At 34.0% G+C, this 139,296-nt stretch overlaps 12 protein-coding genes across 19 annotated transcripts; 5 read left to right on the forward strand and 7 right to left on the reverse strand.

Moving 5' to 3' along the window:
* Positions 1-1,690: 1,690 nt before the first annotated feature.
* Positions 1,691-5,245, forward strand: LOC102613879 (cold-responsive protein kinase 1-like). The gene is made up of 6 exons (XM_006485597.4): positions 1,691-1,861; positions 2,728-2,851; positions 3,182-3,297; positions 3,422-3,870; positions 4,383-4,533; positions 4,652-5,245. The coding sequence occupies exons 2-6, from the start codon at positions 2,779-2,781 to the stop codon at positions 5,027-5,029; spliced, it is 1,167 nt and encodes a 388-aa protein (XP_006485660.1). The 5' UTR covers positions 1,691-1,861; positions 2,728-2,778; the 3' UTR covers positions 5,030-5,245.
* A 593-nt stretch (positions 5,246-5,838) lies between these two features.
* Positions 5,839-8,036, reverse strand: LOC102615058 (ABC transporter G family member 10). Its single transcript, XM_006485764.4, has one exon. It carries the CDS (start codon positions 7,678-7,680, stop codon positions 5,839-5,841), a length of 1,842 nt encoding a protein of 613 aa, XP_006485827.3. The 5' UTR covers positions 7,681-8,036.
* A 16,479-nt stretch (positions 8,037-24,515) lies between these two features.
* Positions 24,516-24,964, reverse strand: LOC102615343 (uncharacterized). Its single transcript, XM_006485765.4, has one exon. It carries the CDS (start codon positions 24,947-24,949, stop codon positions 24,638-24,640), a length of 312 nt encoding a protein of 103 aa, XP_006485828.2. The 5' UTR covers positions 24,950-24,964; the 3' UTR covers positions 24,516-24,637.
* A 599-nt stretch (positions 24,965-25,563) lies between these two features.
* Positions 25,564-28,208, forward strand: LOC102614182 (multiple organellar RNA editing factor 8, chloroplastic/mitochondrial). Its single transcript, XM_006485598.4, has 4 exons — positions 25,564-26,037; positions 26,204-26,301; positions 26,382-26,447; positions 27,119-28,208. The coding sequence occupies exons 1-4, from the start codon at positions 25,622-25,624 to the stop codon at positions 27,952-27,954; spliced, it is 1,416 nt and encodes a 471-aa protein (XP_006485661.2). The 5' UTR covers positions 25,564-25,621; the 3' UTR covers positions 27,955-28,208.
* A 10,862-nt stretch (positions 28,209-39,070) lies between these two features.
* On the reverse strand, positions 39,071-40,558 carry LOC102614464 (60S ribosomal protein L13-1). Its single transcript, XM_006485599.4, has 5 exons — positions 40,392-40,558; positions 40,124-40,231; positions 39,880-40,013; positions 39,574-39,732; positions 39,071-39,479 (listed from the first exon to the last, which is right to left on the reverse strand). The coding sequence occupies exons 2-5, from the start codon at positions 40,227-40,229 to the stop codon at positions 39,258-39,260; spliced, it is 621 nt and encodes a 206-aa protein (XP_006485662.2). The 5' UTR covers positions 40,230-40,231; positions 40,392-40,558; the 3' UTR covers positions 39,071-39,257.
* A 12,646-nt stretch (positions 40,559-53,204) lies between these two features.
* Positions 53,205-54,716, forward strand: LOC127902608 (uncharacterized). 2 transcript variants are annotated; one of them, XR_008055025.1, is made up of 4 exons: positions 53,205-53,624; positions 53,714-54,304; positions 54,390-54,485; positions 54,563-54,716. XR_008055025.1 is itself a non-coding variant. In XM_052442185.1 (2 exons), exons 1-2 carry the CDS (start codon positions 53,229-53,231, stop codon positions 53,954-53,956), a joined length of 639 nt encoding a protein of 212 aa, XP_052298145.1. In that variant the 5' UTR covers positions 53,205-53,228; the 3' UTR covers positions 53,957-54,370. The 2 variants fall into 2 exon arrangements, 1 of the variants encoding a protein (XP_052298145.1); XM_052442185.1 differs by lacking the exons at positions 54,390-54,485; positions 54,563-54,716 and having other exon boundaries at positions 53,714-54,370.
* A 936-nt stretch (positions 54,717-55,652) lies between these two features.
* On the reverse strand, positions 55,653-56,361 carry LOC127903634 (protein FAR1-RELATED SEQUENCE 9-like). Its single transcript, XM_052443911.1, has 2 exons — positions 55,874-56,361; positions 55,653-55,788 (listed from the first exon to the last, which is right to left on the reverse strand). The coding sequence occupies exons 1-2, from the start codon at positions 56,359-56,361 to the stop codon at positions 55,653-55,655; spliced, it is 624 nt and encodes a 207-aa protein (XP_052299871.1).
* A 15-nt stretch (positions 56,362-56,376) lies between these two features.
* On the reverse strand, positions 56,377-57,996 carry LOC107175965 (protein FAR1-RELATED SEQUENCE 5-like). Its single transcript, XM_015527903.2, has one exon. It carries the CDS (start codon positions 57,994-57,996, stop codon positions 56,377-56,379), a length of 1,620 nt encoding a protein of 539 aa, XP_015383389.2.
* A 14,385-nt stretch (positions 57,997-72,381) lies between these two features.
* Positions 72,382-77,584, reverse strand: LOC102615933 (uncharacterized). Of its 3 annotated transcripts, none has more exons than XM_015532588.3 (7): positions 77,450-77,584; positions 76,077-76,483; positions 75,921-75,973; positions 75,147-75,184; positions 73,897-74,329; positions 73,010-73,262; positions 72,382-72,647 (listed from the first exon to the last, which is right to left on the reverse strand). In XM_015532588.3, exons 1-6 carry the CDS (start codon positions 77,566-77,568, stop codon positions 73,038-73,040), a joined length of 1,275 nt encoding a protein of 424 aa, XP_015388074.2. In that variant the 5' UTR covers positions 77,569-77,584; the 3' UTR covers positions 72,382-72,647; positions 73,010-73,037. The 3 variants fall into 3 exon arrangements, with proteins under 3 accessions (XP_015388074.2, XP_015388072.2, XP_006485830.3); XM_015532586.3 differs by having other exon boundaries at positions 72,382-72,642; positions 76,059-76,483; XM_006485767.4 differs by having other exon boundaries at positions 76,059-76,483.
* Positions 77,585-84,184: 6,600 nt separating this feature from the next.
* On the reverse strand, positions 84,185-87,276 carry LOC107177948 (zinc finger BED domain-containing protein RICESLEEPER 2-like). Its single transcript, XM_015532532.2, has 4 exons — positions 87,109-87,276; positions 86,477-87,020; positions 85,282-85,503; positions 84,185-84,264 (listed from the first exon to the last, which is right to left on the reverse strand). Exons 1-4 carry the CDS (start codon positions 87,274-87,276, stop codon positions 84,185-84,187), a joined length of 1,014 nt encoding a protein of 337 aa, XP_015388018.2.
* Positions 87,277-101,081: 13,805 nt separating this feature from the next.
* Positions 101,082-106,090, forward strand: LOC102614751 (UBP1-associated protein 2C). Of its 2 annotated transcripts, none has more exons than XM_025101628.2 (2): positions 101,082-102,451; positions 105,514-106,090. In XM_025101628.2, exon 1 carries the CDS (start codon positions 101,173-101,175, stop codon positions 102,448-102,450), a length of 1,278 nt encoding a protein of 425 aa, XP_024957396.1. In that variant the 5' UTR covers positions 101,082-101,172; the 3' UTR covers position 102,451; positions 105,514-106,090. The 2 variants fall into 2 exon arrangements, with proteins under 2 accessions (XP_024957396.1, XP_006485663.1); XM_006485600.4 differs by lacking the exon at positions 105,514-106,090 and adding an exon at positions 103,415-103,902 and having other exon boundaries at positions 101,083-102,451.
* An 18,043-nt stretch (positions 106,091-124,133) lies between these two features.
* On the forward strand, positions 124,134-129,519 carry LOC102615252 (uncharacterized). 4 transcript variants are annotated; one of them, XM_006485602.4, is made up of 6 exons: positions 124,134-124,301; positions 125,686-125,889; positions 125,990-126,938; positions 127,010-127,126; positions 128,492-128,646; positions 129,144-129,519. In XM_006485602.4, the coding sequence occupies exons 2-6, from the start codon at positions 125,794-125,796 to the stop codon at positions 129,342-129,344; spliced, it is 1,518 nt and encodes a 505-aa protein (XP_006485665.2). In that variant the 5' UTR covers positions 124,134-124,301; positions 125,686-125,793; the 3' UTR covers positions 129,345-129,519. The 4 variants fall into 4 exon arrangements, with proteins under 4 accessions (XP_006485665.2, XP_006485668.2, XP_006485667.2 ...); XM_006485605.4 differs by having other exon boundaries at positions 129,149-129,324; XM_006485604.4 differs by having other exon boundaries at positions 124,150-124,301; positions 125,691-125,889.
* Positions 129,520-139,296: the final 9,777 nt, after the last annotated feature.

The following is a 139,296-nucleotide window of genomic DNA, read 5'->3' on the forward strand; positions in this document are numbered from 1 at the left end:
ATATAATTGAAACCCACTTAAATATACAATTAAACCAACATATCAAAGTCTAATAATACAATTAAATCCTACTGAAGCCCAACATAATCATAATAAACCAGCATATTACTTTAATTAATATAGTAATATTATTAGTGTCATCCAATATTATACAAACCTAATAATGTGTCCTGGTAACGACAACATTAAACAGCAAAATATATATAATATAAAAAAATATTTTGATTATTATTAATTATTTTAAGAGGAATGGATGAATTTTATATACAACAACTGGGATTGCGAAGTTTTGATATAAGGAGAAAAATTTATAAAATAATTAACATTATAAATCCCATTTTGACATAAAATTTTTTGAATAAAAATGCAAGGAGGATAACGATATCCATGTAGTTTTGTGAATAACACCACATAATTTTTTTCCGTACACTATTTTTTTGGCACAACTGTGTAATATTTCTAAGCACAAAAAGGTTTTGCGTGGTCCAAGAAAAAATAATAAGGAAAAAAGCATGCGAGAGTCAATTTCATCTTTATTTCTTAAATAATAATTCATTTCATCCATAGATGATAATTTCAAATGCTTCTTGTGAATTTATAGTTAATTTACTTTATAACTCATTGAGAATAATATAGAATTTTCAATTAAATGGATTCAGATCATTTTAAAATAAAAATTTCCAGAGCAATTAAATAACATCTAACTTAAATTTAAGGATAACATAATGAAAAAAATAACACTAAAGAATATACAATATATGTGTGTGTGCGCACGCGCACTTGTATGTTTATTAAATTTAAAATTTTAAGGATAACACAATAAAATTATTATTATTATTATTATCAAGGATCAATAACCAAATTAAAGTAAGTGATAAACTAAAAGATAAAAAAACACATATTGTAATACAATGTATTTTAACATGTACTATATTAAACTTGTGTTTATGTCTTTAGTGTGCATTGTTTTAGGAAAATAAAGAAGTCTATGTTTACTTTTGATAAAATAATAGCATTAATTGATTATTTATTTATTTATCTTAATTATATTAAATTCAAAAATAAGCTAAAAAATCACTTTAGTGCATTTGAAATTTATGTTTTTTCCTATTTTATCTTAAATATATATTTTACATATTATTTAGTACTATTATTGTTTATTCATTAATTTATCCTTAAATTTTAAATTTATACAGAAGATTTACTTATGTTTGAGAATTTTATTTTAAAATAGTTTGCATCTCCGTAATTGAAAATTCTATTTTATCCTTAATAAATTATACTATAAACTAACGATAAATTAACGAAAGGGTATTTTGAGCTATTGTTTTAAAAAATATGGATGAAATGAGATATAATTTATATAATAAGAACAGAATAAACTAATGCATCAAAACCTATAGGTGAAAATCCTTTTTTTCCAATGATAATAAACCAATAGCGATTCCAACATTTGGGTTGTACTTAAATTTTAATATTTATGTCATCGGTTAAATAATAAATTTTATAACTTATAAAATAATTTTATAGAGTAGATAAGAAAACTACTGGCAGCGCCCAAACGTGACTATTTTGATATTTTCGACAGCCAAGACTTGGGTTTCGTTGTCATATTTATTTAAAAACATAAGAAAAATACGACAAAATGCGAAGACAAGTTGGCCAAACCGCGGAGGGCATCACAGTTGCCAGCAGACGAAACTGATGTGATTTAAAAGAAAGACTTTTGACATTTCAACTCGGCACTTAAAAGAACAGCAATTGTAAATTTCCAACTCTATTATTGCAGCCAATATCACAAACTTCAACCATCTCCCTTTCTCTTCTATCTTACATCTGCCCTTTTGTTGCACCACCTAAGGTGAGGAGAGTCTCTGCTTTTTCCTACTTACTGCGTTTTGTTTGGTTGGCAAGAAAGTTCTAACTGAATTCTGGGTCATATACTTTCTTATGTGTTATGTGTTTCGTTTAATTGAGTTTTGTGTGTGTGTGCTTTTTTTTTTATTTTTTTTATTTTTTGGGTTATTTGTTGTGAGTGTGAAGAATTAGTTGTTTTGGTAGTTTGATCATATTAAGTGCAAGTTTAATGGTAATCCCATATAAGAATTAATTCTTTTAAATAATAATAATAATCATCATCATCAATGTTTCTTTATAATCTGTATGGAATCCTTCTGTAACTTGTTCTTTTTCAGAATTAATTTGGGAACTGTGTGATTAGAGGCTGGTTGCTTCTTGTTTTCTGAGTTGAGTAATTATAAAACTTTCCTCTGATTTTTTCATTATAAATTACTAAACATTTTTCTTCCCCTTTCGATATATATGTTTTTGTATTTATTTCTTTACTCGATCTGATTTAGAAGCTGGTCAAACAATGAAGTTCATATATAAATTCCAGTATAAATTTAATAGTAATAAAGGCGAACTGCTTATCTGAGCCTGCCTAGACAGACTCTGGAAATTGTAAAACCAAAATAGAATTGAACAGTTTTCCTCTTGTTAAGACTTAAGCATGGATGTATATGGGATACACATGTCAAGTAGTTTGTGGTTATGCGCATAAATTTTATGTTTGCTTTCTTTCTTCTTCTTTTCTTTTCTCCTTTTAACGGAGAAACTAGCAGATGTGGATGGTATTAAACTATTGATGACACTGGCATTGTTTTTTGGTGAATATACTCTTATTGGTCAAATGATGAAGTAGTCTTTGATTTATGGTTTGTACAGGGCAGAGCATTTATTTGGGTTGAAGCATTGGCTCACAGAAAGCAACTCCTCATGACTTGTTTCCATTTATTTTTCAGAAGGAAGAGAGCTTCCTCGGCTACTCACAGAGTAGAAGTTAATGAAGGTATTAAGTCAAGGAGATTCTCATGAGTAATGGAGTAGAAGCATTAGGCTAGGGCCTGATATAAACTTGGTTCGCTTTGTGGATTTTCCTAGGTTGACTAATAGTCGACTTTGATGATACTTAAGCACTTAAACTAGCACTTAACTGAAAGAAAGCATTATTATCTGTAAGGACTAATTATTGTGAAATACAAACAAATGTTGCATTTTTACACTTTTTTGGAGCATGACCGAATAACAAAGATATGCATTGTTTTCAAATTCTCAGAACTGCTTTTTCTATTTGCTTTATGTGTATCTAAAAGCTTCTAACATATTTATGTCAATACAGATGTTTCAGAAATTCAAGATACTAACCTCTATGGTTACAAAGACTTGCGAGTTGCAACTGAAAATTTCAGTCCGGCCAATAAAATAGGACAAGGAGGTTTTGGTTCAGTCTACAAGGTGATTGCATACTTTGTGATATTCTCCAAATGTTTTGAAGATTAACTTCATAAATAAATGAATTGTCCATTTATTTTCAACTTCCAACAATCGGCTCCCTTTAGAAACTCTAGTTAATTAACAGGGAACGTTGAAAGATGGCACTCTGGCTGCTATAAAGGTTCTGTCAGCTGACTCAAGGCAAGGGGTGCGGGAGTTCTTGACAGAAATAAATGTTATCAAAGATATAAAGCATGAAAACCTGGTTGAGTTATATGGTTGTTGTGTGGAAGGGGACCACAGGATTTTGGTCTACGGCTATCTTGAGAACAACAGTCTTGCACAAACACTTCTAGGTAGAGGTCACAGCAGTATTCAATTCAATTGGCAAACACGTCGTAATATCTGCATTGGTGTTGCTAAGGGGCTTGCTTTCCTTCATGAGGAGGTTCAACCACACATAGTTCATAGAGATATCAAAGCAAGCAATATACTCCTTGATAAAGATCTCACACCCAAAATTTCAGATTTTGGTCTTGCAAAGCTTTTTCCAGCTAACCTTACTCACATCAGTACACGTGTTGCTGGAACAGAGTAAGTTTGTCAACTTATAAATAAGTCTCTTCAGTTATTTGTCCAACTCTCTAAAGGAACTCTAGATTGTTGCTAAAATTGATTGTAGAAAATGCAGTTTGATTCAATCTCATATCAAGTTTTTCGACTGGTGTTTAATTTGGTTTGACAGTCATGAGTTGATTGGTGGACATTTCCACATTATTGATTTATGGTTCTAAAAACTATACGGTCAATCAGATTGAATTAGCAGAACCTTCACAAAATTGATAATTACTCTATTGTCCCTAGCAGTATTGTAATATATCTTAGACCTGGTGTAAAACCTATTATAGATACTTGTTATGCTGTTGGAGTTGTTCTAATCTAATTGCAATGAATTCTAATATGCTGCAAACAAGTGCTGTATGGACTGCCAAGCCCCAAGTTGGTGGTCTCAGATTTGGATTTCTTCTGAATATGATAATTTCATAATATTAAAAATTTCCTTTGAACTCACCTATTTATTGGACGCCTTTACTTTGTTTCTGTAGAGGTTATCTGGCACCTGAGTATGCTATACGAGGTCAATTAACAAGGAAAGCGGATATATACAGCTTTGGTGTTCTGCTGCTGGAAATTGTTAGTGGGAGGTGTAACACAAACAGGCGGTTACCTTACGAAGAACAATATCTTCTAGAAATGGTATGCATTTAAGCATTTTTATCAAATGATATTTGATTTGTGATACTAAACTTTAATGGCCTTTAAGAGTCATTTACTCATCTTGGGAAACATTCTTAAGAAGATTTGTGGTACATAGGCATGGAAACTGTATGAAAGGGGGAAGCTGGTGGAGTTGGTAGATGCCTCATTGAATGGAGATTATAGTGTTGAAGAGGCTCACAGATATCTGAAGATTGCTCTGCTCTGCACCCAAGATATGCCGAAACGCCGACCATCCATGTCGACTCTTGTCAATATGCTAATAGGTGAGATAGATGTAAACAAAGAGGAAATATCCAAACCTGGTCTTCTTTCTGACTTGTTGGGCCTGAGAGTTGACAAGGGTGAGAAAGACAAGGCTTCTGCTGTATCTGGAGACTCAAGCAAGCTTGATCATTCATCTTTCTCTTCAGGAAATATGACTACCTCTTATGCTACCATGACCTTCAATTCCATATTCGACCGAAGCAATTAGGTCTAGTAAATTTTCTTTTAGATTTTAGGGTCAGCATGTTGAGTATTATTCTTTTCTTTTTTTCTGTGAAAAAAATCAAAATAACAATTGCTTTCAAAAGCATTTAAGTGCATATTAGTGCTAACCAAGGGAGACTTCATTTCTCGAATGTGTGCTACTTACTTTGATGTATAATTTCTGTAATCTAGTAGGCAATCGATCTCTTTGATTCTTTTATTTTTCTTCTTCTGGCTAGACTGAAGTTTCCGCTCTTTCCTTTACTCAACTCACACCTCCCAGTAATTAAGTGAATACCAACATCAGTGGAAATTCATGTTTGTTTATGACAGTTTGTTCTCATTCTATAGTATTCTCTCAGTAGTTCGGTTCTCCTTTCAAGTTAATCCTTTTTCCTTTCTTATGATTCAAAAATATATGGAACAAGGAAGCAAGTTCTGGGAAAGCTGTTGAACTAAGCTGTGATCACTTAGTAGCACTGTTATGATTTCAATAATGTTATCAACACTTCAGATCAATAAATTTGCGGAAATTTTGATCAGGTTAGAGTACAAAATGCAATAGGTGACGTCTATGAAACAGTTCAAAGAATGTTGGGAAAATCTGAAGAAAATGGGTTCAGGTATGCAAATGTCTGGGCAAGCAAGCTTCCATTTATTTCAAGAAAGAGTTAAGCTACAATTTCTCATATCAATGAATCTATTCAAAGATCATACATTGGTTTGATTATCATTGAAATTTTTGAGTAAAAGAATAAGCGAAAAAGAAAAAAAGAGGAAACATAATCATGTCTCTTTGCTGTAAAATGTCATCTACTTTCTAGCTCTGTAACATCTGCACCACAAGATGAAAAAGCAAAGCACTCTATAGCCGATGATGAAACTCAACATAACGGCTAAGTTGCTCCATTTCTGTGACTCTCTGAGATCTTGCTGCTTTAAGAACCCGTTTCCATATAAACTGCATTCTCCTTCCTCAAATTCTAAGCATCTTGTTTTCCCTTGTTCTCCTCCATACTCATTTATCAGAAAACACTCAAATGGGTACTTAAACATACTCAAATAATGCATGAAAATCCAGTAATCAGGAATTTTGTCCTTCGATATGAAGTAGCCAGAAAAGAGAAAGAATGAACCCATCAGCCCCGAGATCACTGATGTTCCCATGATGAAGTTCGGCACCAGAGCACTGAAACATGCAACAAAAGAATTGGACATCAGAAGCACCATCCAAACCACCAGAGAAAAGAAGAGGAACCCATCAACTTGTCTTCTCAAGCCAATCAGCCAGTAAACTGGAGTGGTGAAGAGAAGACCAACCATCAAAAGAAAAGGAATGAAGATGAGGGTGTTTGATAAAACATAAGAAGAAGCTCTATAAGCCCCTCTTGAAGTCTCCCTCATTAGAATTCTTCTCTCTTGCAAGAAAATTGGCAGGCCTTCTGTTGTGGAAGATAACAAGAATGTGAGGCTGAAAGCAAAGAATCCAATTCGGGTCTGCAGAGCAACCTGTCCTGTATCATTGCCAACCTTCAAGTATATGGTTCCAAGCACAAATCCAGCCACCAAGGCTTGTATAACTCTTGTGGCAAAAAGCTGATTTGTCCTGAATATATTGTAACAAAATCTTTGTCCCAGTATTAAGACCTCCTGGACATGAGAGTTGGGATAGGAAAGAAGCTTTCGCTTTTCTTCAAAATTATTGGAGTATGCGACCCTCAGTTTAAGATCGTCTTTATCATTTGCTGTCTTGAGAGTTTCAGAAGTTTGTATAACAAAGCTTTCTATGACATCAATGGCAAATTCTAGCACATTGACATGGCGAGGAATGCAGTGGCCAGCAGACTTGAGCCTCTCTTCAAGATGATTTAGTGTTCCGTTATGAACAACAAACCCATTTGAAAGCAAAACAAGCCGATCAAACAGCTCGAGGATTCGAAAACCAGGTTGGTGGATGGTTAAAATAATTGTTTTACCTTGATTGACCACCATTGATTTTAGCAATGTAACAACATGCAGAGCTGAAGCTGAATCCAAACCTGAAGTTGGTTCATCAATCAGAACAACAGCAGGATCATGAACTAAATCAACTCCAATAGAAGCTCTTCGCCTTTCGCCACCTGAAATGCCACAATTTGATGATCCTCCACCAATTCTTGAGCTTGCAACATGATCCAGGCCAAGCTCTTTCAATAGCCCTCTAACTCTACTGGCAGCCTGTTTTCGCCTGCCTGCAGTTAGCCTTAGAAGGGCACTGCACATTAATGTTTCTTCAACCGTAAGCAATGGAAACAGTGCATCATCTTGAGTGACATATCCCGATATTCTTCGAAAATGTTCAGCATCCATAGGCCTGTCATTTACTAGCAGTTTACCTGAAACTTTTCGCGATGATATCTTCCCTGCAAGAATCTCTAGCAATGTTGTTTTTCCTGCTCCACTAGGACCAGCAATTGCAGTAATCTCGCCAGGCCTAGCTTCACAACTGACGTCCTTCAAAATGAACTTAGGATCTTTCTTTGAAGTCACACCACAATAAACCCAATTGAACTCATCAAATTTACTGCATAACTTGTAGGACAAATTTTTAGTTTCTAATCTGCATAAGGCTTTCCGGCTACCGGAAACCGGTGCCCTGACTGGCAACTCCATCATGGGAAAGTTGTAGAGACCAGAAAGTGAATGAAAAGTGAGAAAAATAGAATATGTGAGATAAGTTGAATGAGAACTAGGAGATCAGCTAACTCACCAAACTGTGTGTTAGTGCACAAGTTAAAGTAAGCAAGGGCAAATAATTGAAATGTGGCATGCATGGGCTTATACACTTTGGAGAATTTTTTAGGCATTGGCTTGACTTGATGTATTTTTGCTTTGCATTTTTCTTTAGGCAAATGGGAATTTGGAAGTGCTACAAGAAAAGAAGCAGAGAAAGAAATTTGTGTTACTTATTATGTGAAGTTTTTTCAGGTGAGCTGCACATTGACTATGTAGTGTTTGGTGTTGGTGGCCTCACCATCTTTTCCCACCTTAACCGACAGCTCAACAGTTTGGTTGGAGTATTCTTACAACAATTAGTTGTTGGGGCATGAAATTTCTGTATCACAATGGTCAAAATGTAATATGTGTTGTGTTATGGAATTGAAATTATATGCTTAGGACATAATGTGCTAAAAATATCTTGAGCGGTCAAAATTGGATAATGGTTGGACATCGATTTAATTAGAACTTACAAGTAATTAAGAATCTAATCAGTATGAAGCTGAAGTTATTCATATATATATATACACGCATGTCTTTTTACTGAAGCGTTACTGAATTTATGGTCTAGATATGACTTAATCAAGCGATCTTGAATGTTCAAGAAGGGTTTACTTTTATGTACTTCTAGCAATCCAAATTATAGGTTCTTCAAATTAACCTAATCAACTTTACCAGAACTAATATATCCCCAAAAAGGAAAAGAAAAAAACTTTACCAGAACTAAAAGCTTTTTGCTGGATACATTTGGATTAAATATGTCAAAAGAACTTGAACAACGATAATAAAAAAATGATGATAAAATAGTCACGAAAACGACGCTGTTTTCTCAATATTATTTTTCAAGGAATCTAGATCTTATTTATTTAAATGTTATGGTGGGGATATTTGCACTCTAAATATTAATTTGAGCACCATATTACTTTACACACTCATAGCTTAATAATAAAAAAAGGTGGGACTATTTAAACCCAACAAACTAATCATTACACTTTTTTATTAAATAAACTCATTATTAAATTTTTAAATGTCAAAATTTTACTCCATAAACCCACTTGAATACTCAATTTACCAGTTTTTAACTCAATTTTTATAATAATAGTATTTTTATTCCCTAAACTCATTAAATTCATTTATAAACAATCATTGAATTATTTATTTATTTATTTATTTTAACAGCGATGGAGACGGTAATGTAATTAAAATGAAATCGTCAACCTAGGTGTCACTTCAGCTTGTGATGATAATCAGATAATTGAGAATCAACCATGCACAGGGGCTAGTGGCTAGGTTAAGCTATCATTGGAGAATGGCGATGCAGCTTAGCTTGATTCAACTCCGTTAATTAGCCAAATTAAAAAGAAAAGAAATTTAACCCGTTAATTAAAATCAAATCTGCTTTTGATTAATGATATTTGAATCTTTCAATAAATAAAAGGAGTACTATTATAATCAGAGCAAAGGACTCAACGATCAATGATGAGCTCCATTTGAAAGCGCAGCAAACCGTAGGAAAATAATTGAAAGTAAAAGATTGCCACTTGTAATTCAGGCCTCTATTTGATTAGGGTTTAACGAAAATATGATTTGGATTTAATAAAATTATGTTGAATGTAAAGATGAGTTTAAAAAGTAAAAATTTTATTTCTTTTCTATTATATTTTAATATCCATAATTGTAATTTAATTTAAGGGTATTTTAATTAAAAAAATTATTTTCAAAGTGGGTTTAGTGCATAGGTTAGTAGGTTCAAATAACCCCACCCAAAAAAAATTAAGTTTTACTTTATACACTCTTTAAATTTCCAAAAATATCTTTACTATTATGTAAGTTACTTAACTTTATTTACATAAAACACTAATAAAACTATTCAGCATATTATTTTTAAGAGATTTAACAGATAGCCACAATAATATAATTAAATCAAGTTACAAATAAATTATTTAACATAATTTTAGTTACTAATTTTTTTATTTATTTATGGTCAATATTGAATTTTAAACCCAAAATAATTTGCAATAAGAATATAATAATAAAAAATATTTCATAAATATTGCAAACAAAAAAATAATAATAATAAAGAGAGGGAAGAGAAGAAGACGACGAAGAGATTAAGAAGATGAAGAAGAATGGCCAAGTCCCAAAAAAACAAAATTTTTATACAATGTTTTTGTTTTATTTTATTTTTAAAATAAAAAGTACTAAAGTCAAATTTTTTCTCAACATTAATTTCCGCGTTATTCATTTAAATATTAATTAAGATGTTGGAAATAAAAATTTTAGAGTTTAAGGTATGAAATTATAAATTGAATAATGAGTGTTCTATATGGGTGCTCAAAGTAATTATATAGTATTGACTTATAATAAATTGTACTTGATAGTAATTCACATGATGGGTATCTTTATAATACATATTTTTATTAAAATTAGAGTGGTTATAGTAATTTTTAGAACACAAATAGTCCTACCTTAAATTTATTACACTTAAAATATATATCTTATCATCCAAGTCTCTTGAAATTTTACGTGCATACGCTTATAGCACAACCTAAAAGTCTACCGACCACAACTTAAAAATCTTTGCTCACTAGATTTTGATGAGAAATCTACCTAGCTCAAATATGAAATACACTACAACAAAATTGGGTATTTCCCATCATTTATTTCCGAGGGAACTAAAATTCTCTAGGAAAAAAATGTATTTCCGAGAGATGTTAATCGTTTGTAGGTAAAAATAAAAAAATCCACCTAATAATACCGAGGGAAAATAATTAATTGCTAAAGAGCATAAAATCACTTGGTAGGAGTGAATAATTTAGCACAGGAGTTGAAAGCGCCAAATTTAGAAGCGACGAATCCGTATTCCTTCGGAAATAAGTTTTTGCAAGTATAAATTATATATATATATATTTTTTTTTATTACCCGGGGAAACATTTGTTGGAAAAGATAAAAAGCATCCCTTGGTAGTTAAAAGCAAAAACGAAAGACATTTACACCAACAAAAAGGAAAGACACGGCTTCTTTCTTTTGCTTGCTTTATGATAAAAAAACAAATTAAATTCCAGAAACCCCGAGAGAAATGTAGCATCTTTCTTCGTCAAATGCAGATCTTCTTAGCACGATTTCCAGTGTGAGTTTTATTCTTCTTTTTCTTTTTGCTTGCTTATTTCTTATATTATATGGTTTAAGCAGAGTTTTTTTTTTAATTAAAGAAGATAAAATAAATTTTAATTATACCAAGGCGAGAATTGGAATTAAAAGTTGAAAAAATGGAAGAGGAATTAAGTGAGCTTAGAAAAGTAAAAGAGCAAATGAAAATGATGGAAGAGAAAATGAATTTTATTATCTCTCAATCAAGCTTCCAGCAAGTGCCTAACATGGTATGATTATTTTTCTTTTTGTCTCTTAAATGGAACTTATGATTGATGCATAATGCTAAATGAAATTATTTTCTTTTGCCGTTAATCTATTTAGTTATTTTGCTTCTCTTTTAAGGATAAGTTTTATGAGAATTGCTGGACTGTGGTTGTCTTAATTTGATAATAATTTGAAGGATAGTTTCATATGGTTTATTAAAAATGATGACTGAAAAAATAGAGAATTAAAAACGAGGTAGGATTTTTTGTTGCCAAGACTGTTGTTTTATAAAGATATCATTTCTTTTGGGTAACTGAAGGGATTGCCTTGCTTGTGTAACTTATTTATATAATACCACTATATCATGCTTGTGAAAATTTATTGAGTTTCAGGATGTTTTTGCCTTTGGTGATTGGATATATTGTACATCTCTTCTTTAGTTGCACTAAATAAGTTAGCGCTTGTTTCCTTTAAATCTACTTTAAATTCTTTTTTGTTTTGAATATGTCAAGTGTTTGGACTAATTTTATTTAGTTTTATTGTCCCTTTCTTTCTTTAGTTAATATTATAGCATGGCGTACTTATATAAAAGAGGTTTTGAAATAATAATGCAGGACGCTAGAGTAGAGAAAAAAGATGAGGAACAAATTGACAGTGATGAGCCAAATAGCTGGAATATTTAAGAAGTATGAATGTACAACCTTAGTTGTTGATGTGTGAGAATATGAAGATGAGGAATCATTGGGAAATTTACAAAAATAATCATAAAACTTTTACTATTTTCACAATTAACTCTCTAAATTTTTTTCTATCAACATTAGCCAAACACACGCTTTTCTCCCCAAATTACCCTTGTTTACAAACCAAAAGCAACTTTCTTTCTCCCCTTTCGTCAAACCAAAAGCAGATTTCCACTCTTGAATCATCACCGGGGACAGCAAAAGGCAACGATAAACGCCGACGGTGAACAATAAAAGTGAAATCCGATCATAATCTATTCGGATCCAACACTAATCGGCATCACTTAGTGGTATGAGTTATTTTTTAAACTTGCTCGAGAGTTTCAGTGAACTCGGAGTCATGGGTGAATCTGGCGACAGGCTGCCTGTCGCACCAAAAGGCATATGCACCAAGAGAGACAGATTCATTGCAACTGACTATTAATTTGATAGTGCTCAAATAATTTATTTATTTTTATAATTTCAGGCTTAATGGATTCAGTTGTACTTGAATTGTGTTATGATGGTTGGTAGGAGACGTTAGAGGATGGCCGTATGGAGTATGTGAATAGTAAAAATAGAGCTTTTTTGGTTGGGAAAAATTGTCTGTTCGATCAGTTTTTTGCAAGAGTATACGAGGTGTTACAAATAAATCATAATAAATATAGTATCACAATGAAGACAACTTTGAGGTCTAGTAACACATTATATCGTATATGTGCACTGCCCATGGATATATTTGATGATGAAATGGTGAGGGTTGTGTTGCATATGGCATCCAATGTAGCCCATTTTGGATGCATTCCTATATTTGTTACTACATCACCTCGAGTTCCGAGCGAAGATATTGAGCCACATGTCGATACAGAAACTTCATTTAGAGCAAATATGTCTGGCCCCGATAATGAAGAAGAGGTGTTGCCAAGGACAATGTCGTTGCAGCAATATTACTCCCCAATCCACGACAATTATGACAACATTGATGACAACGGTATTACGTTACAGGATGTTGGAGCAACGGTATTTCCAATAACGACGTCGTTGGAGCAACGGTATTCTTCGTATCACAACAATGATTTCCGAGACAATGATGATCTTCATGATGAGACAGAAGGGGATAATGTTTGTGCAGAACTTTCTAATAGTATGAGGGGCACTCATTTCAATAATGATGGTGATGATGGAGGAGTCGGTCCTTCGAATATTCCGTCGTTTCAGTATGAGGATGAGTGTGAAGACAATACTCCTGTGAATAACAGAGGCAATGGACATATTCCTCCTATGGTTCGATCGAGAAGAAGGATTGACCCCCTCACAAGTCTTGCTCCAATTTTACCTTCGAACATGGTTGCTCCAAGTTTTCTCAACAGTTGTGACTCAGATGATATTAGTGTGGGTAAACTATTTGTTGAGAAGAATGAGTTTATATTACAACTACGCAAGGTTGTCTTTAGGGATAAGTTTGATTTCAAGATTGCATGGTCTACAACGACACGGTTCGAGGCTTACTATTGTTCAGAATCATGTAAATGGCGTATTCGAGCAACTAGAAGTTCGAACGAGCAAAATGTTCCTTGGGTGGTGCGGAGAATTGACAATGTACACACTTGTCACAATGAGGTATTAGTTGATAGACGTCATCAAGTAAGGAGCTGGGTTGTCGGTCATATTATCGCAGATAAATATATTCAAGACAAGAGAATTTATATTCCGAATGACATAAGAGCATATATGCAACAGGAATACGGTGTTCAGTTAACATACCAGCAAGCATATCGGGCGAGAGAAGTTAGTCTTGAAATAGTTCGAGGCAACCCTGCAAAGTCATACAACTTGCTCCCTAAATACTTTCACGTACTAACTCAAGCGAATGAGGGTACAGTCACTCACCTCGAGCGGGATGGAGATGGTAATTTCTTGTATTATTTTATAGCACTTGGATCTCCATCAAGGGTTTTATACAGTACATTTGGCCTGTCATTGCTGTAGAAAGTACTCATTCCAAGGGGCTATATCATGGAAGCATGTTCGTAGCAACATGTCTTGATGGTAACAATCAATTGTATCTGTTATTGGCCATTGGGGTCATGGATTCAGAAAATAATGATGCTTGGGAATGGTTTATGATGAAGTTACACAGAGTGATTGGCAGTAGACCTGAGTTGATAATTATCTCTGATCGATGCACTGTCATAAGGAGAGTCGTTCTTAAAGTAATTCACAATGCAACTCATGGCGTTTGTTTTTACCATGTGAAAGGTAACATTAAGTCACGGTTTAGGATGTCCAAAGCTCTTTGGGATGAATTTGAGCCTGCCTTTATTAATGCAGCAAAAGCATATGGCCACGAGGAATTTAAAAAATAACTTGAAGGGTTGTGGATGATCCACTCGGGTGCGGCTGATTACTTAGAAAATAATATCAGTACGTGTAATTAGGCAAGGTCTTAGTTTGAAGGTAGGAGGTACAGCATACTTACCACCAACATCGCGGAGAGTGTTAATTCTTTCATGAGGGAACCGCGAAAATTTCTTGTTACTCATCTTGTTGATTACTTTAGGAAAACATTGCAGCAATGGTTTTATGATAGAAAAATTGTGGTTGAATCAATGAGTACTCGGCTAACAATATGGGCTGGTGAAATAGTCACTGAGAGGAGAACTATAGCTGAAAGAATGATAATTCGGCTAGTGTCTCTGCATCAATTTCAAGTTGTAGGTGGTGGGATTAAGGAAGGTTTGGTTGACTTGCAAAAGAAAACTTGCTCCTACAGAGTGTTTCAGGTTGATTAGCTTGTATGTGCTTATGCAATTGCGGCGTGTCTAATTGTCTGAGTGGATTTTATTAACCTTTGTTCGGACTTTTACAGTACAGAATCGTTGGCGATGGCTTATGCACAACCAGTGGAGCCAGTTGGCGACGTGGCTGATTGGGAAATTCCAAATGAAATTCAGGAGATGCAAGTATACCCACCAGTTGAGGCACCACCACCTGGCCATCGTAAAGAGCTCAGAATACCTTCGGCTGGCGAGGACGTTAACCGGCGGACAATTAGATGCGGGCGGTGTCATGAACTGGGGCATAATTGTAAGCGATGTAAAAATCTCATTGCGTTGACTCGAAGTTAGTTGTATTGTTTCAACGATTCGTTGGTTAAAACTGTTATTGTTTATTTGTGTATTGTACACTTATATCATGAAATTTTATTTTATTTTTAATATTAAAATGTGAGCATTAAAATTATATAAACTTAAGTGCACAAATTAGAATAAAAATTCAAGTTTCAACATTCGAATTACTACAAAGGTTTACAATACAATATCGTCATTAAATATGTCAATTGCAATCTTCTTTCTAAAGTACTCGACATAACTAGCGTTAAACTCTAATCTAAGCCCGAACATTAAATACATCATAAACATCAATAAAAAAAAAATACCACAATCGCCAGTTCCGGGCTCTTGTTGTGGCACGCTCTTAACTGCGATAACTTTCCAGGAGTTGGCACTCCGCAACTCAAGTCGGATGTTGTAGAAGCCAACATATTCCAACCATCGAGGGAAGATAACTTCAAGCGGCTTGAATTTCAACTTGTATTTTTTGTCGTCGCGAAATGTGAGTAATGAGTCATAAATCCAGACTTTATTTTTACGAAAGTCTACTCGTGCTAGTACCCAATGCACGCCGTCCAAGTTAACAGGGATGAGTAGCTATATATAAAAATTTATCATTAAATAATCATGTTCGTTATATATGAAATTGAAAAATAACCAAGAAAAAGCGAGAACTTGTATATTTTCATTATGGATGTGAAATGCAATAAAATACATACCATATTGACATCCGTCATTGATTTGGACATAGCGTGCTGTCGCCCACAAAGATAGCAATTCAAGCGGTCGTCAAATACTAATGAATCGACCGTACAATCCCCGTTATTCCATAACTGATTCAAGAACACCTAGTACATAGATAACCAAGAAATGCATAAATTAACAAAAATTAAAGGCGATAATAAAGAAAAAAGAAATGGTATTTATAAGTTATATTGGCACGTTACCCAAAAAAATGTGTCATTATGTGTAACACATTGAATTAAGGCATTGGGATACTGCCGTTATTTCTCGCTAATCAAGCAAAAATACTCGTGAATATGTTGTAGAGGAACAAAAACATTTCGATTTAGAAGAAAAAATTCAGATACAAATCCACAACACTCAAAAAACTTCGAAAATATAATTACCTCATCGCTTAGCCATCCCATCGAAGCTATACCCAAAATTATTTCAAAGAATGACCGCGGGTGCTGGACTCTCTGATCCACTGTCATATCACCAACGAACCATCGATCAAACTCAGCATACAGACTAGAATCCTCCAATCCTCTTAGTGGATTTATATCCAGACTCGTACTCGTGTCAATTGCATGGGCCATGATTTGTGGTGGAGGTAAACGTCAGACGTTCTTCCCTCGCCTAAATGGAGGAATCATATAAGGACTGTCAAAAACATACGACGGTCTGTACGGTCGGCTGAACTTACTAATCCCCGGAGGCGCCTCTGTGAAAACTTGCACGCTCTCCCCACTAACATCCCCGTAGAAGCTATATAATTGTTGTGCAAATTTTATTGAATTCGCAAGTGCACGAATCTATTGTAGAATAGATTAATGGAGACTAGTGTCGATCCCACGAGGAGGTGGATTTTAATTATTTGTAGAATTAATTTTGTATGAGGGTGGTTGGATTTGTGGTGAAAGTGACTTAGATTATCTTAAAATTGAAATTGAAATGGCGAGAATAAATTCTAAAATTGGAATTGAAATGGCGAGAATAAATTGAAGAGAAATCTATTGAGATGACGTATTTGGGTATCTGGATCCGTATCAACATGCATCATGGGCTAAATAATCCTTATTAATGCCAATTAAATCATGAGGGGGGAATTCACACCTCATGAACCACACTCTAATCAATATGGTGCTAAGGGCTTATCGTGCCAAATAATAATAACCTTGTACTAGGGGGCCGGTGAAACCAAGGCGGTACTAGACAAGATTAGTATTATTTGTCGACAAGAAGTCAAAACATCCACAAAAATTAGAGGGGAAGAGAAAGTAAATTTACCAAATAAAGCTCATGACACATGTTGAGACTTCACCTTCAACCCAAGCTTGAAAGAAAATTAGCCACTCATAATTGAACTATGGACAAAATGGAAATTTATTAAAATACGTAGAAAATACAAAATGGAGAAGGAATTACAGAAAATGGATCCCAAAAATGGATTCAGTGATATCAAATTAGGGGGGAGGCCCCCTTTTTATAGATACATGAAGTAAATCATGGCCATCGGATTAAAAATAGTTTGGACGCTCAGGATTGCACCACGTCATCAGTCAACAGTACGCGGTTTGACCACGCGGATGAACAGTAACACGGTTTGACCCGGGTTGAATAGTTATGCAGTTTTGTTGAAAATAATCCTATGTTATGCATGTACCGTACACGAGATTTTTGGTCCACTGATATGCTGCAATGTCACCATCAACAGTACATAAGAATTTTAGTCCAACAGAATCGTAAAACCTCATCAGTCAATGCCACATTATCGGTCAATGTCACATCATCAATTCGTCTATGTGAATAGTGTCGTGAACAGTAACGTAGACAGTACCATTTTTCCTTTTATGCTCCTCCTAAGGTTTTCGACCGTCCTGAGTTCAAAAGTGATGTCTGTTTTGCCGTCTGATCTCTCGTTTATTGTGAAATGACTATGATGCCCCTAAAATACATAAAATACTTAATTAAAATAAAACACACGTAATTAAATGAAAAGAAGGTTAAATACATAAAAGTAAGGGTGTTAGTAAAACTTGAAGTGTACAATGATGATTTTCTCCTTTATAAATATACATTTTCTAACACTCAACAATAATGACGTGGGAGTAGAAAAATTTTAATTGCCCACATCAGTATACATTCCATAGTCATCTGGGGCCTATTCGGGAAGATGAACATATTAAACAGCTATCAAATTAAAAGCTAAACAAACACAATTATTAAATTTAAATTTGCTCACCGCATACGAGCGTCCAGTGGGAGAATCCTTATTTGGACGTTTAGAAAATGTGTTGATAAATCCAAACACGGTTTCTTTAAAATCTTTTAATTCTGACTTCAGTTCATAAACGTTACAATCAATCTTGTCCAGCCGTCGTCGCATGTAATCATTAAACTGCTTTGTCCTCAACTATTACAAAAGAAAATAAGTAAAAGTTTAGAATAATAGTAAAAAAAAATGATTTATAAAGGAAGAAAATAAATTATTTATAACCTCAGAATCATGTGCGTCATCAGAGTTGTCTGTCTGCTCCTGGTGGTCATCAACAGCCACCTCATCCTCAGAAGTGTCATGACGCTGCTCTGGTGTTGGGTTTGGTATGTCGCCATGCTCGTCTGATTGCCTTGTAACGGACGGCATTGCGTTGATTGAGGGTTGGTGCTATATAAAGTAGCATTTAAAATTAGTAAATGAAAAATAAAAAATTTTGGTTAAACAAATAATAGTACTTATAGGATACCGACCTTATGAACCCAGTCTGGAATGCGTGGCATGTAATCCTTCACAGTGAGCCAATATTTTCTGCTACTCTCCTTTGCATTCGGCTCAAGGGTTTGTAAAACGTGCCCCTGTCATAAATTCAATCCAAAATTTTAAGTAAGTATACATAACTTAAATTTAGTAACGTTAAAAAAATAACTAATACATATTACTTACAAGACGAGATTCGTTGTTGAAGAACGAATAAACCTCAGCAAAGTTGATTCTCGAAGACGCCATGGGCTTCCATTGCACGATGCGGGGAATCTTCTTCTTCGTTTTCACAACCCATTCTGGCGGCAAACCTCCAATCGCTTCGTAAATCCAAGCCTATAACAACCAAATTGAAAAACCTATTAAAACAACTATAAAATATTTAATACTATAAAACTTATTAATAAACAAAAAAACAACGCACCTGAACCACGGATGTAAAGCCGTAAAGATTGTACTTTTCAATGTTATGATATGGGTTTTTCAACCGAGTCGTCTTAAATTTCTCGTTTTTCTCGAACAGTGCATTGTCAAGACTCTCGTATATCATTTTCCACGACAAAAGACCCCATGGACGCTTTCGAAAGTACTCTATATCATCTACTTCGTTAAGCCATGAGAAATTAATTTGACAGTGATTTTTTCTTGCATTTAGAACTCTGTCCGCAAAATAAAAGAGCGCAATCTTTAATGCGTCAATATCGTCCATTGCCTCGAATTTCAACTTCTTAAATAATGCATCGAATTCCTTAAGATTGATCTTGCGATGCACACCACCAAAATACGTATTCCGTAACCTATGCACCGTTTTGTTATTTCTTAGTTTGGTATCTACACCATATGAAAGTCCAGTAACCAGTCGCCATTCTACAATTGACAAGCGAAACAAATGCTCACCAATTTGAAAACATAACTGATCCTCACGGCTATCTTCTTCATGGGCCACTTGCCTCAGTAAAAGATTGTGCAAAATTACCCCACTAAATGAAAAGTTTCGACACTCCAAGAAATGCCCAAATATGTCCTTCTTGAACAAATTCAACTGCCGCTTTGTTAATTTTTCCTCGATGGCTTTTACGACCGAAGATAAATTACACATGCTCGAAATTCGACCCGAAAAGTGATCGGCATAACGAAAATACATCATGCCTACTTTGATTTCCGATGATTCTGATTTCGCCATGTATCTGTAATATTTATAACATTATTACATTGCATTTACAACAAAAATTAAATAAATTGACTTGACGGAAAAAAAAAAAACTAAACCCACTGTAATTTGGTGCGACAGGGCCTGTCGCACATTGTCGCACCAAATTGGTGCGAGAGGCTTGTTGTTGCACCAATTTGGTGCGAGCACAGCAAGCGTGCGCGCGCGCTGCTGCCCAGCGACAGGCGCGAGCTAGCGCCCGTTGCTTGCGCGAGCGACGCGCGCACTCTAGCGCCCTTCTCTGGACAGCGGTTCTACACCATATGTGCAGCACCATTCAACCCAAAACAAGTGAAAGAACAAATCACTCCCAAAACAACAACAACCACCACAAACACCACCACCACCAACACCATTATTCTCAAACTACAACCACTATTATTCTAAAATTTCATTTTAAATTAATGAAATATAAATAAAATGGTTAACCTAAGTTTTGTTGAAGGCCGTAGATGGTAGATCGGACGCCAATGATGGATGGAGCCGCCGACGACGAGGGCTGATGTTGCCGCCGACTATGGATGTTTCTTCGGTTTGGGAGAGATGAGTGAAAGAGAGATTGTTGGGGGAGAGATGTGAGGGGTATTTTGGTCTCAAAGGTTTTTTTATGGCTAATGTTAATAGAAATTAGTTTGGGGGGTTAGGATGGAAAAAGCAAAAACTTTTATGGTTATTTGTGTAAATTTCCCGGAATCATTTTGTATGAAGCTGAACCATCAAAACTACATTTAGCTTTGGTTATATGTATTGGATTATTATTATTTTAATTTAGTGAACTTTATTAGACATAGATTCTATAAATTTAGTACCGAATTAATTGATAGAACAAATAAAGAAAAAAAAACGTAATATTGAGGTTTTTAATTAAATATTGATTTCCGCAGAAATGTTAGTGGTCAATATTCAACATTTCCGAGGGAAAATTCATTATTTTCGAGGGATTCATATATTTGGAAGCTAGTAATTTCCAAGGGACTAATTTTTGTTCCGAGCAAACATATGTCGTCGGAAATTCTATTCCCGATGGATCATAATTTTACCGACAAAAAGAAATCATCGGAAGTTAACTATTACCGATAACAAATAGCCCTATGAAGTGTTTTTCTTCCTTGTTCAAATACTTTTACCGAGGAACGTTATTTTTTATATCGAGGGAAAAATTGGTAGGAAAAAGTACTTAATTCTGAGGGTTTATCGGTTATATAGAATTAACGACGAGTGCTTTCACGACGGACCCCGATGAAAAAAATCCCTCAGTAATCAGTATTACCGAGGGATAATTTCCCTCGGTAATAATCGATTTTCTTGTAGTGATAGAAGATCACCAGGAATCCCCATAAAGGCTATGAATTGATACTCTCGACATTGTTAAAGACATTAGGCCAACAGTGAGCTTTGTGATCTGATTTTTGAGATCAAATAACATGATAACCTTATTCGGTTTGTTTTGTTTTGGATGGTGATTTTGGATTTCCTCCTTTTATCTCATTATCCCTCATTACTCATTTTTATTGTAACATATTATGTTCTTAAATGAAATTACTTAAGAATATATTGCTTTGGGTTATTATTATTTCATTATTTCAAGAATTGTAAAATACCAAATGACTATAAAAAAATATTATTCTCTATTATTTTACTACTATAACTTTGCAAAATTTTTATTTTACTACTTTTCCGTTAAAACCGTTAATTGACTAGTAAAACACTAATACCTCTCTACGGAATTCTTCATGAAAATATAGGGATATTATCTCTTCAATACCTCTCTATAATCTTGATAAATCCAAGAAGGGAATATGATGAACGTACCGAGTAACCAAAGGGATTTTTATTTGTACAAATCAACTCTATCTTGAACTTTAAGAATCACAACAACATTAATATGATATCTCTAGGATATTGTTTGCTTGCTCTTGAATGATAATTTCCATGTACACATTGATTTGTCTTCAATTACTTTGATCTTATGGTCCTCACAAAGATTAATGCCTAAATCTTCTATTTCTTCTATAGTTCTCGCCAACTTCATCATGTAGACTTGTCATGTGCGTTCCTTTCATGCTAAAATATTTCTCTACACAATCATGTGGATCCCACTTACATATAATACAATCCTAATCTGCTTGTATTTGCTCTCGTTCCACGGTAATTAACAATAATAAAATAAAGAATATTTGTTCGATAATACTATTTTAAAAACAATTTTATGCAAGTAATATTTATGGTTTAAAAAAAAAGTTACATAAGACACCTGTCTTTCAATACAATATATAGAAGAGTTTTACTTCTATAATAAAACATTTTCTTTTTGAATTTTGCTTTTAAAATTATCAATTTATCTTCAATGGACCATTATCAAATTTGAATTCTTATATTGTACCACCAACTCCTTAAGACCTTAATTATACTCAAGATATTCCTTAAAACCTTGGCCTATTTTACGAGCATTTAAGGCAGCTGCGCTGTAGGCCATATCGTTCTTTCTTAGAGTCGTTTTTAATAGGTTGGTTAAATCAATGTTCCTAATAAATTAGTGCATTTAACTGAAGGGCCTTCTCCACTTTACTTTTTTTTTTTGTTTGGTTAATTTAATTACCAAGGAATAATCTCATTGCCCCACTAATAAAAAGAAAAGGAAGAATTTAAATCTGAACCTAGAAATTTGTTTCCCCATCAGGCCCACGAGCCATGGCTGCACTTGTGAAGAGAAAAAAAAACAAAAAGCTGCAATAGTAAAGAAAGAGAAAGATTTAAAGAATTTTTTTTCTTTCAAGTAGATTTTTTAAGTTTTAAATGGTATTGCGTATGAAAAAGGATAGGGATGTTCAGAATTGAATCTGATCCGCTCAATTTGTCTGATTCGTAGAAATCTGATCCATGGATTAGATTGGATTGGATTAAAAGTTTAAAAATTCGCAGTTAGTGGAGTAGATATGGATTATAAATCCGTAAAAATCCGCGAATTTGTAAAAAAATAAAAAAGTTAAAATATAGTTGCATTAATACCATATTATATCTTATCTGATAATAATATAAAATAAAATAATTAAATAAAAAATATAGCTTCTTAAAAGTTAATTTTCGTGTACTGATGCAAATAAATGAGTTTTTTTTCTTTTTGATGTGTTATATTTTGAAACTTTGAATATATTTTCTAACTTTATTTAAATAATTAATTTATTTAAATCTTATTTAATTTTGAATTTGATCGGTAGTGAAATCATTTTTATATTAAATTTTTTTATTTAGTTAGTTCATAGATAGGACATGATTAAAAAATTTTAGCCCCCAAACCAATCTGTAAAATGGTGGATTGGATATGAATTGGGTCAAATCCGCATCTGATCTGCAGACGTATGGATTGAATTTGAACTGAATTTAACTAATCCGTGGATTGGATTAAATTAAAAATTATAATCCGTAAAATCATGAATCGGATATGGATTTACGTCTAATCTATAAAATTTGATCCGCAAACACCCCTAAAAAGAGATAAAGTCCAAAAATTACAGTAAGAGTAAGGTGGCGATTTTTTTAATTAAAAGTAAAGTGAAGATTAGATGGAATAAATTGAGAGAAAAATTATTTTAAAATTCTTATTGAGATTAATTGAGAAGCGGGAGCTGACGAGATAGACGTGATAAAATTGACAGTGAATCACCATCACTCATTCGTTTTACCATACAAACGCAACGGAACATGTTAAATGGGCCTGGTTAGGCTGGCCTTTGCACTCTCAGAAGTGAATCCAGCTAAAGCCCAAATATTGTTGGGCAATTAGAAAAAGCTTCAGCCGTTGGAATACAAAATCCAGATCGACATATAAATTGAATTAAAAAAATCAGTTGACTCGAAGATATCGAGAACCTTCAGATAATTTTTATTATGAAAAGATTTAAGATAAAAGGGTTCGTCTACGTTGCCACTGTTGTACTTTACCACAGCCTTTTATCTTTTGTGAATTAGTTAATATAAAATTTTATTGAACCCTTGCACTCTATTTTATTTATAATTTATTAATAAGTATTGCAAAGATAAAATTATTCTCAAATTTTGTCTTCAATATTTTTTTTCCCGTTTCTTCTCTTGCTCTCTCACTTTCTCTCTGTGATAGGTTTAATGATGGCTTCAATATTGATCAACGTTGTTGACCAATTTGAGGATAATTAGTTGTAGGTCATTGATTGTTTGTGTGATGGTTCTCGTGGTGGAAATTATAGGCATAAAAACAAAATCCTCAATTTGATCTGAAAACCGAAGTGAGAGCGAGAGAAAGCGAAATGGTGATGGCAAGGCAAGCTCAGGCCTTGCTTATCCAAAGCGATTATGCGCTACAGCTTCATATTGTGGCTTCGATAGATCTCCGATTTCCTCTGTCTGTCATGGTGCGGTTGTAGTGCAGCTGACGTGATGTTGTTTCGAGAGAGGAAAGATAAGGCTGACATGGGTCAAGGCTGTCGGTCGTGGTGTGACTGTGCTATCTTGCCGACGTGGAGCAGTGTGGTGGCAACCGATAGCAGGTAGCTTCACAATGTGGGTATTTGGGTTGAGAGCAGACTGGAGAGATGAAGCCATGATGGTTTCTTTTGAATTTGATTTTGGATTGATTTCGTTTGGATGTCGCGTGTGTGGGTATTTGGGTTATTTTCTTTTGGTGTTAGTTTTTTTTTTTTAATTATAAGTTATGAATAGATCGATTTGTAATTAACCTAGACTAGAATCCCCACTCGTATGGTTGAAAATTTTGTTGATGATGATTTTTTTTTTTTTAAACCAACAAATACTTCAATTTCCATTCAAGAGGGAAACTCTACTCAGTATCAGAAACTGGGCACAAAATGGAAAATCTCACAAAAAACGGATAAGATTTTATATTCCACAAGCTAAAACAAAGGTACCAAAACTAGTTGCATATCTTCTTTCAAATCAGTAATGATCCAATTCCCAGGTAATTCAGAGGTAGAATATCTACTTGCTGCGCTTGGCTGCACGCTTCCCTTGGCCTTTCTTGGGAGGTCCCTTTCCACGACGTTTCAACATTTCAAGCTTGGATAAGCGCTCTTGTTCTTGGCGGGCCATGACGAGAGGATCATCTTTCTTGATGTCATATGGGTACCATCCAGCAACCTTGTCACTGATGAGCTTCTTCCACAAAATCTTGTTGGGTGATTTCTGGCTAGTGGGGTTAAGTACATGCCCAAATATCTTGACCCTTGCCTCAGTCAACCTTGTGGTCGCTACTGTGGCCAAAATGTTCTTAAGCCTCCCTTTTGTAGCCATCGTCACTCGCCAACTCTACCTAATTAGCTCTGTTGATGATGAGTTAACTTTATTAATGATCAGCGATGGAAGATGAGTTAATTTTAATTTTACAGAATTTTTTAATGTTAATCTAAGGATATTTTTGTCTTTCCATTAATATTAATGATTTAATGTGTTATGATTATTAATGTAGCGTGGTTGAAAATAAAAACTCTTTTAATACTTATAAAAAATAATAAATAAATAAAGTGTAAGGTAATAAATTAAATTTTGATAATGTAGGTAAGTATAAAATATTATAATACTTTATGATAAATTATAAATAAAATAGAGTGCAAGAGGTTTCATGAAATATTACATTAACTAATTTGCAAAAGATAAGGTACAATAGCAACATAGGCGAACCCTAAAAAGATAAATTAGATAAATTCCCAAAAATTTTTACTTTTGATCATAAGATTCTCATCGTATAAATAAAATCAAGAATTTCTGAAATCCATTAAAAAGAAAAAACCAAACCAAAAAAACTCTTTTGATTTTTCAAAACCCTTATGCAATTTCACTAAAAATGCAGGGGCTCTTTTATTATTTTTTTTCTCCTGCGCCTACAACTATAAATCCCTAACCATAAACCCTATCGTCTAATTTCCTTTTCATTTATCTCCCTCTGTCTCTTAGGGTTTAGCAGAAATGGCGACCCAGATATTCTCTCGTATGTTTCTCTCAAATCCCACCGCCACCAAAGCGCTAGCGTCTCTCTTGTCTCGCTCGTTCTCCACCACCGCCACCACCATCAAGCCCTCTTCCCGTTCTCTACCCCTCCTCTTCCTCAACCGCTTCCGCCCTTTGTCCACCGCGGTTCGTTTTGGCTCTGGCGGAATCGTCACCGGGCCCTCCGCTCGCGGGATGTCGACACGTCCCGCCACCGCTTCGCTCAACGACAGCAGCCCCAATTGGTCGAACCGGCCGCCTAAAGAAACGATTTTGCTTGATGGGTGTGATTTTGAGCACTGGCTCGTTGTGATGGAAAAGCCTGAAGGGGACCCCACTAGGGACGAGATTATTGATCGTTATATCAAAACCCTTGCCACGGTTTTTGACGGCCGGTTAGACCAAATATTTATTGATTATTTTTGTTTATGTATTTATTTGTATTTCTTTTCTGATGGGTTAATATTTTTATTTATTTAGTTTTTCAATTTTTTGTATCTGAATTGAGTATTTTTTTTTGTGCCCTTTTGACTTTTGACCTTCAATGTTTTTCACATATAGTGAGGATGAAGCAAGGATGAAGATCTACTCAGTTTCAACTAAGCACTACTACGCATTTGGAGCTCTTGTGGATGAAGAAACTTCATACAAGCTCAAAGGTACATATTTTATTTGACTTATGCTTTTGTTTTGGCTTTGACCTTTACAGAAGGAAACTTATGATTTTTTTCGTCTGCAGAGTTGCCTGGAGTGCGCTGGGTTCTTCCTGATTCATATTTGGATGTTAAAAACAAAGATTATGGAGGTAAGATATGCCTTCCGTTTTTAAAATTTGAGATAGGACTATGATGTTTGAGCTCAAATTTGTCTGTATAGTGCAGGGTAACATATGATAGTTTTTCCCTCTTGTAGCATTCAATTGGTTTGTCATTTACCCTTGAAGATTTATTTCAATCAAATTCAGTGATGATCTATTATGTTTCTTTTCGATATAAATTTTATTTGGAAAGATTGTACTTTATCGCTTTACTATATTGAAGTGCAAAAAAGTCTTGCCTTTTCTTTGTCTTCTTACTTACCCAAAATCTTTGTTAATTGTGTTGTTAGGGTAATCCAAGGAAAGTGTCTTGAATTTGAATACCTTCAATTTTTTCCTCGACCATTTTTTATGGTTATACCAATGATTTGTATGTCTTTATCTTTTTTTTTAAAGTTTGTTAGAAGTGCAGCACTCAACATGTTTGTTCCTTTTTAGTTGAAGCAGAAGCTTGTTAAAAGTTTTTCGTGGAAGCTTGTTGGTTATTAACATAACAAAAAGTCTGGCACAATGTTGAGTGCTGCATGCAATCTCAATGGCCATCATTTTATGTAATGCTAGACCTCTTTCACGGAAGTTGGATCTTCTTTATTAGCTACACTTCATTGCTATGTTGTACAATATTGTATGCTTTACTACCCTTTCTTCTGCATTTTCAGGGGAACCTTTCATTAATGGGCAGGCTGTTCCTTATGACCCAAAGTATCATGAGGAATGGGTTAGGAACAATGCTCGTGCTAATGAGCGTAATAGGCGCAATGATAGGCCTCGCAGCTACGATAGATCTAGAAACTTTGAAAGAAGAAGGGAGAACATGCAGAACCGCAATTTTCAGAACCAGGGTATGCCAAACCCTGCACCTAATATGAGTGGTATGCCCCCTAACAACGTCCCTTCCAGCAGCAACATGTCACCAAATATGGGAAGCATGTCACAGAACAACCTCGGAGGGATGCCGCAGAACAACTATGGTGGAACACCACCGCCCAACAACTATGGTGGAATGCCACCACCCAACAACTATGCAGGAGTGCCGCCACCACAGAACAACTATGGAGGAGCGCCGCCACCACAGAACAGCTATGGAGGAGCGCTGCCACCACAGAACAAGTATGGAGGGACGCCGCCACCACAGAACAACTATGGAGGGACGCCGCCACCACAGAGCAACTATGGAGGAACGCCGCCACCCCAGAGCAACTATGGAGGAACGCCGCCACCGCAGAACAACTATGGAGGAGCGCCGCCACCGCAGAACAACTATGGAGGAACGCCGCCACCACAGAACTATGGAGGAACACCACCACAGAACAACTATGGAGGAACTCCACCGCCACAAAATAATTATGGAGGAATGCAGCCACCTCCTAATTACAACTCAGGGAACATGGGAGGAATGCCGCCGAATGCCAGATGGTCAGGCAACACGCCTGGGAATATGAACCAGAATGCAGATGGTCCTTCCTTTCAGAATAGCTACACACCAAGACAGTGAAATTGAGGCATGCCTGGTGGAAACCTTTACCAGGCTTGAAACATGCCCAGACATATTGTGTTGTACTCCTTCCCCTGAGTAGACTACTTTTGGCATGTTGTAGATAAGTATGGATGATAGCCTGGATCTTCGGTTAATGTTGTCAATGTTCAGTGTTTTCTAGACTTCAGGAATTTTATTGATGCTATCTTCTGGCACAGAGATGTTGAGATCTGTTTTAAGGTTTGACTAAAATACAATTACAATTTCAAATAGTTATTGCTATTTGGTGCTTTTTCCTCCTTTGCTTGAAGCTCTAGGTAGTTCCTGGTAGCAGCTTTAAGGCAAGGTTCTGAGAATTGCCTCCGGTTAGTGGTTATAGAACTGTGATATCATAAACTGGATCCATTATCGTTGAAAATTTTTGTAATTCGTATGTGTATATAAGCAGTAATTGCCTTGAATGACTATTGCCATTACTATTCAATCCAATGGCGGATGAAGTTATGTTGCCTCAAATTGTTCGTTATTCTTTAGTTTTAGCTTTTAATTGTGGGAGATATGAAAGATGAGAATGAGCAAGTTGATCGAAGAGTTAGGTGGATGAGACAAGCAGGATGGCTGAAAATCATGATTGTTTCTAGTGTTACTGCAGTCTAAACGATCCCTTGCTAAGTTTTGAGAGCCAACCGACATGTTTCTTCCCGGTTAAGGCGCTAACTGAAAATCAGAAACACTAGAAGAGAAGGAAATATGGCATAAAAGCTTATCCTCTTTACTATTTTTAGTGTAGCAAGGAACAATTGAAAAAGGCAGAGAAGCCAAAATTCTGTTAATGCCGTGGCCCACGTATTTCAACTCTTTCAATCACCAATCCGCTATAAATACCCTCCGATATGGTTCATCCAGGCAGAAGCCCACCGAAGTATAACTCAAAAGTCTTTTTGAGTTTACTAGCATACACTAGTAAAGATGAAAAGTGTTGTCATATTTGTGTTGGTTGTTGCCATGTTTCAGTTCGTGGTAAAGCCAGGAGAGGCAGTGATTGTGATTGTGTATGCAGTCTTATTGTAATAAATACATATGATTATCCATGTTATAAGCATTTAGATGTATGTCAATGAATGTATGTACTTTCCAACTATATTGGATGAATACACATATTAGTGAAACATTTTTTATCCAAAAGTTTAAACTCATGGATAAGATCGCATAATAGTATTACATGTAAACAACGTAGATGGCATGATACACTTGACTCTCAATTCTTGAAATGGCAACCGTGGCTGTTCTTATTAGAGATTTTATCAATCTTCTTCATGGATAACTTTATTAAAGCAATAGGGATGTTGACCTCTTGCATTCAAATTTGGGATCAATAAGAAAAGCACTTTGAAAGTCGAAAAATCTGTTTGTGAAATTTTTAGCTCACTCAACGAAGACATAACAATGGACCAGAATTGATGGTAAGCTGGCTTCATTTACCACAATGGCAGATGAAATGGAAAGAATTGATTCATGTACACCACAATCCAACTTCTTGATCAGACAAACATAACGTGATCATATAATACAATCGATAATTTGTGCGTGATATACAGTACTACCAGTAAATTTTATAAATGAAAGAAGATGATTTTGTCACAGAAAATCTCTGTTTCTCCACCAGTACTAACGGCATCCAAATAAATTTGCTCTCCTTTTCATTTTCATGATAGAAGCTTGGTTTATTAGTTTGCTAATTTATTAGTTTGCACTACTGTCTGGTGTTATCATTCAAATAGTTCTCGCCAGTTGGTGCTTTTTCATCGTCTGCTTGAAGCTTTAAGTAGTTCCTGGTAGTAGCAAAGGTTCTGAGGGAAAGCCTCTAGTTAGTGGCTATACGAATCTGTTATCACAAACTGGAGCCATTGTCACTGAAAAGATTTCCTGTTTCATGTTACTTGGAATACTTAGTCATATCATAAGTAATTTCCTTCTTTTACATATGAAAATATATGAAAGATCAGAACAATTCGCCCTAAATCGTTCGTCATGATTTTTTGTTTTAGCTTACGTGGGGAAATAATGAGCAGTTGATCAAGCATAGATGGATGGCATGATAAAAGCAGAGATACCTGAAAATCATGATTGATTGAAGTTTTATTGCAGTTTAAATGATCCCTTGTGTAGTTTTGGGAGCCAACAAACATTGTTTCTTCCAATGAAGGCACTAACAGAAGGTCAGAAACATCAAAATAGAAGGAAATATGATCCAAAAGCTTATCCTCTTTACTATTTTTAGTGTAGCCAATATCACTTGAAAAACTGAAAAAGCAGATAGAAGCCAAAGTTCTGTAACTGTTATTGTTAATGCCATTGTTGATGCGAGATTCCGGTTCTCCTCGTTCTACGATCAGGATCTCTGCTCGATCAACTTAGTCACTACCAGGGGGTCTCCTCGCCGGTCTTCTTCTCCGGAGGTCCCTGCGTACACAGATAAGTCAGAGTACGCCGGTTGTTTTCCCGGCGCAAACCCTCCGACGCTCAAGTCAGATATGAAGGTTCGGGAAAAGCTTGCCACAGGTCTTATGGCGTTTCTTGTGGTTTTCTCCCCCTTTTTTCAAGAATGCCAACCCTTTTACCTTCGTTGGCTACCTTTTTATAGGCTTCCTCTGAATCTCAGTCTTCCGCTCTTTTCGAGACGGTATGGGACTCCAACTGCTGCGTTATGGGCAAAACATGGGATCTAGCGTGTTACGCCACGGTTCAGGGGAAAGCGTGGCTGCCACGGCTCTGTGAGACCTTGCGTGTTACGCCACGGTTCTGGGGAAAGCGTGGCTGCCACGGCTCTGTGAGACCTCACGTGTTACGCCACGGTTCTGGGGAAAGTGCGGCTGTTGTGCCTAGATTCTCGTACTGGAGAGCACGTCTTGCCAACTGCCGTCGACCGGGTCTCCTCGCCTCTCGATCTCTAGCCGGAATGGCCTCATGCCTTTTATAGGAATTGGCCTCGCGGACGACAACATCGTGGACGAGCAGGATGTTTCTGCTCCTGTTCTTCCACGCGCCAGGCTTTAACGGAACACACCGGTTCGCAGAACTCCGCCATCAGATGTCTGCTCGTCATTCCTGGTCCCTTCGACGCATTTGTCCCAAACAGTATCCCTCCCAAACACCGGTCCCCCAGTTTCTGGTGTTGGATAATGTAGTGGACCAGCAGTAGAAACTCGATAGTACTCGCTCGCGTGGGTTTGGAAAAGGCTGCCAGTCTTGTTTTCCACTCGGGTATCGAGGGATGTTATCTGCATCGCCTCCCTTGCTGCCGAGGAGTAGCAGCTTCTTGCGATCCTCTGGTCTCCTCGTACCACTCCGACTACCCCATTCACCCGGTACTTCAGAGCCAGATAATGGTTGGACAGTACCGCTTTGCTCATCCTTAAAAATGGCCGACCTAGGATCATCTGGTAAGGACCTTCCTCGTCCACTACGACGAAGTCCAGTATCATTGTTCTTTCTGTCGGGGGGCCTCCGATTGTGATAGGCAGTTCGACCACGCCCAGAGGGACCAGCTTCCCTCCTCCGAACCCCTTCAAGGAGGTGTTGGTGTATTCCAACTTCCGGTCGGCTATTCCCATTTCTTCCAAAGTTGATTTAAATAGCACATCAACTGAGCTCCCCGTATCAACCAGTATCCGGTCAAACTTCTTGCTAGCGATCGTAGCCTTGATGACTAAAGCGTCCTCGTGGGGGTATAGAATCCCTTCCTCATCCTCATCCGTCCACATGATTGGCACTTGCCTGACCCTTGCTCGTTTGGCTGCTGGGGTGTTGAAGAGTATCTCTTTACTGGTCATGGCGTATCTGGCATAATTTTTTCTCGATCTGTTCGAATCTCCGGCCAACGTTGGGCCCCCAGCTATCACCCTCGCTGCGGGCGGCTCGCGTCTCAAGATTCCTTCACTCTGCTCCCCTTCATCCGTTGTGGCCACCATCGGGAAAGTCCCATCCATAAACTCATCCAGGTACCGATTTCTCACCAAATCTTCGACCTGGGTCTTGAGATCTCTACACTCTGCTGTGGTATGGCCATGGGTGCCATGGAACTTACAATAACGTCCTCTATCCCTCCTGTTGGGTAGCTTTGTTATTGGTGTAGGGAGGTGCAGCAGCCCTCGACCCTTTATGGCCTCGTACACCTCATCCAGGGGCATCTTCAAGGGAGTGTACCGCCCATAGTCCTGGTTCTGGTCGACCAGATGCACTGCTCTTTCTCTGTTTACCCCACTGTGAGTTGGGGGCGGTGGGAGTGCTTCTGGTCTGCTCGTCCTGCTACCGTGGGAATGTTGATGAAGATCGCCGGATGCCGGATCATGTCTTCTCCAAGGCTCCCTAGCTGGGGAACGAGGAGGCGGCGCCCTGCTGCGCTGATACTGTGGCGGCCTCTGATGAGGCTGGTAAGCAATTACCCTACCTCCTGCTCCACTACCGGAGATCTGGTGGTCCCTCCTCCTGATCGGCCCATTAGTTGGTAATGCTTTCTTCTCTTTCCTCCCTAACCCTTCCAATTGGTCTGTCTTGATCCGTGCAGCCTTCTCCTCCTCAATCTCGATGTCTCTTTTAGCCTGTTCGTATGCGGCTGCATACGTTTGAATAGCTGGGCTTCTCAAATTGTACCACAGCCTTCCTATCTTCACCCCTTCTTTCAGTCCCCTTAACGCCTGAGGGTGGTTGAAGGCTCCCAAGTCGAGGACAGCCCGATGAAACCTCTTGATGAATTCCCGAAGGGTTTCTTGCTCCCCCTGTTTCATGCTCTTCAGCTCCATCATGTCATCTTCCGGTGACATTGCCCCACTAAACTGCTCTGCGAATTCCTGGCACATCTGCTCGAAGGTTTTTATGCTGCCCCGAGGAAGTTTCCTGTACCATTCTCGTGCACGTCCCTCAAGGGATAGTGGGAACACCCTGCACCTTTGGGATGGAGATAATCCCTGTACCCCCGTTATGTCGTTGAAGCGCTCCATGTGCATCAGCGGGTCAGTTCTTCCCGAGTATCTGAGGTCGGGGAGGCGGAAATCTCTCGGAATAACTGCCCTCATGATCTCTGCTGCGAGCGGTGATTCCCCGTCCAGCATTATCCTCCAACCAGGGGCTTTGTTCCTCCCTTGCATGTCATCAATTATTTGCGCTAGCCTTCGCACTTCCTCCTCCAGCTGTCCTGCGCGACCAGGGTCGCGCGCTGCAGCTTGATCCCGCTCTCGCTCTACATCATGTAAGTGTTGCCTCAGTTCTGTTTCCTCTGCATTCACCACCCCGTCGCCCCCGTCACAAGTCTGTCTTACCGGGGACTGCTCTCTTTCTCTATGAAAATCTCCCAGCGGTTTGACTTCTCTCCGCACTATCGGTACCTGGTGCCGCTCCACCGCCTCTCACCCTTCCCTCTTGGGTTACCCTTCGCTCGTTCCGCAGCTCATGCAGGATGGCTGTCAAGGTTTCCATCTGCTTTTCCATTCGCTCCATCCGGTCGAACATGACTTTTTCCCGTGCTTCGCTGATTACCTCCCTCAGCGTCACGGAATCGTTAAGCCTTATGTCACCCCCTTGTGCGCTACTTCCTCCTATCTCCATTGCCTTTCGCTTACTCCCCCCCTCTTCTTGCTATCAACAGAAGCTTTTTGCTCTGGATCCCCACAGACGGCGCCAAAATGTTGATGCGAGATTCCGGTTCTCCTCGTTCTACGATCAGGATCTCTGCTCGATCAACTTAGTCACTACCAGGGGGTCTCCTCGCCGGTCTTCTTCTCCGGAGGTCCCTGCGTACACAGATAAGTCAGAGTACGCCGGTTGTTTTCCCGGCGCAAACCCTCCGACGCTCAAGTCAGATATGAAGGTTCGGGAAAAGCTTGCCACAGGTCTTATGGCGTTTCTTGTGGTTTTCTCCCCCTTTTTTCAAGAATGCCAACCCTTTTACCTTCGTTGGCTACCTTTTTATAGGCTTCCTCTGAATCTCAGTCTTCCGCTCTTTTCGAGACGGTATGGGACTCCAACTGCTGCGTTATGGGCAAAACATGGGATCTAGCGTGTTACGCCACAGTTCAGGGGAAAGCGTGGCTGCCACGGCTCTGTGAGACCTTGCGTGTTACGCCACGGTTCTGGGGAAAGCGTGGCTGCCACGGCTCTGTGAGACCTCGCGTGTTACGCCACGGTTCTGGGGAAAGTGCGGCTGTTGTGCCTAGATTCTCGTACTGGAGAGCACGTCTTGCCAACTGCCGTCGACCGGGTCTCCTCGCCTCTCGATCTCTAGCCGGAATGGCCTCATGCCTTTTATAGGAATTGGCCTCGCGGACGACAACATCGTGGACGAGCAGGATGTTTCTGCTCCTGTTCTTCCACGCGCCAGGCTTTAATGGAACACACCGGTTCGCAGAACTCCGCCATCAGATGTCTGCTCGTCATTCCTGGTCCCTTCGACGCATTTGTCCCAAACAGTATCCCTCCCAAACAGCCATGACCCCACCTATTTCAACTCTTTCAATCACCAATCTGCTATAAATACCCCAAGTGAGCCTCCGTTATAGTTCACTCAGGCAGAAGCTCATTCAAGTATAACCTCAAAAGTAATTTGAGTTTACTAGCATACATTAGTAAAGATGAAAAGTGTTGATGTTGGTCGTTGCCTTGGTTCAGATCATGGTGAAGCCAGGAGAGGCTGTCACTTGCGGCCAAGTCGATGCATCTTTGGCTTCTTGCATTAGTTACTTGACGGCTGGAGGCAGCCCTTCTGCCGTGTGCTGTGATGGTCTCAAGAATCTCAAGACGATCACACCACCAACAGCGGACAGACGGGCAGCTTGTGATTGTGTCAAGGCAGCTGCTGCTCGATATCCGAATATCAAGGAAGATGCAGCCTCCTCTCTTCCTACAAAATGTGGAGTTCAAATGAACATTCCCATCTCCAGGTCAACCAACTGTGCAAAGTGAGTCCTTCCATTGCATATCTTCTTTTACATGCAAAACCTTCCAGATTCATAAGTCACATATTTGTTTCCCTTAGAAACTTGGTAACTCAAGGTTAACTTTGATTTGTTCTTTTTGGCTATTTACAGCATTAACTAAGATGGAGGAAACCAGGATGAGAAATAAAGTGATGGCCAATGTAGCCTTGGGTGTTGCCATCTCCATAATCATATCTATGATAGCGTTAAATAATGGTTTTGTTCCACAGGTCCTGGTGATCATATTTCAAATTCAGCTTAAAAGAGTCCTGTAACAGCGTATGCAGTCTTATTGCAATAAAAACACATCAGTGTTATAAGTATTGAGATAATCTCAGTATACTGGGTGTGTGTACTACATCTATTACCTGTCTATTGAGTAATAGTTTTAAAAATGACTATGCACGACCTAATTTTATCGGATGAATACACAAATGACGTGATACGATTGACTCTCCTATTCTTGAAAATGCATCTGTTTATGAAGTTTTCAACTTATTCAACAAAGACATAATGGAAAATTTTTAGACTACAATGGGTGGTAAGCTAGGTTCATTTTTACATGCTACCAACAGTCAGGGGATTAGTGTTCACCCTTGAAGTTAGAAATTTGAAAGGAAATGAGACTTATCTCACATGGGAAAAAGAAGCCAAGGGATTAGTGTTTATATATAAACACTTAATCATACATGAGCAAGAATTTTAAGAATAGAGGTCTCTCCACACGCACGTGCGTAGGGGGTGCAAATCCAAGACCGATTTGGTTGAACTCGTGTGCACCCGCGCGACCTACGTACGCGAATGTCAGCCCAAAATCACCCAAGCTTGCATGGCACGTTTTTTGTTTTTTTTTTTCCTTTTAAAATCAATTGGCTGTTATAACTATTTAATGGCATATATTAAGAACACTGAAACCAGCACACAGATTGAGTTTGCCGCTGTTGTGGTTTGCCAGAATTATATGTCTGTGCTTGACGGAAAATTCGTGCCCGTTGTATCCTGTGAAACAGTTACCAACAAACCTAAAGCATTAATAGTGGGTGGTAAATCTGTTTTAAAGAAACTGTTCTGCAGGCCTCAGGTTTATTTTCTGTTTCGATTTTTCTCTACCCTGTTGTTCTTCTTCTTCACTTCCAGTTGTTGTTAGCTATTGCAGTTTTCATTCGTGTTTTCCAGTTGCTGTTTTTACGTTGTTGTTTAATTGGCTACTGCATTAAACTGTTATCTCACGGTGATTATTTTCTTCCACTAGTATCATTGACAGCTCGCAAACCAAAGTTGAACCTTGTTGTTAGGAAGTGAACTTGCATTACAGATCTCTGTCTGCTGCTCTTTCATGTTGCAGTTCCAATCAATCACAGACTCCACTCTTTTCCTTTAGCGGCTCATATCTGATATCCAAGTGAAGTTTTGCTCTGCATTTTTTTTTTCGTAAGGTTTATATCCAACTTCTCCAAAGCTCGGATGGGTAAATCCCTCGTTTTCTCATGAATACTGACTGGACCATCCACTGATTTCTTTTGGTGAATCTTACAAGACAGGATATAGCATTCCATTGTTACAACTTGACAAAATAAATTAAAAAATTGCATGATTATGTCGTGATACATCATCTTAGGATTTTTGAGTTGCTTAGTGCATGATCATATTCCTCAACTTTCATCTTTAAATAGGTAGGATTGTCAAGGTAGTTATACTTCCATGAGACAAATGTGCAGCTAAATATACTAGTGTGATGGTAGTATGTGGCAATGTGAAGCGGTAGATTCCGATACATTTATCAGCTGACAGTTTACTTGGAGACTTGTAACCAAGAAATTAACTAAAAGTTCTAGTTTATTGATTATGTAGTACAGTCGATTCTAGTATGTAAGGTTCCTATTTATAAAACCAGTGATAAGAGTCTGCCGGTGCATTTTTTTTTTTCTTTACTCTAGGTGAGGAAATATGATCCAAAAGATTATCCTCTTTACTACTTTTAGTGTAGCGAAGACACTTAAAAACTGAAAAGGTAGAGAAGAAGCCAAAATTCTGTTAACTGTTGTTGTTTTGGCATGACCCACATATTGCAACTCTTTCCATCACCAATCTGCTACAAATACGCAGATGAGCCTTCAATTGGGTATGGCAGAAATTACCAATGGGACGAGGATCTCAAAGATTTTTCCCATTTGAGGAGAGTATGAGATAATTTTATACTCAATTTCTTATTCAAGAAAAAAATAGGGATGAGGTGAAATCCATGTTCTCTCCTCATTTTCTCAATTTAATTTTAATTTTATTTTTAAATTATTAGTGAATAAATAATAAAATTTAAATTGTAAAATATTAAATGTTGGCGTAAATAACAAATATCAAAATATTTATACAAATAATATAAATATTAATTCATATAAAGACTTTAATATAATTAAGATTTAATCACACCTCAAAGCTCGCAAGCCTACAATCCATAAATCAAATCCCTAAGCCACTCTCTCATAGTCTCACTTAGGGATGGCAATTTTTCTAGATGGGATGGGATCCTGCAGGATCCCATCCCATTTGGGACGGGATTGGGATATATTTTTGCCTCATAAAAAAATTTAGGGACGGGATTGAGACATTTTTTTATCCCAATTACATATGTGGGACGGGAGTGGGATTGACAAATTCCGTCCCATCCCGTCTCATTACCGATTAAGAATGGAAATTTTTCCAATTGGGATGGGATCCCGCAGGATCCCATCTCTTTTGGGACGGGATTGAGATATATTTTTGTCCCAAAAAAAATATAGGGACGGGATTGAGACGTTTTTTCATCCCATTTGCATATACGGGATGGGACTGAGATTGGTAAATCCCATCCCATCCCGTCCCATCCCATTGCCAACCCTAGTCTCACTCATCTTTTCTAAATTATTCATTTTGCCATCTCATCATAGCCCAATAGCATGTCGCGTCACCCAGCTCGTCGCGTCGTTAGCTAGTAGTTAGCCTCAAAGCGCTCTTCATGCCATCGTTAATGGCTAAAATATATCATTACTTATGGACAACGCTCACGTCAATGTTGTATAAAAATCACATTATTTAGATTTTATTTTGAAAAGTACTATTTGAATATTATATATACTAAAACTTTGGTAAAATATAATGAAATAAAACACTTTCATAATTTTTCTCATTTTTTTTAAAGGTAAGGGGGGTGGACAAGTCCAAATATAATTTTTACCCTCCTTACCACTCCTTACCACTCTCAAGAATCGAACCCGAGTTTTGGTAGAGGTTACAACTGTATTGCAATCAACACGACCACGCCCTTAGGAGCTTCATGATTTTTCTCATTTTATTATATATATTTTTTAAGTTAATATAATTTTATTAAGTTAGAAAACTAAATGTATCAATTATTCAAAAATCGATAACTCTTGAAAATCCCTCGTTAATATTTAGGGATCCCCATGCCCTTTCCTCAAGCAATTCTAACAGGACGGGTAGGGAACAAAGACATATACAAAATATCAAAAATGGATACGAGGAGAACGAGTACGAGAATGTTGATCACCTTCCCTCTCCGCCCCGTTGCCACTCCAAAAAATTAAGTCCTAATTTTCCAAGAACTAACAAAATAAAAATGGCATGATAGTCTTAAAAGAGAGAAAACTCCCTTCAATCCACAACTCTATATCAAATGAATATCTTTATACTACATTCTCATCAATTGAAAAAGATAAAAATTAAAAAACATTGATGAAGTTAGGTAAGCATTCTAAAAATTTCTTCAAAGTCTATTCATTTATAGGGTAATAGAAAAACAAACAACTAAAAGATCCAACTATATTGAAACCGCTCTAAGGTAGAACACCCTTTTATAACCACGCAATTAAAATTATAATGAGCTTTTTTATTATTTTTCACTTTTCGTGTGTGGACGTGATTTTTGCTCTACCTTAGAACAAACTCCATGATAGCCATAGCCACAACTAAAATACCAAGCACAAGATTAGCTAATCTTTTAAGAAACCAACATGAACAAAACATGAAATTGTTAGTCTTTAAACACTTAAAAAAATGTTGCTTTAGCTACTATCCAAATTAAACACTGGTCAAACACAATTTGCATTGCAATAATGCACCCCAGACAAAATATGCCAACATTTTAAAATTGCCAATGCTGTAAAGGATTAAAAAACAAGACAACCATAGGGTAGGTCCATTGCAAATAATATAACCAAGAAATCTTCCCACATTCAAAATGAAATAACTTCTTCAAACCTAAAGCTAAGAGATTGAAATCACTATAACAAAAAGATTCAAAATTGAAATGTAAAATGTAGTGCCACACTCAATGTGCTGCTTAAACAAGTTTGTTTACTTCTTCTCTTCCTTTTCAGCCTCTGCAGCCTTCTTCAACCTGGCACCAAAATGGCGCTCGTTCGCACGCTCAATCCGGAGCTTGTCATAAGCCTTGAAGGACTTCATATCTTGAGTAACCTTAACAAGGTCGACAGTAGGCTTCTCAAGAGTAATGGGCATGTAAGGTCCTTGTACTTGAGTTGCTGTTGCCAATTCCTCAGGAGCAGAATCACCAGCCTGCAAAGCATCCAGATATAAATCAAGATAACCAATGACAAAAACTAAATAAAATAGAATCTCTTACTTAGCAGATTTAAATTAAAAAAATTACCTTAAACTTGCGAGCACGTCTTGGGAAAACAACCAACTTGGCCTTGTAAGTCTTCAGCCTCTGAACATTAGATTGAAGACCCTCAAGAGAACGGTTCTTGCGTCGATGATCGACTGAAATGCCAATTGTTGGAGCCAGTTTCTTGGGAATTCCAGCAGCCTTAGGGTAAAGAGAATAAGATTAACTAAAGCAATAATAACAAAGAAACATCAACTGAATCATAATTAACATAATGTGAATGCATAAGCAATATATTAATCAAATCAATTATCGAAAATGAAACTAAAAGAAAAAGAAGAAAGAAACCTTGAGTTCCTCAAGAGTAAAGCCTCTGCCAGCCCTTAATTTCATGTTATATTTCAAAGTCTGGCCATGAACGACGGGGCGAAGAGGACCAGCAGTAGGGCGAGGGAAGATTTTAACGGCCTTCTTTTGACGAGCTGTTAGTGATTTTTAAACAAACAAACAACTAATAAGCACCAACAAAATGAAAACGATATCAACAGGAACAAGAAGTGAAATAAAGCTAATTAAAGAAAAGAATACCGACCAACTCGTCGTCGATTTTTGCGAGCCGGTTGGTTAAACCAAGTCTTGACATAGTTCTGCCAATGCTTCTTAAAGTGCCCATTTGGAATTACATTGTTGTGCTTCATTTCTGTGAGCACAATCACATTCACAACCAGATTCAGAACTAACTATCAAATATAAAAGATTTAAGATTGATGGGCATATAATTACATGTAATTTTAATTAAAGTTAACTGAATCCATGACCTAGAGCTAGATGCTAGAAGAGAGAGCTTGCTTGTTACATACTTGTTTACAGAGCGAAATGCAGAAGACTATCTCCGTTTCTCTCAGTCTCGACGGCAGCAAAGCCGAAACGAACGAATTTGATGCGTGAGGCTTTGCTTCATATACTAATGGCCACAAAACTAAACCCTAGCTAGCCACTCGCCTTATCTAATGGGCCGGGCCGGGCCGGGCCACTTCGATCGGTTTTAAGAGTTCATGACTGGTGAATTCAAGTTCAATTACTACTCAATTTTATGGGCATTATCTACCCACATTTTGCTTTTCGTATTTTTTTAAACGCGCGCGAACACACACACACACATATATATATATATATATAGAATTTCACTTAAAAATTACAATGTGTTGCATCCATCCACTTCGGTCTTCACGCTGTTACGAGAACTAACATAATATTGAGCAAATGATTTTTTTTTTAATCTTAAACATAAAATTACTATTTTGTCCTAAATAAATCCAAAAAAATCAGATTTAATATGAAGCCCATGCAATCAATAATTTGCTTGTTGCAATATAAAGTAAAATTAAACATTGTAAATATTTGATAAGGCATCGACCTGTGGATAGCCATAAAATTGTCCTTGCAAAGAAGACAAATTTTGTTTTGTTCACGCTTAAAACTACTTGAAACCACTCAAACAGAATCCTCTATTAAATTAGATAGCAACAAAAATTTTCACAAGAATGATACATAAACAAACAAAATGAGACAAAAAAATTAAGAATACTTGCTTTTTTTTTTTTAATCTTGATCTCTCAACTCCCTCTCATTTTCTCTTTCTCTAAGCTCCCTATCCCGACTCCTCTCTCTTTCTATAACCTCCTTATCACGACTCCTTTCTCTTTCATTGCGATTGCTCCAATACATTTATGACTGATTCCCACTTCGATGCGACTTCTCTATCTCCCTCTCTTTGTCTTTCTCCCTCTCTCATTTAGTGTCATGAACTCGTTCTCTCCTTTCTGATCTTGACCGCAATCTCTATTTTTGTCCCTCTCATTCTTCTCCTTCCTGCTACTCCCCGATTTATCATTACCAAAAAATTTATCACAAAATTTCTAGGGTTTCTAAAAAAAATGATTAACAACAATCACCATACAGATTCTTAAATAACATTCTTCATATGAAAATTAAATGAATCAGTAAATAAATTCAACTAAACTTATTTGATAGTAGCCTAAAACTGCCAAAAACTAAAACGTAGAGACTTCTAAATAGCTCACAACTTTTCTTAAGACTCTGAATCTTTGAATGAACAAAAGTTTCAGTACTCAAGTGTAGTTTGTTGATGAAAATGGGTGGAAATTGCAGAAAAAAGGCAGGATTTTGTTGCTTCTTCATGCATGGTTGTGGGTCACAAAGTTGAATCAATGCTTTTTTTTTTTTTTTTGCTTGTTGTGCTCTGGACCATTTTTGCCTTTTTTTTTTTCCTCTTATCATGTTTAAACGATGTCGTTTTGTGTTGCATAGGTGAAATGACAATTTTTACCCCTATAATGTCATCAAGGTTATAATAGTGTGCAGCCAGAAATGGACAAGTGTAAGGAAATGTAATTTCACATGAAACTCAGCAACAAAAAAAAAAAAAATTTCTGAAGCACAAGTAATATAATTATTTAAAACTTTATAACATTAAAAACACACACACACACACATATTGTACTTGTGCTTTAGAAATAATCAATTGTAAAGAGAATCAATTAATAGCATGTTTACTTGTAGGTTTGAGGGATTGAAATCTCGAATATAAATGATCGATGATGTTTACATATTAAAATATAAGGGGAATGGGAATGAAATTTGTGGGCTCATATAGTTTTGAAATTAAGGAATTTGAGCTTAATTCTCATGGAATATTGGAAGTCAAGCTCCCATTCTTTGAACTTATTATTTTATCCCACAAAATTTTATAATTTCACTTTTGTCCACAGTTAATTTTTTATTATATTGTTATTGTTATTATTCTTATTCTTGTCATTGTTAATATTACTACTATTAATAATATATCATTATTATTATTATTATATCAATTTTGTTATCTCATATATATTGGTAATAATAATAATAATAATAATAATAATAATAATAATAATAATAATCTCTTTAAATTTAATGATTTTATTTCCTAATTGAATAAGGTTAATTTTGAACTTTTGTAATATATGTGAGGTATTTCCTAATTGAATAAGGTTAATTTTGAACTTTTGTAATATATGTGAGGATATGTATGAAATTATATAAATTATAAAATTGATTCTAAAAATCAGACTTTGGAAAATTACTTTTTTGTAGGATGTGGTGATTTGTCAAAAGTGATTTTTAAAAGAATTTACCCAACACAAAAATCAATTTTTTTTAATTTTTCAAAATTATTTTTAAATCCCTTAAAGACAATCCATATGGGCTCTAAGCCTATTTTATCCCTTACCTCCCCATAATTTGAACTTAGGTGACGAGTGGAAAAAAAAAATTGAAAACTAATTGGTCAAGCCGGCCTCTAAAAGTTTCTAATTTGTGTACCTAAGCAAGAACAATACTTTACAAAACTAACGGTTATGAATAGATTTTCTATTTATGTATTAGAAAGAAATTATTAGTGAAAGCTGATGGCACATGATAACTTCATATTAATTCAAGTGTCAGTGTTTGCTTTTTTAATCCTTAATTAAATTAGAAAAGTTTCTTACAATATAAACAACCTTTTTATTCTTAAATGAACTTATGTAGTGTTTACTTTCTGGAGTGAGAGTGTGGAGTGTGGATTCCTCCCACTCCAGTGTTTACTTATCTTGAAAAAGGGGGGAGTGGGAGTGGGAATCCGTGGGTCCCACTCAATTTTGGAGTGGGGAGTGGGATTCCCACTCCCATGGGGGGAGGTGGGAGTGGGAATCCACTCCCCCCTCTTCCCATTTTATCCTTATAAAAATAAATAAATAAATAATATCATATTTATTAAAAATAATAATTATATCATATTTATAATTATATCATATTTATGCACATTTAAATTGGTTTTATCAAACCAATTGAAATTACAAAACCTTCTTCCCAAAATGTTGTTGTCTCTGCTGAAAGCTCATCTTCTCAAATTGTGCTTTCTCAGCCAACACCTTCAAAGAAAACCTCCGATTGGTTTGATAAAACCCATTTTCAAAACATTCTTTCTATGGAAGATGAATTTTACCATTCTGATCCTTTTCAAAGCATTTCAAAGTTTTTCCCCAAAGGCTGGTTTTTCAAACCATGGGATTTGACAAAACCCCAGTCTTATTATCAAAGCATTTTGGAAATAACTGAATCAGTTAAATTCAAACATTTCTTTCTTGACAAAGCCAATTTAAATGTGCATAAAATTAAATTGCAGAAAAGTAAATGCTTTAAAGTAAATTGCGAAAATTTAAATTACATTGAACTTTAAAAATTTAAAGAACTGAAATTTAAACATACATCTTTGCTTTGGTTGGCTTTTACAAATTTTCAAATCTTTCCAGAAGGGAAGATTGAAAGACGGGAAGATTGAAGATAAAGAACTAGTCTGATCACCCAAAGCTCTGTGATAGAACTATTGTGTAAACAGAAAATTTCTTTGAACTCTTCGGACTTTAGAGAGAGAGAGTTTTTAGAGAGAAGGAAGAGAAGAAGAGAAATGAAAAACCTTTCTCAAAGCCAAATTTCTCCTCATCTAGCAAAGTTCAGATAGCCCCTGATACTCCTCAATCTAGCAAGATTGGAGTATTAGAGAAAGATGACCAAACTTCTATTGCCTCTTCTGACTTAGAAGCCTTTACCAAAGAACCGGTTTCTAAAGCCAATAAAATCCATTGGGAACTTGCTATCCCTACTTCCAAATCTCCACCTGATTTGACTATAGACAACAGGCCTAGTGTATTAAATCAAGCTCGATATAATGCATCCTCTGTCTATGAGTGGAATATAGATGGAATGTCTGAATACAACATCCTAGGTGTATTGCAGCAAATGACCATGGCAGCCAATGCCTATAAAACCCAATCAGGAACTTCTGACAAGGCCATTGCAGAAATCCTAATTGCGGGTTTTACTGGTCAACTTAAAGGATGGTGGGATCATCTTCTCACTAAATTGCAGCAATTAGACATCTTTAATGCCATCCAAACCGATGAGAATGGCGCTCCCATTCTTGACGAATTTAATAACCCAATTCAGGATGCTGTTGCCACCCTGATATTGACCATTTCCCTTCACTTCATAGGTGACCCTTCTCACCTTAGGGACAAAAACGCCGAGTTACTACACAACTTAAGGTGTAGAAAACTTAGTGATTTTCAAGAGTACAAAACCACTTTCTTTACTAGACTCTTCCTTAGGGATGATGCAAATCATGTAACTTGGAAGGAAAAATTCCTTGCAGGTTTACCTACCCTATTGGGAGAAAAGGTTAGGAATTCCATCAAAGCTCTTTATGACAATCGTATTCCTTATGACGAGCTCACTTATGGTGAACTAGTCAGTTTTGTCAATAAAGAAGGTTTAAAGATCTGTCAAGATTTGAAATTACAGAAACGTCTGAAGCAAGAGCTTAGGAAATCTAAGCAAGAGTTAGGCAGTTTCTGTAAGCAATTCAACTATGACCCCTTTAAAGCTTCTACTTCCAAAAATTGTAATGGTAAGTGTTCTTCGAAACCTTACAAGAAACATTACAAGTATAAGAGCCATAGGAAACCCTTTCATGATCTTAGGAAACTTCCTTATAAGAAACCTTCAAGGCCTTATAAGAAACATAGTTTCTCTAAAAAGAAAGAGTTTAAAGCCAAACCTAAAACCCCATTCAATTTCAAAGATGCTACATGTTTTAAATGTGGCATGAAAGGTCATACTGTAAAGTTTTGCAGAATGAACAAAAGACTCCAAGAGCTTGACCTCAATGAGGACATCCTTTCCAAAATTGCCCCCCTCCTTATAGAGTCTTCAGACTCTGAGTCTTCTATGTCGGGAGATAGTAACCCTCTCCAAGTAGATGAGTTATTTGATTCAGACACCTCTGCATCTAGCAGCAACGATTCTGATTCAGATTCCTATTTAAAGAAAATCAATGTTTTGACTAAAGACCAAGAGATTTTTCTTGAACTTGTAAAGCATATTTCTGATCCAAATCTTCAAAAGGATTATCTTGATAAACTTTTAAAAACTATGGATTCCGACAAAGCCGGAACCTATGCTGAGATTTCTAAAGTTCCAATTATCAAAAAGAATTCTTATGATCTTACTCAGATTCTAAGTCAGATCTGGATCCAAAGGCTTGACTTCGGTCGCATCGTTCCGGTAGAACAACGCCACGTACCTCTCTAAAATTTGACCAACCGCGTTCAAATTTGTTTGATCACTGTATGATCCAAAGAACTCCATAATCAAAGCTGGTAATTTATTATTTTAAAATTTGGAAAAGCCGATCCGTTAATTGTTTAATTTGAGTTTTTAATATTGAAATCCTACGAAAACACATCCATCCTTCGATCCTATTTCCTTCTGGTATTTAAATGTGCATAAAATTTAAATTATATCATGATATAATTATATTAAAGAACTGAAATTTAAATCTTTATATCATGATAAAATTTAAAGAATTCTTAATTATATCATGATAAAATTTAAATGTGGATCATAAGAATTCTTCTGGAATTTAAATGTGCATAAAATTAAATTGCAGAAAAGTAAATGCTTTAAAGTAAATTGCGAAAATTTAAATTACATTGAACTTTAAAAATTTAAAGAACTGAAATTTAAACATACATCTTTGCTTTGGTTGGCTTTTACAAATTTTCAAATCTTTCCAGAAGGGAAGATTGAAAGACGGGAAGATTGAAGATAAAGAACTAGTCTGATCACCCAAAGCTCTGTGATAGAACTATTGTGTAAACAGAAAATTTCTTTGAACTATTCACTGTAGCGGGACTTTAAGTGCACAGTAACATCTGGAAATCTGCACTGTTCACTGTAGCGGGATTTAAGTGCACAGTAACAATTGGATCGTAGCTTTGAATAGTAGATGCTTTGTACATATACGAAAATACAGACTGACGTGCAATACGGGTGAAGAGACATGTGCGCTCTCACTTGTGTCCAGGGGACCACCCGGAAAAATAAAATTACCTTTTTTTTTTTTTTTTTTTAAAGTAAATAATCAAATAATTATTTACAATGCTTTACTGGAGAGAAAATGCCGAAACAATCATCTTCGTTTTCGTCTCCAAGGGAAATGAATGGCTCTTCGTCATCATCATTTTCTTCATCTTCATCTTCAGAGGAATCTGCAGCTGAGGACTTTGATCGTGAGGCGAGGAGCTGTTCCATGGCTTTGAAATACTCATCTTCAGTTTTGACGCTTGCCAAAAGAGACTGGGCTTTGGATTTTTGGGTTAGGAAGGTCTGTTGGGCTTTAGAGGCTTCTAAGGTTGGTTGTAGGAGGTTTTTAGAGGAGAGCCAATCTTTGATCATGTTAACAGTCAATTTGGACTGTTCATCAAATTTTGACCACCATTTGACTTTAAAGGTTCTTTGAAGGATGACTTGGGAATCCTGGGTGTGAAAACGGAGGTTCCACGAACAGACCCACGGTAGGAAGAAATTTGCACAAAAGCAAAGAAAGGGGGAAAATCTTTTTTCTGAGTCAGAAGGTAAATAATGGGCTTTGAAAATGTTTAGGCAATTTGTGGCGTTTGGTGTTAGGATTTGTGGAATTGGGCCAAAAAGATTCCACCAGTGATGAAACCAATTTGGGAGACTTTGAACGGTTATCTTTGTGTTGAAGAAAAATAACCATGAGTGAGATTTTTTAGGGTTTTGGATAAAAAAGGTGTTGTACCATGCTTGTTGGTAATCCCAGTAGGAAAAAGTCCGACAATGTGGTAAACGGGTTTCAAAATTTAGAGGGAAGGTTTTAATTTATATGGCAGATCTGATACAGATCAGTCTGCAAGCATGCTTTGACTCACTAGTCTTCCCGGAAGAAGAGCTAGAAAAGGATGATGTTCTACAGTGTATAGGATCTATGAACAGAAACCTATGGTCTATCTATGGTTTTGTCAGAATGGCTACAGGTATGGTTTTACAGCCCTAAACGGATGACCTTATCCTATGGCGGGACTTACTACCAGTAAGGATTCACCACACAACAAAACTTCAAAATAAAACACAAGTCTATAAACACAGAACTATAAACTGCTTTACACTATCCTCCCCTTGGCTCTGATACCAGAAGGAAATAAGATCGAAGGATGGATGTGTTTTCGTAGGATTTCAATATTAAAAACTCAAATTAAACAATTAACGGATCGGCTTTTCCAAATTTTAAAATAATAAATTACCAGCTTTGATTATGGAGTTCTTTGGATCATACAGTGATCAAACAAATTTGAACGCGGTTGGTCAAATTTTAGAGAGGTACGTGGCGTTGTTCTACCGGAACGATGCGACCGAAGTCAAGCCTTTGGATCCAGATCTGACTTAGAACAGATCAATAATCCGCACGTTCTGGTTTCCAGCCTATATACCTAAACTTTTTACCAAATAATTATTAGATTCTTTTTGCAAGCCTAGCAACACATACATCTAAAGGCTAGGGTGCAAACACAGTACCAGATCCGGTTCCCGGAAATGGTGCTCTGAAGGAATGGAGGAAGAAGAGAAGATTTACAACTGAGGATCGAGATCCGGTCTCTTTGCCTCAGAGGAATGTAGAATTTATATGGCAGATCTGATACAGATCAGTCTGCAAGCATGCTTTGAAAAGAAAAGTGCTTTAAAAATAAATTGCTAGAATTTAAATGTGCATAAAATTAAATTGCAGAAAAGTAAATGCTTTAAAGTAAATTGCGAAAATTTAAATTACATTGAACTTTAAAAATTTAAAGAACTGAAATTTAAACATACATCTTTGCTTTGGTTGGCTTTTACAAATTTTCAAATCTTTCCAGAAGGGAAGATTGAAAGACGGGAAGATTGAAGATAAAGAACTAGTCTGATCACCCAAAGCTCTGTGATAGAACTATTGTGTAAACAGAAAATTTCTTTGAACTCTTCGGACTTTAGAGAGAGAGAGTTTTTAGAGAGAAGGAAGAGAAGAAGAGAAATGAAAAACCTGAGGAGTCTGAGTCTTCCTAATAATAATTTTTATTCACATAATTTAAATTAAAATTAATAAAAAATTATGATTTACATAATTAAGAATATTAGAATAAAATAATAATTATATCATATTTATTTTATTAAATTTAATAAAATAAAAATAAATAAATATTATATTTAAATTAATAATATTAAACATTAATTTTAATAAATATTAATTATTTATTTAATTAATAATAATAAATATTTTATTCTAAAAAATATTAATTTTGTACTATATTATCAATAATAATATTTTATTTGTGTTGCTATTATTAATAATTTTTATTCACATAATTTAAATTAAAATTAATAAAAAATTATGATTTACATAATTAAGAATATTAGTAATTATTATTAATTTATAAATATAATAAAATATTTATTTGATTTTTCAAATATATTTTTTATTAATTTTTTAATTACAAATTATAATTCTGTACATAAGGATAAAATTGTAATTTAAAATAATTTACTCTCAATCCAAGATAAAGTAAACAAATAATTAGAATTCTGATTGACAATCCATACTTTCATTTAGTCTAAGTAAACACCCTACTCCCACTCCCACTCCACACTCCTAATCCAAGGATTCCCACTCCTCAAGATTCTCACTCCAATCCAAAAAGTAAACGCAGCATTAATAACTAGTAAATACAATGGAGGATGTTAATTAATCAAGCTTAACTTTGGCTTGCTCTCAGCAACACTTGTCAATACTTATTTTCTTGGGAGCCGGAGCATCGGTGGCTGGTAAGCATGTATTTATCACCAACAATATCAACCTTCATTTAGCAGTTCATACAATTTCAAGTATGACTAAAATGAGGGAAAATAATCCAATCTTAAGAAGTAGCTACCACTGGCCATAAATTGCATATTAAAGAAATTAAATTAACCTTTGGCCTTCGACTACGGCCTAGAATATTAGATATGCTCTATGGAGAAAAAGTGACTTCTTGTACAAAGAGCATATCATATGAAAACTCTATCCTAGCTACTTTATCTAGTGACGTAATCCCTAGCGGAAGCAGAATAACTATAAAGTAATACCCACTCACTCGACACAAATAGCCGAATACACGAGTTTAAGTTTGATGTGGTGCGTGTGAATTGCTTTGTCGTCCTCCAACTTTGTGACGGGTTAGATATCATTTTCATTCAAACAACTCAGTACTACTGTGATTTTTACAATAATACTCAACATCGTGAGGTTAAGATTTAAACAGGAACAATAGACAATTGTGGGAAAATTTGATAAGAGCTTAATTGTACAGTAATTTTTATCACTTCTTTTTTTTACAATTATTTGATATTTTATTGGACTTATTGAGTTTTTATTAGTCTTGTATATTTTATTGGAGTTCTTGAGGCAGAGAAATAAAAAAGGAGTAGAAAACTTGGAAATTGGTTTGAAGAACTTAGATTATGATTCTACAGATTTTGATCATTTCTTCGACTATTTTTTTGGACTTTATTCATATTGTTGGGCTATAATGAACTTAAGCTAAGGTTAAGGATTTATTTTGGGCCATAAAGTCAATTCTTAGATGATTATTTGGATTTTCTAATTGGGCATTCAATAAAAATAGATTCCGGAGTTATTTTGACATACAGGCCTATTTTCTCAATTTCAAGTCCTATTTTTACTAGGAAAGGAGAGCTTACACAAATTTTACAGGTCCTACAACTATTAGGACTAAAGATCTATATAAACACTAGTAGAAACAGGCTGATGCTACAATGCCGGGCACTGAAGGCCCGGCACCATGCTGGAAACGAAAAAAAACCGTTGGATTCAATTAGATTGAATCCAACGGTTGAGATTCAATTTATATTAAAAATAGAAAAAAATGGGTGACCTGGTAAACCAATTCCCTGAAAAGAAAAGCCCAGAAATTCCTCTCTCCTCAATCCAATTTCTTTACTTTCTCAAAAGAAAAATCCCTAAAATTTCATCTCTTTTTCAAGTTCATAGTTTCTCTCATCCCAATTTGTTCACTCAACAAGATCAAATCAACGGTCTCTCTTGCAGTAATCAACCAATCGGATCCATGTACTGAGGTATTTTGTTTGTACACGAGAGGTAGAGAGAGGTAGAGGCAGAGCCAGTATCGCGCGCTGCTTCTTTTCCAACCGTCCACCGTCACCTTCGTTGCAATGTTGTCTACAGCATGAGCTACCATCAAATGAGCTGCAGGAAGCTTTTAGGGTGGCGTATCCTGGAATGGAACCAAAAAAAGAGTTGAGGTTTATGTTTGGAGTCATTCTTGGACATGACGAGCAGCGCAGATGAGTTGCAGGAAGAGCATTGTTGCTGGAGGTAACTCTTCTGTTCTTGTCATGTAAAGAACCTAGTGTTGTGATGCTAACTAGTAAGTCCTAGTTTTTTTATTATCTTTGATCATTTTGCATTTCCTCACTTGCATTCTCAAGATTTTTATATTTATCATCAAGGAGAGGTGAAATTATTATTTAATGACTAGTATTTTGTATATCACTAGCATTATTCTTTATTTTTTGTGATTTTGCTTTTTAATTTGTTTAATTGGGTGTAGCCATTATATTGTGCCTGAATTGGTAGTTGATGTGAACTAATCTTATGCATCTTGCAAGGCTATTCAAGAGTATATAAAGGGAAAATCTCTAAGTTCTCTTCAAAATATTAGATTTCCTGATTGTGTAATCTCCTTTTTCTTTTTCTTTTATGCAATTTAGCTTGGTGTGGAAAAACACAATAAGAGCTTATAAACAGAAAGAGAGCTAACAAATATTTTTATTTGTTTCTTTTTCTTTTCCAGCCGTTCAATCTCGATAATCATTACCGAAATCATTACTGTGAAAGCTGAAGTTGTGACGAAGCTCCTCAAAACAGGCGAAAGGTTTTATTTTGAATTTTTTGGTCTACAAATTTTCCTGAGATGATTAATGGTTTGAAGAGATGATTAATGGTTTGGAAGCATGAAATTGGCAAGAAAAACATGAGAAAATGGTGGGTTGTAGGGAGAGAGAGCGTAGGTTATGAGTTTTAGAGAGAGAAGAAACTAAAAAAAGTTATCAAACACACTTTTGTCTGGGAATACACTTCGTACTGGAATATATCAACTAACCGTTATGAAATAAACGGTGAACCGTTATCTTCCAGAGTTAGAATAATATGTTTATGGAAATTGTCGGTTCACCATTAGCTCTTGTTATTGTCTAGAATTGTAAACACCGTTATTGTTTTTCTTTTAGCTCTCGTTATAAATTTAATTGATACTACATTTATGTATGGTTTATTTCAGGATTTGAATTATAACATACAGTTATAAAATGGAGTCAACAGAAGCTAGAAGGGGAGGACCTGGTCAGAGAGCGTGGATACACTTTTTGTAAGTATAAAATTATTGCTTTGAATAAAGTTCTTATTATAACTATCAATTATGTTGACGTAATTAGCTGAACTAAAATGTTGTGTACAGTAAGCATGAAGCAGAAAAGGTCAGGCAAGAAGGGATAAAAAAAGTTTGTAGGGCGACAATTGTTGAAAAATGGAAGAAATTAACGAATGAGGAGAAGTGCCGATTTGGTACGATGCATGAGGACCCAAGTTCAAATGTTGGTGAAATGAGCATTGAAAAAACAGATGAAGAACAAAAAATTGAGGATAAGCATAGCCAATGTAATTTATCTCGTTGTCGTGTCAGTGCATTTAGTAAGGTCATTTCCACACTGTCGCCCGACCAACAAGCTGCAATTAGAGAAATTGGCTTCGGAAGCATGCTAGAATTACGATGTGGTCGCCTGAGACAAGATTTCTGTGAAACACTTGTCCAACAATGTGATACAAAGAGGCATTGTATAGTTTTGCACGGGAGAGAGTTTTGTTTAAACCCTACAACCTTCAACATCGTAATGGGGATCAAAGATGGAGGGGAACCAGTACACATCCGAGAAGAAGCGGGTGATATAATTGAACTGCGTGCCAAGTATAGAACAGGTGGAAGAGGAATTGAAATAGCCGCAGTTAGTGAAAGATTGATAGCTAGTGAGAGTAGTGATGATGACTTTAAGATCATGTTTTGTTTGTTTCTTCTAGGAACTGTATTGTGTCCCACAAGTGCCAGCTACATCAATCCAATGTATTTGCATGCCCTAAAAGATGTGCAGTTAATTAGGAAAAAGAATTGGGCTACATGGTGCTTCAACTTTCTATGGGACGGCATAGCAAAGTATAAAGATCATCAAGTGAAGTCAGTTAGTGGTTGTGTTGTGTTTTTAGAGGTATATTTAAGAAATCTTAGATGCCATAATTAATTTGCCAAATACGAAAAATAAAATGACGTAGTAATTATTTTTTGAATGAACAGTTGTTCTACTTTAGTGCTGTTTTGTATGATCGGTATTCTATAGACAGAACAGTTTGCCCTGTTAGTGTATGGACCAAGGAAGAGATTCGGCGCTTATTGAATTGGCGGAAAAAGTTTGGGGACATGACAAGTACTGAGGTTTGTTTTATTTTTTGTCTTGTTCACACATGTATTTAATTTTGTTTACAGTTATTTAAATATATTTTTTGTCTTGTTCACACATGTATTTAATTTTGTGTATATTTATTGTAGGTTCCAATGCGCGAATCAAATTTTTTACAGCTCGAAAGAAATTTCCCTCATTTTGAACAAACCAAAGATGATGGGCCGAGCACTGTTAATATGGAGGAAGCTTTTAGGGTACTAACACAGTGTGTCCACAGAATTGAACACAAAATGGATTCGTTCAATGTGAGAATGGAAATGGTTGAGAAGTCTTTAGAGGAATTGAGATCCAAGTCTCCGGTTGGTGCACCATCAAAACAACCATCTGATCCATGCCCGCAATCTCCGAGCTTGAAAATAGTAGAACCAACATGTCCAGTCAGAAAAACCGAGCCAACCCCTGATGGAAAAAACAAAATGGTAATGGATAGCGACGAGGACTCTGTGGATCGCAAATTGAACATGAGCCTCGATAAAATAATGGGCTGGATGGGGACAAGAGAAGGAATCAGTGAATTTCGCAAAGATCCTACCCACTTTGTCCCTATTCCACCACCTAATCTCCGAGATGAGGTACAGTTTTATAACGTCATTTTCTTAAAATTATTTCGATGATAACTCACTTATAAAGTAACTTACATATAAATTTATTTTTTATAAAGGATATAGATGAACTAGTTCAACTTAAGCAAGAACCTCAAACATCTACTAGTGTCAGTGTCCTGCCAACGCGACCAAATAGGAATCGTAGGCCAGGCCGATATCAACTTTCACCGTACGATCAAGTGTCCAAAGGAGTAAATCCCAAGTATAAAACTGGTCCGTTTCAAGTCAATGATCCAATTACATTGGAAGAATTGAAGCTTATTCAATATGCTTTTAACAAAGAGGGTGACGGAAGGTAAAATTCAGAAGTCTGAAATTAGTTTTCTGTATATAGTTGTTATGCTATACGACTAAAAAATTATCGTGTTTTGTCTTTAGTGAAATCATTGTTTCTAGTTATGGCGAAATTCTTAATCGACATTCTTTATTGACTCTTTTACCGGGGGCTTATCTATGTGGCGAGGTATTAGGTTTCAACATTTGGTGATGTCACAATATATGTTTGTCGTTTATTATATGTTATTATCTATCTCAATAAATATGATCACTTTTAGGTGATTTCTATGAAAGCACATCACCTCACCCTCATTCAGCAGGTGGTGGAGAAAGATGTGCCAATGAACTGGTATTTACCAACAAGATATTCTGTGAGTCTCGCCGGTACTTGTTGCATTGTGCTTTGGTTTCTTTATTGACAACTTCCTTGTGCAACGTTGTTTTTATTATGTGTAGCAAGCAGTTCTAATGGTCGGAGATGAGGTGGATTGTTTTGCAAGGGCAGCTAGATGTGGAAAGAATTTTATGCAACATGTGCATATGTGTCAAAAGGTTAGTTTGTTAACCTTTAACTTATTTCAGTTTCTACTAGTGTGCTTGGTGTATGACATTGACAATTGAAATGTCAGATTTATGTGCCAATAAACGATGAATCATCTCATTGGTACTTGCTGATCGTGAATGTCAGAAATACAAGTGCAGAAATATGGGATCCTCTTCCAGATCCCCGCAGTAATAGAAGACGGCACGATCAAGCCATGCGCATTGTATCTTAATCATGTTCTTTTTTTTTTTGGTTATCTATTTAACATTATCAGTTATGTATATTGTGCTATATTCATATCCATAATATTGTCTGGTTTTTGACATTGTTGACAGTTACATTCCTTAGATTGGATTCTGCAGCCCCAATTGCCAAGCAATATGCAACACGTGAAGTTTCAAGACTTTCCAATCAACCGGGGCATTGGAGTTCCAAAGCAAAGGAATGGATATGACTGTGGGGTTTATGTGATAAACTATATGGACAGCCCAGAATTTATTCCGAAGAAATCGTCAACTTTGGTACGACTATGCCAAACTTGTTTTATTGTTGAACTAAAAATTTTGTTAACTTTATAATTATATAAAAGCTACTAATTATATCAAAGTAATATTAGTTTCCTTTCAAATTGTCCAGTACACATCTGAGGATACACGGGGTAGGCTAGCCATTCAACTAATTAATTCTGCATTAAATCAAAATCGAGATAAATTGCTGGAACTAAGCAATGCACAGTTTGCAATTCATGCTGTAATGGTGAACCCTGTATCCTCTGAAGTGCAAAAGCATTTTCACCAACAAAGCGGCAACATTCGTAAGAAGAAGAAAGTTAACACGAGAACGCGCACTTAGATATCGAACCATACTAGGGAATGATTATGCAAGTAATTGCAGACTATTTTTTGTTGTAAGTTGTTTGAAACGTGTTAGGAGGTAATACCGTGATTTTTTGTCTTCTTACTTACGATGGATGTAAAACCAATTGTACTGGAGAATTATCTTTAAATTTATGACATGGTTATGTATTCTCGGCTGAGACATTATTTAACTATACTGAACATATGCATGTTAACAGTGTTCACATCTCATCATTTGATATTAAACTAGTCGTCATGATGGTACATTATAGTGGAATTCAAATGGTAATACATATTCAGTAATTTTAATGGCACTGTTTAATGAGGCCACCAATAAAAAACATTAGAAAATTGGTTGCTTGCATGACCTAACAATGTTGGACTGACACCAGCAAAGGCTCCAGGATTCTGGGTGCTTGATGAATCGAATGCGGCAAAACCGTTTCCATCGACACTAAAATCAATACCATGAAAGTTATTTGCAATGAAATATCCAACAATGCAATAATTAAACACATGATAAAGAACTTGGGACATACCTTAGTTGGGGGCTATCATTCCCTTGAATAGAACAAGTTCGTGCTGTATGCCCAACCTGACGACATTTTCCACACTTTCTAGAGCTTTCTGCTACACATTTTGCTTTAGACATAGCACCCTTGGTTTTTACAACTGCAGGATTACGAAGTTTTGTTCCCATCCGTAATTTTTTATTTGGGAGACCGTCTCGTTCATATTGTTGTTCATAAGTTAATGTTAGCCGATTGATTTCTACCAATGCATTTTCATAGGCTTCAACGTTTTTCGCTGCATTGTAGCACATTTTATTGCAGGCTGCAGACAATGCACTAAATCTAGCCATCTCTGAAACATCAGTGTCAACTTCTGGTTTTGTGGTCCTGCAAGTATTGTGCTCCTTGGCTTTTTTTGTCCATCTACGAAGAACCATATTGTCAGGAATCTTTTCAATTTGTTCCACTTTCAAGACATGAAACATATGCCTACAAGGAAGCCCAACAGACTCCATCATTTGACACGAACACTATATGTGGTTTTCTTGTAGATTGTGGATGACATTCCAACATGTTGTAGGTGTCCCAAATTCAGTCACTGTGTACAATGCAACATCGACAGCTTTGACAGTTTTTACTTCGATGACCGCTCCTTCTCGCAGCATCTCATCTCTAACCTTTGAAAAAACTCTTAATGGGAACAATTGTGCAGCATGTTTCTCGAGGCTCTGTAAGTGAGTTCTTAAGACAGGAGTACTGTATTTGGTTTTGAACTCATCGGATGTTTCTGTGGTACGAATATTGCGGAGAGCATGATCAATTTGTCGCACAAACTCATACAATTTTAGTTTATGTTGGACAAATCGGCTAAGATATGCATTCATACTTTCACATCGTTGAGTGCTTCGCATACCAGCAAAGAATGTTCCTCTAAGATAAGCTTCCGCCCACTTGCACCGCTTCGAATACATTTTCTGTACCCATGCATGATGTTCAAGTGCGAATTCAGCCACTACAGCTGACCATTGGGTTTCAAATTCAGTTACCGTCATAGGTGTCAACATCAAATCACGAAATTTTCTCGTAAAGTCTTCGTTCTTCAAATTAGCCTGCGCATTGCGCTCAAGATGCCAACAACAAAGACGATGGATGCACCCGGTAAACACTGTCTTTATTGCCTTTGACATTGCCTTGTCACCATCAGTAATTACAGACACGGGCATTCGGTTGCCCATAGTGGATAGAAAAGTTTGTAGCAGCCACGTGTATGAGTCAATTGTCTCATCTGCAAGCAAAGCAAAACCGAAGACCGTTGTTCTGAAGTGATGGTTTGTTCCGACAAGTGTAACGAGGGGTTTATGATATACATTAGTCTTATACGTTGCATCGAATGCCAACTCATCACCAAAACACTGATAGTCATAACGAGCTACACAATCAGCCCAAAACAAATTTCGTAGTCTATTTTCATCATCTAGTGTGTACTCAAAGCAAAGCCCAGGGTCATGTTCAGATTTTGCCGCAAAGTATGCTATAGTTGTGTCTGAGTTAGAATCTCCAACCTCGGCACGAGTGGAAGCATCTAGCGTGTTTTGCATGTCTTTGCGTGTGAACCTTAGGTTTTGAGGCCCCTCTACTTGATCAGCCATGTAATCCATGAATTGGCAAGTCTTCACACCAACATGCCTTAATGCCTTTGCTTGCGCAAGTTCTGCATCAGTAACCTTTCGATGTGAACGAATGAGATGAACTTCATTAGTAGAAGCCAAATGATGGTTGTGCTCAGGCCTGAATTCTTTGGCGATGTATTTACCAACTGAATCATCGTAATTCACTCGAAATGATGCCCGACACCCGGTTCGTGTTATAGGTCGTGGTTCTCGCACCCTACTGCAGTTTTGAGATTGTCTTTCATCTCTTACCCCTTCGAAATGACAAACCCAACGTCGAATTGTGATTCGTCCAGACTTTTTTCCGCGCCGCATATCATCTTTCCTAACACCAAAACCAAGCATTCGGGCATAATTGTTATACCACAGTTCTGCATCTTCTACTGAGTCGAAATGACTGCCAAGTACGTCCGATGCCTGTAAACCAACATTTGGAGCAATGGATATTCCTAGGTTGCTGGAACTATGTGGGCTACTCATATTTAACCCCTGTTCAACCAAAACTTTGTTAAAAACATTATTCACACCCTTTATCTTAATAATTTAATATAATAATATTTCTGAAACCATCTATGGACGCACAAATCTACTACTTAAATTACAACACATACCTTTGTTGGACAGAAACTTAACTTTTGAAAAGTTGAAAACTAGGCACCATAGATGTTGAACGAGACCGCAGTAATAGTATTTGGGACTATGTTTTGGAGTGACTGTGTTTTTTGTGAAGAAGTCTTGGACATGAGCCTTAGGATAATCCTTCATTAATGGAGGGAAGGTGAGTTTTTTTTTCATCATATTTATTGCATACCTAACCAACCAAACGTGGTAATTTTACCTTTATTTTTTTAAACTTTATACAGGACATGCAATAACCGGAACACCGATTAGGAAATCCGGTTATCCGGTTTCGATTGACGTGCTTGCTGTCCACATCCGGATAACCGGTTGTGGCCTTCCGGTTATCCGGATTCGCGTGACAGCAAGAGACGTATTTGCTGTCCACATCCGGATAACCGGTTGTTGACTTCCGGTTATCCGGATTCGCATCACAGCAAGCATGCTTGCTGTCAACATCCGGACAACCGGTTGTGAAATCCGGTTATCCGGATTCGAGGGACATGATTGCTGTGACGTATTAACAATGCCATTAAAGTATTAACTTTTCTTTATCTTTCTTTGTTTTGTTTGGACTGTGATTGGTCTCATTTTTTAGAGGGATTACATTATAATAATATACGCGCATACGAATACCTAAATGTAAATGACACATGCATGTAGAAAAGAGAGCGAGAGCGAGCCAATGTATATGAATTGTATGAAGAGGAGGTTAAATCCAATTGTTTAATTTTAATAATAATATACACTCATACGATTGTCTTTGTGCTTTTAGCACAATATATAATTCATAAAATTTAAATCCAGTTATTTCTTAGAGTTCTAGAAATATTACTAAATAAATATTGAATATTGCTATTAGGAAGACAAAAGATTAAGCCCATTTAATTTTATCAGTCTTGTGCGTAGAAACAAAAAATACAAACAATAAAGTGTCTGACTAACGAGTGAATAGATAAATAATGCACCAAAACCAAACAAGAAGAAGTTACCAAGCAAACTGACAAGCACCAAGTTGGTGGATGAAGAGCATTTCAATAAAAAATATCAGCCACAAGATAGTGTTGACAAGACTAAAATGGCTTTACGTAGCCAAGCAATAATATCAGCCACAAGATGAACTCTAAATACTAGAAGATTAAAGTAATAATATTAGCTCTTTGTAAGTTCCAACTTTCATTTTGTTTAATAATATATATCTATTTTTATTTTTAGCTTTTCTTAAAGTGGTGTCGTTAATCTATTTTTACATGGGAACGTGGAATACTACTTTGATTTTTCAATTAATTCAAATTTTTTTTAAAGATTTTTTTAATATTAGATATTACATTAAAGGATAAAAAATGGACTTTCAAATGGATCCATTCAACAAAATCCATACACACTGCTACTGCAATTGCTTTGCTTTAACTCTTTCTGAATGTGCAAACATAAAAGTTCTTCTAAAAAAATCTTAATGCAAATTTGGCAAATAAGAAAAGAGAAATTATTATAGCTAGATTCTGAGTAATGTCCAAATATCATGGAATTTTTTGTGATAGTCAAATCAACCAAATTGGAGTAAAACAATTGGCTTATTCTTGTTATGATGCACCAAAACAGCATGGTGGTTGGGATGAACTCGAGAGTCTGCATGAAAGAAGATGTTCCCGATAACTGAATGCACATGACTGAATTAATATCCCCAATAATCATTCCGGATTTCATCATCAAACTTCTTTCCTTAGCTCTGGATGCTTCTCAAAGTATTCATCGGCAGTCATTGTGCTGATCTTTCTTTGTTAATTTAGTAAGCAACAATTGCTTTGCTTAAACAATGGGAAGACACAAGAAGCGACACAAGTAATTTTATCTCACTTTCATTTCTTGAACTTAGCGATCTCTTTTTCTAATCTTTCAGACTTCTTAAGACAAACTTTTTGAGATTGTCACTGCAACTGGCACACAAAACTTGGTACGCACATGGCAAGAAATCAAGTGAAACTTCATCTTTCAAACAAATTATGCATTCCCTATCACAGTTGGTTTTTTTTTTATCTCAGACGAGTGAGGCAGTTTGCTGTTTTTTCTTGGAGACGAAACCGGATAGCCGGTTATTCAAACCGGAAATCTGAATTCGCGTGGGTAGGTCACTGCCTATAACCGGTTAGCCGGTTAATAATTTCCGAATAGCCGGATTCGCGAGTATATAAACTGTTCATCTCCTCCTTTATCTTTCGGTAAACCGGTTAACTATCTCTCTCTAAAACCGAATATTCCTCTCTCGTTTTCTCTCCAAAATCCATCATTTTCACAGGTTTTTTATGCAACTGGATCCATGAAACTTGTTTCCCATCCGTTCTTGTATCCAAAATCATCCTTCAAACCTTTTTTGAACCTCAAAATCAATAGATCCGAAATCAATTCTAGGGTTTAAGCCGAAACTTCTCTCTCTAGATTTCCCCCTCTGAAGCCGTTTTTGATCGAAATTGCTTCTCAAAATCTCTTTCCATCCTTATTATTTCCCTTCTTATTGATTTATTTCACTTCAAATCAAACAAATTCACCATGTCAAGCTCACGCCCGGTTCGAAGAAAAGGCAAAGAACCGGTTCAACATACCAACCGGTCACGACAAGCAGGGGGCACATCTAATAAATCCAACTTTGAGGCCAGACACTTTCAGAACCACAAACATCTAGCCAAACGATTTCACCAACAGTTCATGACTCGTGAGGTACTCCAAACCTTTTTTGTTTTACCGGATTGGTTGAATAATCTTAGTATTAGTAATAGAACTTTATTGCAATTGTTGGAAGATGTTGGTTGGCTTAATGCAATTGTTTTTGAGGAAAATGTATATCCCGACTTGATGAAAGTGTTTTACTCGAATATGAATTGTTCCGCGGAGAAAGAGAATCGAGTAATCACCACAGTTGGAGGAGTTTCGATTGAGTTTGATGATTCGGAGTTGAACTCTATCCTAGGAACTTCCGATGATGGCCTAGAAATTTTCACCTAGGAAACCTCCTGATATTGATGATTATGTTCATATTGATGCTGTTAAGAATATATGTCGTCGTATTGACCTTTCAGATGATGATTGTACTATCCATTTTCGCACCCAATGTCTTTGTCTTCAAACTCGGATATTACTTCGTTTTATTCAGAGTATTGTGCTTCCTAGATCAGGCCATTTGGATGAGGTTTCTCATATGGATGTTGCCTTGATTGATTGTATTCTTAAACATCGTCCAGTCGACTTAGGATACACCATTGTCCGAAACATGCTTAGTATACCTAAGTTGATTACTCGTTCCCTTCCGTATGGTCATTTCATCACCCGAATCCTCAAATACTTTAGCGTCGCTATCCAAGAACCATCATGTAGGCCGTCTAAGAGCATTGGGGATGAGGCTGTTAGTTCTTTAGGTTTTGAGTGTCGTAATGGCACTTGGGTAAAAGTCACTGATAATAAGTTCACCTTTCTTGCTCCAAGTGATGATCGACCACTTAATGCTGTGGTTCCAGCCCATCAGCTACCTGTTTTTGCGCTTTTATTTCGGGGTCAGCGTAGACGTCGAGCTCCTTCAGTATCTCCCTCGGCTCCTACAGCCTCTGCACCTTCTTTACCACATCCCGAGCATCCTACTTTTGAAGAAGTTACTCTTCAGCAGCTTATGGATGAGGTGAGGACACTCTCTGTGCGGCAGACTGAGTTTCACCAGCAGCAGCAGCAGCTTATTCATGGACAACGCCTCCTCTTTGAGCACTTCGGCATTCCATATCCGTATCCACCTCCATCACCACCATCCTCACCACCTTAGTAGTCTCTTATGCTTGTATTTGGACACACCTACATTTCATTATGATTTTGGATTATGTATTTGTTTTGAATGACATGGATTTGTTTTGATTGTTTGATATTTCATGGATAATATGTTATTTCCGTATGCTTTGGATAATTTTGGACTAATGTGTTGTATTGAGATTTCGATAACAAACCACATGTGTTGATTAAATAAATATTTATGTATTGTGCTTTAACAATAAGAATATGTCTTTATGGAGTTAAGTTGTTTTTCATAATCTTTGATTTTAATAAATTATTGTTTTGAATTTCGGATTTGGACCTATTTCAAAATATTTAAATGTTTTGGGTCATTCTATAATTTCTTATATTTTGGATCATATCTTAATTTCAGAAAGTTTTGAGTTTAATAAAGTAATAATTAGAAATTCTAAAATTGGACAATTTGAAAATTTTTATAACGTTTTGGATCATAACATAGTTTCATACAGTTTTGAGGTTAAACTGTATTTTTAAAACAAAATTCATTTAACACTTCACGTAGAATATACAACTTATCACGTAAAGTTCGCAACTTCGACGTCAAACATGAAATCGGGACGTCGGACATGCAATAACTAACGTTAAACATACAACTTGCAAAGCTTTACGCGAAATATGAAACTCATGACGTAAAGTTCGCAATTTCGACGTCAAACATGAAACAGACGAGAATATTCTGAAATATTCTTTATTTTGGTTTTTATCCAAAACATGCAACTTCTTACGTTAAACATGCAATCGGGACGTCGGACATGCAACAACGAACGTCAAACATGCAACCTACAACACTACATGTGAAATATGCAACTTATCACGTAAAGTTTGCAACTTCGACGTCAAACATGAAACAGACGAGAATATTCTTTATTTTGGCTTTATTCAAGACATGCATCAGCTTACGTCAAACATGCAACCGTGACGTCCGATATGCAACGACGGACGTTAAACATGAAACTGGCAAAACTTCACGCGAAATATGCAACTTATCACGTAAAGTTCGCAACTTCGACGTCAAACATGAAACGGACGAGAATATTCGAGAATATTCTTTATTTCGGCTTTATTCAAGACATGCATCAGCTTACGTCAAACATGCAACCATGACGTCCGATATGCAACGACGGACGTTAAACATGAAACTTGCAATACTTCACGCGAAATATGCAACTTACCACGTAAAGTTCGCAACATTGACGTCAAACATGAAACGGACGAGAATATTCCGGAATATTCTTTATTTTGGTTTTATTCAAAACATGCAACTTCATATGTCAAACATGAAATCGGGACGTCAGACATGCAACAACTGACGTTAAATATGAAACTTGCAAAACTACACGCGAAATATGCAACTTACCACGTAAAGTTCGCAACTTCGACGTCAAACATGAAACGGACGAGAATATTCCGGAATATTCTTTATTTTGGTTTTATCCAAAACATGCAACTTCATATGTCAAACATGAAATCGGGACGTCAGACATGCAACAACTGACGTTAAATATGAAACTTGCAAAACTACACGCGAAATATGCAACTTACCACGTAAAGTTCGCAACTTCGACGTCAAACATGAAACAGACGAGAATATTCCGGAATATTCTTTATTTTGGTTTTATCCAAAACATGCAACTTCATATGTCAAACATGAAATCGGGACGTCAGACATGCAACAACTGACGTTAAATATGAAACTTGCAAAACTACACGCGAAATATGCAACTTACCACGTAAAGTTCGCAACTTCGACGTCAAACATGAAACGGACGAGAATATTCCGGAATATTCTTTATTTTGGTTTTTATCCAAAACATGCAACTTCTTACGTTAAACATGCAATCGGGACGTCGGACATGCAACAACGAACGTCAAACATGCAACCTACAACACTACATGTGAAATATGCAACTTATCACGTAAAGTTTGCAACTTCGACGTCAAACATGAAACGGACGAGAATATTCGAGAATATTCGAGAATATTCTTTATTTTGGCTTTATTCAAGACATGCATCAGCTTACGTCAAACATGCAACCGTGACGTCCGATATGCAACGACGGACGTTAAACATGAAACTTGCAATACTTCACGCGAAATATGCAACTTACCACGTAAAGTTCGCAACTTTGACGTCAAACATGAAACGGACGAGAATATTTCGGAATATTCTTTATTTTGGCTTTATTCAAAACTTGCAACATCGTACGTCAAACATGAAATCCAGCCGTAAAAAATGCAACAACTGACGTTAAATATGAAACTTGCAATACTTCACGTGAAATATGCAACTTACCACGTAAAGTTCGCAACTTTGACGTCAAACATGAAACGAACGAGAATATTCCGGAATATTCTTTATTTTGGTTTTATGCAAAACATGCAACTTCTTATGTCAAACATGAAATCGGGACGTCGGACATGCAATAACTAACGTTAAAACTGAAATACAATTTTTTTCATTTTCAATTTCTTTATTTTTTGCCATTTTATTTAATTATATTATATTGTATTATAGGGTTTGTATTATATAATTTAATTTCTTTATCTTTTGTTATTAATTATATTATAAAAATTATTTTTGACATTTTATTTAATTTTTTTCATTTTTATATTCTATTTTTAATATATATTTTTTAAAAAATATGGTGCAACCGGTTTGTTAACCGGCTGCACCAAGTCTTTGGCTGCCAAATGGCAGCCAAAGACAGCCGGGCTCTCTTTTTTAGAGCCCGGCATGGTGCCGGGAACAATGCCAACGGCATTGTAGCCAAACCCGTAGAAACAAGTCTTAACATTAGAGAAAACGTGAAGAATCAATTCAAAGGAGAGAAGATTGAGAGGAAGAGAGGAGAGGGCTATTGTGAGAGAAGACCTGACTGCTATAGCTATAATTCAATCAATAAGCTCTTCTTTCTCTTGTCTTTTGTTTAGTTTTCTTTAATGGATTTGATTTTCAATATTCTGAATGTGTGAGTAACCTTTTTATAAGTTAAGATTGATTTCAAAACACTAGACATGGATTTTTAGTTAGTAAAGTTTTAGAATTTCTTCATCTTTCTCTAGAAAATTTTATATTTCACTGATTTAATGTGATCTTACTTATTTAGATGCAAAACTGAATGAAATTTGATGGTGAATTGATTGCTAGTGTACGTGTTTGATCCATAATTGTCGAAGTATTAAATATAAATGGCAAATTGTGATAAATGATTATGGGAGGTTTTTGTTCGATTGGATGTGAAATATAATTCAAGTTGAATAAAATGAAATTGTTTATTTATTTCTTGATTTAACCTATTTTTCTTGATTTTAATGCTTTCAGTAAATTGGATCTAGAGAGCTTATTCTAGGTAATTCATAGAGAGATATTAAGTAAGAGCTTATTGTACTTGACAGCTAAGTAAAGAAATATCAAGATATTTGAGCTTGTAATTATCTTAGAGTTATTGTTTTCAAAAGAAAGTGAATAATAATTGACTTAAATCTAATGTTTAGTGCAAATATTGATTTCTTAATCACAATTCACATTATATTTTAGTCTTTTATAAAATGTTTATTGCAATTTCAGTTTTTTTTTTGTTTTAAATTCTTTGCTATAGTTTACATGGAAAATCCCACTTTAAATTTTATGTGCGTGTTCGTTAATTCGCTCTTAACTTATCTTGAAAGTTTGAGTTAATTTCATTAAATCTGAGTAGGATTTTTGAAGTCAATTTTCATTGATGGTCAGTTTGTACATTTGTATTAATTACTCGTTAATTGGGAACAATTTTCTTAGGGAATGACCCTTGCTTGCTTCTATAATCTATATTCAATGATGATAATATTTAAGATAAGGTTTTAAGCAATTCAACCAAATATTAAAAATGCCATAGCGCAACTTGACGTACTGTAAACGCGAAGCACTCTATTATGGCAGAAGTACTGTTGAGATCAAACCTCTCTTCCTCTTGAAGTGATCAGCCCAAGATCTCTCCCTTCACCTATCTATTCTATTATATTATGATTGGCCGGGTTGGAGACATCGAAGGAAGACTAGAAACATAGATGGGGTCGATGACGAAACGAGCAACGAAACATTTTGACAGCTTTTTGGTACAAGTTCACTTGCATCACATACACAGGTGCTCCCCATGCCATTCATAGCCTCCAATACAGTTCGCCAAGGCAGAAACTCACTGAAGTGTAACCTCAAAGGCTTTGAGTCTACAAGCATACATTAGCAAAGATGAAAAGTGTTGTCATATTGATGTTCGTCGTTGCCATGGTTCAGGTCATGGTAAAGCCAGGGGAGGCTGTCACTTGCGGATAAGTCGATGCATAATTGGCTTCTTGCATCTCTTACCTTACTGCTAGAGGCAACCCTTCTACTTTGTACTGTGGTAGTGTCAAGAATCTCAAGACAATCACACCAACAACAGTTGATATACAGGCAGCTTGCGATTGTGTCAAGGTAGCTATTCTTAAAGTTGAGAATGAAGTTGAACCTAGATCAACTCATGTGGGGATACAAGCTACCAAGGAAGATGTTTGCACAAGTAAAGTGATGTAATCTACACGTGCAGAGGAAGAATATTCCAGATGGCAGAACAATTATACAAAGATTCCACAGTTGTTATGTGATGTAGTAAATTAGTTATGAACGAACGGATGTAATTAAATGATAACATACACACTTTACTTGAGTTTGTTAATTTGTAAAACAAAATTGATGAGCTAGATTCTGAGTTGTACAACTATAAATACCAGCAAAGTTGTACATTGTTAGATTAATAAAACAGTTACAATTCATTACTCAATATGATCTAAAATTCTCTCATGGTTTTAGAGCTTTAAGAAGCAACAATAGCGAGTAATGAAAATAAAACAAACAACAATGGAGCTTTAAGCTCAACTGTAAACACAAATCAAATCTCAAATGTCAGCACCTCTGTTCTCAGCTCACTTGTCTTCAGCACACATATCAAGCTTACCAATAACAACTATTTGCTATGGCGATCTTAAGTGATAGAAACAATCAATGCAAATAATTTGGAAGATCTGATTGATAACTCAAAGAGTCCACCAAATCGAGCTGTGATTAATATTGACAGCGATCAAACTGTGATCACAACTCCAAATCCACAGTTCCAGATCTGGAGGAGAAATGATCAGCAGCTGATGAGCTGGTTGCTTTCAACCTTGAGTGAAGAAGTTCTAAGTGTTGTAGTTGGAGCCATATCTTCTCTGGATGTATGGCAGATTCTTACAACTCAGTTTGAAGCTAGATCTAGAGCTAGAGTTCTGCATCTAAGGACTCAAATTCAGACTACCAGAAAAGGATTAATGACAATTCATGAGTATTACACTAAGATAAAAACCACTCTTGATGCACTGAGAGCGGCTGAAAGTAATATAAGTGATGAAGATTTTGTATTGTGCTTGTTTGCCGGCCTTGGATATGAATATGATTCAATTGTTACCACAATCAATGCACATCCTGAATGCACAACTCTCTCTGATGTGTATAGGATGATGCTGAGTCATGAAAACAGAATTGAATATCAATACTCTGTCAGTCACATGGATTATCAAGCTAATCTAGCTTCTCACAGAGGAAATCAAAGAAGGAATTGGCAATTAAACTTCAATTTTGGTGGAAACAACAACAATTATAGTGGAAGACCATCTGGAAACTCTAATGGAAGCAATCTAGTGGAAACAATTTCAATCAGATCATAAATCCATCAGATAAGTTCCAAGGCAAAAATCATATTGATGAAGAAGAACCTAAGGGACCATGCCAGATCTATTTTAGGAAAAATCATACTGCTGCTCATTGGTGGTACATGTTCAAAAAGAACTATGTGCCCAATCAAGTGCCTAACAGGAGACGTGCATATATAGATGAGAATGGAGGACACAGAGATGGAGCTTGGTACCTTGACAGTGGTGCAACAAACCACATCTCAAATGATTTCAACAATCTCAACATCAGCTCAGAATACAAAGGAAATGATCAGCTGGCTGTAGGTAATGGAGCTAAACTCAAAATAGTTTCTGTTGATCACTCATTGCTCAGCACACTTGATTTACACATATTATCTCATATCAAACTTAACCACATACTTTATGTTTCAGAAATAACCAAAAATTTGATTAGCATTTCGAAACTATTACATGATAATGATGTTTTTATTGAATTCAATAAAACCTTTTGTGTTGTTAAGGACAAGAGAAAGGGGAATGTTCTTTTGAAAGGAATGGCTAAAGATAGATTGTACAAGCTGTAAAGTTTGCCTCATGATTCTGGTCAATTCAAGTCAATTTTGTTATCTTCTACTACTACTCCTAGTTTGCTTACAGTAAATAAAATACCTAGACCTGAATCTATGTTGTCTGTTAGTTGTAATGAAATAATTGTAATGGAATTAGTACAAGCAACAAATTGCTTGATCTGAGGCATATGAGATTATGCCATCCTAATATCAATGCTCTTATGAAAACTTTGTCAGCTTGTAACATTTCTTTAAGAAATAAAATATATGGTTTATCTTTCTATAAAGCTTGTCAGTATGGAAAACAACACAGACTATCATTCAAACATAATGAAACAAAAACCTCAAAAGCTCTTGAAATTATTCATAGTGACCTTTGGAGTCCTACTCCCACTAAATCAAATCAAGACTTTAGATACTATATAGCTTTCATTGATGACAAAACCAGTTACACATGGATTTATGGATTAACACATAAATCACAGGCACTCACAACATTCATTTCTTTCAAAAACCAAATTAAAAAAAGCCTTGAACTGAAAATCAAAGCCTTACAGTGTGACATGGGAGGAGAATATAAAGTGTTTGAACCATATCTAAAGCATGAAGAGATTTCTTTAAGATACTCCTGTCCATATACTCATCATCAAAATGGGAAAGTTGAAAGAAAACACATACACCTTGTAGAAACTAGATTGACACTTCTTGCTCAATCTGAATTACCTTTGAAATTTTGGTGGAAATCTTTTTCTAATGCCACATATCTTATAAATAGAACCGACACACCTATTTTAAATGACAAAACACCATTTGAATCCCTCTACTCAAAGAAACCAGATTACTCTCTTATCAAAATATTTAGCTGTGAGTGTTATCGTTTCTTAAGAGCCTACCACACAAATTCGATTTTCGTACTTCTACATGTGTAAATTTAGGTTTCAGTCACTTTCACAAAGGTTACATGTGCCTAAATTCAAATGGAAGAATATACATAACAACACATGTTAACTTTAATGAAAGCTCATTTCCTTTAAAAAAAGATCTGAAATTCATGAATTCAAAACAAAATCAATTATATAAGTCTTTAAACTCCTTCAGTAAATTCATCACAGTGTCTTTTCCTTCTGAAAGTCATAGTCATGAGGCAACAACAGCTAGTTCAAACTCATCTGAGAATCCAATTAAAGATGTTACTCATTCTGATGATCAAGACTCTGACAACAGTCATAATCAAACTACCCCAGTGCCAAACAGTGTTTCAAACACACACTCAGAAACTCAAAATACTTCAGATTATTCTGTTGCACTTGAAAACACTGAAGTTCAAAACCAAAATCCTAAAATGTCTCAAACCACTCCTAAACTCAACCCTTCACATCCTATGATAACCAGAGCCAAAGCTGGAATCTTTAAACCTAAAACCTACAATATTGAAAAAGCCTTATCTCTAGAAACACCATCAAGTGTTGTTGAAGCTTTAAGTGATAAAAACTGGAAGCTAGCCATGCATGATGAGTTTCATGCTCTAATAAAGAATCAGACCTGGTGTTTGGTTCCACCAGAACAAAATATGAAACTTGTGGGAAATAAATGGATGTTTAGAGTAAAACAAAACTCAGATGGAACAATAAATAAATATAAAGCCAGACTAGTAGCAAAGGGTTTCTTACAAACTGAAGGAGTGGATTATCAAGAGACTTTCAGTCCTGTAGTAAAAGCAACGACTATAAGAATTGTTCTAAGCATGTCTGTGATGAATAACTGGAAGCTGAGACAAGTTGACATTAATAATGCATTCCTAAATGGAGAGTTAACTGAAACAGTTTATATGCCTCAGCCTGAAGGATTTGTGGATGCAGATCACCCAAGGTATGTTTGTAAATTGAAGAAAGCACTCTATGGTTTGAAATAGACACCAAGAGCCTGGTTTGATAAATTAAAATCAGTTCTTAAATTATGGCAGTTCTGTCGAGCAAAATCAGACACATCCTTATTTTTCAAACGAAATGAAAATGATATAATCATCTTGTTAGTTTATGTTGATGATATCATAGTCACTGGGGATAATCATCTTGAAATAGAGCAACTTATTTACAACCTAGGAAATGCTTTTGCTCTTAAGGATTTGAGACAACTTAACTTCTTTCTTGGCATTGAAGTTACAAGAAATAAAGATACACTGGTACTGTCACAGTCCAAATACTTAAAGGAGCTGCTTACCAAATTTGATTTGAAGAACTGTAATGGTTTAGACACTCCACTAGCAACTACTGAAAAGTTGAGCAAATATGTGGGAGAAAAATGTGCTGACTCAACTCAGTACAGAAGAGCTATTGGAGGGTTGTAGTATGCTGTGCTAACTAGGCCTGAGATTGCATATGTAGTAAAAAAGTTAAGTCTGTTTATGGCTAATCCTCTGCAACCACACTGGACAGCTTATAAACGGGTACTCAGATATCTAAAGGAAACAGTTGACTATGGCATGATTTTTAAGAAATCTGATTTCCTTGATATAATAGCTTACTCAGATGCTGATTGGAGAAGTGATCCTGATGATAAAAGATCTACTAGTGGTTATTGCATATACTTGGGTGACAATTTGATTAGCTGGAGTTCAAAGAAGCAAAGTGTGGTATCAAAATCTTCAGTTGAATCTGAATACAGAGCTATGGCATTAGCTAGTGCAGAAATAACATGGATATGTTCAGTACTGAAAGAATTGGGTGTAAAACTAAACTGCACTCCTCTGTTGTTAAGTGACAGTACAAGTGCAGCTGCAATTGCCACAAACCCAGTTCTTCATTCTAAGACCAAACATATTGAGATAGACATTCATTTTGTCAGAGATAAAATTGAGAAGAAAGAAATTAAAATTACTTTTGTATCTAGCAATGATCAAACAACAGATGTGTTGACCAAGCCACTCACTTACTCCAAGTTCAGCTTCTTCAGGAACAAACTTAAAGTCTCTCTTAGAGATTTAAGTTTGAGAAGGGATGTTAAGGTTGAGAATGAAGTTGAACCTGGATCATCTCACGTGGGGATACCAGCTGGAGTTTACTTGTTAACCAAGGAAGATGTTCGCACAAGTAAAGTGATGCAATATACACGTGCAGATGAAGAATATTCCAGATGGCAGAACAGTTATACAGAGATTCCACAGTTGTTATGTGATGTAGTAAATTAGTTATGAATGAACGGCTGTGATTAAATCATAACATACACATTTTACTTGAGTTTGTTAATTTGTAAAACAAAATTGATGAGCTGGATTCTGAGCTGTACAACTATAAATACCAGCAAAGTTATACATTGTTAGATTAATAAAACAGTTACAATGCATAAGTTACAATGCATTACTCAATATGATCCAAAATTGTCTCAGCTGCTGCTAGATAATTCGAATATCAAGGAAGATCTCTTCCCATCTCCACGACCACGAACTGTGCAAAATGAGTCCTTTCATTGCGTATCTTTTACAGTTTTACTTGAAAAACTATTCAGCTATATAACTAACATATTTTTTTCCCTTAGAACTTGATAACTCAAGCTTAACTTTGATTTGTTCTTTTTGGTTATTTGCAGCATTAACTAAGATGGACGAAACCAGAATGAGAAATACAAGGTTATGGCGAACGAAGCCTTGGTGTTGCCATCTCCATAAGCATATTTATGGTAGTCTTAAATAATGGTTTTGCTACACACGTCCTGGTATTCATAAACCAAATTCTACTTGAAAGAGTCCGGCGTCTGGAGTCTTATTGCAATAAACATATCTAAGTAATGATATTCTTCCATGCATACATCTATAGATTAAGTGAGTGATAGTTTTGAAAATGAAGTTTGGATGACCTAATTTTATTGGATGAATACACGGATGATGTGATACATTTGACTCTCCTATTCATGAAAATGCATTAGTGCCTGCTCTTATTAGAGATTTTGTGAATCTGCTTCATGGACAATCTCATTAACGGCAAGATGGATGTTGACCTCTTATATTCAATGTGAAATCAACAAGAAAAGCACATTGAAAGTGGCAAATCTGTTTAAGAAATTTTTAAGCTCACTCAACAAAGACATAATGGAATAAGACTACAATGGGTGGTTGGTAGCTAATTTCATTTGACATTTGAACAATATTCTACCCTTGCCACAATAGTCTGAATAATATTATCTTATTAAAATTGCAAGAGTCAACACAAAATTTTCTGGCATGTTATGCATTGATATCCATGCAAATACATATAACCTACGAACTTCAATGGAGTTAAGAATGTGCCTGCCTCTGCATGTACAAAATCCTGAGCTCTCTAGTATCATTGGTGGCTAGTGACCAAAGTTGAATTATGTTGTTAAGAAGTGAACTTGCATTACAAATCTCTGCCAGCTGCTCTTTTCTGTTCCAGTTCCAATCAGCCTACACTGCCCAAATGACAAGATGTATCAGACCACAAGAAATGCAGATGAAGAAAAGAATCATAAAAGCAAGGCTGTAATGTGATCTTCCAGCTTTAACAAATTAATGTAATCAAGTAAAAAGAATTGGTAGTTTTTTCTTTTAACTTTTCTATCTAATAAAAAGCATAATGGAAACCAAAACTGCTAATAACCAGTCTGGATGACATTGGAGAATAGATGATAACTCAGGAGCTAGAAAACTAACTGGCTTATGTTTCCACCACGGGAAAAGAGGTGTAGGCGTGTAGCCATAGAAGAAACACTTGCAAGCAAGAATACAACAAAACTATTAAAAAAAAGGGTCAATTGCATGGTCCTCAATGCACCTTTTTACTTTTGCTGCAACTGTGGATCTCACACCTGGTGGATGACCAGAGGACGAGGCTGCAGAACTTCCCTAGTCACAGACTCCATTCTTTTTTCTTTAGCAGCTCGGATCTGATCTGCAAGTGAGGTTTCGCTCTGCATTTTTTCTTTCTTCACAAGGCCTATGTCCAGCTTCTCCCAGGCTCGGATATGTAAATCTCCTATGTTCTCAGGAATAATGACTGGACCAGCTACTGATTTCTTTTTGTGAATCTAACACGAAGACAGGATTTAGCATTAGCATTATTACAACTTGAAGACCGGATATAAATTAGAACATTACATGATTATGTTATGCACATAATGTACAAGACACATCTCCTAAGATTTTTGAATCGCTAAGAGAATGGTAATATTCCTCGAATATTATATATATATATATGAAGGCCTGTCAATGTAGCTATGGTTCCATGAGGCAAATGTGCATCTCAATATACCAGTGTGATGATAGTGTGTGGCTGTGTGGAACAATAAATTCAGAAACATTTTTCGGACAGCCTGTTTGGAGACATAATTAAGAAATTAACAAAATGATTTTATGGATTATGTGCTCAGTCAACACCTAGTATACAACGTTCCTATTTACAAATGTAAACCAACAACAAGAGTCTGCCACTGCATTTTTCATTTTTGCCTTTGCACGGTACTCTCATTGGTGTCTTTCATAAATTTTTTATAATTTCCATGATTTTTCCACAAAAAGAAAAATTTTCCATTCCCGAAATTGTGCCATCATCCACATACTTATTCACCTTCGATATGGAATATGTGCACCGTGGTGTTAGTTAATCTACATTATTCCTGAAAGGTAAGTGGTTTAGGTTCATGCAATCCCATGAGTTTTTACCTTGATTAATCTCTTCATAAGTTTCAATCCTGGGGAAACTCCTTTCTCAGATCTTCTGCCAGCCTTTCTCTTCATTTCTCTTCTTGTTTTGGCTTTGTCCTCCCGCTCTTTCTTCTTTTCAGCAAGCTTTGCTATCTTTTCTGCCTCTTTTAGGGCTGCTTTCTCTGCTCTAGCAAGAGCTGCTTGCTTTTTTGCCATCTCCTTTGCCTTTGCCCTGCCCACAGCCCATTGCAGCCGTTGCAAAGCCATCTCCTGCTTTATCTTGTCATAGCTATCCCAATCAAGCTCTTGTTGGTCATTCCCTCCATCCTTAGCAGCTTTTGCTATGCTTTCTGACCATGTCAGTAAGAACTTCTCCCCCAACTGTTTCCATCTCAGACGCTTGCCCCAAACATGTTTTAATGCAGAACTTATTCTTGCCTTGCTCTCATCACTGCAAGAGAATCGGTTTTGAATTCCCAATATTTGAAGGTCATAAATAGTGTTACATGGTTGTTTTGCAGCGATTCCATGATTCGCATTAAAGGTCTGGAAAGGAGAAAAGAAAACTTCTAAAAAGACCCATGTTTATTATTCATAGATTGGTAAATAACATGACAAATATCTGAACCAACTAACATGATAAATATCTGAACCAACTATACACAGTTTTTTTATTATTAGACCATCGAATGTTCATGACCCTAAGACAATTCTTAGTGATCATGGGACTAACATCGGATTTTCATGCAATGCTTAGACAAGCATCCCATAACTGGGATAATGTTTAAAGTTACATGAAAATCAGCAAAAGTGTCCCCCAGAATTTAAAATTTCTAAGTTCTCAATTCACCACCTTGACCAAACTTCTCGGGGATATAATTCGGCAACCACTGAAATGTTTTAATCATATTATAATTGCTTGCACAAATGCTTAAGTTGTATTACCAACTTTTTATTCATAAAATCACTGAGAGGCACCCAAGCTTATATTAATTTTTTCTTCCTATAATTCCACATTTTGCAAGTTTCAAAATATCTATGCGCACAAAATTATATCCAAAATGCTTAAATGGTGTGTAACGTTTGGTTGTAAGCTACATTGAATTATCACTTTATGCATTCCATGTCAATCATAAGCAAAGCCCATCTCAACTTACGGTTCGACTGTAAATAAAGACAGCCTGCATGGTATTTAATTCCTAATTTCCGAAAATGTAAATATTTAACATTTATAAGTAAAAGTTTAAAAGTTTTACAGCAGACAATACCTGTGAGCAATGGGATGTTCACCCATCTTCTTCCGGACCTGAAATTTGTTAAAACGAAAAAGGTGAAAACAAGAATTTCAGAGAGAAAAGTAAAGATAAAAGACAGTGAAATCTCCATTGAGAAGATAAATAACAAGGGAGGATCCACTATGCACTTGAATATTAAGCTGGGGAATTAGGTCTATCAGAGATATAGTGATCTTAAGCTTGACTTTCTAATTGCTTCATTTGGGAATTAGTAATGGGGATCAATCGGGCATACCACAAACTTAAAATGTACAACTCAAAAAAAGGTAAAGTTTAGAAGTTTTGTATAAAGTTTTAAGTTCTAATTTCTGGTAGGTTATGTGATCTCCAGGGTCCGGATGTACTTGAATAAAATGGTACTTATGATTGGCAAAATGAAACTGATTATTTGAAATGTTCTTAGAACAAAATTTTCTTTTACATGTTAATAGATTGTTATTGATGATTAGTTTTTTATTGCCCCACAAGTCAAAAGTTCAGTATCCGCAATTGAGTAAAGACAACAACAAAGAATACACAAAATTGAAATGGCCACCGAAAAAGGTTTGCTATTGTTTGTCAGCCATTTTACACAGTAAAATTTCTACTGGAATTTCTAGACATGGATGCCAATTACAACAATAAGGACGATGCAAAAATAACCATGATTCTGCCACAAGTACGAACTCTTTTAATTACTATATCAAACATTCTTCCACTAAAAAAGTATGAGAATTTGCAAAACTGCTGAATCTTACATGACTTCACCTTGGGGTTTCTCAAAGCTTCTCTTGTTCTCTGCTTGATTCGTGCACAAGTCTCTGCAAAATTATAAATACTCAAGTTTACAATAAATCAACTGAATTAAGGCCTCAAGTAGACTGATACATTTACGTTAGAACTCACCGGCACTATGTTTTCTACCTTTGTTCCATGGCACCCTTCCTTTGTTGGCCAAACCTATTTTTCTTCTTCTTTCCTTTTCAGTTTGATCCATGTCCCAAAAACCATCAATATATTCGCTAAAAACATCTACCCGAGCCTCCTCATCACAAGTTGCCATCTCAGATGAGCCTATACAAAGCTTTGACTCGTGAAAGTGGCAAAAGTTTGATCTGTTTCCTATATCAACCCTCATATGCAAGGCTCCAATATGCTGAAGTCTTGAGGAATTAAGATACATGCTTGAAGGAGAGACTTTCTTCAACGCAGGATCATAAAAACTTGCTTGAAATGTATTTTGTAGACAATATTTATACTCCTTCATAGTACAAGGCCATAAAAGGGTGCTTGGAACATTACCGGAAGATGGATGTGGAACAGACAATCTCCTAGCGAATTGTTAGAAGAGAAACATTGGTTATAAACTCAGTGTAACTATCCCAAGTGAAATTAGTTGAGATCATTTAATCATGTGATCACAATTGTCACCCATAATTCAGTTTGTACACATCAATGCACATTTGGGTTTATTTATGCAGCTGCGCATATCAGTAATTCACATGAATGCGAGGTGTCTGTTTTCTGTGTTTTAGAACCTTTTCGGGATGTCAGTACTACAAAATCAGTAGATAATTTACATAAAGGAACAAGTTGGAAGTTTTCTTTCATATGAATCTGTCCAATTAATAAAAACAGTGAAAATAACTCAGCATGTTTTTTTTTTTCATATGAAGACTCGGTGGATAATCAAACAAACCAATACTCAGCAGCAAATACAAAGGTAACCAACAATAGCTACACAATCAGCCCATTTTTCAAGAAGAACACAGAATCTAACTAGAAGATTGCTAATGCATTAAAAGATGAGCCCCAGCTTATAATTTGATAATATGAACTCAACCAAATGCACGTAGTAACAGGGAGAGTTTTGATCAAACTTCAATGAAAATATGTAATATTTTAGTAGCAACTTAAAGAATGCTACAGTCTACAACCCAAGTTCAGAACTAACCACAAAACCATGAGATTATATCAATTTCTTATTCAACGCATCATGTGTAAGCATGAAACTTTAAACAACAAAAAGAGTATTAAAAAAAAAAAGAAAAAGAAAAACCCAACTTCAAGCTAAACCCAGGAAAATTGCATTTGAATTACACCTTGTTAAACTATTTGGTTTACTCAAAATTGATTTTTATTCATTTTATTATTTGCTTTAATGGGACAGTATAACAAAAGTAAGCTACTCGTATGCAGTAAAGTATAAAAGAGGGAGAGAATTAAGACTTCAAAGTAAACAAGAAAGACAAGAATTTGAGTATGTATGCGGTGGAAGAGAGAATGGAACAGCTTACGAGTAATGAAGAACTGGCATTTGACAGAGGAAGATAAAGTGCTGACCAGACACACCAGACCGGGCAGACGAGGTTTTTGCTAATGGCCAGAAATTGAGGATTTTCTTTTTCTTTTTCATTTTGTTTAGATAAGAGAATACCATACAAATAAATAGAGCCCATTATTATATGTCAAGTCCTGAAGTCCGGCCCAATATTTGTTGGGAATCTTGGGACTCACAAAACAATTCGAGTCTCCAAACTAAGAGGCGAAAAGATATCTAATCAACTTAGGGAAAGATGTTTGACGAATTCAACTAAAGGCTTCTAGGAATCTCAAAAGTTAAAAGTTAAAAATTAATTTTAATATTTAATAAATCTTATTTTTAGAAATTACTTTCGGTTAAATCACTTTGGTAGATTTTAAAAATAGATAAGGGATAGATTTTAAAATTTTAATTTTAAAAATTAATTTTATACTTAATACAATTTCATATATATTTTTATATATTATAAAAATCTAAAATTATCATTACTAATAAGGAAATAAAATCATTAATTTTAAAAAGACTACTATTATTACCAGTTATGTCAAGATAAAAAAATGAAGTTAAATTAATAGTATAAAATATTTATTTTAGTTATTAATAATTATATATACATAATAAAAAATATTTTATATGCATGTTCATAAATTGTGAATAAATATTATTTAACATTATGTCAAATTCAGTCATTTATATTCTTACAGTCTTACAGTAGTTTAACAATAAAGTTTATTAAATACATACGATTACTTTGAAAACTCACTTCACTTTTTAAAATAAAATTTATCAAATATTTACTAATTCTCTTCATAGTTGATTATTTCTACAGCGTAGATAACATCAATTATTTTAAAACCTACAGCATTACCAAACCAACCCTAAAATGTTGTTGACATTGATTAATTATCTTTTTGTTTAACTAAGCATATATGTCTCATGTCACAGTATAATATTTGTGATAATTTAAGGTGGCAATTTGTGTCGCTGGTGTATTTATGTTATTGTATAAAGAGATATTATAACAAAAATTTTCGCTTCATCCGATACAACCTTGTTAATGACAAGGCAAAAAACATCATAAGTTTGTGATAAAAAAAAGATAACAATATAAACATATCATCCATCCAAACTCTAAACTTTGATTTACTTTTCATAAAATAAATTACAAGTTTACACTATCAATTTTAACACTTTAATTTGTAAAGGTAAATAAATAATATTATTAAAAAGAATCTTATCAAAGTCATATGATTTAGAAACGCATGTAAAAAACAGATACATTTGACATGATTAAACACAGGTAATTATCATTTCATGAAAGAATTGGTGTTTATAGTTCAAATCAAATTACGAAAACAAAGTGTCTTGGAAATTGATTCATAGAAATTAGCTGATATTATCAGCTAATAATGATAATAATTATTAAAATAATAAATTAATAATTAATAGTAATAATTAATAAATTAATAACAATAACAACAACAATAAATTTTATAATAATATAAATAATAATTAAAATAAAAATAACTGATAACAACAACAACAACAACAATAACTGAATTCCATAATAATAATAATAAATTTTCAGTTTTTTCAATTTATATTCAAGAACTATAATATATTAATAATTATTATAATAGTATATTAATAATTAATAATTAATAATAATATATTAATTATTGTGATTATTTATTCATAAACTATAATTATTAATAATTATTGTTAATAACGTATTAATATATTAATTAATTATAATATATTAATTAATTAATTATAAATGCGGACAAAGTGGGCATTTTTTATTTTGGGGGAGGGCAAAATGCCTTGGGAAGAGCCCATTCATATAAAATCGAAAATGGTGGATGTAAAAAACAAATCCACAGCGGATCATGTCCTTCAAGATCCCAGTTTGCGGCAGAGACCAAGACAGCAAGCGAGCATACCTTCGCACGTTGCTTTCTACCACATCGTTTCAAACGAAGTTTTATCATAATATTTCTCTAGTTTGGAACTGGTATATAATTGATTCCAGTATTGCTGGAAATGAGAGACTCATTCCTAAGCCCTACCTTGGGAACGAGTCTCCCATTCCTCATTCCCAAATTGTGGTGCCCACGATTCTGATTCTGATTTCCGACTCTATTTTGCAAAGTAAACATTGTCTACGATTTCGATTTCGGATTCTGATTCAGTAATCCGGTAAGTAAACACAACATAAGTGTTTCAATTGCCATCATTCATTTAATATAATGGATAATTAAATGATTAATTAAAAGATAGCATGTGACTTATAGGTTGCTGGTAAATATTATTTTTAATTTTAAAATAAATGTTAATTAAGAAAAAACCACCTACACACCCAAGGTTTGCTTAAATGGCCATGCATATCACCTTAGATTCATAAATGATCACATAGATCTCTTAATTCCATAAATGACTATTATACCCTTTGACTAAATAACCTAAATAAATATAAATATAGTAATAAGATAAAAATAATAAATAAATATCACATGATATAAATAAAATATTACAATAAAGATAATTAATAAAATAACGTTTATAATGAATTTTTTTAATATTAAGTTATTATTAGTCTATCTCGATAGATTTACTAAAATCTATTTATCCAAAAATTGACTTTAAGATTGATACTGATATAGACAAAATTAAAAAAGGATATTGTAAATAAATTAGTACAAATTTTATAAATTACTATGAATGTTAGGGATAATTATTTTACTATTATTAATATGTCAATTAGATTTTATTTTTATTAAAAGATTATGAAAATTAATAGTGTTAAAATAACTTTTTAATATTAATTTTTTTAAATTTTATCTTATTTTATATATATATTTTTTTTTTATTTTAAGGGGGTCTGTATGACCATTTAAGCAAAACTTGTAGGTGTGGGTGATCTTTTTCCTATTAATTTTGTAGCATATTTAAAGTGTTGTATTATTCTATATCATACATCTCACTTAAGATGTTGATTTTGTTTAAGTGTTATGTTACTAAAAATTAAACTTTGCATTTATAAAGTGTTGCAACTTTAAAGTAAAATGTAATAAAAAAATACAAGGGAATTTTGGAGTAGTCAATTGTATCTTTCTTCTACAAAATACTATCTTAAAAAATCAATCGGTAATATCTAATAAAAATGGTATGAGAAAAAGTTATGAACGTTGATTTTTCTCATAGTTATTGAAGCATATGAACTGATATATATACATATACACGCGCGTGCGCGCGCGCGCACACACACACACACATATATATATATATTGAATACTTCTATCTACCCTTATTTATTAATAGGAGGGAAGTTAAAATCATAATTACCCTAATGTATTATGAATTGATATATGAAATATAAATATTAGTAAAAATATGTAGACTAATGAAGTAAACTATATTTTAGGGGCATTTGATACATTAATCTAAGGTCAAATGAGATATATATCGCATGATATTTCATACAGTAGTGCAATTTTTGACATTTGCATATAATTTTGTAAGCTAGCAAATCAAGAAATATACAACATGAGAAATTGAAGGGCTATTAATTGTATTTCACTATTGGACAATTAAAAATCTTTGGGCACTCTTCCATGCCTATTTATTAGAGTAAAAAAAATATCACAGCAGAGACTATACTAGATTGTATGCTTTCAAAATAGATTTTGAAATTCGTTGGACTATATGATAATTGAATTATCTTACAATATTAAGGATATGATTTAAATAATATTTTAGTAATTTTGAGTTTCACATTGAGTCTTCAAACTAAAAATAATATTGGTACTCTTTCCTATTTAGCTTGAAATTGATACTTAATAAAATTACGAAAAGATGATAATGAATGTTGTAGGATGCATAGACATTAATAGAAAAATGGCTTATGTTGATACTATTTTGGTGTCAACATGTTTCGCTGATACTGAGTTGTAGTGTCAGCAAAGCTCGAGCCAATGTCACATTGACACTAGAAAATAATATCAATGATCTTATGTCACTATGATATCAAAACTATTTTGATTATAGAATATCATGTTCATATTGATTCTATGATATCAAAAGAATTCTTAATCTTGGGTTAACTAAATTTTGATTCTAGAACAGCAGTATTTATAAATGCTAAATTGGTGGCAGTATTTATTTGAGGAAATTAAAAAAATAAAAACGCAGCCAAAAATAGAATTTACATTTGCAATCCAATAAGCTCCATTCAACAATAATACCATAAACTACCTAAAGTGTCAAAAACATTCGACAATATAATTCACAATCTTGTTTAACATAATCTAACTACAATATCAATTCTTAAAGTCTCATAAACATCCAACAAAACAGATGCACAAACTTGTTTAGGTGCACAAGCAACCAACAATAAACAAATACTAAGGGCTAAGCAGAAATCAGTAGCAACAATCTTCAATAACCTTGGTAAAATTTTGCATCAGCAAGATTCTATAGTTCCAACATGTTCTTGAAAGTACGAAGGAACAACAAAGCTAGCATTATCATCGTTCCTTAAAAAAAAATTAAAAATCAAATCCTATTATCTTCATAACAAAGCACCCATATTAAAAACAACCTAATTGTTGGGGGCGCTACACATTTGTGGAATTAGTTTTAGTACTACTTAAAATATCAAAATTTTCAAATCGAAACAAAACAAACAAAGTATAATTATTGATAAGGAGCTACGCAAGTCCAAACGAGCCTCCAAACCCAACAGCAAGTATAAAGAGTATGCATGGGCACATGCAAGTAGCCATGCAAGTCATGTATGAGGTATGCATCACGTGGAAGTATGTTCTTTAAGTGAGAATATGCTTCTGAGTTTGAAGTTGATTCTTTCAAGGACTCTTCAAGGGTGCAGCGGGGAGGGTTTCCTTCGTCAAGCCGAATGGTTTTGGTGGAGAATTTAGATTTAAACTTGTTTCCTTTAAAGATTGTTATTTGCTTCGAACTTATAGTGAAGTAGTTTATTTGATATTAACAACTTTATCTCATTAACTTTGTTCTATAAATAAACTCCAAAATCACAATAAAAGCATATCAGATTTTTATTCAAAACTATTAGCAATTGTGGTAGTTCTCACCCTAAGAAGAACAATTCATTCACTCGTTATTTCTCGCTAAATTCTGACTTGGACCTATCAATTATCCTATAAAAACATATAGCCAAAGAAATTTTTAAAAAGATATTTTATTCATGTGAAATAATATGTCAGCTACTTTGGCAATTTAAAATTTTGCTTATAAAAGAAAAATAATATGTCGGCGGTGAACTCTTCCTTCAGATAGCACCTTAACTCTTTGCTTTGATTTTATAAAAAGTTTACACCTTAATTCTTGCTCTAAATGCACAAAAAGTTTGTTGTGTCTATTTAAATATTTAGTTGAACATAGATGACTGGATTATAAGATATATATGCAATGTAGACTAGAAATCTAGCACAATTATCCTTCTTTTAAAGTTTGGGACAAGAAAAACAATGGCCTAGTTTTTAGAGCTACCTTGGATTCTTTCAAACACTATTAAACTCAAAACAAAGGATGACTAGTGTTTCATTTAAAAGCTTAACTATGGCCACCACACTGCAGATCTGGAAAAGACAGTAATATCTAAACACATCCTTAACGAGACAATAATATAATATATTAGGCCTAGGTATCAGTGTACTAATATTGTTCACATATGATAAAGTTATTTGAATTTCAAAGATGATGGGAGAAAATAAAATAATTTGATTGTAGTAAAGCTATTTCATTTTTCCCTTATTTAATTAAAAAAAATACCCCTTAAAAGATGAAGATTGCAAAGTCTTGTATGTTATACAAGTTTACATATTTTCAAGTGGCATTTATTGACTGTTAAACATGTCTATTATGAGACTTCAAAGCATGAGCTAATTTTTTAAGCATGTTAAGTTACAAATGTAGATCAAATAGAAACAAAAGCAATTGCAAGAGTTGTTCAGGCAAGTAAATTTGTATGTAAAGCATTTTTATCATTGAAAAATAGTACCTTTTTGCTGTCAACTTTGAATTAGCCCCAATCTATCTTTCAATTTAATCATACCTAGACCAGAAAGTGGAATCATGGCTATAGATATATACAAACGCACAAGAAGGGCAGGGTTGAACCAATAATGAACTTTGAAGCTTAGTTTAAATTTTAACTCAATATAAAAACCAAAAAAAAAAAAAAAGATGATAGCTATGCATCCAAAATAATTGAAAATTACCTTTGTTTCTTCATGAGAGAAATGTTTCACATAGGAGTGGGCAATAGTCGATTTCTAAGATTATGAACCGAACTCGAACCGAATTTAAGAACCGAGCCGAAATATGTTTAGATTTTTCATTTTCTTGATTTTACAGCTTTACCCTAAAATTATCAAATTTTATACCCACTTAATTTTACTTAATTTTGCAGTTTACACTTCCATTAACTACCAAGTATCAAACTACACTCTACACACATAATATTAATAACACTATATATGAATAAAACCATTAAATCAAAAGCAAAATAATATAAGTCCTAATACAAAATAGTCACAATTCATAAACACGCATAAACTTAAAAGTCTACTACAAATTATAAGTCCAAGGCAACCAAAAAAAAAAAAAATAACAAGTCCATAATAGTGCATCAATATTCGATAAAACTCCACCATAACATAAGACGTAGCTACATCCACCATAACACACAAGCCACAACTACATCCACCGCAACAAACAAGCCACAACTACATCCACCATCCATATCACCTAAATCAAAATTCAAAGTGAGCCAAAGTGAATAATTATAGGGGTGTTCGCGGATTGGATTTTGCGGATTGAACATCAATCCATATCTGATTCACGATTTTGCGGATTATAAATTTTTAATCCAATTTAATCCACGGATTGGTGAAATTCAATCCAAATCTAATCCAGATGATTGCGGATCAGATGCAGATTTGACCTAATCCATTATTTTGCAGATTGGTTTGTGGATTAAAAATTTTTAATCATGTCCTATCCACAAACTAACTAAATTAAAAATTAATATAAAAATAATTTTACTACCAATCAAATTCAAAATTAAATAAGATTTCAATAAATTAATTGTTTAAATAAAGTTAGAAAATATATTCAAAATTTAAAAATATAACAAACCGAAAAGAAAAAAACTCATTTGTTTATATCCGTACATGAAAATTAATTGTTTAGAAAGCTATTTTTTATTTAATTATTTTTATTTTATATTATTATTGGATAAAACATAAAATGGTGTTAATGTAACTATATTTTAACTTATTTATTTATTAGTAAATATAATGCCATATTTACAAGTTTATTTTTTTATTAAATAAATATTTTTATTTTTTTTGCGGATTCGCAGATTTTTGCGCATTCACAGAAGTAATCCATATCCAATCCACCAACTACGGATTTTCAAAATTTTAATCGAATCGAATCCACAAATCCATGGATCGGATTTTTACGGATCGGATTAGATTATGAACACCCCTAAATAATTAAACTAACTAAAGTGAAGTGATATTTAATAAAAAATAAATACATATCAATTTTATTACCTAATAATTATTTATGTTGAACTACAGTTTTCATATTGATCTACCAAGTTGGTCGGCCGTTGTTGATTTACAAAGTTCTACATTAAAAAAAATTAACAAATTGAATAAGGTTCATGTTACTTGAAAAATAAATTAAAATTAAACAAATTGTATAAGGTCATAATTCTTTAAAAGTAAACTTAAATTAAAATTAAACAAAATATACCTTCTGCAAGCTGATCCATAAACTCGTTGTCTTCAACTAACTTATTTGAGTCCGTTGTTGGATCCACAAAAAGAGAAGATCGCAACCAATTCTGTAATAATACCAGTGCCTCAACCATGTTCGGAGTCAAAGAACTTTTATATTGATCTAGAACACGACCTCCAGTACTAAAGGCGGACTCGGAGGCAACAATAGACACCGGAATAGCAAGAATATCTTTTGCTATACTTGACTAGGGATGGAAAAATCTGGGTCCGAGTTCGGGTTCAGCCTTTCCGAATCCGGACCCGGACGATTATTTTCTATACCGGACCTAGAAATAAACTCGCCTTTTTTCACTATGGGTCCGGACCAGGTTCAACCCGAAAAATTTGGGTTTCCAGAATGCGGGTTCTCAACCCGGATTGATGAATCCAATTCAAAAAAAACTAAATTCAACTGAAAAATCAAATAAAAATACAAATCCAGAATTTCAGCAAATCAATTACAAATCCAGGTTATAAACAAACCAAATACAAATCAGCTCATTTGTTTCATTATTGTTGCTTCTTTGCGTTTGAATTAAACCGATCATGTTTCGTGTTTGAATCAAACTGATCGCTTTCAACGAGGGAAGCAAGAACTTCTCACTGTATCGGAGTTGGTTAGTGGTCGAGATGGCAACTGATGATGATGAACACAGCCGTGATTGCGATTGGCGAAGGTGGCGTTCAACCCATATTACAACTGATTATTGGTCGCGACTCGCGACAGAGAAGACAAGGAAACAACAGATGATGATGATGATGAACAACTGCGACGATGGGCAAGTGATGATGACGAGTTGAAAAGGGATTGAGACAGGAAATGTTTGCTGCAGCTGTGAAATTGTAATTAGGGCACCATTGGGACTTTTTTTTTCCTATTTATATTAACAATAGTTTTTAAAAGTTAATATTTAAATTAATATATATCCGGGTCCGAGTTCCGGATATACAGGTTCACTTAAACCCGGAACCAGACCCGGACATATGCGGGTTATTAAAATCACATCTGGATTCAGATTTTATTTAATCCGGTACGGGTCGAACCAGGATCGAAAAATTCAGGTTTCGTCCGGGTCCGGGTTGAATTGCCATCCCTATACTTGAACAAAAGAGGATAATTGGCACTACCCTCCACCATAACAAAATATCAAATTTAGTGCCCAAATTACCTTTTGTAATTTTTTCAGTCTTCTCAATCAAGTAAAGATCCAACTCATTTGACAATTCTGGGCTACCTTCACAAACCACAACTGCCTTACTAAATTCGGAGAAAGGGTCCTTAATCATAACATCATCATTACCACCTAAATCTAAAAAATTCAAACCACTTCCACTTTCAATAGCTAGAGTTTGGCTTCCACTTTTACTTCCACTTGCACTCCCACTACCACTCGGTTTATATTGTGCATTGTAAGACTCATAAATCTTAGTCAACAAATCTTTCACCATTTCCTTCATCTCAACACATTTGGCACTATCCTTACCATATAATTTCTCAAAGCAATGGGTTGCGAATTTCATTTTTCCCCGTGGATTAAGTACAAAAGCAACAATCAACAATTTATTTATCTTGAAACAGCCCTTCCAATACTTATCAAATTTCTCCTTCATTTTAATAGCCATCAAACCCAAAAGGCTATCATTACTAGCAAACAATGATTCCAAAGATTGTTCAATTTGACATATCAAATTGTAACAAGTGTTCGATGTCACCTAAAAGAAAAAAATAATGTTAATAAAGCTAAAATAAATTCCATATCATATATCAAAATTCAAAAGCATAATAAAGATGTGATGTTACCTTCAAACAAGAAGAAAATTGCAAAGTCGCATCATAAAAAGTCTTCAGAAATTTAATTATGCGACGAACACTCTCCCAATCACTGTACAGCGGTGGCCCCTCCTTTTTCTTCTTTCCACCCTCTTTTTCATTAAAATAAGCATCATAAAGCTTATCTTCATGTGCCATCCAATCAAATGTCGGCTTTAATTATATTTTTTTACTCAACATGGAATATGTAAAATTCCACCGAGTAGGACAATCCAAAATCACACTTCCTCGGCAATTAATCTTCTCTTATTGCACATGAATTTGAAATGCTTGCATCCTGGCAGTGGAAGATCTCACATACTTTACAGCATTCCAAACACTAACTATACTCGGCTCCAGTTCCTTCAACCTTTCAGTAACAATCAAATTTAATATATGTGCACACCATCGAACATGCAAATAATCCCCATTCAACACTAAGACATCATCCCTCCAAGTCTTTAGTCGATCAATTAAGTACCTAAGAGCACACTCCTTTGGACCTGCATTGTCAACCGTTACAGTAAACACTCGCTCTATACCCTAATCAATTAAACATTATTCGATTTGCTTACCAATTGTTGCCAATGAATGATCATTAACCGTGTTGAAGCTGATAATCTTTTTATGTAAATTCCAATCCTTTTCAATAAAGTGAGCTCTGATGACTATGAAGCTAACTGTCGTAATGAAAGTCCAAATATCAGTGGTTAAAGATACTCTCTGCTTATTCCCAACTAATAAGCTCTCCACCTTAGCCTTTTCCTCGACATACATATAAAGAGTATGCTTAGTAATGGTTCTTCGTGATGGAAGAAGATATTTAAGAGCCGCCACACTGCAAAAATGCTTAAAACCCGAATTCTCCACAATATAAAAAGGTAATTCATCAAGAACAATCATCTTCACAGTTGCTCGTCTGCAAGCATCGTGACAAAAACCTCTTGCTACAATTTCATCACTACCGACATCTTGAGTTAAGTCGTTTGGTCTTTCTATAAGTCCTTGTACTTTTGACACCTTTCTTGGTAATGAGTCCTCAGAGTGCTAGTCCCGTACCCTACCGAGCCACATTCAAATTCATTATCGCAGTAGTTGCATTTGTACTTCCTATTATTATCTGGAAGTCTAGTGAAATGTTACCACACTGTTGATCTTGAAGCCTTTTTTTTTCCTTGGTAGTGGCAGTTTGGATGACGAAGACCTTTTCCTCTTGTTTCCGCTGGTGACAATTGTTGGCGAATCATTTTCACTATCATCAACTTCAAGTTCACGCTCAAGATCATCGACTACACAATCAAGATTGTTTTGAACTCTTGAATAATTAGACATCTATAATGAATAAAATAAAAATAAATAAGTAATATTGATTTATTTAACAAGTTATTTAAATGAAAAAGATCAATTAAATTTAATTTAACTACTAGCCAGCATATCATAATTTACTTCCCATAATTGTTAATTTAATTTAAAATGTCCATGCCAAAAAGATCAATTAAATTTAATTTAACTACTAGCCAACATATCATAATTTAATTTAATTTAACAAATTGAGCCAACATATCATAATTTACTTCCAATAATTGTTAATTTAATTTAAAACATCCATGCCAAAAAGATCAATTAAATTTAATTTAACTACTAGCCAACAAATCATAATTTAATTTAATTTAATTTAAGAAGTTAGGCCAACATATCATAATTTACTTCCAATAATTATTAATTTAATTTAAAATGTCCATGCCAAATTGCCAATATCAAATTGCAACCTCACGAAGCTAATTAAGTCATTAATCATTATGCCAAATAAGTTAAATAACAAATATTATTTCCAATTTTTCATTGATAGAAGCATGATACATTTGTCTATTTTCAATTTTTCAATTCTCGGCCGCAATATACAATACAATTATTTCACTGCCATAAGTCACAACCGCTATATCTACCCACCATTTTTAACTCCACCAACAAGTATATTATATACATCAGCAGTCCATAAAATCAATCCCTAACACAATAAGACTAATAGAAACTAAAGAGTATACAAACTGGACATGACATAAATTAAAATAAAAAAAAGATACTTGTAGGCTGAAGCACCAAAGATGACTGCGTGTGAGGGGCTAACGACTGCGTCACCATGCTAGAGGGGAGGGGCTATGCCACTGCTGAGGGGTTGTGCTAGGAGGCAGTGCACACCAGGAAGAAAGGGGCTGTGCTAGGCACTGTGCACGTGAAGAAGAGAGGGTCTGAGCTGATGCGAAGGAGAGACACGCTTACGAGGAAGAAACCGAAAGGGGCTGAGCTGAAGTTCTGCACTGTGTGGAGAGGGAGAAACGCTAGGCAAAGAGGCGACGGAGAGAGGCGTGGGATAGACTAGAGAGCAGAGAGGTCAGACAATGAGTTGCAAATTGAAATTTAGGGATTTTAGAGAGGCGTGTAGAAAGCTGAAATTTGGCTTTTTGGATAATATATTTTCAATTAAATATATTGTAATTAAATCAAAGTGAACAGATCAGTTTTTCAATTCGGTTCAGTTTTAAACCGAACCGAACAAAAATCAATTGATTAGTTAGTTTTAAAACCATTCAGTTTTTGCTCATAGAACCGAACCGTTGGCCCACCCCTAGTTTCACAAAATACTAGATCACACTAAATTTATCGCACTATATCGTAGGCTACTTCATATCGCCTGTTATGTCTAGGATGCATTAAAATAGACATGAATATATTGCAATTTATTTTTGCATGAGTGGTAATCACCAATCCTCATTAAAATGGACATAAATATGTCATTTTTTATCATCTCCTTAGCCACCAATCTTCACAATAGACACTGACCATTAATGTCCTTAATCACTGTAGCAGCCTAAGGCTTAGAGCTGTTACAACCAAAGTTATTGGAAAATTTATGAAAATAACCACAAAAGTTTAGCAAATAATAAAAATAACCACACAAGTTTTTTTTTTCTATCAAAGCTAGCCAAACACTAAATTTTTGGACCACACTACCCTCGTTATTCTCATCCAAGCTCAACGAAATCTCTCTCTCACTGAAATCTCTCACATGTAGCCAGTGCCTTAAAGCAATATCGGAGTCCATCATCGGCGGCCAATCTCACTAAAACCACGTCCAACAACCCTAATCTAACCAAAATCACATCCAATAGCAGCCAAGATCTCCAAAATCAACAGTTGAAGTACAAAAATACTAGGTTAGCAATTTCAAATATATGTTTTATTTTATTCTTGTGTTGTGTTGTGGCTGTGTGTTGTTGTTTTGTGTTGTTGTGACGGTCGTAGAGGTGGAGGATTGAGTATTTATTAGTGTTGTTGGTAGTGGTGGAGGATTTAGTATTTATTGGTGTTGTTGGTAGTGGTGGAGGTTGTTGGTGTTGTTGGCGCGTTGTTAGCGTTTGTATGTTGCTAGAAATTTCATGCGATGGGAGCTGTCTATAACACGAACTTTGTGCAATGGGTTCACAACCCATCTGTATTTTTGTGCGACATCGCACAAACCCATCACATAAAAATTTAGAATGTGTAATCTCAATTTGCACATGTCACACTAAAAACCAAATCTGATTTATTGTGCAATGAGTGCCAGTCTCACAAAAGTCTTCGCACAAAATATCAGATTGTACATTCTGAATTTTGGTGCGATGGGTTTTTTAGCACAATTTGTTTCTAAAACACAGTATCATTTTTATTTTTTTGGATATACTTTTTATTTTATATTATTATAATATTAATTTTAGAGATTGCACAACAATGAATAGATTTTTTATTTTGTTTCAAATATAAAATGATAACTAAATTGGCAAAGCGTAACCCATCCGAACCTAGGAAGGAGCCAAACGTGATGAAGTTATGCTATGATGATCATTTCTCGAGCCGTATTATGAAGACATCAAAATTTAAAAAGGTTATCAAAGTTATCCAATGTAAGCTAACGCGCAAATAGTTGTTGTTCAAAAGTGATATTTTTGGGCACTTCATGGACTTGGGTAGTTATGCATTCAGTGATGTCATAATCCACAATATATTTTGCCTAGGCAAATGGCATGTGAAGAAATTGATAAAAATCAGTTATGCTTTTAAATTAAAGAGCATTTGATACATTTATCGATTAGAGAGTGGTGCCTAGTTAAGGGCTTTCTAATGGTCTGGATGTCTTACCAAACAATATGAAGATGTAGCATAGGGTGATTAATAAGTACTTTGATGGTAGGTTTAAAGACATGAATCTCAAATAATTGGATGCTAGATTTTTGCTACTTTGAACTTTCGTGCTATAGATGACATTGATGCCCTGAAAATCGCATTGTATTAGTTTGCGAATAGGGTACCGAATAGAAGAAAAGATCACAGTCAAGTTGATTTCCAATTAATGAATATGTTGAAGATACAGACCACTTTCGAAGTTGTCCATGGGTCATTTATCATGGCAAATGGTATACGACAGTATTGACAATGTATTAAACCAAAAGGCCTACAAATTTAAGAAGGATCGCTCTAAAAATCCTTCTCATAATATTGAGAAATACAATTTTCATTACTTCAGTCATGGGGTTCAGATAGGTTGGTAAAAAAAAAAAGTTCGTAACTTTTGCACTTATGAATATCTCACAGTGGGCCATGAAAATAAACAAGCAAATTCCCCATATCTTAAAGTGGAAGACATTTGCTTCTTCGAAAATAACTGATGATGTGGTGCATTAATTTTTCAATGATAACACTCATATTGTAATTATTATATACAACTGGCACTGTTACTAAGTAGTAAAAAGTTATTCCAATATAAAATATGGTCAACTGTACAGCAAGGGAATGTTGTACAAACCATCCAGCTAGATGCAAACAAGGAAGTGTAAAATTATTAAAAGTCTGTGGAGGATGATGTGCCATATATCCCAAGATGGGTTCATAATGTAGGTGATGTTGAGTACATTATATACATTGTTTAAAACATTATGGAAGCTCGAAAATTTTACCAATTATTTACTCATTTTTTATGTACTATGTGCAGCATCAATCTGCAATCAACACGCCGCCCATTCGACAGGAAGTAGCAAAATAGCACGACATCATGAGGGAAAAACAAGAGCACTAGAACCCCATTGACGATGAGCATGTTGCAACTGACCAGAACGACCACTCATATGATTCTAATGACACACAAGATTCCGAGGTTATATTTTCATTAATGATCATTTCATTGCTCAAATATAAATTAATAAATGATTTTAACACTGTCTCGTTATATTTTTGTGCCCTGATAACAATCAATGACAAAACTTTATTATGATTATGTCATTTAACGAATGAACAAAATTGATTGTTCTATTTTTGAACTGAAGTCAGAAGTAAGAAAGTTTAGACAAGTTGTGATGAGGTTTATTAGTTCATATAATGATGGTACATCCAAGCAGTCATACGATGATTCCTCGACTAAATGCTCGTATACAATGAGCAGGTTTAACATTTTATATTTGTTATCCTTTACCCTGTAATCCGACATGAGTTTAATATGTTCATCTTGGCTAATTGACAGGCCTCAAATTATCATGAAGTTATATACTGATGTTGGTGGGAATAACGATTACACTCCCCTGTCATTGTATAGTTTCCATGGGGACTAAGTGGTGATAGAGTCCAAATCTTCACGGAGGCGCCACCAGTCATAAGTAAGTTTGAACGTCCCGACCAGCCTTCGGACATCTTTAATAATCCTTACATGATTCCTCCATTCAAGAGAGTTAGGAAAATTAAGTCTGTACTAATACTCGAATTAATGGACCGCAACATTGACGAAAGAATGAGTGTGGATATAAACTCATTTAAAGGATTGGAGGATTCAAGAGTATTTGATGAGTTCGATCAGTGGTTCACTAGCCAAATCATAGTGGATTGCACCATCCGATAGTCGCACAAATTTTTTGAAATATTATTTGGCTACGTTGCACTGGGATGGCTAAAGGATAAAGTAAGTATTGTTAAGAGTTATTTCTTGAAGTCTTAACTACTGTTTCTATTCTAAATCGACATATTTCTATTCCGCCATAGCACATCCATGAGTACCTCCGATTGATAAGTAAAAAACAGAAGCAGTATCCGAATGCCTTATCTCAGTGTATCATGTATACAGACACGCTTTTTAGGGTAATGAGATTACAAAACTTATAATTGTCATTTTAATTTCTTATTTCCTAATTGCATATTGATGTTGGTACTCCCATGTTATTTTTCGTGCAATATATCTACTAGGTGTTCTTAAAGCAATTATGGAACGACGGTGACTATGAGCTCGATTCACTACTGTTCAGTACTGGAGAATGCATATTTATAAAGGGTAAATATGCATATTGATGTTGGTACTCCCATGTCATTTTTCATGCAATATATCTACTTGGTGTTCTTGAAGCAATTATGGAACGACGGTAACTATGAGCTCAATTCACTATTGTTCAGTACTGGAGAATGCATATTTATAAATGGTAAAATTGTCATTTCATACTCCAACTCTCACTAATATTTCTACTTTTATGTGTTTAAATCTTTTAATCTTTTATTATGTATGTTTTATTATAATTTAAGTATTTTTGAACTTAAAACGGTTAAAAACCTTGGGAAGAACATAAAAAGGTAATTGAAATTATTCACATATATGGTATTGTTCACGTATATGGTATTGTTCACGTATACGACATTATTCACATATACGATACGATGATGTGGCATTGGACCAATGATGTGGTATTAACTAATGATGTGGCGTTAACCGATAATGTGGTAGTTACGGGTGTTTGCGGATCAAATTTTATGGATTGGACATCAATCCATATCCGATCCATTATTTTGAGGATTATAAATTTTTAATCCAATCCAATCCACGGATTGGTGAAATTCCATTCAAATCTAATCCATATGTATGCGGATCGGATGCAGATTTGACCCAATCCATATCCAATCCACTATTTTACGAATTGATTTGCTAGGTAAAAATTTTTAATTCCGTCCTATCCACGAACTAACCAAATATAAAAATTAATATAAAAATAATTTTCCTACTAATCAAATTCAAGATTGAATAAGATTTAAATAAATTCATTTCTTAAATAAAGATAGAAAATACATTCAAAATTTTGAAATATAATACATCAAAAAGAAAAAAATCTCATTTTTTTAGATCAGTATATGAAAATTAACTACTTAGGAAGTTATATTTGCTTATTTAATTATTTTTATTTTATATTACTATCGGATAAGATAAAATGTGGTGTTAATGTAATTGTATTTTAACTTATTTATTTATTAGTAAGTACAAATGTCATATTTACAAGTTTATTTTTTCATTAAATATTTTTTTTGTGGATTCGCGGATTTTTACGGATTTACAGAAGTAAATCCATATCCAATCCGCAAACTGCAGATTTTCAAATTTTCAATCCAATCCAATCCACGGATCGGATTCTTACGGATTGGATTATAGATCACATAGATTAAACAGATCGAATTGGATTCTAAACACCCCTAGTGGCAGAATGTTATTAGACCAAAATATTGATGTGGCATTGACTGATGACGTGGCAGCATCTTATTGGATCGAAATGCTAATGTGGTGTTAACTGATGATGTATTCCAACCAATCAAAACTTGCCACGTAGCGTAATCCTGAGCGTTTGAATAGTTTTCATCCGATGGTCATGATTTTACCCATTGTATCTATAAATGGAGGGCTCCCCCCCTAATTTGACACCCATGAATCCATTTTTTAGCTCTATTTTTTATTATTCTTTCTCCATCTTGTATTTTCTACGTTTTTTAATAAAATTATCATTTTACCGCAAGTTTAATTATGAGTGGCTAATTTAATTTCAAGCTTGGGTTAAAGGTGAAGCCTCAACATGATCCATGGACTTAATTAGGTAAGTTTATTTTCTTTTCCTCTCTGATTTATGTGGTTGTTTTGACTTATTGTCGACACACAATGTATCTTGTCTAGATTTTGTATGGTATGCCAGCTCCCTAGTGAAGGACCTTTATTGTCTGGCACAATGAATACTTAGCACCATAATAATTAGAGAGAAAAGTATCCTCTAGTATTTTGTGGGTTGTCTTAACTTAGAGTCCAAAAAGAGTATGTATCTAAGTTATTTAGTGGATGGTCTTACTAAGTTGTCGACAGAAAGAGTATTATTGTCTGGCACAACATGTTCTTGACACCACACTTAGTGAAAGATCATTACATTTGGCACATGAAATGCTAGTTATGCAACCCAAGATAGGGGGTGAATTAGGTTTTTAAAGGTTAAGTTAAACAAACCACACAACAATTCAATATATTACCTTAATGAATTAAAAAACAATAAATTTAATAAAGCACAATAATAAAAGAGTAAGGGAAGAGAGAGCAAACACAATAATTTTTACGTGGTTCGGCAATCCCCGCCTACGTCCACTCCTCCAAAACAACCAAATTTGAGGATTTAACTATCCAAACCTTCTAAGACTTCAAATTCTTTACAATTGACTTCTAAAAATTCTTTACAATTGACTTCTAAAGTGTCAATAAACTTTTACAATCAAGAGTATCTCATAATCTCTTCACTCAAGTATTTCTCACACTTATACACTCACAAATTTGATGAGAAAATAAATATTACTACAAACACTCTGTTTTAGAGTGGATATACAAATTATAGCATAATGATGATTCAATATATGATGATTTACAAATTGGAAGCTCAAAATATATTGTTTACACTTGTTTATGCTTGCAAAAGTTCTTAAAAATGAATTGGATTTGAATTTATATAATTTAAGCCCAAAAACAAGCCGTTATAGGCAAATTCTAGGAAGCACGTGGCTAGCCTCTTAATTAGCTAGCTCACCTCTTTAGTACTGTGAAAGTTATCGTTACAATTTGAATTTTGCTACGGTGATGCTACAGTAATACTATTTACTAAAATTACACTTTTACCTAAAATTATCCATAATTTTATTATGGCCCAAAAAGTCATAAAACTTTACCAACAGTCCAAAACTTTGTAAAACTTTTCAAAGAGGTCATATTTAGAATTTTAACACAATACTTATTTATTTCAAAATTCTCAAAACTTTTTCACTTTAATCCAAATTTTGAGAATTTGAAATTTTCCTCAGGCAGCTAGCCGCTACCCCTCAGACAGGTAGCTGGTAACTCTCTGTCTATTTTTAATATTTATATTTTAGCCCTAAAACGTTTAAAAATTAGAATATGCCCTAAAATATTTTAAATGTTTGCAAATAGGTCCAAATTCAGAATTCAAAACAATACTTATTAAAATCAAAGATTGCAACGCTTTTTCATTTAGTTCACATCTTGAAAAACAACTAATTTCATAAAATACTTGGCTTATATTTGCAAAATCTTCGGTTTATGAAAAATGATGATTCATTAAATAAAATCTTGAGCTTCTCAAATGCTAAACCATGCGTATATTAAATCATACCAACTTTATAAGAATTGTTACAATAATGAGTCTATTGAGCCCTAAACTTGATTCTTGATCGAGCCATTGTTCGTTGAGTATCTTGAACTTGATTTCACTTGTATAAATATTATCCTTCAAGAACAAGTGAAAATGTAAAATATAATATTTATCATATTACTTAAGACACATGTTTGTTATCATTAAAATTACAATATATGTAGCCCTTTAGGCCTACAGCACAGAAGGCCAGCAATTGATTGCAATATATAAAATTATAAAGATGAAATTTGCATGACAACAATAATTTTGCATGGAAAAGATAAACTATGTAGGAACTTAACCTTGTCAACAGCATCAAAGACTCGTATCCTCCACTTCAAAAGACCAAAACCAATCGCATCACAAGCTCAATCCTTACATCTATTAAAGAGATTGATACTTACATCTATTAAAGAGATAATTAAAAGGCGAGCTAAAGAGAGAATTGAATGGCACAAGCTGACAAGCAAGATTGTAGATGAGCTTGATTGCAAGACTAGGAGAATTGAATGGTGTTGTTAAACGACCTACGTTTGAAGGATAAGCTAGGGCTTGAAAGAGTTATGGATAAGGAAGCTAGGGTTTGAAAGACTTACATTGTCAGAAAAATGTGTGTGATGAACTAGGATTTTGCAGCAACTAATTGAGTTTTTTGGTTTCAAATTGCTTCGATTGGAAAAGGGAATTAGTTTTTGGCTTTTAAATTTAGCGAATTTGCTTTTAGTTCTAGGTTTCTTTTTAATTGAGGGGTTTAGCATTATATCACTCTAGTTTCTAGAGTTTTAAGAAAGAGAGTGAATGATTTTGAGATGAGAAAGAAGATGAAGAGCTAAAAACATTTCGCCAAGTGTTCAAATTATGTATCACAAGACAAAAATGCCACCGTTTGGAATAAGAAAAAATCAAAAATAAAAAATGCATTGCTCAGTATCAGTATAGGTTATGATTCTATAATATCAATCACTACTGACACTAATATGTTAAAAATCACTTAAGTCATCAAATGCTAATTCTTTATTTACTTAGTACCAATAGCTTAATATCAATGAAAGTCATTTTTTTATTATTAAGGTAAAATATATCATTCTTCCTCTGAAGAATGAGCTCCATGTTTGGATGAACAAGACTTCTTATTCCGGCAGTCTCTCTTTTTAGGAAGATTTTAAAAGGAGATTTCTACAAAAGACTAGGCTTTCTATGATGCATCTTTTAACTCTCGACTATATTTAGCTTGACCGACGATCCCAAATAAAGTTTAGAGATGAAAAATTTAGAGAGATAAAGTCTAAAGAAGGAAAATCAGCATTTTCTCTCTTTAGTGATTTTTAACTTATCTTTAAAAAAGGATGGAGAGTTTATATTTATAAGTTACTTTAGTTTGACTTGAGTCTTTGTTATATTGACGACAAGTGTCACTGTCCTTGTGATACCTAGTGACATTGGTCTTCTTATGCTTATGTAGAGTGATAGTTGGATGTGCAACTTTGTCTTCGGATCAAAGAAGGAAGTGTTTCCATCCTCCGCTATCATGGTGCTTAATTCAAAGGAAGAGATGCTTTTTTTCTTATGTTTTCAAACTATGAATTTTATTTGAACAAACATCTTTAAGAGATTTGTTCTATGACGTTTTTCTTAGCTGACTTGCCATGGGGAAAGAAGTCCTTTTCACCCTTAGGGTTTGATATACTAGTCTATTTCATTCTTACTTTTTAAACAATAACTTATTTCATCCCTACTTTAAAAAAAAAAAAACCAAAACACCCTTCCGTGAATTTACATTTAGGTTACTATAAAATTCATTGAGGGCAAAATACATTTTTCAATTAAATAAATGTAAACTATTTTCAAATAAAAATCTCAAGAATGATTAAATAACACTTGACTTTCTGCATAAATTTAAAATTTAAGGATAATTATATGTGTTCGCGTGTGTGTGCACACACGTATCCGCGTGTGTTTATTAAACTTTTTTTAATTATTTAAAAATAATAATAATAATAATTTTTCAATAAGAAATCAGTATCCATAGTTAGTGATAAATTAAAAGATAAAAAGTACACACTAGAATGCATTGCATTTTATTATGTAGTATTTTAAATTTGTGTTTTTGTGTCTTTACTATGTGTGCTTTTTTTTTTATGTAAATGAAGAAATTTGTGTTTATTTTTGGTAAAGTAATAGTACTGATTGATTATTTATTTATTTAATTATTTTGAACATATTAAAGTCAGGAACAAATTAATTTTTTTAATTTTGTTCTAAATATATAATTTATATGATATTTAGTGATATCATTGTTTATTCATTAAGTTGTCCTTCAAATTTAAATTTATGTAGAAAATCAGATGTTATTTGATTGTGTTTGACAGTTTTATTTTAAAATAATTTGTATATCTTTAATTGAAAATCTTATTTTGCCTCAATGAATTAAACAATAAACTAACGATAAATTAATTGAAGGTGTTTTTGCTATTGTTTAAAAGGTAGAAATGATATGTGCATCAAACCCTAGGGTTGAAAAAAGTTTTTTTCCCTTTATCTTATTATCTTGAGATCCTTAGAAATTAGGATATTTATCCTAGATAGTTGATTTTGGATTGTCTTGGGATTCTCAGATTTTAGGAATTTAGGAGGATTATCTTAATGGTTTGTCTTAGATCATCTAGGAGATTTATATTGCGTAGCTTATGACAACCCTCAGAACCTAGTAGGTTTATCCTGCATGGTATATTCTATGGTCGTCGAATCATAAGAATCTAGAAAGTTTATCTTAAGTGGTTTGTCTCATAAGACTGCATTTGGCACATAGAACTAGATTGAACTAATTTTGATCTAAATTAGATTAGAATGGATTAGGTTGAATTATATAATATTGTTTTATGTTTTGTATAATGTCCATTTTACAATATTAAATTATATTTAAATAAATAAGGAATTCATTAAAATTTAATAGTAATAATTAAAAATAATTTAAAGGTAATTAATAAGAAAATTAAATATATAGTAAATTAGTTATTGTTAGTCATCATTATAATAAATTATTAAATAGTTAATTTTATTGTAGCAAAAGTACCAATTTAATTAGGCTATGAAAACAAAACAAAAAAATAAATTTCAAGTAAATCATGAATAAAATAAATAAATAAATAATTAAAGTTTAAGTAATAAATAATAAAATGGTGTTATATATGAAAGAAATAAAAAGTACCAATTTAATTACACAACTCCTTTTTTTTTTTAATCTAATCCATCAAAACCTACTTGCAAACTGGGATTGCTAATCTCATGATTTAAGGACTAAATTTGAATTAGTTCCTCTACTCTATTTCAAGGAAAAGTTATTAAATAGGGGGATAAATATTTAATCGTAAAATTAGTCTAATCCTACACTTAATCATAACTCTCAAACAAAGCCTAAAAACCTATTTGAGATTGCTTTTAAAAGACTCAAAAGTAATTTTGAAAAGTTAAAAGTTAATTTTGTTATTTGATAAATTTTTTTCAAAAATCACTTTTGATAAAATCACTCAATCCTACAGTAGATTTTGAAAAGTAGGGGAGGAATAACTTTTCAAAATCTAATTTTGAAAAACAGCTTTATACTTAATAACATATCGTATATATCCTCATATACATGATAAGAATCCAAACTTATTTGTATTCAATAAAGAAATAGAATTTTTAACTTAAAGAGATTTTTATTATTATTATTACCATTTATATTGAGATAGCAAAATAAAAATAAAAATAAAAATAATAAAATAAAAAATTATTTTTAACTATCAATTATTATATACACAATAAAAATATTATATATACATGTCAATAAATATGCAAATAAATTTTATTTAATATGATGTCCATTTTAGTCATTTGTATTCTTGCGGTAGTTTAAGAGTAAGATTTACTAAATATATACGACTGTTTTTAAAACTTATAACACTTTTACAAATAAATTTTACCAAATATTTAACTGATTCTCTGCACAGCTACTAACTTTTAAAAGTTACAATATTATCAAATTGGCCCTAAAGTGTTTATCCTTAGTCTTTTACTAACTTCTTCTTAAGTTTTTTTTTTTTTGGCATAATTTTACTTTTTTTATTGCATCATTCAATAAATGAATTAATAAGCCTAAACCTATATTTGATTAATATATTTAACGAATCAAATTGAATTTCACTCATTTATTAAATAAATTAAGATTTAAGTCATTCCAAACGTAAATCCATTGAATTGGAATAAAATCAAATTGAATTGAAATAAACGAATCGTGAGCAGATTGCAATTCCTAGTCCTACAAGGGGTCTTTAAAAGCGTAATCATTAATAAGTTGGTCATTATGATCAATTCTGTTACTTATATTGGGCTGGGCCGGTCCAAATGAAAAACCTGGCCTCAAATGAATTCTCTTACCGCCTCGCACTCTATTAATAAAAACAGCGCCTTTGCTCTCTGCCCAATTCGCAGTCTTCTGTTTCTTTGCGGTCAGTGAATTTATCTCATTAGGGCTAGGGTTTTGCTCACAAAATTCTCCCATATGGATTCTATTAAGAAACGCAAGATAGATGAAAACGGCGCCGTTTTGTCCGACCTTGAGTCTCCCAATAGACTGACCCCGCAAGACGCCCGCAAAATCGTCGAACGCTTAACCAGCGATCAACTCCTCGACGTCCTCTCCTCCGCTGTTGCCCGCCACGACGACGTTCTTGAATCCGTCCGATCTATCGCCGACGCGGACCCCACCCAGCGCAAGCTATTTATCCGCGGCCTTGGCTGGGACACCACCACCGAGGGCCTCCGCTCCATATTCTCCGCCTACGGTGAGCTCGAAGAGGCCGTCGTCATCCTCGATAAAGCCACTGGTAAATCCAAAGGTTATGGCTTTATCACTTTTAAACACATCGACGGTGCGATGTTGGCTTTGAAAGAGCCGAGTAAGAAGATAGATGGGCGCGTGACGGTCACGAATCTTGCGGTGGCTGGGAATTCGGGGAATAGTACTAATAACCCGGTTGATGTGTCGTTGAGGAAGATATTTGTCGGGAATGTGCCGAACGACATGTCGGCTGATAAATTGCTAGCGCATTTCGCTTGTTATGGGGAAATTGAAGAGGGCCCGTTGGGTTTTGATAAGCAAACGGGAAAGCCTAAAGGGTTCGCTTTGTTTGTTTATAAGACTGCAGAGGGAGCTCAAGCGGCTCTTGTGGATCCGATTAAGACGGTGGACGGTAAGCAATTGAATTGTAGACTAGCCGATAATAAAAAGGCTAAGCCAATGGGGCCTGATGGGGGAGGGCCTGGCAATGTTAGCATGAATCATGGTGATGGAATGGGAATGGTTCCGCCTTCTGCCGGTGGATCATATGGTGGGCCGGGTGGACATGGGTACCCGTTTTCTGGCCCTCCGCCATTGGGACATCATCTGAACTCATCATTAGGAGGGCCGGGTCAGGTACCATCTTCCATGGGTGGTGTTGGTGCTGGTGGGTATGGTGCTGGGTTGGGTGGGCCTTACGGTGGTTATGGAGGGCCTGGTTCTACAGGTTACGGTGGGCTGGGTGGTGCTGGTGGGGGTGCTGGAGCAGGCGGGGCACTAGGTGGTGCTGCTGGAGGATTGGGTGGAGGGTCCTCTTTGTACAGGTTGCCACCGAGTTCGGCTGGAATGCCATCTGGAGGGTATCCTGAGGCCGGGCATTACGGCTTGTCATCTACTTCGGCCGGTTATCCAAGTCAGCATCACCAGGCAGCAGGGACGTCTCCAGTTCCTAGAGTTCCTCCGGGTGGAATGTACCCGAACGTGCCGCCTTACTATTGAGGTAGTCTTCCTTCATTATGTGTTTTCTCATTGATTAATGTGCTCATAGTTTTGGTGCTTTTATTATAATGGTTTTGGTAGAATGTATGGACCTGTTTTTCTGGTTTTGCTTGTTCATTGTTGTAGTAGTCTGTTTGCTGCTTAATTCATCTTATTGTATGCTAATTCCTTGTTAGCCCAGTTATTTTTTTTTCATTTTTTTCTTTGATTTTGCTTTTTCCACATTTGGTATTTGATTGTTATCTTTGTAATCTATTTGTTCACGTGTTTATTCGATTCGTTTACTGTCTGTTGTTTTTGCACTTTTAACTAGCAAATACTGGGGTGATAACAGTGGGTAATCCAGAAGTATCCAGCCTTCTCTTGTTCTGTAATTAAATGTTTCATTCTCTCGTTCTAATGACGTCATTGCATGTTTGTTGCAATGTGAATTTTATCTGTGGCACTCATACAATTCTTGTTTTCTGCTGCTGTGCCACCACTTCCATTGTGGTGTTCATATGTTATGGATATCAGGAGTCTGGGATGGTTTGCAATTATAGTCCTTTATAATTGATTTCCTCTAACAATGCAACACCTGATTAAACTAACATGCCTATACGATTAGTAATGCTGTTAACAATGTAAAAATAACCTATAAAGTTGATGACTTGTAACTGGTTCTTTCGCATTGTTATGTATCAAACCCAGTAGTGCTAAAGTCTGGTCTAAAGAAGCTCTTCTACTTGAAAGCAGCCCCATTATAATCTCAATGAGTTGCTCTGCCTTGTGATTAATTTTGATGTGCTCTAAAAAAGGTATACTTATTTGCTTGTAGTTTCTTATTTTTTGCATCTCATGTTAAGCTCTGTTGCAGTATTAGTTTTTCTTAGTTTGTTTGGTTACTAGCTGTAGTTTTGTATGACCTTTGTTTTGTTGATGATGCGGAATGATGAATTGAGTTGTGAATGGGTGTTTGATTCAGGTGTATGACAGCTTGTTGGCGCAGATGCTTTTTGTGGTTCTGGTGATTTCGTAATGCAGACTATATGATTGTATTAGCTTTGCTTTTACGGCCACTTCTTCGCTTGATGTCTTGATCTGCACCTTTAAGATGTGGTTTATTTCTGAATGATGGTTTTCCAAATGACTGAGTTAGCCTAGTTTGTACTTATGACAGAACATATTTGCCATTTGGGCTTTTCAAGTACTAGTATAGCTCTTACAAGTATTCAGATCATATTTCCTTGTTTGGAGCGACTGTGTACGGTTGTTGCTGTAATTTATATTTTGTTAGGTTTTCTTTACATATTGCTTTACATGTGTTTTATCTCTTATCATTTTGATCTTTCTTAATGTTTTTAAGAGAAACCTCCTATAACATTTGCTTCTGCTACATTTATATTGTGTAAGAAATGCATGTACCTTATAATATATGATGTTTCAATAAAAGCTCGGGGAATTACTATCAAAGCATATTGTTGCATTTTAATTTCTTTTGGATAACAATGATGGAACGATTTGTTTGTCCATGACTGATATTCATCCCTCGTTGTAGGTGTTACTACAACTTGTGTATGCAAATAAAATCGCTGCAAAATGACAACCAACGCGCTAAACTAAATATCCAGAGAAGTAAATAAAATTTTCTGGTTTTGCAATCCCATATTTTCTTCACATACAAAGGCATCTTTGGATATTTAGTTTAGCTTGTGGTAACATTTTGCAGTTGTTATATTCATACATACAAGTTGTAGTAGCACCTGCAGGTTGCTGGTCGGTAATTCTCTTTGAATACATACATATATTGTTTTGAGTTGGACTGTGTCTTGTTGGTGGCTTCTAGAGGTCTTTTCGGTTATCTTTCTTTTCTCCACTGTCGGCTTTTCCAACCATAGTGGATTATTACTTGTGGTTGTTTGATTTCCTGTTCGTGAGAGCAGCTAAGATCGGTGATTCATTGATTGTTGCAAAGTTTGATATGCAACTGATGTTGGTGATGGTTGGGAAAATGTATATTTGGCTGTCATATTTCACCTGCCTTGCTAGAATATAGATGTGGACTGATTTGGGCTTCAGTTATAAGAAATGAAGTGTCATTGTCATAGTTTGAGATGTTTGATTTCATTCTCGTCGCCAACAGTATCAGCGTGTGTTCTGTATATGTGGTGATCCTTTGTTTGGGTAGGAAGATGGCTTCGTATTTACTTGAAATTATTGTAAATTGTTCGGTGGACTAGTGGACCTTGTTACTGGGATGAGAAGTTGTGAAAGCAATTGGTGGTAGGCTGTCCTTGTACATATCTATTCACATGCTCGTGATGTTAATTTGTTTTCCTCCGTTAAATATGGGATTTCCATCTTTATTGCTGAACTATGAGATTTTACACTTCACCAAAATCCTTAATGGTGCCTCTGCCTCTGATTTTGATTATTCTGCCTGTGTTGGTAACTAGACCAATGTGGTTAATTTAGTCTTGAGGTTATGCATTCTGCGTGCTGTTGGTTCTTTCTCCCAGATTTTTTCCTTTGCTGATTTTCTGCTTGTGTCAGTGAGCTAGACCATCATGGTTAATTTAATTTTTGAGGTTATTATGCGTTCTTCTTTCTTTGGGTTCCTTTCCCCAAATTGTCTGGACAGTTGAATTCTACACTCTCCATAACTTTGTTAAGAAAGGCTCCAAGATTCAGGAAATCTTTCTACTCTGCTGTGTTATTGGTGTTTTACCAGGATTTATATGAAATCTGCGTAGTTGTCATGATACTGGTGCTGTGCAGTTATGTGATATTTCTTGGAAGTGCTGCCAGATAGCTGTTGACCTCAATTTAAATGAATGTTGGCGTGTAATGCTACCTCTGTGAGAAGTCATCTTTTCAATAATCATTGCTAGAAAAATATGCAATATCATTTCTAAAGCACTTTTCTAAGCAATGTTTAGTTCAAGAAGTCTCTTTAACTCCTGGAATTTGCTCAATTTTGTTAAAATATGTATGGGTTCTAAAGTTAGTTGTGACTTAGAATGTTTAAACTTTATGAGACTAAACCATTTGATTGCATTGGTGATTGGTTGTAATGCAAGAAAGTTGACATGCACAAGTCCTGTTGAGCTGTCTGGAAATGTTGCGCTAAGGTTTCTATTCTTGAATGCGCCCAAGTTCATGCATCTCATGGTTGTTTATCGAGTTTCAAGATGATTCTTTAATAGATTCCTGTTTGGTTACCAAGAAACTGGTGTGTTTTGTGGACACTTTCAATTACTTGAGCTGCTCTGAACTAACTACTGTGGATTCATTTTTCTTTTCTACCATTTCCTTTTGTCAAAACGCTGTTGTTGGGGTGGTGGAACATGTGATGATGAGTTGAGGCAATGCTTCCTAATGCTTCCCCATACAAACGAGGTTGATCGTTCACCACGTACAAGCTTAGCAGAAAAAGGTTAATGGCTGCTGTTGCTATCACCATCGAACAATCGGGTTCAGAATTGCCACTGGGTGAGGTTGTTACGTAGATAAATTCTTTGTACGAGGACGTGGCCCCAGCCTTTTTTAGTGTTTGGTTTTCGTGTGTATTTACGACATGGTGGGTTCTTAAAACCTACCTCTGTGTTTGGAATAAATACTCGGAAAAAGCTTAATAAAAATTGAGAACTCCTTTGAATGATTTCCTAAGTCTGGTATCGTCTGTTTTTAAGTCTCTGAACTAGCTTTGAATTATAACAAATGTTACCATTTTCCCGTGGCTTTTCATAAAAATCTTTTTAAATATGAATGATCGACCAAATTAAGAACTTTAAATGTATAGACTCCAGCTCCGTTGACATAGTTTTGTCCGATGAAGACAACAGACCCATCTTTTTAATTTAGCCGAATCACAACTTAATGAGTTGAGCACGTGCTTTATATTTTTTTATTTTTCACATAATAGATTTTACCACCTCAAGTAGATGATCATGAATTTATCAATTTAGAATAAATGATAAATGATAATTTTGTTGAAGTTAGGTAAAGTGGTTATTTACTAAGAGAGTAGCGTGGTCAATTATTTGATAGGAATTGATTCCACCCGTTCCATTCGCAATCTGAAAGAGATAATTACAACAATTAGTACAAAGTTAGTACAGCACTCATCGTTTTGGGTTGCTCTTAAAACTTAAATAAGACAAATCACCGTCCCACTCCCTCGTCTCCCTCTCTCTTGTCTCGCCTGTTCTAAATGCAAATCAACCTTGTCCACTCTCTCTTCTCGCCCGCACGGAGAAGCCTAGCAACCGTGAATTGTCTTAATGAGCATTGTCGATGCTCATGGTAATCCCCTTTGAAAGAATTGAATAATCTCTTTATTGATACTTTATTTTTTGCAATCAAAGCTGATACGCATAAGTTTGCAAATAATGCTATTCGAAATTGATATAAGCAATGGGTCGTGTTTCTTTGTAATTTGTAGTATATTTAACTTGAATGGCTCTCTCTGTTTAGCAATCCTTTGTTGTTTCCAGTTAATATGAAATATATTCATTCTGTACAAATGAAGAATATGAAAAAAGCCACTTAAGTTGGTGAGTTGGAGATCCATACTCAACCTCATAAACACATAAAATTCTATGGAAAGCTGTCAATAAAGGATTGACAAAAAAAAAAAAATTAGATTTCTAAATAAAAATTATCTTGATTCATTCCACTACAAGGGATTGTCAAAGTATTTGACTATTCACAACTCTTATGGCGGATGGGTAACATACAAAGACTAGGGAAGCCTACAAAAAGTTTGGAGATTACATTAGACACTATGTATCTTACAAATAAGTATGACATACAATTTACTTCTTTTGTGAGAGTTAATTATCATGGTCATTCTATATTATTAGGATGTAAATTGATTTCACATTACGTTATTTTGGATGTGGCTATCATGCATGTTTAATTATGTAGATTGATTTCACATTACGTTATTTTGGATGTGGTTATCATGCATGTTTAATTATGCTCCCATTGAAATCATTACAGATGAAGACAGAGCAATAAAAATGGCATTGATCATGTTTTCCTTAATAGTCGATATTGGTGGTGTTTGTAGCATATACTTAAGAAGATTCCAACTAATTTAGGGGGTTATAAATAATATTATGACATTAATGATATGCTATATTGTGCCATTATCATTCATAGAGCCTTATAAAATTAGAGGAAACTTGGCATCACATGGTAAGTGGAATATGATTTGGTTGATAATGAATGGTTTGGTTGATAATGAATGGTTAAACGACTCTGACAATGAGAGAGATTATTGGGTTTCATGTTTTCTAAATAACAGTTTTTGGACAATGGCAATGAGAGTAGGGATGGCAAAATCCCGGGCCAAGTCCGGGTATCGCAATGACCGGACCCGACCCGACCCGGATGCATAGATGCTCGGGCCGGGTTGTGCCAGGCTTTAATCCGGGTACCCGGATTTTATATTTTTTAATATTATATGTATATATATTTTTATTTTTTTTGGTAATTTTATATGTTTTAAATTTATTTTAATAAAATTTGACATGAAAATATGAACTTTAAGTGTTTAAAACTTTATATATGTGTAATAAATGAGTCAAATAAATATAAATATTTAAAATAATATATATTTTATAATTTTTTTAATAAAATCCGGGTTTCGGATTTATCAAATTATGCCCAAGATCGGCCCGGCTTCATACCTGACCCAAAACATCTGGGTACAGTCTGGGTCCGGACCGAACGGGTATTTTTGCCACCCCTAAATGAGAGTATGAATGTTTTTCTTTTTTTTTTCATTTTTCCTTTTTCCTCTTTGGGTCCTAATGCATTTCATGTCGATATATTCTATTTTTTTATTTTAGTTTTGTCATTTATTACAAAAACATGTAGTTATATTTTTTATTAGTTTTGTTATGTATTATAAAATTATTTAGGCAGGAGTTGAATTTTAATTCTAAATAAAATATTTTGGCGGGAATTAAAATTTATTATAAATTTTAGTACCTTTTTTTAAATAATTATTTTTTATTTCACAATATACATTTATAATTCAATAATAGAACAATTATTGCTAAAAATCTTAATATGAACAAAATAAAAAAAAACCATAATTGCAACTATTTTTTTAAAAAAATTTATTATACAAACTTTCCTAGCCAAAATAAACACCGAAGTAAATTTCTAACATTTTCACTTTTAAGTTTTCAACAATGCAATGAACTAAAAAAAAATGGCATCGTATAATGGTGACCTATGATTGCTGCTACTCCATGCTGGCTGATCCCATTTAATATTTTCTTTTCCTCTCTTGAGTACTCTGAATACTCTTTTCCATTAGTCCTGCTGATGGAATAAACCTAATTGATGAGATGATGATTTCTCTACCATTACTACTGCCGCATGCAAATGCTAAGAATAACTAAGTATGACATATACATGCACCAACACGATAAAGCATATATAAATATAAAAGGGTTCTGAGTAAGGAGTATAATTATCTAAAACCTTATCATAATTATAGTTACTACAAAACAAGTCAAAGGAAATTTCAGGTCTTGAAACACTATTTGCTAACCCTTAGAAATGATATAGAAAATAAGATAAGCTATTTGGGATAATCTACCACTAGTTAGAGCTAAAACAATAAATAATTATCCGTTTACACAGTCTCAGCTCTTTTTTCAAGTAAATTATACACGTTACTGCACAGAATAAAAAAGGCACCAGTCTAACAGAGAAAGTCGGAATGCACCATATTAGAGCAAGTGAACAAACTCATATAAGCAAATACATTAATTAAACTTAACAAAGTAAATGTGCGCACATGCACTCACGCGCCTCTAATTAAAGAGTAATTTTCTTCAGTAAAGAAAATTGCATTCAGCTACAATTATACATTAGCATCCACTTTGCATAGCCTTCGAAACTAATACAACTATGACTTTCAAAACCCGACTTTTTAGATTTCTATCTTTCATTCTTAAAAGTTCCAGATTTATTTCTTCGTTTAAAAAGAAAAAAAAAATCGTTTTGTTAGTTATCTAATTCATAGCCTTTCAAATTTAAGATAAGTCTTTGAAAAGAACACTATCACATTTTCCTCTATTCTTTTAAATTAAAAGAACACTAAAACTTTTAATTATCTATACTTTTCAAAATTTAAAATGCAGAAACTAAAGAACATATATTTTCAAAAGACTTAAGCAGTATAAAGAAAAGAGATAATTTTTCTTTAAAAAAAAAAAAAGAGAGACCTGCCCCCGGATAGAAAGTTTGAGAATATCAAACAAACCCATTAGATAATAATAAGTCCATAGAGTTTAGTTAGCAAAAGAAAAATAAATAAGAGAAATTTGTGAATCATAATATCACTTACTTATCAAGATTGGAAAGACACTGTTAATCAAACCATTTTCGATTGAAATGTCTAGAAACGGATAGCTCTTTTCTAACATTTTGTCTCCAACTCATGAAAAAAAAAATGAAACATAATCCGTTGATACAATCAAACAACTCCCCAAGTACTCAAAACTAAACTCACAAACGACATTAAATTACTTGAGGGGTTCCAAATTGATTAAAACAAAAAAAGAAAAAGAATGACAATATCATATATAAATGTATTATGCCCACAAACATACACTAATTAACAAATTCATTTTATGTGACAAACATAAAAACATGAAAAAATAAATAATACAGATTAAAATAAACATAATTCATGTTCTATGAAACATGCCAAAATAAACAAGATTTCAAAATAGATCTAAAATAAAACAGATCCATACAAATCCACAAACAAAACAACATGATCTTATTAATTCCACGCAAATCCTAAAAAATTAGGCTTCACTTTAACATAAATTTTTTATATTATTACTTTATAAGTCAGTTAATTGCAATTGTCTTCTTAACAGTTTTAACTACTATATATACACACACACACACACCTATATAGTAAACTTTTTATAATTGATATTGGTATTTGTGTTTGGTTTAATGAAACTCTACTTAAAAATATATATATGTATAATGTACATAGAATTCAGAAGAATTATGAACAGCTACGACGAATACCTTGAGATGGCGTAAAAGCTCGAATCAACAGCTAGGATTCCGCATCTTTCATTATGAAACCTCGCCATAAAAACGCCATGAGATCGAGCCGTGTCTTCAAGCTAGGGTTTCATTCTTATTTCTTTCAGTGACTTCTCCTCTCACGGCAGCCACCTCCATCCCAGAAAAATCTGGGAGAGAAAACAGGTCGGGTATATACACCCAAATCCAAGAAAAATCTACTCCAAGAGTTCAAAAATGTATTCATATGATCCCACAAGAAATTGCTAAGAGTTAACATCATCCCATTTACTATTCTATCAAGCTGTAGTGGATGCTAATAAAAAAAAAAAGGCAAAAGAAATCTCCCCCCTCGATAAAGGCTTAAGTCATCGTCGATCTAATTACTAAATTCACCACTGACTTCGGAGGATGATAGGATTGAGGTTAGGTTCGAGCTTAATTAGAATGAATATTATTTTTCCCAACAATATATTGAAGTACACTTTATAGAAGCAAAAAAGGAGCAGATTCTGATAGATGAGGACTCCCTAGTAGAAAGCTTAGCCAAGATGGCCTATAAGAGGAGATAGTCTTTCCTAGAACGTCTTTATTAATAAGATCTGTAAGCTCAGCATCTCTAAGGATCAAGCCTAAGAGATTAATTCAATGATAACTGGGGAATCATGGATGAACACTGTTGTAGAGTATTTACAAAATGAGACCTTCCCAAAAGATAAGATTAAAGATCTGAAGCTCAAGTACAGAATATTTGGGTATAACTTACCAGTTACCAAAGGTAGACTGTACCTATGAGGACTATCTACTCCAAATCTGAAATGCTTGGGTTCAACCTGAGTCGATTATTTGTGAGTTTTAAGAGGCACAAGGGAGCATTCTCTTTGGTGTACAAGGCCCTAGAGCAAGGATACGTCTAGCTCATAATGCAGACATATTTAAAAATGTAAAAAATTCTCCAAAATACTTGGGCAACCCATTGAGATAGTCCAACAAAGTCCTTCGCCAATCCCTGTATGGGGATGAACCATGCATATATTGTAATCAAGTAACAGGAGGTCGAACACTATGTGAGCATGTCATGATTCTAAACTCCTTGGAAAAACACTCATCAATCTCATACTCTTACCAAGAAAGATTGAAAATTGACTTTCCAAAGTGGCACGACTACTTCCCACTCTCGATAGGAAAGATCAGTGAATGATCTCTTGGAGAGACGCAGTTAGCTCCTATCTCCTGCTACGGTTTGGAAGGATCGGCAACTAACCCTCTGGAGAAGTGCATTAAGCTAAGGGAACACTTTGGGAGACAAGATTATAAAACCCCGTAAAGGTTTATCCCAAATAGTTCTGATGGAGAATCTCACTTTTAAGGGATTCACCTATAACACCTTAAGGATTCAAATTCAACCCTAAAACATCCTGAGTAAGAATCTCTCGTGGGCTCAACCCCAAAGAGTTCTGATAAAGAACTCTGAAAAGTTCTGAGGAAGAACCATCTTGAGAGTTTAATACCGAAGAATTCTTAGAAAGAATCTCATCCTTGGGGGATCAACGTTATTTAAACCCAAAACGGTCTGAAAAAGAACCTCGCTTGAGTGTTCATTCGAGAGATATTTAAGGAATAACCTTACTCGTAGGAGACTACTTACAACACCTCTTGAGGATCAACCCTAACGAGTTCGGAGGAAGATCCTTACTCTTGGAGGATTCACCGATAATACCCATGGTTTGCCAATAAAAGCTAAGTCTGGTTCAATCCTAATGAGTTCAATTGACCATTCTCTAAAGATCACTAAGTTAGGGGACAAGCATTCATCCTCAAGTATAGGGGAATTGGCCCACATGCCTTAATCCCAAGAATGGATCACCAAGTGTAGAAAATCATCCCATACACGTTTGTTCCAAAAAGGTCCACTAAGTTGTGTTCACTTTATATTCTAAAAAAATCTGGATCTATCACAATAATGTTTATGTTAATTGTCCAGATGTGAGAATATTATTGTAAGAGTGTTCTTCATTTTAGATAATGAAACCATTCCATTACTACCAACCCAAAGAAATACAACCTATCTGAGATATACGGTTTATGCCGAAAAGGTACGAAGTTGGACTAATTTGGAAACATTGGGCAATTTATTCGAAAAGTAAAGTTTTAATTACTTTATTTTCTCAAAGGCTATGAATGTACAAATGTTGAAATTGAGCTTGATTTATTCTTTGTTGTGCTTAAAACTTAGTTTTAAAATTTTTTTGCAAGCACACGAATATATTGAAGTATAGATTTGCGGAGAACAAGTTCGACCTACAGGGATTATCTATTATAATGGGAAAAAATAAATTAAACCTATATCAATTTAATTATAGTTAATCAAGATTGTTTTAAGGATGGAAATCATATTAAACTTAACATGAAAGTAAATAAAAGTGAGCGGAAAATTCAAGATTGATAAAATACTAAGCCTTTGGAATCCATCATTATTAATTTCATAAATCCTAATTATTTATCTATTAAATCCCAAAAATTAGAGTAACAATCAAGAAATCAATCTATTGTTTATATAATATTTTTCATTAATGCGCATGTGAAATTTCTAAAGTAAATTCTCTTTTACTTTACAAGTATTAATATTAAGTGTATTTGTTTTGAAAAATATAAAACCAAAGGGCTAGTAATTAAAATTGCCAAGCCAAGTATAGATTTATAAAAAAATTATTTCTAACTACCAAGAATACATGATATTAATGATAAAAAGAGTTTCATATTTATAAATCATGTGAAGCTAGAATCATAAATATGAAAATGGTAAATGAGAGATTAATAAATAAAAATTGGAATTTATTATATTATAAACATAAATAAAACAAAAAATGCACATTTAATAAACATTAAAAATTGCTATTTTGCACTTATAATGTTGAAAATACTAACTTTGTCACATTTACAAATCCATGGTCTATTTTCTAAAATCCTTGCAGAAGGGATGATGTTAAGTGAAACTTTTCAAGTGGCTGCAATTATTGAAAAATTGCCTCCTACTTGGAAAGATTTCAAGAGTTATTTGAAGTATAAACGCAAGGAAATGAATATTGAAAGGCTGGTTGTTAAGCTCTGAATTGAGGAAGATAACATAAATGCAAAAAATATAGGGGATATTTCTGTGACTAAGGCAAATGTTGTTGAACATGGGCCTAAAAATAAGAAAAATAAGAAAAATAAAAAATTGGGATCGAAAGAAGGAATCTCCAAGAAACAAACAAAGTTTCAAGGAAAGTGTTTTAACTGTGACAAGATGGGTCACATGGCTTCGGATTGCAGATTGCATAAAAAGAAGCCAGAGGCAAATGTGGTGGAAAACATCACTTAACATGTTTCAGACATAAACCTCTCTGTAGTGGTTTCAGAAGTGAATCTGGTTAGGTCTAATATGAGAGAATGGTGGATTGATACGGGAGCAACCAGACATGTTTGCTCGGACAGAGTGTTGTTCACTCCATTTGAAGCAGTTAGCAATGGAGACAAGCTATTCATAGGGAATTCTGCTACGTCTAAGATTTAGGGTCAACGAAAGGTGATTCTGAAGATGACTTCTAGAAAAGAGCTGACTCTGATCGATGTACTGTACGTGTCAAAAATTTGAAAGAACTTGGTGTCTGGATCACTGTTGAACAAACATGGTTTCCAAATGGTGTTTGAGTCAGATATTGTAGTTTTGTCAAAGAATAGGAGGTATGTGGGAAAGGGTTATGTTAATGATGGGTTATTTAAGCTCAATGTAATGACTTTGAAACCAAAAATTAATAATGAAGCTAGTTCTTCTGCTTATTTGCTTGAGTCTTCTAATCTTTAGCATGGTAGATTAAGACATGTTAATTTTAATTCATTGCGTAAATTAATTAACATGAAGCATATTCTCAATTTTCAAATTGATTTGAAATATAAGTGTGAAACTTGTGTTGAGGCAAAACTAACTAGGTCATCTTTCCAAACAATTAAAAGAAACACTGAATCACTTGATTTAATACATAGTGATATTTGTGATTTTAAATCCATTCAAACAAGAGGTAGTAATAAATATTTTATTACCTTTATTGACGATTGCACAAAATATTGCTATATATACTTGTTGAAAAGTAAAGATAAAGCTTTAGAAAAGTTTATTCTCTACAAAAATGAAGTTGAGAATCAACTTAATAAAAAAATGAAAGAATTAAGAAGTGACCACGGTGGTGAGTATGTTGTTCCGTTTGAGTCACTATGTGAACAAAGTGGAATCATACATCAAGTCACGGCTCCATATTCACCTCAATCTAATGGGATTGCGGAACGAAAGAATCGAACTTTAAAGGAAATGATGAATGCAATGTTGATAAGTTCTGGGTTATCCTAGAATATGTGGGGAAAAGTTGTTTTGTCAGCTAATTATTTATTAAATAAGATACCCTGAAAGCAAGAAGATAAAACTATGTATGAGCTGTGGAAAGGTAGAACACCTTCTTATAAATTCTTATGAGTGTGTGGGTGTCTGCTAAAGTAGTGGTTTCTTCAAATAAAAAAGTGAAAATAGGACAAAAAACAGTTGACTGCACTTTCATTGGTTATGCACAAAACAATAGTGCTTATCGATTTCAGGTGCATGAGTCTAAAGTTTTAGATGTCCACAAAAATACGATAATAGAATCAAGAAATGCATCGTTTTTCGAACATATGTTTCCTTGCAATTCTAGAGTGGAATCGAAAAAACTACGACAACTTCATGAAACAATAACTGAAAATAGTCAAAATGAAGAAAATGATGAAGTTCCAGAGGAAGAAGAAGAACAAGAAGTTGAGATCAGACGTAGCAAAAGAGCTAAAATAGAAAAGTCTTTTGGTCCAAACTTTCTGACATATTTACTAGAAAGTGAACCTCAAAGCTTCAAAGAAGTTGTAACTTCACCTAAAGACGCTTTATGGAAAGAAATAATTAACAGTAAAGTTGAATCCATTTTACAAAATCATACCTGGGAGCTAGTAAATCTTCCTCCAGGATGTAAATCTTTGGGGTATAAGTGGATTTTCAAAAGGAAAATGAAAGCCAATGGATTAATCGATAAGTACAATGCTAGACTTGTAATTAAAAGTTATAGGCAATGAGAAAGTCTTGATTACTTTGATACTTATTCTCCTGTTATGAGAATAAATTCCATTTGGATTGCAGCTTTGTGCAATCTTGAGATACATCAAATGGATGTAAAGACGGCTTTTCTAAATGGAAATTTAGATGAAGAAATCTACATGGAGCAGCCTGAAGGTTTTATAGCTCCAAGACAAGAAAAGAAAGTTTGTAAATTAGTAAAGTCATTATATGGCTTAAAACAAGCACCAAAACAGTGGCATGAAAAATTTGATCATACGATGATCAAAAGTGGATTTAAGATCAACGAGTGTGACAAATGTGTTTATGTCAAAGATACAGAAAATGGTTATGTCATTACATGTTTATATGTTGATGACATGCTCATTGTTGGGAGTGATGATAACATGATTAAATCTACTAAGAATATGAAGTCTAAATTTGACATGAAAGACATGGGTCTTGCGGATGTTATTTTGGGAATTAAAATCTCAAGGGCTTTTAATGGACTTATTCTAAGCCAAACTCATTACGTAGATAAAATTCTTGGGAAATTTAATAAAGATGATAATACCATGTCTAAAACTCTATTAGATACGAGTATACATTTATAAAAAAATAGAGGAGATGATATTTCTCAGGTAGAATACGCTAGAATAATAGGCAGTCTGATGTACTTAACAAACTGTACCAAACCAGATCTAGCATATACAGTAAGTAAATTTAGTAGATATACGAGTAATCCAGGAACTGATCATTGGAAAGCTATCGTAAGAGTACTCAGATATCTTTGATACACTCGTAATTATGGACTGTACTATACTAGGTATTCAGAAGTATTAGAAGGATTTAGTGATGCTAACTGGATATCTGATGTAAAAGATTAAAAATTCACTAGCTGCTATGTGTTTACACTAGCAGGTGCAGCTGTATCATGGAAGTCTTCTAAACAGACGGTAATTGCCAGATCTACAATTGAATCTGAATTCATTGCATAAGATAAATGTGGTAAAGAAGCAGAATGGCTACGCAACTTTTTAGAAGGTATTCCAAAATGGCCAAAGCCTATGTCTACAATATGTATTCATTGCGATAGTCAATCAGCTATCTATAGGGCACAAAGCAATATGTATAATGGTAAATCTAGAGATATACATCGTAGACATAATACCATTAGACAACTTATTTCTATTGGAGTTATTTTTATTGATTATGTGAGGTCAAAGGAAAACATTGCGGATTCGCTAACCAAAGGATTAAACAGAGAGATAGTAGAAAAATCATCGAGGGGAATGAGATTAAAACCCATAGAATGATTAGTCAATAATGAAGGAAAACCCAACCTCGTTGACTGGAGATCCCAAGATCTAGATTCAATGGGACAACCTAATTGTTAAAAACTAAAGTTGGATCACTGTGGGGGTTATTCTCTTGAGAGGATTACCTCATGGACCATTCTTATGATAAAACAGTGATGCCCGTGGGAAATAAGGTCGAGCTAGGCTCTTAATGATTCTTATGCGTCGGAAATCCAAGCGGAGTAATACAGGTTACTCTTAATTAAGATATCACTTATGTGAGAGAGAAGTAGAGCTGCTTCAAAGGAAGCTGTTAGGGGTTCAGCTCTTAGAAACTCTTGCAGAACCAGGTAGATGTTCAAGGCTAAAACGAACATAACCATGAGAACTCAACAGTGTTAGGAGAAATACATATGTATAGTATATGATCATTTACATTAACGGCAGAATAGTTCAAAGACATCGCGTCTACTAATCAGCCAGTAAAGTAAATATATTATCACAAGGGAAGGTTCAAAGGATAAAACCTACCTATCTTGTGCTAGGTATCGATCTAATAAACTCGATCATTAAGGTCAAAAATGGTTTTGATGTCAAAATTTAGCGGTTTTTCTGTTTTACTGCCAATTTTCATTCATGTGGGGGATTGTTGAAAAAATAGCATATCAATATGCTATTTTGAGGGCACATTTTGAGTGGGTCTCACTCAGCAAAAGTGGAAAATCTTGTGAAGTTTGAGTTCTACTCCATGAATACTTCGAAACTGTATATTTATTTACTCAAAATAGTGCTTGGGTGAATGAGAAATTGTCTCTCAAAGTGCACCATTGAAGTTGAAAATTTGAAAAGAAATGAGGTTTATCCCATAAGAGAAAAATAAGCCAAGGGATTTGTGTTTATATATAGACACTTACCCATGCATGAACAAGAATTATAAGGATAAAGACTCTCTCCACATGCGCGTGTGTGGGGGGGAGGGGGTGCGAATCCAAGACTGATTTGGTTGAACTCATGTGCGCCCACACGTCCTGCGTATGCGAATGTCAGTCCAAAATCACCCAAGCTTGAATGGCACGTATTGAATTCATAAATTCAATACTATGCTACTGTTATATCCTCACATGTGTATAAAAAAGGCAGCTTCTGAAATTCTAGTTATGCAACCCAAGAGGGGGGTGAATTGAGATTCTAAAAATTATTCAATTCTAATATAAGAACTCAATGCAAATCTAAAACGAATTTAAAACAATTAACAAATAAATTTATCACAATATAAAAAGATAAGGGAAAAGAGATTCAAACACGGGAATTTTTACGTGGTTCGGCCAACCCCGCCTACGTCCACGCCTCCAAGCTTTCTAGGCTTGAGGATTCCACTAAGCAAGCCTCTAAGGCTTCAAATGCTTACACTTGACTTATAAGGTGTCGATAAACCTTTACAACAAGCGATTATCCCCAATTTCTTAACCCAGGTGTATCCCAACACTTACAATCACTCAATTTGATTTTAAAGAATGTTACAAAATAAATCTCTCTCACACAATGTGTTTGATTACAAATGAAGATTCAAAGTGTGAGTAAATGAGATGAAATCAAGAATTTAAGGCTCAATGAATGATGTATGCTCAAGACTTTTACTCAATAATAATTGTTGGAATCGTTAAATTTTGAATTTGATTGAGCTTATTTATAGTTGGAGCTGAAAAACTAACCGTTATTGACTTTCTGCTCACTGTCAGATCGCTGTTAACTAGATGTCGGATCGCCGTTTAACTGGTTAATATGACCGTTGGGCTGAATTTTCAAATTGTCGAATCGCCGTTATATAGATGTCGGATCATCATTAGTGTCCAGAGACTAATCTTCAATTCTGTTCGATGTCAGCGAGCCATTATCAAGATGTCGGATCGAATTTTCTATAGTGACTGCTACAGTGAACTATTTTTGTAAAATTACAGTTGGCCCTAAAACTTTATAAAATTATACTATGGCCCAAAACTTTATAAAACTTGTCAAATATGTCTATTTTCAAGATTTTAAGCAATACTTGTTATTATCAAAATTCTTAAAGCTTTTTTTCAATTGAAACCATTATCATGAGAATAACCATAAACATTTTCATAGAATATAAAGCCTTTATAAAGTGAGAATGATGATTTAAAAGTATATGAAAACTATTTTGAACTTTTAAAAAATTAATCAATCTTAATCAAGTTTGTTACCATCAAAATCAATAATAAAGAAATATTTATGTTAACAGCTTCCTCTTTTGTTTTCCACACACACAGAGCACTTAAAATTTTCTTTCCTCCTTCTTACCTCTTGTTTTTTAATCGAGTTTGTCGTTGTTGTGGTTCGTCGGAATTATATGTCTGTGCTTGATGGATAATTTGTGCCCGTTGTATCCTGGGAAACAGTTACCAGCAAACCTAAAGCACTGCAATAGGCGGTAAATCTGTTTTAAGAACATTGTGTTACAGGCCTCGGATTTATTTTCTTTGCTTCGTTTGATTTCCAATTGCTATTTTTTGTTGTTGTTTAATTTCAGTTGATGTCTTGCTACAGTTTAATTCTGTTGCCAATTAATTTCGTGTGATTAGCTACTGGTTTTATTTGTTAACTCACTGTTGTTATTTTTGTAACAGAAATTACTTATAGGTGGCGTGCTAGTGCTCTTGAACCTATGACTTTTATATTTGGAGTGAATTACTTTTCCACTACCTTACTAACTTTTGTGATTAAATGCAAAATATATTTATATCTTGAATACCACAACTCAAATTTATTTAATTTATCCCTATTTTTATCACAATTCCTAGGGATGGCAAAAAGAATTGGTTCCAGCTCAGATTCTCAAAGATCTGGAAGATCTGAATTTACAAAAATCTAGATTCGCATATTAAAAGATATGGATTCGGATGCTAAATTGTAGAATTCATGTGGATTCAGATCTACATTATTTTTTAATTAAATTATTTATTAAATTAAAAGTAAATAAAATATATATAAGTTAAATGAAAAGACATAATAGAATTAATTAAAAAATATATAAATGAAACTAAAGTGTGTGTGGGTGTGTGTGTATTGGGATCCCCATTATTTTATGTGGATTTGTATAGATTTAGATTTATATGATTATTGATATTTGATTTATGTCGTGATATTTTTGTTTGTGAATTTATGGTGTTGTATGTTATTTTAGGTATTAAATTGTTGATTGTTGAATAATGATTGGATTTTATTTGATGTTATTATGTAAATTGTTGAATTTTCAATTAAATTTTAAAATTTTGAATTTAAATTTATGCGGATCCGGATAGCTACTTGCAATCTGTGTAGATATTACCCTCATCCAGATCTATATATTTTTGTGGATCCATATATGAAAGTAGCTATGCGGATCCGGATCTGGATCCGGATACACCTACGTCCGGATCCGTATCCAGATTTTGCCATCCCTTTAATTTCCTATTTACATGCAATTATAAAATAACTACTAATTATAATTAATTATTAAATATAATTAATTAACAAATATAAGTTAAGAGTGATTAATATGTTATGAATATGCTCATATATTCTAAAAGATCAATGTTACACTGGAATCAAGTATAGATTTTAGACCAAATATAGAGTGGCAATGTTGATACAGAATAACTTAATACACTAATCAATCAAATAAGCTTAAACGTACCGAAATTCAGGAGGAAAATTGTGCACTTGGGACTTTCTACGCAACATTTTTTGGACCGCGGCCAATAGTTGGATTTAAGTTGATTTATAATTCTGATGTATTTCTGGATTTATATTGCTATTGTTAATGGTTGTAATGAAATATTGCTGTGTATTTTTTTTTTAAAAAAAAAATCGTACCAGAATTGAAGTAGAAATGAACTAAAACAAACAATTTAGACAATAGCTGTGTTATTTACATAACCAATTAAAAAACAACAACAACAACAACAACTTCATTTACTTGACATTCTATGCATACAATAATACCAGTCAACACTTTCATTTGACAATTAGAGCTTTTATTTGCCAAAAACAAACACCTCAATACCAAACAAACATTAGCCACTTTTCAATTTCCTTACTTATGTATTTATCTAGAGGAAAACTTGGTGGCAAATGGTTAACACATGAATCATTAGGCTAAACTGTTAAACTATGTAACCCTCTGGGTCCTGAACTCGCATTTAGTAGATCAACAGATGGATAGTTACCGGACAAGTCCAAAGCCATAATTCCATACCGTCCAACAAACTCACTTGTTCAAGAGCATGTCCAGCGAATTAAAGATCGTCACCATTTTAAAGCTTATTAATTTATTTATTTTTTGATTAATAAAATATTTGAGATATTTTTAAATATCTTAATTGCATAAATAAATATTTTGAATAAGATTTGTTTAATCCTATTATATATATTTTATGTTATCATTATATGAATTCACAGAAGAAATAAATACATGTTATCTTATGATTAAATAAATTAAGTTCGCTGTTGATAAATAAAGTTGGACGCACTATTTATATTTAGACTAAAGTAAATTCATTAAATGATTTACCTTAATCATGTATGATTTTACTGATGTAGTTTGACTACATTGAACTAAATCACATATGTGATTTAATTAACCTTAAAATAACTGCCAAACTTATTAAATCTCATAACTATTGATTTTATTCCAATCTAAATCTTGAGGTAATTATAATTTCATATTTATGATTGTCATTTCATTTGAGTTACTAAGAGGCACGGCATACATTTATAGTCAAGATTACCCAGTATTTTAGTGGAATCAATTATGAGCAGTGAGATTATAAATTAATAATATAAAATTTGTACAACACATTTCTTGACGAGTTTTTGGTACTTGATCATAGAATTCTCTGGCCAGCGCATGTCAACATAATTAATATGTTAAAAATGATCATTAGAGAAAAGCTAGTAAGAGTCAAGGGACAAAATGTAAATAAATTGATTGAACAATTGAGATATCATTTTAATTAGCAATGTGGTAAAAATGATCGTTCAGTAAAGAAATCAATGTGGCATGAGTCGAATTATAATTCGAGATCACTATCCTAGATAGCACACAATTATGGAGGCCAATTCCAATTTTTTAGTGAAGCAGATTTGAAATTAAATAATTGGGCTAGTTTAATTTTAGGCTTAATTATTATAACTACTATTGTATGTACTCATATGATCCTCAGATTAGCTCATTTTAATTTACTGCATCACTACTAGATTAATAAGTAAGATAACTAGTTATTTGGGTTAAAAGATTACATATATTATTTGGTGGAAAGCTTCATTTAATATGCTTGTATATAAGGGTCTTGTGTTATTTTATAAGGCGGAGCCCCCTATAACAAGAACAAGTAATGCCACTATTGTATGTACTCATATGGTCCTCATATTAGCTCATTTTAATTTACTGCATCACTACTAGATTAATAAGTAAGATAATTAGTTATTTGAGTTAAAAAAACTACATATATTATTTAGTGGAAAACTTCATTTAATAAGCTTGTGTTATTTTATAAGGCGGAGCCCCTTATAACAAGAACAAGTAATGCCACTTTTGGTTTCATCTTTTTTAATTTAAATTAAATTTGATTTAATAGAATTAAAAATAGAAGAAGAAAATAAGAAGTCTAGGGTTTCCATCAAACAGAGATATAAAAAAGTTTGTTTTCTCTACCAATAAAATATAGAAGAGTAACAATATACAAATTAAAGGAAAAAAGAGTTTTTCTCTTTAACTCTGAGAGAAAAAATTTCTCTTACTAATTGTTTTCAACGATGATAAAGGCGCCTACACGTAAAGATGCAAATCAAATTTAAGTCATAAGTTGGAAGATGGTTGGAAATAAATCGTGATAAAAAAAGATTGGTGGTGACAGATCGTAATTTGTGAACCAAATTACTTCTATAAAAAAGTAAATGTATGATTTGTCGATTATAGTAATTTTATATATTGTATGAGAATTCTGATCTAAAGTATTTTTAACCAACGGTAACAAGTGCCTTAATCTAATAAGTGATATTAGAGTCAAGTGGTATTAGAGTATGGTTACATATTTAATAGGTGGGCTAGTATCATATCAATCAGTCAGTGTGTGCTAGCGTCGTAGTGTCAGAGATTGAGTATGGCCCAGTTAACTAGTGGAGTGGAAATGCACTGTATCAACTAGCAGTTATGTCGAAATGTCAGTGAGTCCCAGCGTATCACTAAGGAGGAGATTGTTTGCCTTATAAGGGGAAGGGGAGGTTTGGATATAATCACTACCCCTGGGACTACATATAAATTAAGTTAAATGATTTAATATCCATTCTCTAATCACTGTTTAATTTACAGAAGAATATAACAACCTTTACTTCAAAATTCTTTAAAATGCCATATATAAGTGTGATGGGTGACTTGCTAGAAAGTTATAATTAGGCAGCTTTTGTGCTAAAAATATCCTTTGCCTTTTTTTAGATAGATAACTACAAACAAAATAAAAGCTCTCAATTTTCTAAACTCTTTGTTTAGACATATATCTAAAAACAAGAAGATAAAAACTCTCAATCATCTCATAAATTAAAGATGAACTCATTAAATGATTAATGACTTGCTAAGAAATTGCAACAAGTGCCTTTTGTACTAAAATCATCCTTTACTTAGACGTATAACTACAAACAAAATAAGAACTCTCAATATTCTAAATCCTCCGTTTAGACAATTACTATCATCTTTTATTTATATCAATTATTAAAGATAAATTTCAATTTACCCCTGCTTAAAATAAAAATTTTCATTTTATCCTCAAACTATTGTAAAATGACAATATTTAAAATGCTCCCAAACTATTATAAATCTTAGTTTACCTCCTATATTTGTACAGAAGATAAAAAAATCTTTTATCAACCCAATTTCATTTTGTTCTTATTTTTTGACCAAAATGAATATAAGTTAAAATTTATAGTAGTTCAAGAATATTTTTAAGATTATCAATTTACAAGGGGTAATATAAAATATATCCTTTAAAAAATAATAGTGAATCTTAAGATTTTTTTTTTCTTTGTAACCCCCCTCCCCCCCCCCCCCCCCCCCCCCCCCGAAGGTTGAATAGAGAGATAATTATCTGTTTCTGTTTTCACAATGCTTAACGACGCCGGTCTAAGAAATTGATTAACTAATAATTCTCCACAAAAAAAAAAAAAGAAATTAACTAATTAAATGGCCCAAAACACAATTGATAATTACTACTAAAGCCCTTGTGTCGGATACGGAAGCAATATAAGCTCCATAGTTTCAAAACCCCCTGTAAAAGCTAAAAGTTACACTATCAAGGTTACCGGCGATAATCTCCGCCGTTCACTGGGTGCTATAGGTAATCGGTAACGCGCCAATCTTCTTTCCTTATCTCTTTCAGCGTCTCATGCATGTAAAAAATTGGTCCTTCTACGGAATTTTTACCGAAACTTTGAATTTTTTTTATGATTTTAAATTCTCATTATAATAAGTTGAGCACGATTGATTTTAATTTTCTTTTTGTAATGTTTGTTATATGGGTTCTTTGTTTTAACGAGATGGGATTTTGTTATAATCTGGGAGCCTTTGTTTAAGAGAGCTTAGTTCTTGTGGGTTTTCTTGAGTAAATGGAATTCTAAATTGTGATCATGACCAATGAAAACCGAATTGAGTTAGTTGTATGTATATTTTGACTTATGGTCATTGTGGATATGGGAAAAATGAGGAATTAAAATTATGGGCTTTTTTTTTTTAAAGTGATTTCTTTTATTAAAAATTAAATTATGGGTTTGTTATTTCATCCATAACTTGGTATACTAAAAGTTTAAGTACTTATGTGATGGTACTGCATCAGTGAACAACATATTGAAATTTTGTTTATGCTAAATTTTATAAAATAGGATGAAGTAGTAAACATCTTGTTGTATCCTATATGTGTAGTATGCCAAAAGGTAGAATTTAGTTATCAGTGTACCAAACTGTGGTGGGAGCATTATAGTTCTTAAAAAAGTGTGGATGGGGAATAGTTTGGATAGTTGGTAATGTCATTGGGCATTGCAAAGGGAGCTGTTTATATCAGGGAAGGCACTTGTTTCCCAGTGGAAGTCCTGTAGAACAATAAATAAGTTCGGAGATTCTGAAGAAGTAGAAAATGCAGTGCTATGAGCCTTACAGTAGACAATGCCGGAACCCAAGATAAGTGCATGATAGAGTAAACAATCTTCCAGATTGAGTGGTTTTTATTAACAAGATGTACATAGGATTTCCTTGATTCATTAACAAAACTTTGTTTCGTGGTAATATTACCCTTGTACATAAGCTTTGATGCAAACACTAGTTCATTTTAAGTTTGCATGTGTCTGCAAGGGCATCAAAAAATTTTTTGTCTGGTGTATTCAAAAAGCAGGCACACAATAGTTTCTCAAGGTTTTTTGGTCTTCTTGATATTATCTCAGTCCTATACTGTCTAACCACCCAAACTTCTCCTCTTGATCGTTATATCCTTTTAATGTGAACTTGCAGTAGAAGAATACATCCAAGTTACTATCTCAAAGGTGTGGAAGAAGTTTTAAAATTATTTTGGGGCTTTTCAAAATTCTTACAATTTTAGGTCTGATGAGCTTTTGTTTAGCCATCAGCTCAATACATTTCATGTGAGATGAGATATTGCGATCCTTAGAGTTGTTCTCATTTCCCATTATCTTAAGCTGTGAAAATTCTGATGCAGTGTTGCCTCTATGCAGGACAGTTCATTGTACTGCTGTAGGAATAATATGCCTTGCAGCTAGCACTTTGTACAAAAGTTGGAGCTGTTTGAGACATTTATTCTGGCAATATAATATAAGTCTGTAATGGATCTGAAACTCAAAAGTATAGCTTGTGTTGGGAGAAATATCTCCCAGAAATTTGAAACAATGTGCCAACAGGTGGATAACATTGTGAGCGAGGTATTAATGTGTTTTCTCCTGCATGTTTTCTTGTTATTTCCTGAGGATATGATTCCGCAGTCTTGTTGATGGGCCTAATTTGAAGTTATTTTCTGGTCAGGACACTGTTAAATATGTTGAAAATCAGATGCAGACAATGGGAGCAAGTGTGAAAAGATTCTGTTCTGATGTTGTCCAAGATTTCCTTCCTCCTTCAGTGGACCATGGAAGACATGAAGCACAAGAACTGGTTCCGAAAAGAGATGATTTCATTGACACCTGTATTAAGTCAGTAACAGGTACTGAAGAAAATTCTGTGGATACTCTGATTAAGCAATCACAGGAGGAGCCCAACCCAGTTGATCATTTAAAGAACCAGCTTGGTCATGCAGTTAGTGGACTTTACCTTGAAAATCAACTCATCACCCCTGTTTCCGGAGATCCTGTTGATGAAACAGAGTCTGATCTGGTTTCAGGGAAAGCTGTTGATGTTTTAGCACATGAGCGCTCTGACAAGGATATTGAAGAAAATGCCATAAAAGACAAGTCATCTACATCTGAGGTGTTGGAGTTAATGTCTCTTGGTGAGATGAACTTGTCAGAAGTATCATTGTCTAGTGATTCCAGTGAATCTAATGATAAGAATGCACATGGGGTTGTGGTGGAGATGGCACATGCAAATTCAGTTGATGTTATGGAGTGCCAACCAACCCAAATAGTGGATGCAGTTTCTTATAAATTTGCAGATGACTCCGTGAGTGTTTCTGATTCTTCAAATACTTTCGCTGCTTCTGAAATGGCTTTGTCAGATGCATTTTGTAAGGAAAATATATTAGAGACGAGACTCATTCCCTCTAGTGATCCCAGATTAATGGAATCTAAAAGTTTGCATGATTGCTTAACCGCAGAAACAATAATTTGTACTGATGCAGTTGATAAGGTTGGGTGTGTTTATGATAGTTATGAAGCAATCCCGTCTTCTACATCTTCTCCAATTGTATCCCACAAGGACAAGGAAGCAGAGGTGGAGCATATCAACTCCAGCAGTGTCCTGTCATTGGAATCTAGTGGTTTGTATTTTCCAAATCCTTACAAAATGGAATTATTTTACCATGATTCTAATTTACTTCTGTCTTGTCAGAGGAAGAAGTCTCCAGAACTAATTACACAACATCACTAAGTGGGATATCTCAAAAGACTAATTGTGAGTTTTGTGGGACTGCTCAATCTGAGGCTTCTGCAATCTCTCCAGATAATGGTATGTCAAAGTTCCTTTTTTCTTCTTTTGTCCCAATTTTCTGGCATTTTCTTTTAAATCCCTGGCATTTGGTGGTCATATTAGTAGTGAAACTGATGATGATTTTGATGACAACTATGTTGGTAATAACAATGTTCATGATTAAGACTATGCTTCAACTTCTTCCTTTAGAACGTGTTTATAAATATGTTTATTCTACTTTATTTGTGCCCTTCACAGAGCTTTCTTCTCTTGCTGTTCAGCTGCGTTTGTCATTTCCTTTTAGGTTTGGCTACTTGTTAGATCCCTTTTCAAGTAATGTAATTTGGTTGTAATTTGAACTGTGACTGTTCTGATGAATCACAGTATTCATGAAACTGATATTACATTACTTTGCTGACGCCTCATTCTGTTGTGCTTGGAAAAAAACTGATATTTAGTTTGAGCAAGTAATTTATTTTTAGTTCTGTCTTATCAATCATTGTCTAACCCCAGATTATGTGATATTGACATCTGGCATTATTGTGCTTGTTTTCTCACTTGTCTTTTATTATGTTAGATTTTGGTTTGTGGTATCAAATATGGATGCCACTTTTCTGAACTTGTGCAGAAGTTTTAGGAGGGGTTCCTTAGTATAACTTGTCAAGGTGTTTCCCTACTTCATCAATGTCCATTGTGAAAATCAAAGTGAGTGTTTTTCCCAATAGGATATCACATGTTCAGGGCAATTGGTGCATGTCTAAGTTTAGCGCATAAACAAAGGATTTGTTCAAATATCAAATTCAAAACCTGGTAATCTTCCAGTGCTTGTTTTCTCTTGTCTCTTAATATGTTAATTGTTGGGTTGTTAAGTCAAATTTGGATGCGACTTTCTGAACTTGCTTGGAAGTTTCAGGAGGAAAACTGTAGTTTAACTTGTTAAAATGTTTTCTACTTCATCTATGTCTATCATGAAAATCAAAGTGAGCGTTTTTCCCTGTACAATATCACGTGTTCAGGGCAAGTGTTTTGTGTTTAAGTTTAGCTTATAAATAAAAGGGTTATTCAAATAATAAATTCATGCACCTGGCAATCTGCCAATGTTTATCTATCCTCTAAAAAAATGTAGATTTATTACATAGACAGAGGGTTTGTTTCCCCTTGCCCTGGCTACCGCCTTCAAGTTTCTTTGATGGATTCTCACGTTAACATTTCTCCACAGAAAGCTCAGTTATTCCATGTTCACACACCTATTGTCTATTTTTTTCCCCAAGCCCATGAGGTTATGAACTATTCAAAAATCACAGTGATGTACATTAATGTTCTCAAAATTTCTAGAATATTCCTTTTGCTCAAACTATAAATGATTTGGATTTTCTCTAATTCTAATTCCAAAATCAACTACAGGACATTCACATGATTATGGTGATGATTTGGATTATTCTGGGATGGAAACCATTGAATTGTGCGACAACGTGGAGCTGGAGGATAGCTGCATCTTGGTTGACAATAATGCACTTTATGCTGTCTCTTATAGGACCCGGAAACTCATGTCATTCAAGGTTGCATCTCTCTCTCTCTCTCTGTGACACATGCACCAGTTACTGTTGTCTCACTTTGTTCACAAGAGAGAATATTCTCTTTTTATTTATTCAAATTTTGAATGGCCTGACTGAAAAAGAAATCCACAGGGACATCCTTTTTGCCTTTTGTAATTAATTTTCTGCCCACAACAGGTAAAAATTTAAGGAAAATGGAAAAAGAAAAAAAAAAAAGCTATGTATATCAAAACGAAAATGTGACCATCATTGGCAGATGTCAATTATATTTCTCAATTTCATGAAGCACCTTTTCATGGAAACCTAGAATTTTTGTTTGGAACCCTAGTAAGTCATGGCTGTATCAGAATCCAGAAAAATTTCATTGGAAGCATGCTTCATTTAAATGAAACTACAAGAAAACATTTTTGTTTCTTTTTTTTTTCAAGTATTTGTTTATCATCAAAATAGTCAAGCCCAGATGAATTTGTTGTTGTCCTAATTTGTTCTCTTTTCATCAGAAAAGGATCCAAGAGGCGTTTGTTCCAAAAAAGAGGTTGGCTAAGGAGTACGAGCAGCTAGCAATTTGGTTTGGAGATGCTTATATGGGGCCTGAACAAAACACATTGCAAAATCTCTTGCCAGCAACCTCCTCTGCTACCTTGGAATCAGAAAATTCACGTACAAGACATATATGTGATTCTGAATGGGAACTCCTGTAAATAAATTAAGTGCTCTCACTGGATGACTGCAACATGGATTGTTTATGCAGCCTCTGGTATTTGCGGATCAACATGTTGTCATATCACCTGGAATAAATTATAAACAGGTTGAGGTTCTCACTTTCTGTATAAAAATAAGCTCATAATAAGGTATTCAAAGGTAAAAATTTGTACATATTCTCTGTTTTAACAAATGGAATGATCCCTTCTTTGGCAGATACGAATGCAGATATGATGACTATTCATTTTCTTCCAGTTGAGCTAAGAGTATTCTTTTCTTATTATGAGAAGAGTCGAAAATCAAAACAAAAATCAGTAATTACTCAAGATTTCGCATTTCAGACGCGAAAAGGACGCCTTTTAATGTTCTATGTTTGTGCAGATTTTGAGTGAAACTTACCTATGATGTTTTGGCGACATACTCATAAAGTAGATCTTTCGAGTAAAAGGATTGAATTTCGATTCTAGCCAATTTGCCCAAGTCCCTTCTATACGCAGTGGTAGCATTATATTCCAATTCCATAAACATAGCCTTAAACTTAAATGCAAAAACAAAATTAAATCGACTACAGCTCCACGTTTTCACAGGGAAACAAGAAAATATGTTAACTCTAGCTTTAGTTAATAAGACAGTGCCAGTAACATGTGCTCACATAGCCATTGATCGCTGGTTTGTACATCCATCACGTAGCTTCAGAATAGGCGAATACTTACACATCAAGGTTTCTTTTTATAGAATTTTTTTTTCTACAGTTATACCTATAAGGTTGCTTATTTTAACTATATCGTTTCTTATGTCTAAAATAACTAGGATAATTACAGTCTAATGTTGGAACTTCTGTCATGTCTGATGTCTATACACATTTTTCTAAATTGTAATTTTAATTGATGTCTATATTTTTCTTCTTCACAGTGCTCTTTAATCCTACCTTTGACATATTCTGTTACTGGTAATAATATTGCATAGTAATTTATTCCTTGTGTTCTTTTAGTTTTAAACCAATTAATTAAATCATTGTGTAATTTTTCTCCTATTTTTCCTAGTAATTTATCTACAAATTTTAATAATAAATCTTCATCAAAGGGTCTTCTCATTTTACTCGAATATTTATAAAAATAATTAGCATACTCATCAAAATATCTTAAATTACAAATTTTTAATTGTTCCAAATTTCTAATTGCTTTAATCTGTTTAATTGCATCATCTTTTTCGTCTACTCCTAATATTAATTTTTTCATTAAATCTATAAAACTAATTACTGTAATATTGATATCAAAATTGTCTAATTCTTCTAATTTATTTTTCTTCATCCATTCTCTCCATTCTAAACATATTTGTTTTCTCTACTTCCTCAAGTCCTTTCTAAATATATTAATTTATAATTTGGGTCCACTATTACTACTAATACTTCCATAGAATGTCTGAGTAAATTACCTTCCCACTAGTTAAAAACTTGTTTCCATTGACTAGGTTTATGGTCTTCTAATTCTAATACTAATAAATCTCTAGCTTGCGGTATTGTTTTCCAATTTTCTAATTTTGTTTTAGCTTTAAATACTCATTTATCTAAATAACTTTCTACATTTGATGGCTCTACTATAGGTTCTAATATAGGTCTATTGATACTTTCTCCTTTTTCTAGCTTTTTATCTTCTTCTCCTACTAGTATTTCATCTATTGTTCTAAATAATAAATTTCTTCTTTTTTTAAATTCTTAAAATCTAAATTTTTTATAAGTTCTCTGTCTATATCATCTGTTAATTCATTATTATTACATAATTCTTCATCTAAGTATTTTTTAGGGTCATTAAATATTAGATCTATAATTTTATCTCTATTTTTAAGTAATGTTTTATGTTTGTCTATATCTAAATTGTCTATTATAGCCATATTAATTTCTATTTGTTCTTCATTTTCCTCTAATTCTGGATTACTTCTTTGTCTATAATTACTAAATCTTTGTGTAACTTGATTTTGTCTATTTATATATGTATGGCTAGTTTTTTGTACTTCTAACATATTATCTTGTTCTAATTTAGGTAATATCCATTCTAATCTATTTAATTCACTACTAACTTAATTTCTTAGATACTATCATTTCTACATATTGGCTTTTAAAACAATTGACGCTATTTTTACATTCAAATCTAAATTTTTTATGATATTTATTATACAGTTTTCCTAGAAAAAAATATTTTCATCCCAAGGTTTTTATACATTCATTTTATAACATTTAGTTTGTACACTTAATTTAATATGTTTATAGAATTTATTAATGTCTATGTCTATATTAGGTATACATCCTACTACTGCTACTTTATTTTTTAAATCTACTTCGGCACTGGCTATTTGAGCTTGTTCATGGTCATAGAACTTGCTATCATAAAGATATAAATGAGCTTTAGTATCTTAAACTTCTCTAGCCTGACTAAGAATTCCTATTATTGTTATTCCTATATGTATGTCTGTGTAATTTTGTTTTCTAAGATAGTCTCTACCTATTGGACCAATTAAAGTTAATTTTTCTCTTCTATTTATTACCGATAATTTAGTCTCATTTGTGTAGATATATAAACTATAATTTATTTTTGACATTAAACCTTCATTATATAATATTTTCTTTCTAATTTGTTCGAAACCTCTTTCTAATAATTTATGTGGATTTTGTTAATCTATTATGTCTTCAATTCTTTCTATAATTTCTTTACCTTTACTAAAAAACAGTAGTGATCTTCTAAGTCTTTCTACCATATTTATGTCTATTCTACTATTTCTTACTAAGTCCATTACTTTTTAGTATTACTTAGGTCCTAAAATATCTCTGATGTCTATTGGTCTAGGTGCTAGAATTGGTCCACTTGAATTTAATTTTTCTACTCTATTGGTTAATGTGAAGATATGTTCATCTAATTTGGGGACTAAAGTGAAATTGAGTGAGAACTTTGTGGGTCGTTGTGTAGATTGTATTCAGTTGAAGGGTAATTTTGAAAATTTTCTATTGACGTGGCTTGGGTTGTCAAAGTTAGTTATATGGTAGAAACGTGATGCTAGTATGCAACATCTAATATATAAAACCTTTCTTGCTTATTTCTTCTCCATTCAAAATAATTCTTCTTTTTGTGTGAATCTTGTAATCTCTTCTTTAAAAGTGATCTGTTTGTACTCAGTTGTGGTTAATGAAATAGTGTAAAATTTTCCTTCAAATCTGGTAGCCTGTTCTTAGCAATCTAGTTATGTTTCTTTGTTCATTGTTCAAATTCTTATCGATCTTGATTTCAATTTCATCCTGACTGATTAAAGATCGAAGTATTGTGTCAGTTCTTGTGATTAGCCATTACAAATTACAACAGTTGATATATCTAGTTCTTTATCTAAATTGTCTAACGAGTTGCTAAGTTCTAAATTTGATATGGATTCTTTATTTTTTCTAAAAGTTTGAAAATTATTTTCTAATTTACTAAGTCTATTGTCTAGGTCTTCTAACTTATTGTTGATTTTGACTAATAATTTAATAATAGTATTGGCTTGTGCTTGTTGGATAGTATTACTTTCTTGACTAAATTCTTTAAAGCTATAGCTTATTGGATTTAGATGCGGGATTTCACGTCTTAGCTCTACTAAAGATTCTATTAATAACTTGTTTGAATTCATTCACTGACTATTATTTTTATTGCATCTAATTGTATTTGTAGATCTCTCTGTGTAAAGTTATTATTTTCTACAAAACCTTAATATTTTTTACTTTGACTACTTTTGACAAAAACAAAACCTTAATTTTCAAAAACTTTTCCTCCAAACTCTTTTCTCCTAAATGCTACAAAGGATTGCCTTTTGTTAATGTTTTAAATATAATTTATACTTTCGTTAACTAAGCGAAACTTCTAAACCTGAAAGCTAAATAAATAAAAGTAAAGAATTTAAACTACTTACTTGATAGAAGCTTGCTAGTTGTTGTCTAAAGGATTGCTAAGTATTTATGAATAAGAAATTTTTTATTGCTTTTGTTTTTCATTACAAAGTATTGACTTGTTAATTTATACACTGGCTTCTTGCTCCCTGTCTCTGCTCAAAATGACTCAAGGGGTTTTCATATGCACCTGAGGACTCGATACAATTATTGGTACAATTTATGACTCTAACTACAAAGGACAAAACTTTAAAATTACACTTTATATGTGATAAAAGGCCAACGATTAATTAAAAAGGTGAAAAGTAAAGGACTGACTGGCTATTGTTATTTTGTAGTGACTCACCATCGGTAAATAATAATTGGCTACTGTTTTATATGTTGACTCACTGTTGGTAACAAAAGACAAAATGAAAACAACGCCTTCACAGTTTTTCCCTTATCAAATAGTGAGTAAAGGAAGGTCATCTGTAAAAATAAGTGACTCTAACTCTCTAACTACTTTTGACTTTTAACTAATGCTAGCTATCTATTGCTGGCTAATTTATTTTTGGTGGTGTCTCCTATCTATCCATCATTTTGTCAACAACTGTAGCTATATCCTTATCCAAAAATTGATGACTCATAGCTTCTGATCCATCTCTTGATGATGGCATATCATTGATCTTGATTAGCGCCTCCAACTATAATGGAGTCAAGTATCTAGCCTATGGATCAGGATCATCTCTTGATCTGATCTTTATCTGAACAAATTATGTTAATATGATTGGTGGTTAATAAATTAAAAAGAGAAAGTAGTTAAATCTTAATCATCCACTAACATTAAAATACAGGTGACACAAGATCTGTAAAAAATCAGGAGTGCTCAAATCAGGAGAGAATCTTGATCCCTAACCTATTTTGTAATTTATGGAATGTTGCATGATACGAAACAGACTAGGCGGCAAAGGCTGCCCGGTAAAACTCGATGGATCCATTGTATTCCTGAAAACAAATCAATAAACAGATAATCTTTAACTATGGGATGAAACTTAATATCAGCAATAGAAGCATTTAAACTCAGGTGCCTCGGCTTTAAAAATCTTCCTAGGAGGAATCCTACGAAAAGATTTATTTCCTTCAGGAAAAGATTTCTTTCCTTCAGGAATCGTGGATTGTAACACACAGACCATTGATTGAAACTCACTTCTATGTACTGAATCTCCAATAAACATCAATCTTTTGCCCTCAAAATGTCCAATAACTTCAGTGGATGAACCTGAGAGTCACAGAAAGACCTTAAAGGGTGCGAATTATTTAAACAAGTGACAAATTGAGTACTTCATTATAATATCCAAGAAAATTTACCTAGGAAGTTTGCATCAATCAGGCTGCCATTCATTGGACAATGTTCTGTTTAGCCAAGGGCAGCGTTCTTCTGTATAAAGAGGTTTTGTTACATTATCCCAAATCCATTTTCCTTCAAAAGCATTGGAGCTTTTATTAAGCTGATCTGTCAAAGTAGCAAAGACAGGTCTTCTGTGCTTGTCACCTTCTGGCGCAATGTAAAAGTGAAAAATTTTGTTCTCGCAGCTCTTCAAGTTATCCAGGATTAATGGTGCAGTCTCTAGAGTTTGCTTTTTTTTTTGAAACATTATTTTCTCATATTTTTAACAATAAATTAGGTGATAGTTATGGGAAACTCTCATCATCAAGATATTCTTTACTTTATTAAAACTCAATTTTGTATTGACGACAATTAAATGGCACATTATTTAATAAGAACCTCTAAATTGGACATTCTAGAAAATGAACAACAAACAAAAGAAGGTTCGTACTCTCATAACATTTCGAAAATATTTAGGCCTTTTTTTTTTTTCGGTCTCTGGTTTTCAATCAAATTGGATTTTGAATTGTTCATTTATTTCGAATTGTTGAAAAAATTAAAACGTTATTTCCTTATTCTTTTATCATTGCTTTGGATCATTAGGTTTAAACATTACTTTGGTAATCCTTAATATTAAATTTTTAAAGTTTGTATGGAAAATGTACTAATTGGTTTTCTGCAATACATTAACAATTTATTTCTTTAGATAACTCAATGACATTGCAATCTGGATGAGTTTCAACATTTATGTCGCTAAATATAATGGTACAAATAGGGTTTTACTTAATTTGAAACGTAAAAACATTCTTATAGTGTGGTAACGGTAGTTAAAATTTTTCTTTGCTAAAACTTGTGATCATAGTATCAGGGGAAAACGACATTGAATCCCCTAATGTTTGGAAAAAATGATATAAAATCTTTTAACATTTCAAAAAAGACATACAACCCTCATTTTTATTATTAAATTTCATTTATTTTAATAGTAAATTTATTTTTAATTTACAATTACTATTATTTCCTATAATAAATAATTCAATATATTAACTTAAGAAATGTCATTGATAACGTGTATAATGAAATCAACAACTTTTTATTTAAAGCTTAAAATTGAGTTGTAATTACCTTTTGCCTAAATTTATTCACTCTAAATTATGAATATACCCTTCCCAATGATAAATTTAATTTTAATTTTACCTATTATTCATCATTTTTTATCATCCTATTCCTATTATTGTGAAGGGTATATTAATAATTTAGAATGAATAATTTAGACAAAAGGTAATTACATCTCAATTTTAAGTTTTAAATGTTGATTTCATTATACACGTTATCATTGGCATGTCTTAAGTTAATATATTAAATTATTTATTATAGGGATATAATAGTAATTGTAAATTAAAAATAAATTTCCTATTAAAACAAATGAAATTTGATAATAAAAATGGTGATTATAGGTCTTTTTTGAAACGTTAACAGGTTCTCTATCCTTTTTTCCCAAATGATAGGGAGTTTACTGTCATTTTTCCTCGTATAAATGTAAAACATATGCTCTTAGGAATTGTCTAGAGTTAATTTAGTATCTACCCGAGAGGTTTCGACAATATGTCCCAGGCACTCAATGTTTCGACCATATGCACTGCGCTATTAACGGTGCAAGGAAAATTTTAAAAGTTCAGTTGTTAATTATTTTTTGTTTAAAAAAAGAAGAAGATTTCTTTCGTCCATTCTTCTTGTATTTATGAAAGAGAGGCTGAATCTTAATAAATTGAAATTATTTTGTGATATATACTGAAATTTACCTTTAATTTTAGAATTTGGATATTATTTATTGGATTATTTATTACGATTTTGATTTCCTTAGTTTCTGGTTTTGGTACGGAGTTGAATTTTTTCTTAGAAAAAGAAATTGAAAGACAATTAAGGTTAAGATAAAGGATAAAATTGTTATAATATAAGTTTTAAGGGGTATTTTGGTATTTACATATTCTATTCAATTCAAACGAGGGCTTTATGGTCATTTAATCCAAATTAAGGCTTTATGGTCATTTAATCCAAATTAACTGCCAAATTGATGGAATTGTTAGATTTAACTGCCAAATTGACAAAAAAAAGGGGCACACTGCACATGGTCGAAACATTTGGGTGCTTGGGGCACATTTTTGAAACATCTAGGGGTAGACACTAAATTACTCCTAATTTATTTTAATTTATGCATAGCAATTATTGAAATGAGGAAAACGTACCAATTATTAGATAAATGACGTTAATGAATTTTTAGTTTTTTTCTTTCTAAAATGCGTCACTTAAATCCTTCAAAATACAAGTTTATTTTTTTTAAGTCATTAACTAAATTTCAACATTAAAATTTAATCAATACATGAGATTTCAAGTAATGATAGACATCCTAAATTTTTATTTTAAATTTTATCTTAAATGATGTGTTATTTATTAAGTTATTGATAATTCTTTACAAAATTAAAGTGTATTAATTATATTATTTTATAACAAATTGATAATGTCACATCATTTAGAATTCTTTTTTAAGATAATAAAAAATTTAGGTTTGTGTAGCACTACTTATTGACTTGTCCCCTTACATTTAGCTTTGTGATAGGTGTCAAAGTTTAAGTTAATTAAATTCACTGTTAACTATAGCCAAAAGGAACCTAAATTATGATAAAGAAATGGATGGGGTTATATGTACTCTAAAAATTATTATGATAAAGAACTGAATAGAGTTATATGCACTCCAAAAATTACTTTGAGCACTCTATTATTATGTACACTCATCTATTAAATTTTAAAAAAATGAATTATACTTTGTACACTCTTTAAAATACCAAAAAAGTCATCACTTAATCCTTTTTAAATTAATTATCTTTACTTAGGAGGCGTTTGTTTTTTAACTTAATAACTTAAAGTGACTTAACTTAATTAATTAAGTTAATTAGAAGTGTTTGTTTTTATAACTTAATGAGACTTTTTAGATAATTTTGACTTAATAAAATAAGCCAATTTTTTTGGCTTTTTACTTAATGGAGAAATTTGAATTAAGTCAATTACTTACTAATATAAAAAATATCCATGTTTTATAATTTATTTTTCATGTCTATCCCAAAACTCACTCATAGACATTTACCCCATATAAAAATATCCATGTTTTTTCTTTCTTATATTATATATGAAAAAATTTGAAATTTATGGTATTTTATATATTAAAATTCCAAAATAATTATATATTCACTTTAATATAGTTTTACTTATAAATGCTAAAATATTGTGGTATTTAATATATTATTTATTTGACATTCAAATTTAATAAGGATACAAATGTAAAAGTACATATTTTCAGCTTTTTCAGTTGAAAAAAACAAACAACTTAATACTTATTTTCCGAGATTCAGACAAAAAAACAAACATATTATTCAGATTCAGACATTCAGATCTATTCAGAATTCAGACTAATTCAGATCTATTCAGATTTCAGACAAAAAAACAAACGCCACCTTACTCTACACACTCATGAAAATGCTATAGTCAAACAAATAAATCAATTTCTGCTTCTTCGCATGCTAAAAGCATTGTTCTTGTGAGGTATTGAAGTTAAACACCCTAACTCTTCTATCCGTAATTGAAACTGAAGAAATATTAATACACTTAAAATAAAACTTCTTTCTTTCTTTCTTCCTTCCTCAGAAAAAATTAGGGTGGAAGAGAAGAAAGAGGTTGACTAGAATTCATTATGGCTGGAAACAAGCAAAAGAAATCTTCTTTCTCTCTACGCAACATGTTCAAATCGCGGAGGACTAATCGAAGAGGGGAAGATCTGTGGGATGATGTAGGAAGCACAGCAAGAAAAAATTGCCCAAGTGATGAAGAAAAAGGTGCTTATTGGGTTGCTGAGCCTGGAATTGACAGAAAAGCTTTAGCTTTTATTGCAAAATTTCATGAAACTCGCACCTCAGAATCCGAACACCATGCAGGTTATCAAGATACCAAGACTTGACGACAATAAGTCAATAACGCTGATTGTAGTATATACATATAAGCTTAATTCTAATTTATGTTAATTTTCTTGTGTTTTTGGTACTATTTGTTTCAAAATATGTGTATAAGGAGCTTGTAAAATTATAATAATAAAATGTCCTTAATAGTAATTTATATTACGGATATCTTTGTAATAAATTTTTTTATAAAAATGTGAGTGTTTAGAGTACTTTTTAGAGTGCATGTAGCCCCACCTTAAGAAATTGTTTGCTTCTTTGTGTGTATGGTGGAAGAGACCGTGATTGAGTTGAAGTATTGGAGATAATAATGATACAACTACAACATCTAAAGTATGAATTGATGTACATTATATGAGTGCTTGAATAATAACATCAACATGATTTAATTTTATTATTTTATATTTCAATTCAGTTAATTATAGAATGTCACATTAATTTGTACTAAAATTCTAATTTATAATACTATTTTGTGGAAAAAGGGCATGCATGTATATTTGTCATTGTGAAATAAATATATTATAATTGTTATAGAAAATGACATTATATTATTATATATGGCAATGTTGTATTTAGGTTTCTGCAAAGATAAAAGAGAAAAAAACAAAAAAAAAAACATTTCTATGGTTTGTAAAATTTATAATCTACCAGCTATCAACTTTTAAACTTCAAGA

Source organism: Citrus sinensis, chromosome 1, assembly GCF_022201045.2.
Source record: "Citrus sinensis cultivar Valencia sweet orange chromosome 1, DVS_A1.0, whole genome shotgun sequence".
Classification (NCBI taxonomy): Eukaryota; Viridiplantae; Streptophyta; class Magnoliopsida; order Sapindales; family Rutaceae; genus Citrus; species Citrus sinensis.

Coding starts and splice junctions, on each gene's coding strand:
- LOC102613879 (XM_006485597.4), top strand. CDS start 2,779: ATGACTTGTTTCCATTTATTTTTCAGAAGGAAGAGAGCTTCCTCGGCT. Junction 3,298..3,421: donor GTTTTGGTTCAGTCTACAAG/GTGATTGCATAC, acceptor GTTAATTAACAG/GGAACGTTGAAAGATGGCAC. Junction 3,871..4,382: donor ACACGTGTTGCTGGAACAGA/GTAAGTTTGTCA, acceptor TTGTTTCTGTAG/AGGTTATCTGGCACCTGAGT.
- LOC102615058 (XM_006485764.4), bottom strand. CDS start 7,680: ATGATGGAGTTGCCAGTCAGGGCACCGGTTTCCGGTAGCCGGAAAGCC.
- LOC102615343 (XM_006485765.4), bottom strand. CDS start 24,949: ATGGCTACAAAAGGGAGGCTTAAGAACATTTTGGCCACAGTAGCGACC.
- LOC102614182 (XM_006485598.4), top strand. CDS start 25,622: ATGGCGACCCAGATATTCTCTCGTATGTTTCTCTCAAATCCCACCGCC. Junction 26,038..26,203: donor GCCACGGTTTTTGACGGCCG/GTTAGACCAAAT, acceptor TTTCACATATAG/TGAGGATGAAGCAAGGATGA. Junction 26,448..27,118: donor TAAAAACAAAGATTATGGAG/GTAAGATATGCC, acceptor CTGCATTTTCAG/GGGAACCTTTCATTAATGGG.
- LOC102614464 (XM_006485599.4), bottom strand. CDS start 40,229: ATGAAGCACAACAATGTAATTCCAAATGGGCACTTTAAGAAGCATTGG. Junction 39,733..39,879: donor TTACTCTTGAGGAACTCAAG/GTTTCTTTCTTC, acceptor CTTTACCCTAAG/GCTGCTGGAATTCCCAAGAA. Junction 39,480..39,573: donor GACGTGCTCGCAAGTTTAAG/GTAATTTTTTTA, acceptor GATGCTTTGCAG/GCTGGTGATTCTGCTCCTGA.
- LOC127902608 (XM_052442185.1), top strand. CDS start 53,229: ATGGAGGAAGCTTTTAGGGTACTAACACAGTGTGTCCACAGAATTGAA. Junction 53,625..53,713: donor CACCTAATCTCCGAGATGAG/GTACAGTTTTAT, acceptor TTTTTTATAAAG/GATATAGATGAACTAGTTCA.
- LOC127903634 (XM_052443911.1), bottom strand. CDS start 56,361: ATGGAGTCTGTTGGGCTTCCTTGTAGGCATATGTTTCATGTCTTGAAA. Junction 55,789..55,873: donor AATGATAGCCCCCAACTAAG/GTATGTCCCAAG, acceptor TATTGATTTTAG/TGTCGATGGAAACGGTTTTG.
- LOC107175965 (XM_015527903.2), bottom strand. CDS start 57,996: ATGAGTAGCCCACATAGTTCCAGCAACCTAGGAATATCCATTGCTCCA.
- LOC102615933 (XM_015532586.3), bottom strand. CDS start 77,568: ATGAAAAAGAAAAAGAAAATCCTCAATTTCTGGCCATTAGCAAAAACC. Junction 75,974..76,058: donor AGGTAGAAAACATAGTGCCG/GTGAGTTCTAAC, acceptor ATAATTTTGCAG/AGACTTGTGCACGAATCAAG. Junction 75,185..75,920: donor AAGCTTTGAGAAACCCCAAG/GTGAAGTCATGT, acceptor AACAAATTTCAG/GTCCGGAAGAAGATGGGTGA.
- LOC107177948 (XM_015532532.2), bottom strand. CDS start 87,276: ATGGCACATGAAGATAAGCTTTATGATGCTTATTTTAATGAAAAAGAG. Junction 87,021..87,108: donor AATTTTCTTCTTGTTTGAAG/GTAACATCACAT, acceptor TTTTTCTTTTAG/GTGACATCGAACACTTGTTA. Junction 84,265..85,281: donor TATGGATCAGCTTGCAGAAG/GTATATTTTGTT, acceptor ATTTTGATTTAG/GTGATATGGATGGTGGATGT.
- LOC102614751 (XM_025101628.2), top strand. CDS start 101,173: ATGGATTCTATTAAGAAACGCAAGATAGATGAAAACGGCGCCGTTTTG.
- LOC102615252 (XM_006485602.4), top strand. CDS start 125,794: ATGGATCTGAAACTCAAAAGTATAGCTTGTGTTGGGAGAAATATCTCC. Junction 125,890..125,989: donor TGGATAACATTGTGAGCGAG/GTATTAATGTGT, acceptor TTTTCTGGTCAG/GACACTGTTAAATATGTTGA. Junction 128,647..129,143: donor GGAAACTCATGTCATTCAAG/GTTGCATCTCTC, acceptor TCTTTTCATCAG/AAAAGGATCCAAGAGGCGTT.